General features: G+C 40.7%; 8 protein-coding genes across 11 annotated transcripts; 3 read left to right on the forward strand and 5 right to left on the reverse strand.

Moving 5' to 3' along the window:
• Positions 1 to 11,363: 11,363 nt before the first annotated feature.
• On the reverse strand, positions 11,364 to 18,196 carry tmem182a (transmembrane protein 182a). Its single transcript, XM_035173890.2, has 5 exons — positions 17,777 to 18,196; positions 15,941 to 16,064; positions 14,628 to 14,726; positions 14,390 to 14,527; positions 11,364 to 13,451 (listed from the first exon to the last, which is right to left on the reverse strand). The coding sequence occupies exons 1-5, from the start codon at positions 17,933 to 17,935 to the stop codon at positions 13,225 to 13,227; spliced, it is 747 nt and encodes a 248-aa protein (XP_035029781.1). The 5' UTR covers positions 17,936 to 18,196; the 3' UTR covers positions 11,364 to 13,224.
• Positions 18,197 to 20,839: 2,643 nt separating this feature from the next.
• On the forward strand, positions 20,840 to 26,923 carry mfsd9 (major facilitator superfamily domain containing 9). Its single transcript, XM_035173889.2, has 6 exons — positions 20,840 to 21,377; positions 22,600 to 22,687; positions 23,432 to 23,475; positions 24,327 to 24,456; positions 24,795 to 25,004; positions 25,092 to 26,923. Exons 1-6 carry the CDS (start codon positions 21,291 to 21,293, stop codon positions 25,955 to 25,957), a joined length of 1,425 nt encoding a protein of 474 aa, XP_035029780.1. The 5' UTR covers positions 20,840 to 21,290; the 3' UTR covers positions 25,958 to 26,923.
• Positions 26,924 to 27,550: 627 nt separating this feature from the next.
• On the reverse strand, positions 27,551 to 40,425 carry slc9a2 (solute carrier family 9 member 2). Its single transcript, XM_035173888.2, has 13 exons — positions 39,898 to 40,425; positions 39,350 to 39,564; positions 39,010 to 39,258; positions 35,769 to 36,019; positions 35,470 to 35,687; positions 34,533 to 34,732; positions 33,857 to 33,946; positions 33,702 to 33,772; positions 32,001 to 32,168; positions 31,803 to 31,908; positions 30,391 to 30,507; positions 30,073 to 30,163; positions 27,551 to 28,549 (listed from the first exon to the last, which is right to left on the reverse strand). Exons 1-13 carry the CDS (start codon positions 40,157 to 40,159, stop codon positions 28,125 to 28,127), a joined length of 2,463 nt encoding a protein of 820 aa, XP_035029779.1. The 5' UTR covers positions 40,160 to 40,425; the 3' UTR covers positions 27,551 to 28,124.
• Positions 40,426 to 41,726: 1,301 nt separating this feature from the next.
• Positions 41,727 to 61,123, forward strand: inpp4aa (inositol polyphosphate-4-phosphatase type I Aa). Of its 2 annotated transcripts, XM_047342730.1 has the most exons (24): positions 41,727 to 41,857; positions 47,704 to 47,975; positions 48,081 to 48,125; positions 49,246 to 49,364; positions 49,468 to 49,584; positions 50,081 to 50,160; positions 50,267 to 50,388; positions 50,847 to 50,936; positions 51,028 to 51,175; positions 52,738 to 52,868; positions 53,582 to 53,686; positions 53,779 to 53,887; positions 54,003 to 54,020; positions 54,124 to 54,310; positions 55,081 to 55,362; positions 55,453 to 55,600; positions 56,035 to 56,067; positions 56,494 to 56,666; positions 56,810 to 56,933; positions 57,347 to 57,614; positions 57,700 to 57,797; positions 57,872 to 57,984; positions 58,075 to 58,229; positions 58,724 to 61,123. In XM_047342730.1, the coding sequence occupies exons 2-24, from the start codon at positions 47,876 to 47,878 to the stop codon at positions 58,854 to 58,856; spliced, it is 2,898 nt and encodes a 965-aa protein (XP_047198686.1). In that variant the 5' UTR covers positions 41,727 to 41,857; positions 47,704 to 47,875; the 3' UTR covers positions 58,857 to 61,123. The 2 variants fall into 2 exon arrangements, with proteins under 2 accessions (XP_047198686.1, XP_047198687.1); XM_047342731.1 differs by lacking the exon at positions 54,003 to 54,020.
• Positions 61,124 to 61,665: 542 nt separating this feature from the next.
• On the forward strand, positions 61,666 to 65,942 carry si:dkey-4e7.3 (uncharacterized protein LOC402865 homolog). 2 transcript variants are annotated; one of them, XM_035174160.2, is made up of 7 exons: positions 61,685 to 61,815; positions 62,677 to 62,765; positions 62,855 to 63,042; positions 64,097 to 64,276; positions 64,357 to 64,468; positions 64,908 to 65,044; positions 65,410 to 65,942. In XM_035174160.2, exons 1-7 carry the CDS (start codon positions 61,745 to 61,747, stop codon positions 65,755 to 65,757), a joined length of 1,125 nt encoding a protein of 374 aa, XP_035030051.2. In that variant the 5' UTR covers positions 61,685 to 61,744; the 3' UTR covers positions 65,758 to 65,942. The 2 variants fall into 2 exon arrangements, with proteins under 2 accessions (XP_035030052.2, XP_035030051.2); XM_035174161.2 differs by lacking the exon at positions 62,677 to 62,765 and having other exon boundaries at positions 61,666 to 61,815.
• LOC118119828 (cytochrome c oxidase assembly factor 5) lies at positions 63,645 to 67,868 on the reverse strand. Of its 2 annotated transcripts, XR_004698139.2 has the most exons (4): positions 67,616 to 67,868; positions 66,467 to 66,550; positions 66,111 to 66,228; positions 63,645 to 64,442 (listed from the first exon to the last, which is right to left on the reverse strand). XR_004698139.2 is itself a non-coding variant. In XM_035174162.1 (3 exons), exons 1-3 carry the CDS (start codon positions 67,715 to 67,717, stop codon positions 66,187 to 66,189), a joined length of 228 nt encoding a protein of 75 aa, XP_035030053.1. In that variant the 5' UTR covers positions 67,718 to 67,867; the 3' UTR covers positions 65,932 to 66,186. The 2 variants fall into 2 exon arrangements, 1 of the variants encoding a protein (XP_035030053.1); XM_035174162.1 differs by lacking the exon at positions 63,645 to 64,442 and having other exon boundaries at positions 65,932 to 66,228; positions 67,616 to 67,867.
• Positions 67,869 to 68,365: 497 nt separating this feature from the next.
• Positions 68,366 to 103,347, reverse strand: mgat4a (alpha-1,3-mannosyl-glycoprotein 4-beta-N-acetylglucosaminyltransferase A). Its single transcript, XM_035174159.1, has 16 exons — positions 102,308 to 103,347; positions 84,779 to 84,946; positions 84,260 to 84,400; positions 79,114 to 79,247; positions 78,951 to 78,997; positions 78,699 to 78,812; positions 77,379 to 77,454; positions 76,600 to 76,714; positions 75,289 to 75,419; positions 74,614 to 74,721; positions 74,451 to 74,525; positions 74,178 to 74,296; positions 72,364 to 72,442; positions 71,971 to 72,031; positions 70,986 to 71,098; positions 68,366 to 70,854 (listed from the first exon to the last, which is right to left on the reverse strand). Exons 1-16 carry the CDS (start codon positions 102,399 to 102,401, stop codon positions 70,828 to 70,830), a joined length of 1,602 nt encoding a protein of 533 aa, XP_035030050.1. The 5' UTR covers positions 102,402 to 103,347; the 3' UTR covers positions 68,366 to 70,827.
• A 1,921-nt stretch (positions 103,348 to 105,268) lies between these two features.
• Positions 105,269 to 108,216, reverse strand: creg2 (cellular repressor of E1A-stimulated genes 2). The gene is made up of 4 exons (XM_035175355.2): positions 107,709 to 108,216; positions 106,847 to 107,016; positions 106,365 to 106,478; positions 105,269 to 105,817 (listed from the first exon to the last, which is right to left on the reverse strand). The coding sequence occupies exons 1-4, from the start codon at positions 108,138 to 108,140 to the stop codon at positions 105,676 to 105,678; spliced, it is 858 nt and encodes a 285-aa protein (XP_035031246.1). The 5' UTR covers positions 108,141 to 108,216; the 3' UTR covers positions 105,269 to 105,675.
• Positions 108,217 to 109,509: the final 1,293 nt, after the last annotated feature.

The raw sequence follows: 109,509 nt of genomic DNA on the forward strand, positions 1-109,509 counted from the left end.
CTGTCTGAAATGTTCTCACTTTTATCATATAGACATTTACTATTACTACTATCTTACTATTAACAGTGTCTGAAAAAGCATGCTTCACTCGTGGATTTGCTTCATCTGACAGTGAGGATATTTCCCATTTGGCAAAAAGATGTACAGAGGTGTCAACACTGCCAATTTTCGGTCTTCTGTTCGCCCTCCAAATATTGCTAAAAGGCTACTTCAGGATATTAAATATTATGATCACGAGGATGACAGTGCTACTCACCATCCTTGATTTCACCCAAGTAACAATTACAAAAGGCTTTGGTGTTTTTCCATATTAGCTGGAATTGCATGAATGAAGAATTTGCTGCTATTGTCTCGGACAAATGGGAATCACACAAAACAATAGCACCACTGTCTAGAAAAATGAAATAAACTTTTAGAATGATTACAGATGTCTCAGTAATTTTGAAGCAAACTTTAATGATCCCGGGAAGGGAAATAAATGATAAAGTTAAAAAAGATTTTTTTTTCCTTTGGAAGAGAATCTGCACAATCGGATTTTACTTCATACTATGATTAGTGAATTTCGCTTATTGTTTTGTTTCTCTATAGCTACTCATTTATATATTTATGGTAAAGGAACTGCAATGCTATGCTGACATCCTGTTGGCCATTTGAGCAACTCGGAAATGTACAGAAACTACGTCCCACGGAATTATCAAAATATGCTTCAACATTCGGTTTGTCTACATTGCAAATCGTCTGTAATCTCTGTGAATCAGAGAGGTCTGCCATTCAAAAAGAGTCTTTGAGGACAAGGACAATCGTGGCCTCAAACTAACAATGTCTTCCTCTCCAGGACGAAACTGTGTCAGAGAATCTGGCAGCAGCTAAGATGAAGGCATGGCCGTTTGAAGATGAGGAGAGATGTTTGAACCTGCTCCCTCTTTTCAGTGTCCCGGTGGGGGAGTGTGTATGGGAAGACGAGTCATGTATTATTTAGAGTCGGATGTGCCTTTGTGCTTGATCAGGGCTTGATTGAGAGAGGCTGTGGCTGTTTTTTTTTCCTCGTGTAAGAATATGAACGTCTGCTCAGGAACGAAGGTGAACTTGTGACTCCGCACAGAACTCGGTCAATACCTGCGTACGTTGAATGCAGAGTGCAGGAAATGCATTACACTCCTCCTGTGTCATGTGCACAGACAATGTCAACGGAATACTTAAGATACATTACTCTCTTAAAGATTAATGATTGGACAGCTGTGGGATAAGTTGCGGTCCTCGTGGAGCTGTTTTAAACACTAATAGACCCGAGCGCGGGAGTATTGGTAATGTGTCGGGACCACAGGGAGCTGTGTTTTAGCCAATCCCTAATTAAAGTTGAAACTCAAAGCGCTGCGCTGCTCTGCTGTTAAGCAAACCAGCCGTAGCTGATGTGCTCTTTAAGTCATTAGCAGCTCTGATTTGTAGCCATGCAGCACCTTGTTAACAAAGCAGGGGCTCATAATCCCAAGATAATGACTCCTTGGTGCTAGTGGAGCAGTTCCTCCGGTTCAAAGTGCAAAACTGGCGTCGTTCATGTTTATCTTCCTGTGGTCAGTCTAAAAATAAAAAAATTTAGAAGGAGCAAATCAAATTTCACCTCATTAGTGTTCATTAATGTAGAGCGCTTGGTCTGCAGAGTGAAGAAGTATCAATACCGTATCAAAGCATTTTGGCAGAGAAGCTCTTTTTTTTAATGGAGCTGCATGGTCAGGTAGAGGTGTCCCATGTGGGTTTTGTACTTTCTTCATGTGTTTCCTGCAGGTGAAATTTTGGTTATTTGGTGATTTCCAACGCTAATTGTCCATAGACCTGAATGTACAGGAAGTGAGAAAGAGAAAGCGTCTAACTCCAGATCTTACTTTTGCACAATTGCAAGCACGAGTATTTTTTGGTTTATTCTGTAGCGGGATCATTATAGCTGTGATTGGGTGGGAATGAAAACATCCCACGGTGTCTGATCTATTATATATCCCTCATTAAAGCATTGGACTGAAACTTTTTACTATTGGTCTTTTATTTGCATTTTGGAGTTGTGACATGCAACACTGAAGGCCAAGGTTATTTTTGAACCAAAATCATGACAAGCAAAAGATTCAGGTAAAATTGATATTTAACTATAACACTTTTAATGATGAATAACTCTGAAATACTCTCTATGGACAGATTCCACAACGTTCACAAGCAACATAATAAGGCAGGAAATAATTAATAATGCAACACTGTGGAGAACTGTAGTTACACTGGCAGCTTACTGTCCCCATTCAAAAAATAACAATAGTTGTAGTGAATTGACACATAACTGTTGAGTCCTGAAATATAAGATCACTCCCTCTTTTGAAAAACTCTTATATTGTCAAGTCACAGCATTTCTTGTCCGTTCATTTAGTAAATTCTTGGATGCTGGACCTAAGTCTTATTATGGTCGCATAAACCCTGCATTTTTACTGTTACTCAGTAATAAGTGCTGTGAATACACTGCTGCCATGTTATTCAGCATTTAAATAACAAATCTGAACAGAAGAAGCAGGTTAACCTTCAGGCTGCAGCGTACATTGATTCAGTTTCAAATATGCATTCAGAAGATTTATTGTCCTGCATTGATGGGTGTGTGAAGCTGGACAAACGCCACCGAACGCCACTTTTTCCTGCTTCTTCACCCGTTCTGTTTTGTCAATTCTTTGGATCTACAATCTGGACAATCCATCATCGTGGCACATAATGCAAAAAAAGATATGAAACTCACAGTGAGAAAATGTATTCACAGGGACTGAAATGAGAGTAAAATGCTGCTGAAGCATATAGAGGCAGTGAAGGTTAAGAAAAGGAGAAGGTGACGCAACCTTAAATCTGACAGCTGGAATAAATATTCATTCATTTTCTGACTTTAACTATACATGTGTATATTCGTCCAAAAAGTTGATATGCTGCAATGGAGAATGACATTCAAAACATTATTAGAAATGAAGCTGGAGGTTTTACGTGCAAAATGATGTCAGCTTTTTTATTCATGATGTACTGGTTTGAAATTTTGTTTAAAAAGATTAATAGAACATGCTCATAATGCAAGATAACAAATATTAATTCCAATCTGTATCTTGGCATAAGGATCAACCTGGACAAAATTCCTGTTAAAATCCAAAGATGAAAATGAAATAAAAAAGAGTTTTATAATATGTTGTGCAAAGTTAAATGCTGCTAAATCAAGTCATGATGAGCAACAGGAAATGCAAAGGGAACAGTTGGAAAGACGGGAGGGAAGAGTTCAAACTTAAGAATGACACGAGGCAAGAAAAGTCATATGAAGGTCAGATACAGAATAAGACTCTCTCCACTGCACGAGCACAAAATACTGCCGAGTGAAACACATTTGAATCACAGCCAACATTCTACATTTGATCATTTTTAAATTGTCTTTTTCCTCAGAAGGTTTAAAGCATCCCAACACAATTCGCTTCATTAAAAAAAATGTTTTATATGAGTTAGTAGAGTGGCAAACATCATCGACTTCAAAACAGGAAAATTATGTTGAATACCTCAGAGTTTAAGTTTAAAACACACACACACACACACACAAATTAAAAAATAAACCATGCTATAGATAGATAGATAGATAGATAGATAGATAGATAGATAGATAGATAGATAGATAGATAGATAGATAGATAGATAGATAGATAGATAGATGGACAGATAGATAGAGAAACCTTTCTCATTCATCCAATATATGTGCAGATGCCAAGGCCTGCTCTGAAGCCTGTTGCTAAGGGCAACCCGTTCAGCCCCTCTCTCTCTGCTGAGCAGATGCCCCTTTGCTCGTCCCAGAGGCTCACATGTCACCATGCCAACAAGCAGGTGTCCTATGTGCCAGTGTGCAAGACACAAGCATGACCTCTTCTGCTGAGTGTGGAGCGGCAAGGGAAGGACTGGACCAAGGGTTACAAGCAAGTTCACACAAACAGAGACACAGGCGGATTCAACCAGAGCAGCTGAGTACCTGTGTATGTTGTTACCGTCCTGTGGAGTCTGACACCATCTTTGCTTTTTTTCATGTATATAGGTGTATTGATTCCCAGTGGTGTCAGCAGGACCTGCCTGTGATCAAATCTCAATGTAATGGAATGTTTTGCTAAAAGCATTTTTGAGAAACAATGATATATCTTGCATGTCTGCACACAGATGCACGTAACTTGTTTGTTAGATGATGATTTGCCTCTGTACATTTTGACTTTGGCCTGGTGGCTCTTTGCAGTGTGGGAATACAACAAAAGAGACTTTCAGTAGACTTTTAATGCTGTTGCCAGAAACAGCAATATAATAACTCCTTTAACCCATCCATGTCTGTGTCCATATGATAAGCTCAACATTTACTATGCATTTTTGCTCTGTTGTTGGTCTCCACCACCTCCAGGAAGAAATATCTGCCTGTTTAAAAGTAAAATGCTGCATTATTTTCCTCAGAAAGACACTGTCTCTGTGACAGAGAGGTAAAAGTGGTAAAAGTCAACCAAAACAATGTGAACAAAAGACAGCAGACATTTAAAGATATTTAAAAACTTACAAAAGTGAATGATCTGGAGTTGCCAACACAGATGATCCCTTGCACATACAGTACGTGCATCATGTGATCCACTTAAAATACAGAATAAAGCAGCGTTTGATACAGATATTAGGGATCTTACATTTTAAATTACAACATAAATTATTTATCTTTAAAATGTTTGTACCTATATATATAAATGTATGCCTATCATTAGCATCCTTTACAGTGGTGGTCCAAATCAACAGAAGTGAGTGCAGGGGTCAATTTGCAAATCGGGTTGAGGATATGCACTGATGTCATACTCTCTTTAAAATCAATCTCCTTTTCTCCTTTTTCATACAATAACTTTTGCAACATCCGGATGAAATGTTTCAGGATCACAGAAACACAAATACTCATTGTCTTCTTTTGTTAAATATTAAACCGATTTTAAGGTTGAAAATGTCTTAAATCTATTAATTAATTAATAATATCAGATTCAATTTGGTTTTCTGAAACTTATCTTAAAGTTGCACAGTCTGCACACAAAGCTGTTATGGGGATTATGGTTATGACCGAGATTCAGCAATATTTGTTGTTTTGAATTTAAAAAATCACTATAAAATAAAAAATGCTGGACTAGTTCCAAACATCCATCACTAGGTTATAATTCTTTTGTATATAACTCTAACAGAACAATAAATGTTGTAATGCTTTGTAGAGATTATCATCTACTTGTATGCAAATCTTCAACATCAGTGCTGGAGTCATCATCAGGGTTTCTGCTTGTGGCTTCAGGAGAATGGTATCTGTGATTATTCATGTCATTCAGATGAGTGATTAAATATTCCTTATCCCCTCAGAGCATTGAAACAAATGAACCACGGTTACGTTCTAACAAGAGCTGACAGATCTTTTAAATAATGTTTATTTATCATCGGTAACATTTACCAGCCCCCGTACGGTCCCTGAGGCTCGTGACTTCAGCTGCCTGAAGCTCAGCAGTGTCTCTTCAGTTGGCATTTCCTTTTTTCTTTTTTTCTCTTTTACTTTGTGAAACTTTGCTAAACTTTGCCGTCTGTTTATCTGGGGCTTACTTTCCTTCTTCGCTTTTCAGCAAACATGAGCGAAAAAGAAAAGGAGCGATGAGGACATCAAGGAAGCGAGAGTCAGTGAAGGAGTTGCAAAAACAAACAAACGGGAAAATGTAAAGGACAAAGGATAAAATGTCTTATGATAAAAAAAAGATGGGATCCTATGTGAAAGTGAAATATCACAATAACAAACAGCTCCGCATGTGTTGCAGGGATTTAATGACAAACTAAAAAAAGATGTGTCCTGAGTAAAACATATAAAGGAAAGTATAAAGTCAGGCCAAATCACAATTCAAATGTATAAATTAATAAATGAATATATGAACATATTCATTTATCATCTGCATGGAGATACATTATTCACTTGCTTTTTTCCCAACATCCATGCTGGAGATATCATTATACTTCAATTAATACAAAGTCTACTTTTACCATTGCAAAACCGAACGCCACACTCTGCACACACACACACAGGATTTTACTTTCAAGGAATGTCAGCACTACTTGGGGTCAAAGGTATAATTTTGCAAGTTGAAACCAGTATAAAAGCACAGAAGCTGCAACAGGACGAGGACACACATGGATCCTGTATAAAGGACAGTAACGTTAATGTAAGTTAGGTTTGAATGGAGAGAAAGGATTGTTCTTCCACTCAGCTGCGGCGAGACTTTAAAGGAAATCTGCAGGTAAAGCATTCGGTCTGTGGTAGACTCTGTATTTCTGTTTCTCTTTGTCTTCTATTGTGTTGTGTCTTTTAATTTGATGTTCACTGTCTGGTTGCACGCCTGTGAACTGCCCTGTACTTCAAATCTACTATTGTATTTAACTATGTTTTTACTGCAGCTAAAAACGCTGTAAAATTAACCTTTTTGTTTTTACACTTTAAGCTTCTTTTTCATGCGTTTCAAGTATTTCCTCTCCTAATCAGAGCCACATGACTGCTGTGTACATCCACCACCTCAAGCTACTGAAAAATGTCCTGCTCTTGTCAGTTCTGTTGTCATTCACTCTACAAATAGAAGCACGAGAAGTCGCTGGTGCTTCTGTAACTTTAGCGAGACGTCACCTCTGTTAACGTCCCGGCGATGTGACTCTAATATCTGTACAGATGTAGTTCAAGTGTTAATAATAGGCCCGTGTTTGCGTTGCTGTGATTTCAATACATAATGCATAATTTTCATAAATGTAACTCTAATGAAGTGAGGTTGCATATTAAGCTAATCTTATGAATTCACATGAAGAGGCAAACAAAGAGAGGAGAAATCATTTGAATACTTATTGTAGAATTGTATATTCATGTCTATTAAATATGATAAACAGTGCTTGTGCCTGTTTATTTTTTTAACATGCTGACATGTTTAAGGCTAACAAATATGACAATGCCCTTTTGTAAGACGGCATAAATAAACATGTGAGCGATTGTGGTTCAACAGAACGGAACAGCAAATATTTTGATTGCACCGTTGAGACATGTTGAATGTGGAATGAGCGGTTTAAAATATATAACTGTCGAGTTTTATATTCTCTTTAAATTCATTAGAAGTTGTTATTTAATGGTTGAACCTCTGATATTTATATATTGTACTTTGATTTTATGAATATGATTGTATGAATTACTAAAAAAACAAATAATCTTTTTCTTGTTTCCCTTTTGTGAAAAAAAAATGTATAAAAGGAAATAAACAACAGTTAGTACTTTAAGCAACTAAATAATAGCTATTTATTTAATTGACAGTTTATTTTAATGAATTACTGGCATCTTTTGCTGAGAGATTTAACATTTGTAGAGTGTATTTTATAGTCTGGTAATTATAAAAGACAGTTTAAGATGTTTGCACAACGGATACATTGAATAGTAAATGATGATAATATGATTTTTTAAAGTAATATATATAACTAAAACATAACAAAACATGAGAATGAAGTAAAGAAGTTGGTAAATGTCAAAACACCAACATTTATGAATATGTCCCATTTCAGTTTTGCACATAGTTAAGTCTCACTCATAATTGGGGACAGACTTTCCTTTCAGACTGGGACAGAGAAAGTACGACACAGAAAAACCTCAAATGGCTTTGAAACCCCCGACGCAGTGCCTCACTATCGCCCTGTGTTACAACGCTGCATAAAAAATGATATGCAAGTGGTGCGTTTGAATATTCATGACCAAATCCAACGGCTGTTTGTACTGCAGCATTAATTAGTTGCTCGAGGGGGGAGCTAAACCCAAACAAGAAGCCGGAGCGCGCGGTGCTGAAGCGCGGAAATCCCAGAGAAAGAATTAAAAAGTGAGAAAATTTGCGACGAGCGCGTGCTAACACATTGTGGATCTGGGGAAAAAAAAGCGCGGGACGCCACAACTGAAATTCACTTATCTATTTAACTTTATTTAACCGACACATACAGCGATGTTTTAAGTAAAAGGAAATAATGCAGAATAAAGCAGCTAAAGCGAAAATTGTTAATAATTTGCACTCTTGAATGATATGTCTCTTATTTGTGGATACATATACATATATTTTTATGTGCCATTAAAAATGTATGAATATTCAGGAAGAGATGTGGTTGAAGAGTCCCAATCATCTCCTACACAGTTGCCCCGGCAGTTAAAAGAGAGCGGCTGAATGGAGTTTCACCGTGAGAGACATTAGCATGCCTTTGAAACGAGAGACCTTGAGTACGAACGAGGGCCATCCATACACACTTTGGAATGTAATTTATATGCACAAACTGGGGTGTGAGGCCAGAGGATGTTAGAGGGGCCGAAAGGATCCACTCCGCACAGGTATAGTTTCCACCGGCCAACAGTGTAATAACCATTTTTCTGCTGCCAGAGCCTCTTCACACATCACTGAGCTCCTCTGAACTCACAGACTCCACTGAAACAATCTCTCTGCTGCGAAGGAAATACACGGGGTATAAAGATAATTGGATGCCCCGCTTGTACTTCTTTATATTTCCTCAATGATACTGAAGGAACGCCTCATGAAAGGGACGTTTCAAGCTGAGCGAGAATAAAAGTGTTGATTTTTCCACTGTTGGTTTGAAGAACCTGGGTTACTTTCTGTGCCGCTGCCACCGCTGACCTATGTGCTCCACTCTCTGAATTATGCGCGGTGATTATACGACGTGGTCCTCTGAATTGTAAATTCACACAATTATACGTCCCATTGTCTATTCATTATTTCAAAACGAATGGGAAATTATGTAAAACTATCTCTAAAGAGGAGAGCGGCGTGTAATATGACTTGCCATATTGTTCATGCAATTCAAATACTTTTGCTTCTTTTTTCTCCGAGAGTTGAAAGTAATCAGATTTAAATGTAGTCTGACTTGCATGTCTTGTGAGATAAGGACACGTTTGGAAGATAAGCTATGATAAGTACACTACGTGCCGTGAGGTGAGAGCACCGAGGCAAAGAGTGTCTTCCAATTAACTTGAACCTCCCTCAAGGTTAAATATACAAGTGTTGACTAGGAGTCGAACTTATCTCCTGCTCTCCACCAGACGAGTGACGGACTTCAACATGTCCCACACGAGTCTTTCCGCTGATTCCATCACACAAGCGACACATGTGCACATACTGTACACTGACGGAGGCCAAAGTTACGTATAGCTCTAATTCTCCAAACAGACACGAATAGATTAGTTTTCACTTTCAGACAAAAGGCATATAGGTTATTAGTAACAGCACACACGTGGGGTTTTGATCCAACAACCAAAAAGAAAAGTGGGAACAGTCCCCCTTGTGTGTCCACGGGCCCCTCGATAACAGCCCCCTGTGCTCTCAGGACCCCAAACAATCCTCCTGTTGAACTTTTTCCTGCTTCCTGTTCGGTTTTAATAAGTTCTGTTGTGTTTTATTTTGTATTGTTCTGCTCTGTTCTACTATTTTGAGTTATGGTCTATTTTGCTTTCATGTGTTTGGTTCTATTTCATTGTATTCTTCCCTGTTCTGTGCTTTCTTCTGTTTTACTGCGTTCTATTATTTTCTGTTCTCCTCTATTTCAGTGGATTCTACCCTGTTTCTATTTACTGTCGTCTGTGTTCCGTTCTATTTCATTGTGTTCTGCTCTTGTGTTGTGCTTTATTCAATTTGATTCTTTTCTATTCTTTTCTGCCCTGTTTTATTGTGTTCTGCTCTGAACTGCTCTGTTGTATTCTGCTTTAATGTGTTCTGTTCTGTTCTATTCTATTTCATTATTTTATGTCTACTCTTCTACTCTTTTCTGTTGTGCTTTATTCTGCTTTAGTGTGTTCTATTCTATTCTATTGGATTCTGTCCTGATTTATTCTCTTCTACTCTCTTCTGTTCTGTTGGAACTGTGTTTTTTTGTCTCACTAAATTGTCCTTCTTGTGTTTTTAAGTGCAGTGTCTTGCAGGACCTTGCTCTGGTTTCACTATATACAGACTATAGGTCATGCAGGGAAAATGCTGCTTCCTGTCTGTCCTTCCTCCTTCTTCCTCCTCCTCCTCCTCCTCCTCCTCCTCTGGAAGCGTTACCCTCTCATCCTCTATCTGCCCTCATCCGCGATTCTCCTCCTCACCTCCTGCTGCACTCCATCCCTCTGCTGAGCACAGGTATTTGTTTAGGAATCTCTCGGTGGAAATTATACTCCATCTCCGGCGCTCCCTATCAACACACAATTATCATGGGCAATCATGCAGAACAGTGCTGAATTCAGCTGGGACTCCCACTCTGATGACATTACTGACTGCAAGGCCCAGGCTGCTCCTGGAGGTAGCTTCCTCCTCACCTGCATTAAAACTCACCCTCTCACACACATGCTCTTCCTCCACACACATGCTCATTTGGATATGGATGGAGAAATGATTAAACCTTTTTTCTTTCATCTTATTAGGATTTCATTTAAACCAGGAAGTCCATCAAGATAAGAAATCTCTTTCCTCGAGGGAGACCTTCCTGAAAGGACCTGAAACAGGACAAATCCTGTGATCTTATCTTACAATTTATTAGCATCTGCCAACCTCTGTAGCCTCCTGGCCTGACCTGCAGTGGTTTCTAGCTCTGCTGAGGCCACTCCTCCCATGTGGACGGCAATAAGAATTTCTGAATTTTTGGAAGTGTGAATCTCCATCACAAGAGTCTACTGTGGAGGCAAAGTCAATCTCACGCAGTAATCAATGCCTCACATTGTGTCACTCTCAAACCGCAGATGCATTTCCCTATGTATGATAAGTATATTATAAAGCCTCGGCGCTGATACAGACACATGAGAGTCCACACAGGGGTCCATTCAGATCCTGATCAAATGCTCCATTCATGAGTGAAATTACAGTCCGTCTGTCAGCCAAGGTGTGAATTCTTTCATCTACAGATCCCCCCTCTGAAGTTATGATTAAATGCATAACGCCATATACCCTCCACATAGACTCCAGATAAGCAAAATGGGATTTCTGCCTCTCAGGGTGCAAGTTGAAGTGTGGATCAAGTGAGGCAAGAGCGCCATCTGATGGTATTGTGGTGGAATCGTTTGGATTAGTCGAAGCCTTTGTTACAAGAATCATATTTGTGCCTGCATGTTGACAAAGGAGAAGCGAAGACATTTATTACACGTGTAAACATTGTTTTGCCAATATCAGAGTTATTTTTTTTGTGTTGTGCTGATAAGAGCCTCTTCTCCAATAATCATAATAATGATTTTAGATGCATGCAGCATTATCTTTTGAAAAGGCCTGTATTAAACAATGCAAACCCTTTTCCAGTTTCTTATGTGAAATATAATTCTTTATTTTACCAATCAAAGCTTATTTTCTCCATGTTTTCTTTGTCGGCAGACAAATCACCAAAGAAATGTTGTGTTATGTTTGTGTCTCAAAACACAACATGCTATAACTCACTGTGAAAATGGACTGAGTGAAAAAAGCAACATAAAACAGTTACATACACGCAACAGAGAAAATTAATTAAATAAAATGAACACAACAAAACAACAGCACAGTTTCAGACTATGTACAGAAGTAATAAAATAATACTGGAGAAGCAGAAAATGTAATGATTTCATTGTACTTCTTAGTCTGATCAGATCATATATATATATATAGTTCTTGAAAGAAAATCCCATGAAAAGACCAAAACCACAATATTTTGACCCATTAATATAATAATAGTAATAACATTATTAATAATCATAATCATAATCATTATCATAATCATTATTATGATTATTATTATTATTAGTTAATTCCTTGGTGCCATCGAGCTCAACTGTTGTCTAAAGATTATTAACAAATACATCAATGTTGCACTTGATTACATGTTCCTTCATTACCATGAACGCGGGTTCTGTTACTCATCAGAGCAGACTATGTGTTTATTCTGCAGGTAGAAATTGCTCTCAACAATTAAATGGTAAATATGGTAGATAAATGGTATTTACATAGAGCATCCAGTCTTATCAACCTCTCAAAAAGCCTTGAAGAACAAGTCCCATTGACCCATTCATTGCAACTATTTTACTATCACACATCATTCATAGAAAGCTGTCAGGAACAATTTGTGATGCAGAAATCAAACCATGACTTTCTGATTAGTAAACAACAATCTCACCATGAAAGTATATATTTGTGCCCTGGAGTTGAGTACAACAGATAAAGAAGTGGAGGTTGGAGAATATTAAGAGTCCTTCACATTATTTGTTTTGGTCTTTTCATGGAATTTGTTGACAAAAAAATAGCATCGGCCTCATCAAAACTGAAGAGAGAAAAGTTTGCTCTTTCTAAAAACGCTAACTTCTTACTGCATAAAGAATGATCATACCACCTCATTCGCATTCTATTATGCTAATTGTTTTATTTATTTATACTGTACAAAGCAAAAATATATTTTATAATTAATTGTTCAAACAGGGAACATTTTCGCGTGCAAACCAAATATATTCTAAATAACACAATATCTCCTCATCAACATTCAATTTCAGGTACTTTTGCATTTCAAAAATAAGCACTCATAAGCCTCATAACCATAAACACAAAGGATTAAAATTTGGTGTTATACACCTCAGATATTTATACTGTATGCGAGTCTACAACCCACAGATAGCACAGAACTGTGTGTAACCCACAGAGCAAAATGGTTTTGGCCCAGACTTGGCCCACATCCAGCTTACATGCTGCATGGAATGATGGCACATCGGCGGTTCACTCCTTTTTGCCAGATCTGGGCCACAAGTTAGCCATAGCAATACCAAAGGTGCCAAAGGTGGCCCCAATGTTATTTCCCAGATGGGCCACTTTAGGCTCACATCCAATTTGTTCAGACCACGAGAGGGCCTGAAGTGCTGTATCATTGCCTGAAGTGGCCCACATCTGTAGGCTATCTGGGAAATAAGCTCAGTTGAATGTAGCTCAAGGCAGGGAGGGATTATAATGATATTTCTGTTCTCAAAAATAGTTAAGCAATATTTTTGTCATGGAACAAAATGTCCAAACTTGTCAGATTATTTATACCACAAAGCTGTGATCTATCTATAGGCTCATGCAGCAAAAAATAGTAAAGATATTTGGGTTTAAAAAAAGAAAATAAGGAAAAGAAAAAACCCTGAAAACATCTCTAGTAGGGTTAAAGTCAGTGACAGTCAAGCTTGATGGAATTGCCGATGAGGAGGAAAAGAAGGCCAGACAGGAGGCAGAAGAAAATGCCGATGGGGGCAAACATGAAGGACAGACCATAGCTAATGGACAGCTGGAAGTTTGGACACAGCGTGGAGCGCTGGTGGTCGATGTAGAGCTCCACTACATCCAGCACCTGCAGCCACAGTACGTACATCACAACCACACACAGCAGGAAAATACCTGGAGTAGAGAAGAACAACACAGATAGATATGTAATGACTGAAACTCACTCATATACATGTGTATGTATATATATATATATATATATATATATATATATATATATATATATATATACACACTAACCTGTAGATCCACAACAGGGGACAAAAACAAATATTTAACCAGTGTTATTCAGATGCACATCATGACACCCAACATAAAAAGATCAAATTTCAAATTTCACCTATGCAAGTGTCAGGGAATTTGCGACTTAATGCATCTTTTAAAACTTTTCATATCGTATATAAAATGTATGTATTCCTAACCAAAGTGTTTCGTGTTAGGAGCTGCCATCCTGTCTCTGGCATGAGGATACGATGAATCTTAAGAGAGTCTTTCAGGATAATGATGATCCTGACATGAATCATCTACAGACTTATCATCTGTTCCCTCTCAGATGGTAAAATATAGAGATGTTTCTGTTTTTACTGCGGGTGTTACAATAAACTCATATATTCAAGTAAGAACAACTGAGACAATCATATCTGACCTGTGTTTACCACTGTACTTGCCACCAAGAAGATCAGCCATTCTCATCAAACAACTAAATATACGTTTTTTTTCTTCATCGGCAAGTCAAAGTCCAGCATTAAAAATCAAACCTAAGTTGAAGTACATAATTATTATCAGCTAAATGTACATCATTTTCTAAAATTAAGTCCCTCTGCAGAAAATGTCTTAGTTTGTCTGATATCATTTTTATATACATGACCTTTTAAAATTTGTTGATCCTGGTAAATCAATTTTTAAGCACAATTTTCCTATTATTTGTCAAGGTGGACCCAGTTTTAAAGGCAAAGTAATACAATGTAGTAGTGACAGTAGTAGTACTGTCAAATAAATGTATAGTGCAAGTAGCATAAAACAAAAAGGATTTAAAAATGTCAAAGTCTCACCCGATGTCAGGAAGAGGCTGCCTCCTGCTTTGTAGAGGCGGTAGCTGGCAAACGGAGCAGCACAGATGATGATGAACCCACCGAGCACCACAGCTGCCACGCCAATGAGCATGAAGATGCTCCAGAAGCCTCTGTAGACTGGAAAAACAAGAATATTCAGCCAGCTGCACAAGAGCAACTTTCAGAGGAATACAGTCTTAACTTTGTACAAAGAGGTAAATGCAAGAAAAACACTTACTTATAGCAGAATCGTACTCTGTGGCATTGTGGGTCTGATGAGACACAGGGAATGGGAAGAGGTAGGCGTGCGTGCACACTTTGGAGTGTGGCTGATTTGCTGGAGACGGAAAGAATAAATCAACAAAGAAATGAAAATGCAATTTTTCAGGTAGAGGAGATCCCAGTTATTCCCTACAGATTTTTTTAATGTGACACAAGAAAGAAATATACAACAGCCATTTCAAAAAGAAAATTGGAATTTGCATTTATTTCACTTCATTTGTAACATTCTTTAATCATCATATTTCTGTTGTAAACTTTGACTGCAATCAATGTTTACCTTGAGTTTTCATGGATTAGGATGCAGCTAAATATACGATACGGAGAAACAGAAAGTTAGCATTACTGTGCACTTTTTCCTCCAATGTTTTTAATATTCCTCCTCCGCTCTCTCTCTTTTCTTCCACCATGTGAAATTCAAAGAACCTCACAAGGTCCTCTCAGCGCCCGAGGGTGTTTCTGACAATGAACCACCATTCAAAGTCCCCCATTAGAAACTGGAGGGCACACAATCATCTGACAAACAACCACAATAACATCACATGGCACTTTTCTTTTAAAAAGTCACATGGGAGGGTTTCTACCACTGTGTCGCCAAACAATTTCTATAGACAGAGAGAAGCAGCCAATCAGAAGCTGATGATTGATTCCGCAGCAGAGTCGCAGTGACGCCGTGTGACTGTGTGGAAGAATAATATTGGAGGAGAACGGGTTCCTGCACTAACCAATCATCAGCTTCAGAAGGAAGAATAATAAAGAGAAATCAGGAATTAACTGATGACGTGTTTCAGGAATCTGCTACAAAAATTATTGCTTTACCTGGGTTTAGGGTCTCAGAGACACCAGCTGTAAAATATAAAACTACAAGGGCTGTTCATATGCTCCATACTGGTAATTAACAGAACCTTTAACACAGCAGTGTCCCCTCCAAGTCCCAAATTTCAGTTAATCCAAAGTAGGACTAACAGGAAAGTTGACGCAGAGGTTATATTCTTTCTTCGGAAGTTACTTTTTGTAAAAAAATATATATATACAGTATATCTGCACATACATATAACATAAATATGGAATATGTTTGTATACTCAGTGTTTAAAATATTTAATAATAATAAATAATTACAATAAACCTTTTTGTATAGCACCTTTCAAAACACAGTTACAAGCTGTTCATTTTTGAAAATGTTTTACAATAACTATACTTTTCTCTATAATGGTTTTAATAAGTTTAGAAGGAAATAAAACTATTGTTACTACGTCATGGGTCCCACTTACTGAACCAGAGTCTCCAGAGCAGGATGTCATCATCCATGTTGCCTCCAAAGGAACACTTCCAGAAGAAGCCCTCGTGATACAGAGTAACATCCTTACGATCCTCCTGCACCACCACATCTCCACGCTGGGAGAAAGGGGAAGAGAAATATTGACATGTGAATATTTGTGGATGCACGTCACTTCAATCTGTCGATGTAATTCTGCAGTCTCTAGATCTTCTGAGGCAGGTGGTGAGTGTGGTGCCACAGTGGGAAGGAGCAGCTGCTGATCCAGGTCAAAAGGTTGAGCTGAGCAAGCACCTCTGACCTTAGTCTGGTTCGGCTCGGCGCCGTGCGAGTGTGCAGGTAGAGGATGTTCCCGCTCATGAAACCCTCATCATGGGTGGTCCCTATTTTTGCACGTAAGCAGAAACCCACGTCCTAAAGTGACTGTCTCATCATCCATAACAAACCTCTCAGATAAATTTGAGACTGTGACGTAAATTAGCCTAAGTCAAGGCTAATACAGGTCACGTTTGATTTTGAAGACCTTGTTGAACAATTGTACTGTTGTTGTTTTGTTTATTAAGCTTTAGGCTTTATATAAATATAATATTTTGATGCATCTTATTTTCTGTGTCTATATACAAATCCATACGTTGTAGTGCATTTTTGAGGCTTCACACATAGCAATACACCTTAAAAACTCAGTATTCATTAGACTGCTTTTGGTCAGTCTCACATTTCTATTTTAAACAATGGGTATAGATCTTTCCTCCCAGATGGAGACAGTGCTCAAACTTATAACAAGTCGGCTAGCTGTTACATCAACAAACAGCGTTGGCTTACAAAGTTAGCAGCATGGTGGTTTGCATGGAAACGTGTCCCCGGATAGGGGACACGATTCCTCTGAATTATTGTTTCACTCCGCCTCTGGTGATGAGTCCGATCTATGCTTAAGAACATTGGCTCCCGACCAAGGGAGTCAGGACTTCCCCACAAGAAGAATGTGTTTGGACAGAATCCCAATGCACATCTCTTCGGCAGGCTAATATTAACCATCACACCAATCATGTGACCATCATATCAAACACCCGAAACTGGGATCTTCTCAGAGGACTCAAGCCATAAGCTGAGGAGCGGCACTAACCTATAGGTTTGCCAACAACCCTACTCAACTGTCCAATGACATTTTCAAACAATTATAATAATTAAGCTCGATAAATAATACTTTCTAATTGATTAAACTGAAGTCACGTTGCTTTACTATGTAGTGTACAAACTCAGGCCCACTTGAGTTTTATTGTGATGGTATCATGTCTCAATTCCAGTATCATCTGTGCTCACTATGAAGAGCTAAGTATGTTCTAGTCAGTGATATTTAATACTATCATACCATATATATACATATAATAGTATCATACCAGTGGGAGTACTGGTATTTGTATTTCTATCATCGAGGCTCATGGTACAAGCTATGTCTAACTCGCTGCATAGCTGCACACACAGTACATTAAACAGTGTCTGATTACATGATACATCCCTGCACGGATGCCTCGACCCTCTGCAGTTAACTGAGAATGATTGAAGCAACTGATCCCAATCTCTGACAAAGGACAAGCAGCTTTAATTCTAGTTTAAGGGTCAAACTGTAACATTTAAGAAAGTAAATAAAGCTGAAATACTTCAAAACAAAGGCATTACTAAGCTTGATTTTGTCTGTGGTCTTACAGCAACAACTGACCTCATTTCAGTTCCACAAGTGACTAGTATGAAAATGTTTCTGCCTAAAAACACATAATAAGAAACATACTGAGTAGGTAAAACAAATTATATCTGACTATCTTCTGACACCCACCTCTATGGTCACACCACCAGGCCCAACGGTGCCTTCAGGATTTGGGTGGCAGCTCTCTGAGGCAAGCAGCCAGTAATCAGTTCCAAAAGAGAGGAGGATGAACACGGCTGCCAACGCCCCGAAGAGGCCCGCAAAAAACAACGCCACGCTCAGCTTCATGATCCACGATTGACCAGCCACTCGACGACTTGAGGCCCACACTCGGTGTGACTTTCTGCTCTGATTACAGTGAGCGCATGTGACAAGCAGTGGCAGAAACAGACACTCCTCTTGCACTGTGGTATCCACTGAGTAAGATAGGTTGGTGGGGTCACAGGATCTTGACTCCTCTCCTGTCCCTCCTGTCTGTGTTACGGGAAGACAAGGTTGTGTACAACCTCTGCACTGGACCGTCCTCTGGGGTCTGCAGCCATACCACCCACCCCCAACCCCCCTGGGCTATTTTGGGGGTCTGATTGAGGGCGACTGTTTTGCTCCAGGGTTGGGCTGAGCGTGTGAAGGGGATCATCACAGAAATAACCGGTGGCAACTGGACACCCGGCATCTGTACGGGAATGTCAAGCCAGGGTGAGACTAAACGGACAGAAACGAGGTGTAGCCCTACCCAGAGCTTCTGCCCCAGCAGCACAACATACTCATAAACAGACACACACACAAAATGTATCATTTCCCGAAGGTGGGGGTGATGGAATTTGGTGTAAATGCTCCTTTTCATATCAGCTCTGCATGAGTTCTGGTTGTATCAGACGCCAGTAAGACTGAAATAATTATCAAAATGAGTTTTATAAACTGTTAAACTACATTTAAAAAATACCAGTATACACATTTAAGTGATTTTACAGACACGCAACATGAATTACACGAAACAAAATACCGAAAATTAAACAATGAATACGTTTTAGATACAGATCACAAAGCCACAAGCTTATTGTAATTGAATGAGTGTAAAAAGTTGTTATTGCCAATGACATTTTTATGGTCTTCACCAACAGAAGCCATTAGGTCAATCTACTATTATTTATTAGTGCAGCACTTCGATACACAATGATAATTCATTTACTGGTCATCACATGTGCTCGACTAAAAACTGAAAGGTATTTACTGTATCTAAAGTTATGGCTCCAACTTTATTGAATGTTCTTTTTACCGACTTACGTTCTGCAGCATCTGTTTTAGCCTTTAAAACAACTGAAAACCCAATTATTCAAATCAGTCATTGTCTCACCTTGTATATTATGGTTTAGAAACCATGCATTTTTATTGTCCTTCTGTTTGCATGTTTTTTTCCACTCTCTTTTACTGCATATATCCATTATTTATTGGTGTTACATGGTGTTATTTTATTTATGAGAGCCACTTTGGGACTTTGCTCTGGGAGATAGTGCTATATCAAATAAACCTTATTTATATTATACAAGGGGCTGGACATCAAAATAAAAGTAAATTGATCAATATCATAAAACAATCTCCAAATATGCCTGAATTAAAAAGTGAAAACTAGACAGAAAGGGTTCATTTAAACCTTTTCTGAAACATTAAACCTGCATCTTATTCTGGTGACAGTTAAATTATGTAGTAAAGAAAAGTACAAACAGGATTAAACACTTATTTTTGTAGTAAGTATATGTCAAAGTGAGGTGGAGAAAACTCTGGTTTATTAGCATCTAAGGGGAACATTTAGCAGTGAAGCTAAATGTAGACACTGGCCAATTTACACACTGATGTGACCCAGGCCTTTGGGTGTGTGTGTGTGTGTGTGTGTGTGTGTGTGTGTGTGTGTGTGTGTGTGTGTGTGTGTGTGTGAGTTTGCTACCATGTGACAACAGTTTGAGTTTCACTTTGATGAATTGACTCAGTGAGCATCATTTCAAATCCACTGCTTTACTTTCACTTTTCCCCTTGTGACAACCACTGACCTTTTTCCTGTCATCTGCTTCTGTCTGTCTGCATTTCAGGAATGTCAGTGGGCGGGGCGAGTAGTCAGCCTGCCAACAGGTAACACCTGTTTTCACAGGGTTTGGCTTTTGCAGGCGTCTCTCTCTCTCTCTCTCTCTCTCTCTCTCTCTCTCTCTAAGATAAGATAAGATAAGATAATCCTTTATTAGTTCTACAATGGGGAAATTTGCAATATTACAGCAGCAAGAGTCAAAAATAGGCATCTGTAAGTAAAACTAAGTAACATGCAATACTTAAGTGTAAAGATAATTATTCTTAAGTGTAAGGAAATATAAAGAATCTAGAAAAATATGAATGGAATAAATACTAATACATACAGTTTAAAAATAAGTACAGATTTGTACAGATTTGTTGCAATAAAGACACTGATACAATGTTTATCTACTGAGTTCCTGTTTGGACATCTTTCTACACATTTATGACTGATATGTTTATGGTTCATGTATTTGAAACAGTATAAACTGCAGTTAATCATTTAAGTTCAAGAACTGAAACAACCATCAAACTTTGTGGAGACATAACAACAATAATGTGTGACTTCGTGACTTGTTGGATCCTTGTGATAAAGTGATTTCGAAGCTCATAGAAATATACTGATATTTAAGCAATGCTGCCATTAAGATGCAAAAAAAACCTCTCCCTGAATAAATTTGAGTGACCTGTTTGTAATGTTTTGGACACCGTTTGTCCAGCAGGTGGCGACAGAGTGACTCAGCTGCTCCACACAGTTAAAGGCCAATATTAAACCATAAATAGTTTTAAGTTTTTGAAAAGTATGGATGTGATTGACAATTTTCATTCGGTTGTTTTTTGTTTTTTTTGTTTGTTTAATTCATTAATCTTGATCATGGCAGTGAGCATGACGTTAATGTTATTTGTTTTGTTATTGGTCAATTAAACAACTGTACCAGTTACAAAAAAGTGTTGTACATTTATCAATACATTGTAAATATATATAAAAACATAATTAAGAATTTAAATGAAAACAAATAAAAAACAAGATGTTTTTTCTTGCGAACAAATAAAACCAAAAAACAAGGCGCATTATGCACAAATGAAATGACATAAAATAATAATAGAAAATGAATAAATAAATAAAATATAAGTTGAATAAGAAAATCCCAGTATATTTCCACTAGAGGTCCTCATGTATCGTTAAGTCTTCATAATCTCTGAATAGAGACTTGACATGTTTTTCCCCTCCATTGTTTACTTTTCTTCATGGACAACTTCCGGGATCCATTCGTTTGACGTCAGTGGAAGAGACCATCTGTGGGAGCAGCCGCGGGGGGAGTCAGAGCGAGCAACGTGACAATTCAACCCGGGAGACAGATGGATCGCGACCTGTACAGTGATCGTTATGGACGGAGTCGTGTTTTACACTTGTTTTTAAAACCTACCACCGTTCACACCGGGCGTATCCGAGCAGTTGGCCCAGAGCCGGCCGCTCTCCCCGGCCCGTGAGACCCCCCCCGGCCGGGACGGAGACGCGTTGGTTGAGTGGAGCGGAAGAGCCGCTGCGCTTTGGCTGCAGCCGCTGCACCGTCACAGCTGGAGGATGAGCGACCTGACATGTAGTTCTTCATGTCTCAAACCCGCAGGAACGACGAGGATCCAGCGATGCATCTGTGTGGTGGGCTTCCTGGTGAGTAGCTCTCTGCTGGCCCAGCGCCGCAGCGTCCCGCTCTCACGAGTTTCATGTGAATAGAATAGATACTTCACACGCTCAGAGAAGCCTGGGCAGGTTACAGGGTGTTTGCATTAGAATTAGGAATGGACCCTAAAATCTGATTTAAATGATCATAATAAAGCCAGTTAAACGTTAAAAGTATTTCTCATATGCAAATACTAATAATTGGAGAAAGGAGGATGGTGATTTGTCCTCAGGGGTTTTTTAAAATATTGAATATGATATATAATATAATATGTAATTTTCTAAACATGTTCACTGTCTGTTGTAGAAACTGATCTATATTTGTCATAATCACCTGCAGGTAGATACGAAAAAAGTTAATCATGTTTGTAAATTGTGTAAAAACAGTTTCCTGCAGAGCTTCTGTTAAAGGATTATAACACATTCTTTGTAAATTAGAAAAATATGAGGAAACTAAGTATGTGGCCAGTAAAATAAAGGGAACTCAGGATAGATGATTCTTGACATATAGCCTAGATATATACAAGTTAAATACTGTTAAATCAAAATAAATGTATGTTATTTACACACAGTTTTTGTGTGTAATATTTTGAATAGTTTCTTCCGGTGCAGCATAAGGGCGACGTATAGAACATTGCAGGTTGTTTTGACACCTGAGCGTATTGAGGTGTGCCTCTTCAAAGCCTCACTGTCAGAAAAACTTGTTGCAGAGGACTAGTCCTTATTTGAAATGAGGACATGATCCCCATGATAAAAGTTATTAAAAACAATCAGCAGTTCTACATATTTCTAAAAAAAAAGTATGATGGTGAGAATCCAAGTCATTTTTCATAGATATAACTTCCCCTTTAGTCTGTGTGGTTGAATTGGATGTGACTAAGAGATCCGGGGCAGCTCACATTAATGCAAAGGAGCGGATGGAAAATGTGGGGACTGCTACTGATAGTTAAGCAATTAGTGTAATAGGATGGACACTGGTGGGACACTGTATGAATTGCTGTGTGACTTGAATCAGGAGTTTGGCAGGAGCTGCTTTGAGCAAAGCAGATAAACAGGATGAGCATTGGCTTTGTGGGGCTTTGTCCAGACTCCCTGTGATGAACACTCAGTGCTGGTTTTATATTGTCTGTGTGATGTACAGGTTTCTGGTGTAAATAACAGCTTGATGTATCTGGTTTCATTCTCTCTCCTTCGCCTCCTCACTTTCTTTCAGGACTTGTTTGGGGTGAGCATGATCATCCCGCTGCTGAGCCATCACGTGAAGGCTCTTGGAGCCGGTCCCACTGTGGCCGGTTTAGTAGGTAAGGTGTGTCTATTACATACAAGTGTTTTATAATAATTAATGCACAAAGACACATCACTGTTAACAATACATTTACACTATACACTGTTAACAATACATTTCTGAATAAAAAAAAACAAATAACTAATTAATTAATGAATTGAATGCAGAAAACACAGGCAAATAGAGGAATAGTGTGAGTTGCACAGAACAAAACAGAACTGTCAGTGGGACACGAAACAAGAAAAGAACAGGAAACTGTAATTCATATTTTATAACTTTTACTGTCATTTTAAATGAGGGATAAATTGATGATATGAAATATAATTTATGGTCGGGTTTGACCATAGAATTGTATACAATAAGATGGATGACATGACAGCTCCCCAAAAAGTGAGGCCAAAGCATCTTGATTTCCACCTGGTGGCTGGCTGCAGCATAGGTCATAAACCTTGCCTCCTCCGTGTTGGTGGTTGGGATTTTTTTTTTTTTAAAGATGCCTTCTGTTATTTTAGGTAGTTCTTATCACACTGATGAATGTTCATGTGTTCATTTTTCTGATAAGTAATGTTTTTAATTAGTTTAGTTAGTTTCTTTATTTACAGTCTATGGGTTTGACTTGTTGTATGAACAGTTCATTCTGAATGTCGTAGTGTTATAAATTTACAATAGCATAATCACTTTAGGCTCAGATGATATAAAGACATGATGCTCTGTGACTACATTACTTACATGAATTTTTATAAATGTGAAACTTTTGCAGTGTCTACATATGGGATCTTACAGTTCTTCTCAAGCACAATAGTTGTAAGTATTGACTTGGTTTCCCTCTTTCCGTCTTTGTCTCTAAGCGTCTGTCCAGTCTCTGCTGCCTGACAAGGCATGCTCACAGCCAGTGGCCAAAATGGCGGCATTCAATGTCATCTCTGGTATTTCATGAAAACAATAAACACTGGTCGTTTTAAGACAATTGCGGTCACACAATATATCCAGTTACTTTGCATGTTCACACTCACGAAGGCTCCAGACACCTCCGGACACTGGGCAGACTTAACGTTCAGCAAGGTGCGCTGAATAATCTAAGTCTCAGCGATCAAACCACAAACAAGCTGTTAGGAAGTTACTCAAACATGCACAAGCACTCTGCGACGAGCGAGGCATCTGATGTAAGAGTCTCAGCTCTCCACGTCTCTCTGCTGCCGCCCACAGCTACTGAAAATTGGTTTAATTCTCAGGGGTCATGCGACAAATTGAATGGATAAGGAGTCATCTGTCGATTCCCTTGTGCAGAGCAGCTGAATCCCAGTAAATGTACAGATACAGGAACAGCTTGGTCTCTATGATAAGCCCACCCGGTTACGTACAGAACACAGTAAACTCAATTGGTCCTAATTCTATTATTTTGTCAGATGGGTGTGTATGTGAGTGTGAGAGCTAAAGGGGGGGGGGGGCGATAATCCAATAAAGGCTTGTATAACATCCTTGGCTGCTCGGTTTTGGGATCTTTAAAAGGCAGGCTCCAAAAAAACTATCCATTATGTCAAAGGTCAAATTTGCTCTTTTCTCCAGGTGATTGTAGAAAATATCTGTAACCTCTCCTCTGAATGTCCTGTAACGAATTTAGTTCAGTTTGTGGTTGTGTGTCATTCACCTGGCAGGGCAGCTGGAGTGACGTGGTGGGACGGAGGTACTCTCTGCTCACCTGTCTGCTGCTGAGTGCTCTGGGCTACGGCCTGCTGGGGATGTCCACCAGCATCCCTCTGTTCGTCCTCGCAAGGATACCAGTGGGTGAGTGGGACCACTGTCCGCAAAACATGTGGCTACTTCAAAGCTCATACAAGCTGCATAAATTCAGATGACATATGTTATGATACCATTTTTTATACCATTACTATTATTGGCTGAGTACTGATTCAATACCAGTGCATTTAATAAAATAACAACATTTATAATGTATTTTAACAGCTGTTTGCTACTAAGCCTTTAGGGAAATGATGATTGACATCATTGTTGTTTGAAAAAGAACGAGAATAAATAAATACTTACTTCCTTAAAATATCTTGAACCTGAAGTCTGTGCAGGAAATCAATCAGCTTCTTATCCCCCCCTCATGTTGTGTGTCTCAGGACTGTTCAAGCACTCCCTGTCAATCTGCAGAGCCCTGCTCTCTGACCTGGTGTCTGAGTCAGAGCGCCCTCTGGTGATGGGACACTTCAATGCAGCCTCCAGTGTCGGCTTCATCCTGGGACCTATGGTGGGCGGCTACCTCACTGAGCATGAAGGGGGCTTCTATACCTCCTCCTTCACTTGTGCAACCATCTTCCTCATGAATGCGGGTGGGTTGAAAGTGGAGAGAAATAACTGATTTAAATATAAAGAGAGAAATAAAAATGTTATCTGACAAAATGTGTTTATCGCTCCAGGACTGGTTTGGATGCTGCCGTGGAACGAGACACTAGTTCACCGTAACACAAACTCCAGCAATGACCTGAGTAAACGTTGTCATGACAACCACTGTTTGGAGTCTGTGCAGAATGGTTCTCATGCAAATAGACACAAGACGTTGCCGGCAGGAGACGCTCAACCAGGCTCCGCAGCTCTAGGCAAGCACCAAGGTGGTCTCCGGTGGAGCGAGGTGTCTCTGCTGCAGCCCGTTTGGAGACAGCTGTCGTCAGTGGGCTCCAGGATAAAAATGGTAGCCTCTTCTGACATGTGGGACCTCTTTCTGGTGCGTCTTCTGATGGGCATAGCGATCATGCTTTACTACAGTAACTTCTCTCTGGCCATGGAGGAGCGTTTCTCGCTCAAACCAAAGATGACGGGTTACCTGATCAGCTACAGCAGCACCTTGGGGGCCTTGGCCGGGTTCCTGGTGGGGCCTGTCACGCAGCTCTACAGGAACAACATGGCCGCTATGCTGCTTCACTCCACAATGCTCACCTGCTCACTTATCTTCCTGTATTCTGCCGCACCCAACGTTTGGCAGGTGGTTCTTTCCTCCACCTTCTTCGCCATTTCCACCACCATTGGACGGACGTGTATCACAGACCTGGAGCTGCAGAGGGGAGGGGTCCAGGCCAGCGGGACTCTGATTGGTGCGGGGCAGTCGGTTACAGCTGTCGGCCGCGTCTTGGCTCCCCTCCTTTCGGGTCTCGCTCAGGAGTTCAGCCCCTGTGGTCCCCCGAGTCTGGGAGTGGTCCTGGCTCTAGCAGCTGTAGGTTTACTGCTTATCAGGATCCCTGAGTGGGACGGGAGAGGAATGACCAAAACAGCCAAACTGAGTAACTGAATAAATAAGTATGACGAAAAAAAGGCACATTCACCCTTCAAAGAAGTGCACTTATTTGTGAGAGGCCAGTTGTGAAGGACTAGAAGTGGGATCAATGTGTCCCACTCAAGGATTTCTGGGTCAAGAAGTTCGTCACCACCAGCAGTGCAGTCCTTCTTTAGGGAGAAAGGATTCACAATTCAAGAGGCCTGAAAATGTTATCTGCTTTGATCAGACAGAAACATACAACAGGGCCTTTGATTTTTACTATATGTTTGTAACCACTACCTTGTCCAAAATCCCTCAAGTTTGTAGGTCTGCTGATGAAACATCAAACACCTAAAGAACTTTTACCTTTTAACCAAATTATACAGACTCGTAAATATCAATTTCCTAGACTCGCCTGATTATTTTTTCAAGATCAATTTTTTTCTTTTAAAAAAAAATCATATTTTGTTTTAAAAGGTTTTTAACTGACACATCTTGCATCCTTCCACCAAGTTTACTGGCAATCCGTCCATTGATCCTGCTAAAAAACAAACAAACAAACACAGATGAAAACACAGCCTCCTTGGTGGAGGTTAACAACATGATAGATCACTTTGTTGTACTTTAGGAGTCGCCAAGTTGGTTTTACACATTTTACCTCTTTCTTCTAATGCACTGCAACTTAAATGGTTCCCATGGTGGTATATGAACAAATGTTTGTTCTAGTCTTTGACTTTCGTATTGGAGATTTGTATCTTTATAGTAGGATACGTTCAAATGGACATGTGAAGAACTAAGTTCAGTTTCAACTCAGTTCCAGGCACCACTATACTATAAGAAGAAAAATGGTGTAAGCTCTTGTTTATAAAGAAGACACAAAATCTTGTAAGAACAAACCAGATTCAAGCCAAAAAAAGTAAATGAATAAAATGTGTTTTCTATGTTTGAGTCAATTGTTTTGAATTCTACGTGAAACATTAAAGGAGATATATAATCCTTTTTCAGTTTCTTTCATCACTGTTATATAGTTTTTTGTGTGTAACAGGTCTGGAAAGTTAAAAAGCCCAAAGTCTGCAGTAAAGGGAGAAAACACAGCTCCTGAAGCTCCTGAAACACTTCGTCAGTAGTGCGACCGCACCATCGTGATGTCACAATTCCCTACATTTGCATAACGCACGCCTAGCAGCTAGTCTGGAACGCCTCCTAACAAAGCCCCAATTCAAGTGTGGAGGCCGACATGTCCTACACGGACTGGAAACAGTTGACCAATCACAACAGAGTGGGCCAGTTGGCCAATCAGAGCAGACTGGGCTTTAGCAGGAGGGGGGCGTTAAAGAGACAGGAGCAAAAATAGCATTTTTCAGACATAGGCTGAAAGGAGGAGCTGCAGCGATGGACAGTATGAGGAGTGTGATGTGTTTTCGGGACATTAGAGCGTGTAAACTTTTTCAAGCAATGACCCAAACGAAAATGATCAACTTGAATAAGCATAATATGTCTCCTTTAAAAGTAAATGCTGCTTGTGTACTTATTACTATTCAACTGTGTCATGCAGACTGTCCACACTTCCCAGTTCCTTTTTCTCTTCTGTTGGTGCCGTTCACATTTCTTAGATCATATTCATGATTTGACCAGAATGAAAAGTTTATTACAGAAGAAGAAAATGGTTACAACGTGTAATCAGATTTGTGGATCCATGAGTGCAACAGACACCAAGTTACTCCTAAGAGTACTTTGTGCTACACAGCAATAAAATGTGTATCTTCAATCATGCAACTGTTAATGACACCAGACATTTAAAATACAAAAAGACTAATATTTACAAAGAACAGAGAAATAATTAGTCACAATAAAACAGTTTAAGTTACAATCGCCTTTAAACATTAAAAAACAAAATCCTACAGGAAGATAAGAAGTATTTAAAAGTCACTTGTTGAAATATGACTCACTGTTCACAGTTCACACACAGTCCCTTCACTATAGTGCACTGTGCCGCTGATGTGCCTCTGACTTTTGTCCATTCTGGCTCATTTTGAAGGGCGGTTCTCCTCCATTAAGACATGAATGAATCTCCACCATTAACTTACTGGGCCTTTACACACCATGAACACACAGTTATATGTAGATTCCCTCGAGCTGCTTGGGAACATGACACTCAGTCTGTGGCAGTCCAGCTGCCGCTGAAAGCCCAGGAACATTTTTACTTCTTCGGATTCCACTGAGGCCGCCTGAGCAGAGGGTTTTGTGTCGTCGAGTTGTCTCTGGGTTCAGCCGCCCAGGCTGGAGGTGGAGAGGAAGGCTGCTGCTGCTCCTCCTCCTCTTCTGCTTCCTGATGCACATTTCTAAAGTCATCAGCTGAGCTGTTGTTATTGTCAGCAGAAGCGCTGAAGTGACGGCGAGGAGCGGGCACATGGGAATCACTGTAGGAGGAGTTTGTCCTTGACATACCACGCCCCGTCCTGCCGCTCTCACCTCTGCCTTCATTTAGAACTTCAACAGAGGAAACTTCTTTTAGGGTGTCCAGCCTTCGTAGAGGCATCATGGCTCTGGAGGAGGAGCGTGCAGGCTGGCTAAACCGAGAGCGTCGGGAGGGGTAGGCCACTTCTGACATGGTCTCCTGATCGTCTGAGAGAAAAGACATTTTTTTTATGATTTAGTTCTCTGAATCATCCCATCACTACATACTGTGTTTTACACAGCTCTGTAAAAGAGGAAGTGCATGTGGGCAGAGAGTGTTACCATAAACCTGTAAATGTCATTGATCTGCTGGTGGCTCAATCATTATAAACTTCTTCAGGATTTTGTTTACCATATTCAGACATTACTGTATAAGCCACTATATATTATTTATATAATGTATATTGTATATTACACATTATATCTGTACAGGAGAATAGTGCCTGTCTAATTCCAGAGATACTCCCTTCTCTCTCTAAGCAGAACCCAAGGTCAGGTTATAGATAAAGGCCAAACAACAGTGCATTGTAGTGTCTACGTTGAGGGACTTCCATATCTATCTCAGATGAGCCAGACAGAGAGGCACCAACTTCAACTTTCACCAACTTCAACTGTTTTGCGTATTTCACCAGTGGCAAGACGTAAGGACACAATGTGATTTAGGAATGCATACTTTAGGCTTAACTATCCAATAGGATGCGAACACCTACATGTAACATAGAGAGTGACAGCAATTCTAGCCATTCATGGATGTGCTGTTAGAATGGGTGACACAAGTAGAGGAAGATATACTGGGATGCTGTGGGAGACATCTTCAGACTTGGGGGTGATAATTGCTCATGTAACTCTGTTAGCGTTTGTATATTGTTCCACCTTCTGTTCGCCTTGATGCATCAAGTCTACATTAAAAACTATTGCATAAGACATCAGCTGCTGCCTGAGTTCTCCTTTCACCAGCTTCCAGGAAACTTCCATAACAAACTCAGGCTGTGGAGCCAAACAGTTTTCAAACCAACTGAATTTAATTTGAAAAACAAAAGGCTAAATAAGAGGCTGAATTTGGGGGAAATGTGAGGGAAATAATCCACAGGACAATAATTACATTTGATGCCATGCTGCCGACATCTATCCACAGCTAAAGAGCTTAATGCTAATATGCAAGTTTAATAAACATAATAACTTACTAATGTTTATCAACATACTTACATGCTTTGGGATGCTAACATTTGCTCTGAAAGGAACAATATCTGATATTTCAAGAATAAAGTCATAAACTAATGAGAATTTTCTTTTACGAGAGACTTACTCTCACATTGACATTATTCACGAAATATTATAATTTTATTTCCTCAGTATTGCTATAATAATCCGTCATATAAACCAATATGTTGGACAAATCTCTGAACTACACATGTTAAACTCATGGTGGCGTGAGAGGAAAAGTCACTGGATCAAGTTTTCTCCTAATTAATGTGTGCACATATTTTCATGGTAATCTGTCCACTAGTTGTTGAGCTAATTCAGGTGTCAGACTGACTGACCCAAGTGAATCTTGAATTTTAAATATTTTATCACAGAGAATACCGTATTTTAAATTTTATTTATTTGTTTCCAACCTTCAATCTAATAAAAGGAAAATAAATAGGGGAATCTGGATATTAGGGTTATACAGTTGGTTTAAGAAGCTTTACCTGTAAAGCTCACTCTCTCCGGAGGAAATAACTTGGAGTCCAGACTCTTCCCGGCAGGAAGGGAGAAATACTTCTGAGACTTGGTCCCCGCCTGAGAATGAAAAAACAGATTAGAGAAGAAGACGCAAAAAGGAGAATAATGAACAAGGCATGGGATAAAAACTGTGAAACTACTTTAATCTTAGTGTTGTCAAGAGTTAATTTACCTGCTTCTTATGAGGTTCAATCTTATCTTATCTACTTTTAACTGAGAGATTGAGAACATGTGTAGAAAGACTCAGGTCAGTATCAAACACAGTAACAGAGCTTCTTTCTTACCGATGACTGAAAGCTGCCGGGTCGGAGGCTGCGACGGATGGTGGTGTGGCGTCTGATCAGTATCTCTCTGGCGTGGGTATCATTGGGCAGGGTGTGCTTACCCGTGTACGCCGTCGTCTGAATGAAAACAACACAAAGAGGTACAACGTTAAACACATCACAGGCCTCTAATGGATATATCAACAATTGTGCCATTTTTTTATGTTGATCTGTGATAAACGTACAAGTCTACAAGCGACCACAGTAAAGGTGAGTAACACATCCTGACAGACAATAAATGTGGAGACAAACAGTGGAGATGCTTTTACAGGAGACCGCATTCTTTAAAGATCGGATTACTCAACCAAAACTGGCCACACCTGTTTTGGCCGCGAGGGTCTGTGTCTCTGCAAACTGCGATTACTTGTCACTGTCAACACAGTTCTTATTATAAAGACTTAAAACAAACACAAACGCCTTTCTAACACTCTAAAGCAGCCACACTTCTTTAGAGAAAGGTTTCATGGCAACAAAAGGAGCTCAGCGTGGTCAGAGAATAGGAAACAATTCACAATCCTGTTCAGATCACAATAACTCAAAACCTCTAACGTGATAGGCTAAGAAAAGCGAGTAGTTTCTCTCACGAGCTGCTCAGGATGCAAAGAACCGCTCCCGTAAAAACAAACAAACATCACAGACTGAAGTGACTCAGAGATTGTGTGAGAGCGACTCGGAAAGAGGGGCCATTAAGATAATCAGACCAGTCGTCTACCCCAGAACAGAAGACACATGCTCTCCATTTATCTGCACATCAAAGTGTCTCTCAGAGCCTCTCCGGTGATGTCATGTCACTAATGGAAAAGTCCTGCCGGCCACACGGTCTGTGGTCATGCAAAACAGCAGCCCGTTTCAGTGTGTGGAGGAATCACACTGGAGAAAGGAGAGCGCCGCCCAAATCCTACGATCGGTATGAAAATGATGCTTTACTGATTACAGACGGATTTATCCAACAAACACGGACAACAGAATATTAAGTAAAAAAAAAAAAATCTCTATGTAAAATTTAAATTTAACATCCTATTCATGTAAAAACCAAAGGGGCACTGATTTGGACAAAGAGCTGCAGTGCTCATGAGTTCATTTTAAAAGTTGGATAAATTTTTAGCAACTATAGTGTGAGTATATCATTTTATAGCTGTTCAAGGTGGAACTGGTTTATTTAATTAGTGATTCCTAACCTTGAGAAGTTTAGAGCTAAGGGGGGAAACGTCTCTCTGCTCAACTCATGTGAAAATGCAGTGACGCTGAATTATTAAGTTTTAAAACATGTATTTTACTCAAGTAAAATACCTATACTTCAATATTGTACTTTAAGTGCAGCACTTGAGTAAATGTCCTTCATCACTTTCCACCAAAGTGGTGCATCAACTCACCCGTTGCCTGATCTTGTACATGTTCTTGGACAGCATGTCATGCATGCTCTTCAGATCGGCAGCCAGGAACCTCTTCTTTGGTTTAGCAGAGGTTTTCTTATCCTCACTAAAAATCAGACAGAAGTATGTATATTAAGTAATAATAAGGAGGTGATGAGATAGTCATACTAGCACAGAGGCATGATGAAGGTTTCATACTAGAGCGAGACGATGGACGGAGCCGCACTGATGTCGCCCGACACCGTGTCCAGGATCTCCATGGCGTTCTGCAGCTCCAGCTTCTTGTACAGCGCCACAATACTGGACTCGGCGCGGCTGTCTCTGATCAGGATCTTACGCAGGATTCGATTGTTGAATTTCATGAACCTGAAAATGAGATTGAGATTGAGATCGAGTTGCACGTCACACGAAGAGTGCCTGAGCTGTAACCTTTTACATATATATATAGATAGATACTTTCATTGGGTAGAAAATAATTCAAGTTAAAGACATATATTTAATATCTGGTGGCATTTTTTTTTTTTTTAAGTGCAACTTTAGTGAAATTTTGTAGCTAATGCTGAGCTTTGTACCTTTTGTTTGGTTTCTTCATGCTTCATTTTGCGTACAGCAGAAGTAAACATAGTGCTCTAGTTTATGACACTAAACTTCCCTGTCGAGGATCAGATGAACGTATTTAGAATTTTTGCAGATTTAACATTAGAGTCACTGGTGTAAAGTTCCATGACTGTGAACAATATGGATCTGAAGTCCCTGAGACACTAGTTGGTAAACCAGGTTCATTTTAAAGTCTAAATGTGACATGTCACAGCTCAGAGGCAGTCCTACTTTCTGACTCTTCTGTAGGTCACTGGGCTTTTCACGCCGTTTTCACTACTTAAACTTTAAATCTACACTCTGAGACTTGATGAACCAGTCTCACGGGACAAACATGAAAAGTGAGTCAACATAGAGGAGGAGAAGGACAACTGGAGAGAGAAAAGGGGGCATGGGATAAAGGGAGAGGTGGAAACAGTGGAAGAAAGAAAGATGGTGTCTGATGTCCCGTATAGAAAAATCTGAAAAATCTATCAATCTATTCCGTGTTGCAGTAGTATTTAGTATATAAATAATGTTGAATACCTATACCTATACGGGTGTGGATGAGCCCACTTTAAAAGTATAGTAACACAATAAACTATTGATTATAATCAGAAAATTTAAAATGTGAAAATGTAAAGAAAGTAAATATAGATTACTGGACTAGAGAATTTACTTGTAAGAATATAATGCAACTGACTAAATGTTTTATCAAAGGAGGATTAATGAGGTCAATGATAGAAGTATTTAATTTTAAAATAAATGTACAAACTGATCCTACAGCATTTCATAAAATTACTTTCTGAACATGTATAGAATAGTTCAATATATTCATCTTTGTATTTGAACAGACTAATGTTGCTGCAGTTAATTAAAGGAACTGAAATAATTAAAATAATGAAATGTCAGAAAATAATGCAATAATGCAAATTCAAGTTATATTTGACGTAGTTGACCATGTTGGAATCATTTAGACACAATGAGAAACTGGGGGAACACATTACCAAGCTTTAGGAAGAAAAACATGGCGGAAGCTGAACACGACACCAGTGTCTGAAAAGCTTTCAAGGTTCCCACACGGTCCCAGTGTGAACAATGGCTTTGTCAAACAAAATCACAATGAGGGAAACTGAAAGCAGGTAAACTAAGACTGTCACCTCTCCTCCAGTTTCCCTGCAGATTATTTCTCTTTGGTTTTATTCGCATGAAGCAGTAAAGCAGCGAGTTAAAGATGAAGTGAGTAACGTGTACATTTTGTCTGTAACACCAAATAAGGAATATAATGACATTTTGTTGAGCAGAAACAAGAGAAGTTCTTACTTGTCCTTCCAGTAGAAGTGGCTCCACTGTCCACAGAGGTCCTCTATGCCTGCCATAGTGTGGTCCATGAGCTGAGAGCAAAACCAGAGCTGTTAACACTGTGTGCAAAGATATTATGTCCACGACATGTGCAATGATCACGAGCTGCGTCTCACCCTGCAGTGGATCTCTGCGTTGATGGTGTCAAGATTGCGGTTGGTTCTGCGGACATTGATGAACTCAATTAGAGGACGGATACTGATGCCCTGTGGAGAAGAGAAAAAGAGATTCAGCAGAACCCAGAAAAGAGACTAGAAATCCCAACCGACCGTCACACCACTGGACATCACGTATTTAACGACCTTCACATATTGGAGTGCGTATCTCTGTGAAGGCTAAGCGAAAATTAGATCTGCTCCAAGTTTAATGGGTTCCACCACAACATTTCATAGAAATAGATTCAGTAGTTTTTGCTTAATCCTGCTAACTAACAAACAAATGCCAATGAAAAACATTTAAATTCAGGAGAGCCAGATTTTTATTTGAATCTGCCTATTATTATTTATCAGTCCAATAAACACGCCTGACTTTTTTTCCATCAAGATCCATGAATTATTCTCTGAGAAATCTAAGAAAATATATATATTTTAAATCCCTATTTCGCAATGTTAAAGAAAGTCATTTTTTAAATCCTAGATTCGCCCCCTTATCCAGATCCACATCAAAATTTCATTGAAATCCGATGAGTAGAAAATCATGAAACAGGCCACCAGTCTGTTTCAAGCAAACATCATTCAAACATAAGACAAATGTCTAAACATTTGCGGGAAACTTACAAGCACAAAGTCTCACCTGAATAAACACAGTGAAGAGGATGACGGTGATGGTGGCCGTGACGAAGAGCGGCTTGCGGCCGATGCTATCAGGAAGAGTGAAAGCCAGGGCGAATGAAATTGCACCTCGCAGGCCACCGTAGGCCAAACCAAACTGATCTTTCGTGTTGAATGGGATGGTGCGGAAAGGGTTGATGATCTGAGTCAGCACCAAGATACCTGGGAGGGAAGAACGGGTGAAACAATATGTCAAGAGATTTTCTTTTCAGTTGTATTGTCAGCTAATTTAAAGCTGCGCTAATCGATATTTTATATCAACATCAGATCTGTCGCTGTGTAAAATTTAGCAGCATTTCACCAATATTTTCCTTGGTAGTTGGTGGAGACCGAAACAGAGATAGATGTCGAGTGAATTCTGGGCCTTAGATAAACTAAACGCATTAACAACCACAAACAGATAATACATGTGTTGTGTTTACAGCTTGTTCTGCTGCCCCAAGTGTTCAAAAGCACTTAAAGCTGCTTTAAGTGAAACTGTTTTGATGCCTCCTCTGGTTCGAAGTTTTCAAGTCAGTTTCACCTGTTGACCACACCCAGCATCACCAGTGGGTGTGGTCACCAGTGTGCATTGGTGTGGTGATAAACACACTCACCCGAATGCATAATGTGCATTCTTGATGTTTGATGAACCAGCTCCGTCATAAATCACTTTTATAGACGATATTTTAATTATGCATCGCTTACATCCGGGTATCCTTACAAGTGGATTTCTGCTCCCTTGTCTTTGTCGACACAAACCTTAGGTTTTACCACCACCAATTCTTTACTTTTGATACAAAGGTAAAGAGGGAAAGTGGAAGGATGTGACTTTGTGCCGCCAATGTGCTCGTGTGCAAACAGAACGCTGCTTCATCGTACCCCTGAACTCTAACATGACACTGATACTATCTGCTTACCCAGACCTCTCCAAACGAAGGCAAACAGCAGCGTGAACATGATGTAGCCCCAGTTCCACTCGTGTTCTGTTGTTATCGTGACAACCCCGAGAAAGAAGAAGATGAGGGTCTCGGCGATGGAGCCAAGCATCTTGACCACGTGGCGAATGGTTGTGCAGGAACGCTGGGAAACATTTTCCTCCACGTAGTATTTCATGGTGAGGGCACAGGTAACAATGCTGCAGGAAAACATACATTCGGCTGTTACTTTTGCCATATTCCTGCAGAACAGTGAAATATTAGTTTTCAAATCTACTCACGCCATGATGGATGAGATAGCGAAGAGCTCGGCCACCAAATAGGCCAGGTAGCTGTACATGAATATGAAGAGTGGCTCGATTTCTCGGACCTTGGAGGTGAATCTCGTGGTGAAGGCGGCCACGAAGCCGAACAGAATGCCAAAGCCCATCCCACCAAGCCCGACCACGAAGAACCTCGCCATGCCGAGGAACACGTCCACTGGCTCCACCGTTGGCATGTCCGCCACAAAGCTGAACATGTTGTACAACACCTGAAAACGCGTGCACACATTCGTTCACATTCATACACAAGCACATGAAACGCTGATGAAATCACACTCTTTTAATGCACAGCTTTGAATGCATGCACGTGGACAAATAACCCCCACACACACACATCCCAGTCAGAGGTCATGGGTGGTGTCAGGGGCTGCGGCGTCTAATAACACTGCTCCAGATAAGAGTGATTTATTGAAATATTTACTCTGCACTGTTTGCAATTTGATAATCTCATTTCACCGAGTGCAGTGAATGACTCATGGAAAGGAGCATTGGGTTTTGTTCCTTTTCCTCCCGTCCTGCGTTTACGGTGCATGAAGTCTTTTTAGCTTATATCTTAAAGTTAGTGTTAAAGTTGGTGATGTTACTGGTTGCATACAATATGTCTGACTGCACACATCGATTACATTTTTTAACACAGTCGAAGAAAATTTGACATTTGTATACTGGAAATAAAGTGAAAAGTTAAGTCAGAGACAGTACAGAAAACATATGGCACAAATAAAGAGAAAATCTGGTGATATTCTGTATTTTCCTTATTATCCATGAATTCCATTTAAGAAATAGTATGATTGATTCTCCTTACAAGTGTTGAAAGTTTAACCAAGGCCTGATAATTACTCTGTGCCACAGTCTGTTGAGACACATTCCTTCATTACCATGAACATTAGCAATGTAGATTATTTTCTGTGATTTCCTAACACACTGTCCTGCTGCTGTAAAAACTCACCAATGCACCAAATCTGCAGCTTAATGTCGTCCAACAGTGAAAGCACCGTTTACACTTGTTGCATGGACTTCATTTATTCATTAATTTGATTGGATTTTTCCTTTCTTCCTCTATGTACTCGGGTCCACCTCCATAGTATATCCATGTCCATGTATCGAGCCTTTCAAAAACTAAATTCTTTTTTTATATTTGATGAACATGGCAAAAATAGTTTGTGGTGGTTCTTTGGGACTTCCTCTTTCATCATACACGAAAGACTGAACAGGAAACTGGCGTGAAATATTTTGTTATCATCTATTGTGTTATGTAAGAAGGAAACAGTTTTCTTTGGGTATCGATGGCTGATTTACATTAGATTAAACTGGCCCTCTCATTAAAGGGTAAAGCTGGAAACACTGACCATCTGTAACAGTGTGATCCCAGGTTTTTATACCCTCCATTTTATTATCTGACACTAGATGTCCAGGGGATCAGTGTGCCTGTCTGTATTCATTTTGTGTAAGGAGCTAAAACTAAAAAATTGTATTCTTTTCCTGTTGAGTTTGACGTAGCCAAATTAAGAGCAGGTTTTAAATGGAGTTTTGTGGGTGCCAGGGAGATGTGTCATCCCCTGATGACGCCTCTACAACTATCACCACATCGGTGACAGCATCTCCTATTAATCAGAAGTGTTTGTGCTTTTGTCAAATATTACATCTTGTTTGATTGGTGTCATTTTGAAAAAAACAGAAAACCTCTGTACAGGCCGTGTCTGGACTCTCCCAGTCTCCTGGGTAAATGTTTGTCTTCACTGTCTGCACCAGCACTGCCACTGTGTACTAAACAAAAGGGTCACCACACCAAAGCTAAGAGCAGGTTAATGTAGGTTCTGTGGGGGGGAGAAACTCCAGCATGAGCTCACTGCAGTCAAAGTGTGTGTGTGTGTGTGTGTGTGTGTGTGTGTGTGTGTGTGTGTGTGTGTGTGTGTGTGTGTGTGTGTGTGTGTGTGTGTGTGTGTGTGTGTGTGTGTTCGTTATCTCCTCCCATAACCAAATGAACCACTTACTTCAGAAACAGGTTTTGCAGCAGCTAAGGGAACAGTGACACAGTCTTCCAAACGGTTCATTTCTCTGACAACATTCCCTCACTTCCAGTTTTGAATCATTTATCAGTGTGTTGCCCGTGCACAGACTTAAACCCAGAAATAAGAGAGAGTGTAACAAACTGTACAGTACCTTGTGAAACCTGAGCTGAGCCTTTAGTGTTAAAGAACAGGAACATTTCAGACAACACAATAGTGAATTTGTTGTTTCATGTATTAGTATTCATGAAAGTCAAGGTGCCAAACAGGTCCTGACACGGTCGGTAGAGTTATAATGATCTCCATAATAAACTACATGCGTGTGATGTTTTTCTTGTTAAAATAAAAAGATTAGACAAAACGTATATCCCCTTTGTCGGACTGATATTGATCAGCAATTGTGGGGTTTTTTTGGTCAGTAACATGTGGCCCACCATCCTGAACCATTAACAAATAGAGAACAGCTGATGGTACCTTCCAATGTATGTTTTCATAACAAGCAGCTGTCAGGCCTCTGTTGAAAAAGAGAAAACTGGGTGCTGAAGGCTGATTTCAAATCTTAGTTAGTCCTATTTTTAAACGTTTTCATGCTTCAAAAATTCTCCAAGAAGTTAGATTACCGTAGCTATATGCTGATTATATGAAGTGCTTTCATCAAACTGCACCTGTGCCTCGAGATAGCGCAAATCTGGATAAAACCATGCTCCCTTTGTCTGGTCCGGGCCCAAAACCAATTGCAGATATATTGTTTACTGAGTAGGACTCATATCTAAAAGGGACTGGTCAACTGGTGGTGAAATGGCCTTTAGCCAGTGTGCAGCCTGCCACTCAGTAGCCCTTGAACAGTAGCCATTCTTAAACCTAAAATCTGTTTTTTTCCATTGCTTTTAATCAATCAGTTACATCGTACTTTTATTTATCCCATAAATTTGCCTGTACGTTTATTAGCATCTGTGGTTTTATTAGTTCATTCATTTATTTACATGTTTTGCTTGTAAAGTGCTTTGATTAACCCCTGTGTATAAGGTGCCTGATAAATAAACATGCCTTGCCTTACCTGACCTTTCATAACAACCAGTAACCCAGAGAAGGTAAAACATGTTGCAGCAAGTCTCAGCTTATGACAGTGAAGCTGTCCAAGCACAAACAATATCTTGAAATGAAACATTCAACATTTGTATGAGCCAACTCACCACAGTGACCGCATCGTTGAAGAGGCATTCTCCAAACACCACGATGTAGAGCTGCTCGTTCACAGACACGTCCTCAAACACGCTCAGCACAGCCACGGGGTCCACGGCCGAGATGATGGTGGCAAACAGCAGGTTCTCCTGGAGGTTCAGGTCCTGGACACCAAAAGCCTCAATCTGGCAGATGGCAAACAGGGACATGCCGATACCGATGCTGTTCCACAGAGTGCCCACCACTGCAAACCACAACACCTGCACATACAAACAATGAATGTCAATTATTTGTGTGAGAGAACAAGAAGTTGAATCTGTTTTAAGCGACAGAGGCTGACGTGTGACCGACCGTGCCGATGTTCTCAAAGAAAGGCCTGGTGGGCATGAAGTAGCCGGAGTCCAGGACAATGGGGGGCAGCATGTAGAGGAAGAAGACGTTGCTGGACAGCACAGCGGGGGGCTCCTCGTTGACAGAGTGCATTATGGCACCAACGATCAGACCAATGCTGATGAGGAGGCACGACTCCGGAACCCAGATGGTGATCTTGTGGTACACATGGAAACCTGAGAGAAGAGATGTGACTTTAACGAACTGTCCAAAAACACTAGAAGCATCCTCTCTGACAAGTCAGATATCATTACTGTAATCACCTGGATTCAGTTCAATTTTATCTCATACCTCAAGCACTTTACATAAGAAGGTCGAGACCTTACAATATTATAGAGAAACCCTGCAGTTTCGCACAACAAGCAAGCACTTGGGCACTGTGGAGAGAAAAATATCCTGAGAAAGCTCTTGTAGAACCAGACTCAGTGTGGGCGGCGGCCATGTGCCTCGACCGGTTGGGGTGACCAAGAAAACAGGGAGAGAAGAAGGAGCATTTTGCTGCTACTTACCAATCTTTGCGAATGAAGCCAGCAGCACCCACATAGTGATCTCAAATGGTATCTGTATTCTCGGATAATCCATCGTAAACACCGGTAGATTCGACTTTTCTGCGTCTGGATAAGCCTGGGGGGCTTCAGGCTTAACCGGGGGAAGAAGCGTGCCCCCGCCGGTTGGTTGGGGAGGGATTTCGCCTCTGGATCCATGCAGGAGACATGAAGCTGTGAATACAACCAGTAAAGCCCCTCTGAATGTGGAGATGGTTGAATCCATTTTTACACACAGTCCCTGCACAACAATCCAAACTGATGTGAACGTCTACGTCGTCGAGGCTCAATCACTCCATCCAACTTCACGATCCAAGAAAAAGAAAAAGTTCAGGACAAAGTTGGTTTCTCCTCTAAAGTTTGATTTAACGCATGTTCTCACTCCTCCATCTTCTCGAGTTCTTCACCGGTGATGGCTTCCTTCACTTTTCTTCAGCTTCGGCTCCTGCACAGTCGCGTGATCGTGCTGAGTCTCCTTCAAACTGCAGATCAACACCCACACCTGGGTAGTACTTCACCTGAGCGCTTCACGAGTTCCGATACGCGGCTGGGCGCGGCCCCGGGGCCCTGCTCCGATTGGCTGGCACCTGCAGCGGATCAACAGCGGGCGGAACGCGGTGTTTCTGTGGAGCTAATTCAGGGTCCTCTCCTCTTCTCTTCTCTAGTTTCGGTGACACCAGCAGCAGCTTCCTAACATAGTTTCAACTTTCAGCTGATACACTGTTTTACATGGTTCATGAATCAGAGATTAATGAGTCTATAGTCCAGTTTAAATAGGCCTGTATATGATATAAATAATACACATACATGTCAGGACACTGCTTATAAACAGATTTCATCCTTTAATTTTGGTAAGGAAAAATAATTCATCAATATCACAAAAAAATCACAATTCCTCTAGACCACAGTATCATGGACCTGAGAGACATGACAGAAAATGAAGCTGGATCATTTCAAATGTTTTATTATGATGGTTGATTAGGCTACTTGACGTGGCAGCATTTCCCAAATACCCATAAAAAGTCTTTATTATGGGATAGTAAGTCAGAAACTAATTCTCTGAGGTGGAGGTGTAAATAAAGGTTTGAGGTGCTCGGGCCTCCATCAAACCTGAATCCTCATCTGTATTGGGCATAGCTTTTGGGGGGAGAAAGTAGATACATGGAACAGAAGCAACAATAAAATTGTTTTCCTTCAAAACATAATTGATATTACAAACTGGGTTTATAGCTGTGAGTATTCTACACAGGGATCACGTGTTATATGTCCTTGTGTGTCTTTACCTGACAATATCTGTTTTTACACGTTTTCACTTCTGTCACTATAGTCTCACAGAATGTTGAATTCCTATTTTATCAATTTGACATGCAATTATTTCTATAGTTTCTAACCTCTCCGTTACAATTTTGGATGATCAATTAGTATATTGTTAATATTAGTATAAGCAGTGTATTATAATAGTTAGTGTCTTACATCATTATTTTGATCGAGGGATTCCCCTTGAATTAGAAAAATCTGCAATAATAATATCTAGTATCGAATTGATATATTTATGACAAACTGCAAATTATTAACAATATAAACAAGAGCAGCTAAATCTAAAGATTATGGAGAGTTTATAATTTGTATCTTGTATCCTGTTTCCTGTTTCCTGTTTCCTGGAGGACATGTGCCTCTGTATTAGATATTTCTAATGTATTTAACATGGGATACTATTACTCCACCCATTAACAACAGCACAGTCGTCCCTGCCGCTTGGGTGGACAGCGCCTCCGTGTGGACACAGTGGAGAGCTGCAGCCAGTGGAGGTATTACGTTGGGCTGTGTCACAGGGAGTCAGGGCGAGTCCTAGCTGCAGACGTCGTCGAGTGTGGAACCAGGATGCGCATCAATATGACAAGAAACCATCGCCTTGCTCTCAACGGTAAGACACATTGATTCTTTTATCATTTATCCATTATTATTTTTCATTCTCACTGTGCGTGTCACCGTGTCACGGTTTGTTCGAGGGCGTTTGTTCTCTGTGATGCTGTCGATGATGAACAGCATCCCAATGAGACATTTTCTCAGCTATAGCCTCATCTTTAATGTCGAGTGTGTGTGTGTTTTTTTATATATATATCTATGTACTGTGGCCTGTATGGGAGTGTGCAGGACGGTGTGTAAAACCCTGCAGCAGCACACAGCCTCAGCATCAGCTCATACCATGACGCAATATTTGTTATTGTCCCAGTGTCAGTGAATGAGAAAGTGGATAATATGTTCCTGCCATAAATAGATTTACACTGGACAGCTCTGCTCTGTTTATTTGTATGCCCCTGACCTGGATGACACCCACTGTGGTGCATAGAAAAACATTAGAGCTGATGTGTCAGGAGCATGTTGCTTATCACATGTATATGTATGTATATTTTTAAAAGCACATTAAGTGTAATACCAGATGTTGAGTGTCATGCCCCTGCAGGCCTCCCCAGATGCTCACAGCCGAGCGTAAAGGATTAGATTTGATCTGTTGAATCACCGTTTTTACTCTATTTATAAGAGAGAGAGAGGAAGCTGAATTAAACCAAGCTCTTATTTTGTCAACTTCCAGCTGTATATGTATTATTTTTTTCATCTGTCTGTGCTGTTGTGTTTTGGATAAAGATTTTGATAAAGCGATTGAACAAAGCATGTTGAGAGACTTCTGAACCTGCTCATGTGCACTGTGGTTTGTTCATTGAATGTTCGTCCTGATAGCTAAGCATCGTCATCATCATCGTCATCATCATCATCATCATCATCATCATCATCATCATCATCATCATCATCATCGTCCTCATCATCGTCATCATCCTCCATGGTGTCATATTCTGATGTTCACTTCTCCCATAGCTTCTTTTCACATGGTGTCACTTCCAGTTGCCGTCGTGGATAAATGTTTTTTTCCCACTTGGGAGTAAACTCATCTGCATATTCTCCTCCTCTTCCATCACTCGGATCAAAAAAACATTTAGTTCTGCTTACAGCGCACCCGAGTGACATTTCTTCATCAAATAGACGACTGCAGATCAGACTCCGGGGACGTCCGTTTGGCACAGCTCAGCTCTGGACTCAATCAATAGATGGATGTGGAGAAGAAGAGCAGGTTTACAGAGGGGACAGGGTTGATGACAGAGCAGAACGAGTGGGAAATGAGACATTTGGGAGAGATGAGTTAAAGGAGGTCTGACAGAGAGAGAGAGAGAGAGAGGTACTGCAGTGCAGCCGGTTCTGACAGCAGCTGCACGGGGCCAGCTGTGTGCCGCCAGCCGCTCTAACTGGGTCATTTTTGTCTCCGTACCGCCCCAGAGGACCGTCTGCAGGGAGGACCGCCTGAATCTTTTAGCCTTTTGTTATCTTGCTTCTTCTCCGCTTTCACCATCTTAAACCTTCCTTGAAAGATTGAGAAACCAAAACATGTCTCCGCCCTTACCTGGTTTGGTTTGTTGAGGTCAGAAGTCACGTACAGCGGCGTGCAGCACCTGTGGAGCTGGATGGGTTTCAGCCTCTTGCTCAGTGGCACTTCGTCAGTGGGGTTGTTTGCTGTCATAGGGCCTCAACCCAGAATAATGAGACACACTATGACCAATATGAACTGAGGCCCACATCTACTCTCCCAAGAGGTGCTGAAAACAAATGGATGATTGATTAGTCAGACATTATTATTATTAAATATTTTTGTAGGGGATTACTTGCGTTGGAAGCTAGAATAACAAAACATTCACTGATTCTAGCTTCTTCATTGGGTGGATTTTCTCTTCTTCAATGTATCACATCATAAATTCTTTCCAGATGTTCTAATATCGTTTTTCTTTCACGGTACTAAATCTGAAGCCTGGACTTTGCGTATAGGCCAATAAAAAGTACTGACCAGATACCAGTGGATTAAAAAAAACAACTTATATAACATATTTTAATAGCTGTATGCTACTAACCCCCTATGGAAGTGATGGTTGCTTTTGTTGTTGTATGGCCTGACTCAGGTTAAACCTGGAATACAGATAATGCTTGTCATTGAATTACTTTTATTTTCTAGTTTAACAGTCATAAAAGAAAAAGAACTCAAATAAATAAATGTAGGAATACACAACACCCCTCAAAACTGAAGTCTTGCTGTTTGACTTGTGGGACTTTCCAGCATTACATTTTGCCAAATTGCTTTTGTTAACACTACACCACTGGAAGTCATAGCACCTGTCAGTGACAGTTTGACACAACTGCTGTTTGGGATCAGCGAAGAAGAAGTGATTTCCTGGAAAAGAAAGTGGCAGTTTTATCTTGGTGAAAATAATATACTTTAAAGAGGTGGTATCAGATCGGTACATAGATTTGCATAGTTGACAAGGCCCAACCTGGTATTATCAGCAGTATCAATGCCAATATCGATATCAGAACGCCTCTCAAATGCTGTGGACTGCTGATTGGACATTTGGTTTTATTATTATTAATAATAATTATGTCTGACAATTGACTAATAATTTAATCCTCCATTTATTTTCAGCCCTTCTTGGAAGAGACAAGTAGATGTGGGCCTCAGTTCAGATTGGTCACAGTGTGGCTTTTGATTTGAATTTATAGACCAATTCTTTAATCGATTAATCAGGAAAATAACAATCGGACTTAACGATAGTGAAGATAATTCCCAGTTGATGCACTTCTAGTCGAAACATATTCAGTGTAAAAGAAAGAAAAACACCAAGTCTACAATTTGAAGCCATCCAGTTTGATGATTTAAATAACAAAACAATTATCAAAACTGTAACTTCTTTATCCTGCCCATTGATTGATTGGTTAACAGATAGTTTGAGCTCCACTCCTGGCGGTTTGGTCTCCCGTCAAGCAGACCGCATGTATCTGATGACTGAACCAGTGAAGATCTGTGACATCCTGTGGTTGAGCAGTGGGTCCACTCCGGGTTTCCCAGAGAGTTTCCCACAGTGCCACAGGCAGCGGAGATCACAAGAAGTTAAAAGACAGCTCCCACCAACAATTAATGCCCCTCAGCCTAATGAGGCAGAGCATCCCCGCTGTAATCGTCATCTGTTTTCGTCTCGCATGAAGCTGCCAGAACAGAGATTAAAGTGGCAAAGATCATCACACTTTAACTGTCACATTTGCGTATGTGTGAGTGTGTGTGTGTCACTGGGAGATGGTGTTTTCTTGTGCGTGGGCTTTGTGACGTCAAACCACGCTCACGTGTAAAAATAGACATCCTAACTGAAGTCATTACACATGAATGCACAGTAGCACACACACACAGTCGTTCACCCTTTGTCATCGGACAAATGGCAACACACACAAAACAGATAAACACACACAGTACGTGATATCACCTCGGTCGAGCAGGTCTGTTTATAATACGGCTGGAAAGGGAAGTGACATTTATTTCAGTTGATCACGCTAAGCAAAAACAACACACACACAGAGGTGAAATGGAAATGTTAACTGACTCTGACATGCCACAGGAAATGTTAAGATTCTCCTCTCTGGGGCCATTTGAGTTTTCAGCTCACGTTAGTCATCAGACCACTCGCTGGGTCCCTTTCTCCCTTTCTCCCTTTCTCCCCCTCTTAACCTTTTACATTTTCTTTTTTTCTGTCCTTTCTTCCATGTTTCTCTCCTCCAATCACTGCTCTGTGCTTCATATCAATGCTTTGTTGTACTTAACAGGAGCTGAACCAAACTTCGGAGGCTTGAGGCCCCCTTTAACCTCAGAGGCCCACCAGTACAGCATGTATAGATTTGTACATTAGTAGGAATGTATAGCAAAACACTAAGGTGAGGGCAGGGCTCTGTTATATAAATGTGAGGGTGCAGTAATAGTACAATCGTTTGTCCTTAAAACCAATGAATAATAATCATCATAAATAACAGATACAATTTGCCATTTTGGCAACAATCATGCAGCCCTCCGACAATGTGTGAATGGTGTGTGATAGAATAGGTGCTTTGCAGCATTTGCGAATGGACGAAAGTAGACTTCTAGTCTACTGACTATCGACTTGGTCGATAAGGCTGGAAAAGCTCTATGTACTGTTACTGCAGTCCATTTAGAGGTGTTTCTCTTCCTCTTTCTTATTTCTTCTTCTATTTGTTTGTTGAAATAAACGTCCTGGTTTCCACTGATACCAGCTGAGAAACTGCAGGGAGACAAATTTAAACAAGGACAAAGACCAGACAGGACAAAAATATAGATCGGATCAATTTTTTTGAGAGAGAGAAAGACACGTGAAAGGCATCTCTGGAGCTTATAAACATATAGCAGTGTGGAGAGGTGAAGGCCCGGCAGTGGTTCCGAAACGTCTTTTGTCTTCTATCAGTTCAATCAAGAGAAAATATTAAGCCAAAGTGAATCAAAGAGAGAAACACAGCGAGGAAATGAATCAGCAGAGGATATAAATATTTCAGAGCAGCCAAATCTCCGATGCTGGCACATTCAGTTTCCTGTGTCTCACTGCTCCAGGTCATTTGTTGAAGGTGCACTGTAAGCCAGGTAGAAACATGAGCAGCCTTTTACATGAAGGATTTTGCATTAGAAAACCTTTTACTTTGAAAAGTGGGATCAAACATGAGAGACAAAATTATCGCAATATAATTTTCATCAATATAACAAAAGTCCAATATATATTGATATATTGCTTTGGCATTGTGCAGCACAGTGAGGAGGTATAATGCGTAAATGATTTACTTTACAATTGTAAAATGTTTTATTGTTTATCAAGTCTTTGTTATTCTCTGACCATAAAGAAGAGTTTAAAACCACAACCTTCACTCAGGAGCAAACATCCATTATCTATACCGCTTATCCTCAATATCATTTTCATTCCTACACATACAGTAATTTTTTGTTTGTCCACAAACTTCTAGAAGGCCTTTTATTATTATTGACACTGTCTAGACATAGGACCACATACTGTACAGCAGGTTGTCCACTAACCAGAAGGTCGGTAGTTCGATCCTTGCTCCTCCAGTCCACGTGCCTGAGTGCAAGATACTGTGAAGCGCTTTGAGTGGTCGATAAGACTAAAACACAATCCAAATACAGTCCATTTACCATATTTGAATTCTTCTTATATACTGTATGAGAAGGTCATGAAATTATGAATTTAAAGTTATGTTTAGTCACAAATCTGTGTGAGAAGCTGGTTGTAAAATAGGTAAAAGGAGGTTCTTGCTGCTTTCTTATCACAAGGTTTTCTGTTTCCTGTCGGTCTGATGATCATTGTGAGCAGAGCAGAACTCTGTTTTCAAATTAAGAAAAACATCACACGAGAAAAAATAGCATCAGGAGACGGAGTCGGTCTGCTGCTGCTGTGTCTCATTTCCTACATGTGGTGTGAAAACTCTCACTTCTCCGCACAGAGGCTTTTTCTCACTGTTTATATTAGAATATTAACAAAGGGGAATGAATAAGTGGAGTTCAAACAGGAAACTGCAGAACCTCTCATACGATGTTCATCTGAGAGTGGAACGTTCAGACTTCAAACAGCCAAATTACATCAGCGATTTTTATCACTTTAACCTTGTGAATAGAAGAAGGCGGTGATGTGAGGCTGTGGATGTGTGCAGCCAGTGGCGTCCTTTAAATGACTAATTACGAGCAGTTTTCTAATTTTTCTAATGTTTTTCTGCCACATTGATGAAAGGATGACATCACTATCAATGGGTGTAATATGAGCAGTGTGTCTCAGCAGTTTCTTTGAGGACAGATGATGATCTATTTTGTGTTTTCTTCTCGTTTTCTTGCAGGTTTGTCATTGACGAACGTGTGACCGCTCGGATCAACACACAAGGGAAACCAACGCACATATATCTCAAAGGACTGACGTGACAAGACGATTGGATTTGTGTCCTGCTCCAAGCTGTTCTACTCCACGGTCTCTCTAATACAAAATCAATCCCCGTCCCCTGACGTGAAACCATGTCCGGAAGGGAGCGCAGCCCCCGCCATCGGCCATGGTCAGTTTACCGGGCCAACACGTTTGATCTCTCTGCTGAGATGATGGGACTGGCGCTCTCAGGTAACTAAGTAACTGCTGCCATGGTAACCTGTTCACTTCACTGATGATGAAATACCAGGGCACATAACAAGAGCTTCCCCACCCCCTGTTTTCTCCATCCTACAGGCAAAAGCCAGGATCCAGACGAGCCTGTGCTGGAGTTCAGTGTGGGTAAGTAAACGATACACTTCATGTATATTTTACATGTAGATAAAACAGTGTATGTTTTTCTATCTATTAGTAATGCTAAATTATTTATACTTACTTGTACACTTAACAAATTACATGAAAAGGCCCAAACCAGACTATACATTAAGATGAAGAATGCATCTCCACTTGAAGAAGCTAACATTTTTAGGATACGGGTGCCGCCATCTTGAGCTTTTGATGTAATTGGATGCCAGAGTCTGCTCAGTTATGATCACGAGTGGAGCCGTGGTCTCAAGGGGCCGCCCCTATGCACATTCAACCAATGAAGAGTCAGTCATCCCATATTTATAGCCTCAATTAATTAATTAAAAACCAAACTTACAGAAATAAAAAACATTTGGTCATTGTGATAAGAACTAGTTTATATGAGGTGTACTTTGACATTTTAGTTTGGTCCATGTCCCATCTGCTAACATGGGGGAGGCAGAGTTTACGACCTATCCTGCAGCCAGCCACCAGGTAGTGATCAAGATGATTTGGGTTCACTTTTAGGGAGCTGTCATGTCGTCCATCTTTAATCTATCATCCTAAATAGTAAATTACCATGAAATAATCAATATTTCTATTTTACATTCTGGAAGTGCTGAGGAGGCTGCAGCACCCCCTACTGGCCAGGGATGTACCTGCAATGCAAAAAAAGTTTACCCAACAAATCAATAAAAAAAACCTTTAATTACATTTTTTAGGAAAACAATTCAGAGTAACGTGTAAGTATTTTGTCAAATAATATTCTACTGAAGCTTTAGAACATTCAACGAATTTTATATCTGAGGCACAAATGTATAACATGACGTGGGTGAGATAAAGTCAGACATGACTTCTGATGAAGAATAAATCTGGTTTACATGTGTGAACTGTCCGTAGCTGAATACGGGAGAAGGCTGCTTCTAAAACTGGTGGAAAATGTTGTTGACCGTCTCGTTCAGCCTGAAAGCTTTAATGCAACTGCTGCTCAACAAGTGCTAACAACTCAGAGATGCAGTATTTAAGTACATTCCTCCCGTGGCCGAGGATTAGTGACCATGCAGCTACTAAATCCTGCAGTTTGTAATCTCCTCCTGTGTTTTTTTTTATGTGGCAGCCTGCAGTGAACTGGTTACTCCATCTCTGGATCGTAAGCCCACCAGCTTTGTCGCCATCAGCTGCACCACGCCGCCCCAGGCCTTCTGGACCAAGCACGCTCAAACTGAAATCATTGAGGTGACCTATTGCTCGCTTGCCCTTCTTCTTTCCTGTCGGATCTTGGAAACTTCCAAACTCCTTCATCCAATCGCTCTCTCTCCCACTGTCTCTCTTTCTGCAGGGGACCAGTAACCCCATCTTCCTGAGCAGTGTAGCATTCTTTCAGGACTCTCTGATCAACCAGCAGACTCAGGTCAAGCTCTCCGTCTATGATGTGAAGGATCGCACACAGGGCACGGTGAGCCCCAGACTTCGAATCATTTCTTCCAAAAGCACTGACCTTGTTGATTCCATGTTAGGAAGTGAAGAACATTCTTATTTATTAAAGGAGACATATGGTGCTTTTTTTTGTTTTTGCCTTTACTCAAGTGTGTTGTAAAGATTTTTTGTTCTGCAAAGTTACAAAGCCTAAAGTCCTAAAACACCTGAAGCACCTGTTCAGTTGTCTGGGCGATACTTCCGGTGCATTGTGATGTCATCATGACCATCTTTTTGCCATTATTTTGCTGAAACCGCAGTAATATGTTGCTTTATCACCACGGTGAGAAAAGATACCGACACAGCCCTAACGAAAACCAAGTGTTTCAGATAGAGTCTGAAAAAAGGAGCTGCAGCAATGGACTACAAGACTATGGATATCTACATGAATATGAGCAGGATATGTCTCCTTTAAAACCTTCATTCTACACGTTTATGGGGGAGATTATTTAAAACCTTCTGTTTTTATGTCACAGATGTACATGCTTGGTTCGTCCATGTTTTCCGTGAAGGAGCTGCTGCAGGACAAACACCACAGACTGCACCTGACTCTCAAGTAACGCACAGAGACAATTTCCTCTGTAAATGACCACAAGATTTTAATGACACGCTGAATTTCGAGTTCGGGGGGTATTGATTCACTTGATGTCGCTGTGTGTCAGGTCAGCGGAGAGCGAGCGCGTGGGCAACATCACCGTCATCGCCTGGCAGATAGAGGAGAAGCGCGAGCAGAGGGCTCCTGTCGCGAGGTTACAGAGAGGAGACACTGTCAATGGAAGAGTGAGTGAAAAACTAAGTAAAGTGCTTTGTCAATTAAGACCATCAGCATTCAAATCAATCAACCAATGCATTACTTCATTTGTTTTCCAAGCTCATTTTCTATGTTTACGTCTTATTTCATAACACACTTATTATCTCAAGGATTTTAGTTGTTTGTGGACACGAAAAATTGTGTAAGGGAATTTTTGGGGAAAAAAACACACAATCAATGAGAAACTCAAAATAATCAGCTTATAATAAATAACAGTTGCACAACAAGAACATATATCTGACACCATATTGTACTCTGGTGATACGGTTTTGATGAGTCCAGTTGTTACAGATCAGGGAAGTTAGACGTGAAGTTCTGATGGATTTGTGTGTGTGTGTGTGTGTGTGTGTGTGTGTGTGTGTGTGTGTGTGTGTGTGTGTGTGTGTGTGTGTGTGTGTGTGTGTGTGTGTGTGTGTGTTGTTGTGTGTCAGATGGTTCTCCTGTTGATGAGAGCCTGACTGAATCCATGGGTATAAAATCCAAGTCTTCGTCCCTGTGCAAAGATCCACTGCTGAAGGCTGGTGAGTGTTTCCATCTGAATATTAACAGGTGACATCCGGTTCGCATCATTTCGATTCATGTAATGTATGCTGCATGTTGTGTCCGCGTCAGTGTTCGGAGGCGTCATGTCTCGGACGTACCGTTTCCCTACCACGGATGGAAACCACCTGCGGATCCTGGAGCAGATGGCAGAGAGCGCCCTCTCCCTGCACATCCCTCGGCAGTTTGTCAAACTGCTGCTGGAGGAAGATGCCGTCAGGTAACGTCTGATCATTGTCTCTGTGTGAATGAGCAGAGGGAGAATGTCTCACCGTGGGAGCAACATGGTGTTGTAGGGAGGTGGTGACGATTTAACACACAGCAGTGTTGTCATGCAGGTGTCAGGCTCCAGTCAGGTCTTTAGACGGGTTCTAACTTGTTTTATTTATGGACGCATAAAGGAGGAGATTGTGAGAGTCAGACATGTTTTACAACAAAAGGAAAATGTCCGGTACGTTCAGCCGAGGGGGGGCACCTGAGTAAAGCAGGAGACTTGGACGTGACGTATAAAGTGCGCTGTGGAAATCAGGGGTTTTGTTCTCAGAACATTGACACTGGCGACGGCCCTCATTCCTTGAAACCCTTTTGAAATTTATGGTACCTTTTTTTCATCCTGAGCTATTTGTATTCTTTTTGGGGGGTTTTCAGTTTCGCATCTGTAGTGTGTTAGAAACATCCACTCACTCACTGTGAATTCGTTTTTCCTGCAGTTTTCTCACATGGGCTCACTCTGACATTTTATTGGGGGTGTGGCAGGAAAAGGAAAATGTTCGGAGTAACTGACTCGAACATTTTCATTCTCACACTCTGGATAAATTCAGGAAAATGCTGACTTGGTTTTAAGTCCAATCATAAAAGTATGGCATCATTATTATGATAATTGTCTTTAAGTGTGTGTTTATATCAAGAGAAAATCTTTTTCTTGTCTCCTTGGGGACATTATATCTTTGTTACCCCAGAGGATGTTGTTCTTTTTGACCATCCTCCCACATTGCTGTATATGCCACTATATATTATGTATAGAGTGTATATAGCATTATATCTGTACAGGAGAATATTGCCTGTCTAATTCCACAGATACTCCCTTCTCTCTCTAAGCAGAACCCAAGGTCAGGTTATAGATAAAGGGCAAACCAACAGTACATTGTCGCGTCTATGCTTAGGGACTTTCATATCTAACTCAGATGCTCCAGACAGAGAGGCACCAACTTCAACTTTCACCAACTTCAACTCTTTTGCGTATTTCACCAGTGGCAAGACGTAAGGACACAATGTGATTTAGGAATGCATACTTTAGGCTTAACTATCCAATAGTTTGCGAACACCTACATGTAACATAGAGAGTGACAGCAATTCTAGCCATTCATGGATGTGCTGTTAGAATGGGTGACGCAAGTAGAGGAAGATATACTGGGATGCTGTGGGAGACATCTTCAGACTTGGGGGTGATAATTGCTCATGTAACTCTGTTAGCGTTTGTATATTGTTCCACCTTCTGGTCTCCTTGATGCATCAAGTCCACATTAAACTCTTCCGCATAAGACATCAGCTGCTGCCTGAGTTCTCCTTTCACCAGCTTCCAGGAAACTTCCATAGCAAAAACAACATCTTCATTACCATCTTAATGGTGGCTGTGATGTTAATAATGTGAGGAAATGGAGACTTGCAACCTTTGTGTTTATTTCAGAGACATAAACGGAAGCAGCTGCACCAGCTTCACGCTGCGAGCTCATCAGTGCATTAGCTGGATGTCTGAATCATTAATGCCTTTGTGCTTCACAGGGTGTGTGAGCTGGAGGAACTGGGCGAGCTGTCTCCATGTTGGGAAAACCTCAGGAGGCAGATCATCACTCAGTACCAGACCATCATCCTCACCTACCAGGAGACCATAAGTGACCTGCATGAGTATAAAGGTTAGAACCACAAACTGTTTTGTGATAAAAACAGACGCCACTGATTTCACATGTCAAATCTAAAACAAAGATCTTGAACAAAAAAAAACGAACGTAACTAAAGTGGAGACAGGACATAGATAAGCTTTTACCAGGCAGGAAGAGTCCAACACAAGATTATATTATTGACTATTTGTCTATTTTTTAAAGGTCCAGTGTGTAAGATTTAGGTGAAAGTGATCTTTTGGCAGAAATTGAATATAGAATAATCCTAGTGATGTTTTCACTAGTGTGTTTCATCTAAATTGTACGAATTGTTGTTTTCTTTACCCTAGAATGAGCCCTTTATATTTAAATGCTTTATATCTACATCGGGAGTGGGCCTCTTTACGGAGGTCGCCATGTTTTTAACAGAAGCTCAGACTGGACAAACTAAAAACCTTTTCAGTTTTTGTGACAGCTGAACGCTACCATTGGTTCTGGTTTGGAAGGGGAGGATGAGGTGAGAGGTATTCAGCCGCAACATGCAACTTCACCACTAGATGTCACTAAATTCTACACACTGAACCTTTAAATCCATCTCTAATGATTATAATAACTTTATAAGTGGAAGTGTCTTTAAGTGAAAAACAAATAAAAAATCAATGTTGATATCAGTCCAAAATAAACTTTTATCTTCACCTTCATGATATACAGACACATGTGACCTCTCTGTGACCTCCTCCTTCCTTCAGGTCCGTCCTTTAAGGCGAGCACCTTGAAAGCTGAGAGGAAGCTGGAGTTCATACCCACTAACCTTCATATCCAGAGGATGAGAGTACAGGGAGAGTCCGGTTATGGTGGGTATCTGTGCACACACGATTATGTGAGTCCAGACTTTTAGTGATACTGATGATTCAATATCTTATTTCACACTCTGCCCTTCAATCAGACCACACATATGATGTCGTGACCATCGGAGCTCCTGCAGCACATCACCAAGGCTTTAAAGGCTGCGGCCTCCGAAAACTGCTGCACAAGCTCGAGGACGCCAGAAAACAGTGAGTGGAGGAAAACAAAAAACACGTGGTTCTTGGTGGTGTTTGATTTTAGTGATTAAGTTATTAATTAATCTTACTCTATGCATTTCTTGTTTACTTGCTTCTCATAAATCAGCACATATGAGGAGGAGAGGTGAGATTATGTGTACAAGTCGATTACAGATTGTGTGTTGTAGTTGCCGTGTATACAACACTTTCCTTATTTTCCGTTTTTTTCTGTCAATGCACATTCAAAGCTTTGCTGGCTCTGGCTCTAAAGCAAAGACATATCAGCCTCAGGATGTGGTGAAAGCGAAGGAGCTGATTGGTCAAATCAACACTCTGAAGACACAAGTGTGTTACTACACCGAACGCCTGTCGCGAGCTGCCAAGGAACGCTCGGCCAACGCTCTGGAGAGAACCCTGGCCATCCTGACAGAGAAGGTAAGACGATCAAGTGCTGAGCTGCAGTTTCTTCTCAGTTTGATGTCACAACACTCAGAGGAATCAGTGAAAATCTGAAGCAGAGATACAGCACACTCTTGATTTTTGTTTTCTGGTTGTCCGTGCCAATCTTGTGAACACGATATCTCAGGAACCCCTTGAGGGAATATCTTCAAATTTGTCCAAATATTCACGTGGACTCACAGATCAACTGATTAGACTTTAGTGGTCACAGGTCAAGGTCACTTTGACTTCACAAAACCCTTTTATTGCCTCGTTAGCGTTTGCCTCCGTGTTGGCGACAGCCAGTGTTCACAGGATGTTTTCAGGTTGTCAGTCTGTCCATCTGTCCCGTTCTTGTCAACGCGATATCCTGTATATGCCTTGAATGAATACTTTCAAATTAGGCACAAATGTCCATTTAGGCTCACAGACTAACTGATTAGGTTTAGGAGGTCAATAGTCAATGGTCTTGAACACGTTATCTCAAGTCTGCCTTTAGAGAATTTCTTTTGACCATGTTGTCAATTGAACTCATAGATGAACTTGTGAGATTTCAGTGTTCAAAGGTCAAAGATCACAGTGACCTGGGAAAAAAATGCATGTAGACTGGCAGAGGCATAAAACTGCAGGGCGGTAATTCCAGTTGTCATAGGTTCTTAGCTTCAAATAGAGTTGTTCAGAGACACAGTTGATTTACCTTCACCTATTGTCTCCTGTACAAGCACATTTCATCTCTCTGTCCTCCTCCTCTTCCTCTCCTCCTGCAGACTCGTCAGTTAGTGACCGCGTGCGACTCCAAGCTCCTGTCATCAGCCATCCTCGCCCTGGCAGCCGCCCGCCCAGAGTTCATCCAGCAACGCACCCCTTCGCCATCGTCTTCCTCCCTCTCACCCTCCTCTCGTTCTCCATCCCGCTCCCCCTCTCGTAACCCCACCTCCCCGTCTCGTGCTGCCACCTCACCCTCTCGCCTCATGGCTCTTCCAGAGGGCAGCGAAGGGAGCAAAAACAAGCGGTCCTCCGTGCACGCAGATGTACACAAGGAGGAGTGGGTAAGACAGAGTCTGGAGGCCTCTGTTCAGGTGTTATTTTATTCTATCTGAACAAAATAAACTAAACATTTATGATGTGTGTTGATGCAGGAGAAGGACTGGTTAAATGTTAATAAGAGTCTGGAGTGTGTGATCCAGAGGGTGGACAGGCTGCTGCAGCGAGACAAACTCCAGAGTGACAGTAGCTCTGAGGACGTCTTCCTGCTCGCCGACGAGGAGCCTAGTAACACCAAGAAAGGTGCACACACACACACACACACACACACACACACATTTGCTGTATAGTCTGTGAATGAGGTACAATCAGTCATTCATGTACTAATTGATCTCACCTCAGTCCTCAAAGACCAGAGGCTTCATATGAATGAATGGCCTTTAAGAGGTATCCATAGTAACCACATCCTGACCATAAAATAATTGATTTACCATCATCATCATTACTGCAACCATCACGTCGTCCTCCATTATCATCACTGTCTGCGCATCCACCTCGTCACCATCAACCTGTCAGCCTTCATCTTCGTCATCCTCACACCAGACCTGCAGATTCATCACTTCAAGCTGCTCCAGTGTTGCTGAATGTTAATATTAAACAATGCAGAATTGAAAGTAAAACTAGAATAATTTTTTTTATTAATTTAATGTTTTTATTTCTCTATATTTCACTTGAAGATAAGAGTCCAGAAGTAGAGAAGAAGTCCCCAGGTGAGAGCAATATGTCCTCTACAAATCAGATATGTTGTGCATGTCACATGTAAGACAAAAAAACATTTTTTAGAAAAAAAAGAAGAAGACCAACTACTGTATTACTGTTATTAAAGCTTAAGATTTCACAAAAAGAAATTAAATTAAGACACAAAGTAAATTGTAGAAATCTGGCAATCCCACTATTGTTTTGAGAACAGAATACAAAGGTGTTAAAAACTAGCCTGACCACTACTTCAGTGGTAAAAAATGGTTCACAGAACATATGACATCTATAAATGTTGTTCTGATATTTTAGTTTCTTGGATTTCAGTTATGCAGATGAACTTATATTACTTATATTATATGAACTGTATAGGTTCAGTGTCTGCATGTACCCTGTGTGTGTGTGTGTGTGAGAGTTTAACTTGTGCGTGGTGTCTGCAGGCGAGTGGAGCGACGCCCTCTATCCTCTCCTCACCACACACACTGACTGCGTCTCTCTGATGAGCGACAAAGCCAAGAAGGCCATGGTGTTTCTACTGATGCAGGACAGCGCCCCGACCATCGCCATGAGCCTCACCATGCAGTACCGCCGCGACGTCGTCTTCTGCCAGACGGTCCGTCAGCCTCCCCCTCCCACCTGTTCTGTCTTTTAATGCATGTATAGCTCCAGATAAACAACATGTCATGACACGTGGAAAATACAAAACAAAAACTTGACTGCTCGTCACTGTACTGATACGACTTGTGCTGCTTACAGCTGACGGCTCTGATCTGTGGCTTCATTCTCAAGCTGAGGAACTGTCTGTGTGACTCGGGCTTCCTCAGGCAGCTGCACACCATCGGCTTACTGGTGCAGTATGAGGGTCTGCTCAGCACCTATGGTAAGTCCACTGTGAGAATATCGGTAAAGAAATCAAACAGTCCACAAAAAGTTCCAAACGTTTTTCAAAAGTTCAACACATGAATGACAGAAGGCAGGAAATGAAATGGCTTCACAGTTCAAAGGTCATAAACCAAATTGTTGTTTTAATGGTTATATATTGGTACAAACTTCATTAAAACGTTACAAGATTTTTCTTTCCATCATATTTCATTAAAATCTGTTTTTGACATATTGTGCCACCTTAAAGACAAGCACACAAACATGCAGAATGGATGCTTAGACGCCAGCGTTCTTTGTGTTTCTATATTATATCATTTAGGTTGTGAATGTTGAGTTGACATATCATACATCATATCTGTGAATTAACGTCATCATGAAGCTCTGTGCCACCTCACCCCACCTGTCTTAAAGGCGAGGAGCTGGCCATGCTGGAGGACATGAGTGTCGGAGTGATGGACCTGAGAAACGTCACCTTCAAAGTGACACAAGCTACTTCGGGTTTTGCCCCCGACATGATGCCAGTGATCACAGGGAACAGGAACGGCTTCAACGTCAGGGTTCCGATGCCCGGAGCGATGTTTGACTCCCTGCCGAGAGAGATCCAGAACGGAATGCTGCTGCGCGTGCAGCCCATCCTCTTCAACGTGGGGATCAACGAACAGCAGACGCTGGCTGAGAAGTGAGTCACTGAGTGCGGAGCAAAGGAAAGGTGAACAGCAAAAAACTGTCCCATGTCTCTCTTCTAATATCATAAATGTTTCCAGGTTTGGAGATACGTCACTGCAAGAGGTGATCAACATGGAGAGCATGACTCGCCTCAGCTCATACTACGACCAGTTTAAAGAAGTCCTGTCTGAAGAGAGTGAGTCTGCACACGTTCATCAAACTATCATCAGTGAGTGGGATTTTCATTTTCCCCCTCTGTCATCTCCTCAGGCCTCCCCCGCTCCCACAGCACCAGCAGTCTTCCTGAGCTGCTCAAGCTGCTGAGCCAGAACGTGAGCGCCAAGAAAAGCAAGAACGTGGAGATTCTGTGGCAGGCGGCCGAGGTAGACGTGCTTTTCATGCATTGTGTTCAGCCCCTGAAATTTAAAAAGCTCCATCTTTCCTCCTCTAACATCTTTCTCTAAACCCTGAAGGCATGTCGCCGCCTGAACGGAGTGCGTTTCACCAGCTGTAAGAGTGCCAAGGACCGCACGGCTATGTCTCTGACCTTAGAGCAGTGTCAGATCCTGCAGCAGGAGCACGCCCTGGCCCCGCAGGTCTTCTACCAGGCTCTGGACTGTATGCGCAGGTCAGTCTCTGCACCCACACTAATTTGAAAATAGAGCCCAAGTGATATAGATTTTTTGGGGTCTATACTGACTCCAATATTCAAGATACAGATATATCAGCTGATATATATTTTAGAAAAACATTGGCAGCAATTCATTATCAAACCCTTATCACAAAGATATGTTACCGAGGCTTAACATTATACAGTTTAACTGTAAAAGTTTATTATAAATGACTATTTCAAAAAATATATATATATATATATATATATATATATATATATATATATATATAACTTGAATTAAGAAAATAAACATATTTTTTCAACTTAAAATTTAAACGTAAATGTATATCTTTACTCATATCATCTTGAAACGTTGAGGAGGCGAGGTTTATGACCTATACCGCAGCCAACCACCAGGTGGTGATTGCTGTTGTGCTTTATCTACAGTCTACGGTCAGGCTCTATTTGAATGGGAATGTATATAATGCCTCTGTTGTGTGTGTCCACAGTGAGGGCTGCAGGAGAGAGAACACCATGAAGAACGTGGGATGTCGTAAATACGCCTTTAACTCTCTCCAGCTCAAGGCCTTCCCCAAACAATACCGCCCCCCAGAGGGGACGTACGGGAAGGTTGAGACCTAAGTGGACACTGAACCAAAAAGACTGAAGGAGGGGGATAATGCTGATGGCACCACACAAAGAAAAAAAAACAACACGGACTGGAACAACAGCCCCTTTGTTTTGTGCTTAGTCACTGTTAAGATGATTCATGTCCAAGTGCCAGTGCTACTGTAGATCGTTTTATAGCAGTTTCCTCTCTCTCTTCTCAACAGTACTAGAACGACACACGGCCACTTCACAGCCGCAAACAGAAGATACTTTCTGTGTTTCATTGTAGCCATTGTCCAGACTCCAGCTGCAGGACCAGTCGTAGCATCAGGAGGCGAACTGCCGCTTTGGATTTTAACGTAAATAGAAATAAGACGTGCAAATATCCCATTCTGTAGAAAGACGATGTTGGTTGAAGGTGTCCATACATGACCACACTGCTTTTATTTGATGTTACCAGTTTGTCAGCTACAGAATAAGGCTCGAAATCCTCTATAGCTGTTATTACTGTCGACATATCCCGTGAAGAGCAATGAATTTATTCAGCCGAGAGGAATTTTCTGTTTCCATAGCCTGATTTTGCCCATTCAGTCGTAACATAGAGTTCCACTGTGGCTCCACAGCGTATTAAAAACACACCAGTGAGCCACACTGTTGCACAGGATAACATCCCTCCCTCACTATGGGGAACATGGGTACTGTAGTTGTGAGTCAACCCCGTGTAAACCACCCTTCTGCCATAAAAACTCACCAGCAGACCAAACATACAGCAACACACCTGTGAAAATCCTCCCCAAAGAACACGTTTGAGTACAATTCCCAGCTGAATTTATATATTTGAGGCTAATTTCTAATATTCATTCGGAAGTAATCGGCCTGAGGCTACAGAGACGGCACAGAAGCTGGAAAACATTGAGAAAAGGACCAGCACAGTTTATTTTCAGATTTTTCATGGGATATGTTGACAATAAAAAATAAGAATTCATTCTTTAAGGCGACACTAGGCACAACCTCTCTGCAGAGTTCCCTCATTTTCAGCCTCAATAGCAAAGTGGGCCTCTGCTGAGGTCATCAACAATTCATCGTATTTGTCAAGTCATAATATTACAAGAATAAAGTCGTATAATGTTATGCTACGTGTCATTTTAGAGGAAGAATACTGCAAAATCAGCCTTTTGTCTGTTTTGAATGAGGAATGTGAAGCAGCTTGTTCATTTATACTTCACTTTATGTTTCATAAAGCACCAACTACTTCATCCTTTGGGGAACCAGCAGGTATCAGGTCTTTTCAAATAATCTGTAAGAAACTGTCTATTCAGAAGAAACAACCACACAGACTTGGAGGAGGTTGCCTCATTCTTGTAATATTAAGACTTTATTCTTGAGTAGGTGGTGAGGGGAAAAAATCCTTCTGCCATTTGGAGCTGTCCACATGTTAAGTTGCCAAATGTTTTAAATGTTCTTTAAATCCATCAGCTTCATTCAAACTCTTTGCCTGTTAAGACATTTATCTGGACCTAACCTGCACTTTAACATGATGCTGTTAAAGTCGTTTATCTGATTTATTTGCCGTCTGTCATCTTCCTCCCACTGTCTCTCCCTCTCATCTTTCCTCTTCAGTCACACAAATATTCAACACTATACCAAGCACAGATCTTTCAGAAAAGTAAACACATATGACACTTCACTCACCAGTGTTTGTAAAACAATGATTTCGTATGTGATATCTGAGTTTTGTGCATCACATTATTTTATTATTCTAATCTAAAATATTAGTATCAATATATTAAAGACATTCCAGCAGGTTATATCCAGAAAAAATAATAAACATCAGGCTGTCTTTCAGTCTTAAAAATGTAAATCTCTTTTAATTTAACCTGCATGAAAATTAAAACTGCAGTTTACTCTTGCAATGAGCACTTGATAAATGTTTTCCGACTGAATTGACATAATGCATATTGTATCGTCGTACCGACCATCATCAACACCTCCTCTGTTGTCCGTTTACCTGCTGCGGACTCTACTGTACCTTATTGTACAAAACGAGACAGAGACAGTGAATTTTATTTTTCAGTTGTTATTTTGCTTACAGGTATTTATGTCGATATGGCTGGTGTCATAGTTTCATCCATTGTTACTGAGTGAGTTATGATGAGCTGTACATGCACACAGGCTGGACGGGGGAGGTCAGGAGACGCCTGCACCCCCTCAGACGTAGGAACTGGAACTGGATAATGAATAAAAGCTTGTTGATGCTAATTTACTGTCCCAGTGAATTAAAAGAGGCGTCATGAGTAAAACCATTATCTTATCTTCATTTTTACCTCCTTCAAGAGGGTTTGTTTGTTTGTTTGTTTGTTTGTTGGTCATCATAAAAAAACAACTGAATGATGCTTTTTTACATTTTCACAGATTCCACAAGGAACTATAATAACACTCAGTAGAGCACAAGACTGAAAGTGAAACTCTCTGGCTTCATTTTGCTCCATGACTCCTGAGAGAGGGAATGTTGAAATGCTGAAGTGCATCGATTAAAACTAAATAATGAAAACTAATCTGACTATTTAATTTAGAAAAATGGAGAATAAAGAAAAGAAAATTTAACAAAAGAAAAGAAAAAAGTCGCACTTCAACCGACGCGTTTCCTCTGAATGGTACTTCCGGTATTTGCGTATGTAACATAGATCGTCTAGTAATAAAGATGAATCACTTAAGCAAGCCTAACCCTCTATGGCCTAACCATGACCCACTGTCAAGTCCGAAAATTGTCACGAACGCGCAGATTCCCTCTGCTTTTAGTATTAACTGTTTAGTTTAGACAGAGTACTACACTGTGCGGCTCGCTGCTCTTTGTGGTGCACAGAAATTCCTGCGGAGTGAGACCTCTTGTCTTCCCCTCCTCTCAGATCTTGTTGTTCTGTATGGCGGTGATTCTCAGACTGTTTGTCCTCAGACGAGTTAACGCTGCAACTTTCACCTGCTCAGTGGGGAGGTGAGGTACACACACACACACACACACACACACACACCAGAGAGACAGACACACACACCAGAGAGACAGACATGCACACACACACACACACACACACAACCACACACTAGCGAAACAGAAACAGACTCACACACACTCACACACTAGAGAGACAGACTCACACACTCAAACTAGAGAGACAGACACACACACACACAACAAACACACCACAGAGTAGGACAGACTCACGCACACACACACACTAGTAGGACAGACTCTCACACACACACACACACACAACAGAGAGACAGACACACACTGCACACACTAGAGACAGACTCACACACACACACACACACTAGTAGGACAGACTCACACACACACACACACACACAACAGAGAGACAGACTCACACACACACTAGAGAGACAGACTCATGACCGTTGACCTGCTGCTCATTCACGTGTCTCAGTGGTTTGTGTTGACAGTGTGTGAAAGGTAAACTACTGATAGTTGGAGATTCCTCTGTCTTGTATTTAATCCCGTTCAGCCAGTTCTTATAAGGCAAACAAAAAAAAAACTGAAATAAAATGAAATGATGTATTGTTTATAATCACAAATATCTATATAAAATTAATGTGCATGATGTTTACCAACCAAACTAGCTTGCAGAGACCCATGACTTACCCACAATGAAAATGCCAGTTACATTTTTTTTTACATATTCCTCAAGTAAAGGATTTCTGCCTCAAATATTGGACTTTGACTGTTATCTATTTTGCTGCCATGTGTTTATTGCAGAGACGTCTTTCATTCATTTGTGGAAAAAATTGTGCCTGATTAATTATTAACTTCTTATCTATTGTGTAACGGTAAAAAAAGGTTGTTTGCAGCTGATCATACTTCAGGTGTGAGAGGAAGAGCTCCAGGCCGCACACACCAACGTTTCTCTGCTTTACACTCAGTCGCTGGTCAGTGATGCTCTGTGGGAATGTTATTCTGAGTTTAATCATTTACTAATAGGATTAAGTCTTATTGCACTAAGGTTTGTGCTCCTCAGGGTCCATGATGACTAAAAAGCTGCTGGTAGACGTGGACTGCGGTGTGGACGATGCTCAGGCCATCATGTTGGCGGTGGCCGCCCCCAACGTGGAGCTGCTGGGCATCACCTGTGTGCACGGAAACACCACGGTGGACAACGTGTGTAAGAACGTTCTGCGCGTTCTGCAAGCCTGTAATAAACTGGAGGTGGGTGCATTTTCTGTCCAGTGCAGATGTAAATAGTTTAATCCTTGTTTCACATCAGTGTGTTTGCTCGAGGGCTGTCTGACGTGAACTTTCTGGCCACGTGTTGATTAAAGCTTCTGATCATAAAACTGCTCAGCAGTGAGCTGTTGTTCCTCGAGTCTCATGACTGCAGGACCCAGACAAACACTGAGAGCACAGTAAGATTCATTGGATGAGTGGAATTCTAATTATTATAATTGGTAAATTACAAAATGACAACATCAGGTGATCCAGAGGTTTAGAGCATCGAACATGAGCTGCAGCATTTTCGGTTCAATCCCATCATTCCTCATCACTCTACGTTCTGCTGTATATTTAATGATAATATTACAATTAATGCGTTTTAAACAAGGACACTGAGGTAGCTTGTCTGATTGACAAAGGGAGCTTATTCCACAGTTGTGGGGCCCGACAGTAAAAACCCTCTAGTCTTGCTCTAGGTACTGAGAGTAACATTAAATAAAAAAAACACTCCAGAAAAGAAGAGCAATGACATTTGTTGTCACTGCTTTTGTTGGACAAAAAACATTATAAAAATCACAAGGAAGTACATTTGGAAAGAAAATATTCAAACTGATATTTATTGATGAAGAACAAATGTGCTCCTTTGCAAATGTTTCGATTTTAATTTAGAAACTTTCATTGTTCATCTTGTAGTAGTAGGGTTGTTTGGGCTTTAGCCAAGTCATACATGTTATTTAGAAAAACTAATACATTATATCAGGATATAGTAAACTTTCTGGAAACGTCATTTCGTCTCCATAGATAAAATAATAGGAAAAGTCAAAGGACTGGTGAAAATACTGTCTTCCTCATGTTAAAATAACAGTATGATGGCAATAAAATATAAAAAAGTGTATTTATTATTAAAAGAATTGCAATATACGTAAATGTCTCTAAATTTATATCATCCCATGGAATTGACTATTTATTCATATTTCCCAAATTCTAATAGTTTGTAACGATAACTAAGAACAGCAATAAAGCATTAATTGACTCTTCTCTCGTGTGCCAGATTCCAGTGTTTAAAGGTGCTGCTAAGCCGATTCTTGGGAACACCATTGATGCGGGACACTTCCATGGGCAGGACGGGCTCGGAGACGCTCCTGACCCCAACCCCCCCGGTCTGGATATGGTTCAGAAGGAGGGCGCCGTGTCAGCGATGATCAGGATCGTCAATGAAAACCCAGGAGAGGTGAGAGGTGTGATAGAGACAACGCTCAATTAAAAAAAAAAACATTTCCTGCACGTGTTACATCTGTGTTTATTCCCCAGGTGTCTCTGGTTGCCACAGCGCCGCTCACCAACCTGGCTCTGGCGGTGAAGTTGGATCCGTCTCTACCGAGTAAACTGCGAGGGCTCTACATCATGGGAGGAAACACTGAATGTCAGTAATATAATATAAATAACTATTTTCATAAATGGTTTGTTTTTTAATCAGAACAGCTCAATAGTGTCTGGTTGCAACTTCCTGTATTACAACTATTATTTTCTAAGATAATATAAAACATTATTGATCACACACTTGGGAAATTCACTTCTTACAGCAGCTGACAAATGAGGTAGACAAGAGAAATTTTTAAAAAAGGCAATAGAATAGAAATTAAAAAATAAATACAAAACAATATGTACACACCTTTTACTACAGAAATTGTTTGTATAGAATAGTGAATAATATTTGTAAATGTCACATTTTTAACATTTCTCAAACCCGTGTTTGTAACTAATCAAATTACTAAAGGAGTCAAATCCACGCCTTCTGTTTCCCCTATGTTTTGCTGTAATACAGTGTTTTAATGTGTTTTTTCTGTGGTATGTTTTCACAGCTCGAGGAAACGTCACGGTTTGTGGAGAGTTTAATTTTGTTGCTGATCCAGAAGCTGCTTACATCGTACTCAACGAGTTCCAGTGTCCCACTTACTTGGCCTGCTGGGAGTTTACCTGCTACAGCAAACTGTCCTGGGTAAGTCTTTTACACAGATTACTGATACAAACTAGTGACTACAATAAGATTTAAACCTCCTCTAAGGCCCAACAGTCTACTTTTGAAACCCTGTTTAAATCCACTACATCTTATTTGGATCTGCACCAAATTGCACATTTCCCTGGGAACTGATCTTATCTGGCAGAATCGAAAGGGTTCTTTCTTGGCCTATGTCTCATCCTTCCAACAAGTTTTGTGGAAATCCATTCAGTAGTTTTTGTTTAATCCTGCTGAAAAACATCACAGCTCATAGAGAATTTACTTCATAAGAATTTAATACGTCAACAAAGAAGGCAGAGAAATGCCGCAGATCTCAGTGTTGACGTCTCTGATGGTATTTACAGGAGTTTTGTGACGCCTGGTTGGCACAGGACACCGACAAAGCTCACTTCATGGCGCGGATCTTCCGCCACAGCATCGAGGTGTCGAAAAGTGAGAGATTCAAGAAAGAGTTTGTCGCCGGCACAGGGTTCGTTTCCTGCGACTCCTACGCGATGGCGGCCGCCGTAGACGACTCGTTCATCACAGAGAGCGACCGCCATGCAGTTAGCGTGGAGCTGACGGGCACGCACACCCGAGGCATGATGGTGGTCGATACCTTGGGCCTCCTGAAGTCGACTAACAAGGCTTTCATTATTAAAAAGGTGGATATGAAGAAGTTCGAGAAGATGATGATGGCTGCTTTAAAGTGACGACTCGCCAAAAAACGTTTAACTGACTGCATATTGTAACTTTGCACTGCTTCAAGCTGTAAAGACTCATTTCTAATTCAACTGTATGATGACCCCATGATAAACAGGTTCTTAATACACAGGAAATTGTATAATTAATTCTGGTCTTTTTATATAATGACATGACATTAAAAATTTTGTAGAAACTCTGTTTTATTTATTTTAATCATATCATTAAACACACACTCATTCATCCAAAATAACACATAAATTAAGGGAAGAAATGAAAGTGCTTGAGTTGAGTTCTTTCACATTTCGTGGTTGTTCTTTTTAAACAAATGTCATTCGGATGTGGTTTCTGCACGTACACTGACCCGTGAACAAGAAGTATTTACAGCTGCTCAACCCGGAACCTCAACCACACAGCAACATCAGCATTTCATTGGTTCCTCAATATCCTTTCCTTCCTCTGAATCGTGACCTCGTGTCCAGCTGGAGATAGAGGAGAGAGACTGGTCAGTATTTGCTTAAAACATGAATCCCATATTATCTCTCTGTAGCCATTTTCAGACAGGAACTCTGGAAAACGGTCCAGAGTTTGTCTTTCACATATGAAGACCACAGCAGGAGATTGTCTGGGACAGATGGAAATGTCCGTAACATTCAGGTGAGAGGTGACATCTGGGTAGAACATGCAGGAAGCAGAACATGATGTATTGCGTAGACTTACCATCGACCTCTTGCACTCAAAGAATGACGTCTGCAGGGCTTTGCAGTGGCCTTCCTTCAAACACTGGCTGGGCAGTTTCCCCTCCTGACAAAATAACCAACAAGTTGGACATTTTATCTTTATCAAATCAGAGTACTTACAATTAGTCAAATGTGTTTTCCTCAACATGAGCCTTCGTCTATGTTTTTTAATCCAATCCAAATTAACAACTCTTCATTATTGACAGATTTTTATCAAAAGCAAAAAAGACTGGGGCATATTGATCGACTTGCAGCTTTTACTCGTTTCCATCTGACGTAGCTTTTCCTCCAAAAGAAAAATACATAAATTCTAAGGAGAAGGATCGAAGTAAGTGCTAAAACCAGTACTCATAGTACAGATAATTAGCCAGCCACCAGGTGGCGATCAAGACGCTTTGGCTTCACTTTTGGGAACTGACATGTTGTTCATCTTTATTTACCTGTGAAGGTGCAGTGTAGGAATATGGAGGCCGGCTAACAGGCCTTTAATTGACCTGTTTTTCTTGTGTGCTTAATGAAAAATAAAATATTCGTGGTTTGTCTCTTATTAAATAACCATAAACTAGAAGAAACTATTTAGGTCCTGCGATGCATCGTCTTTCATACATAACATGAACACCATAATAATTACATAGACCTTTATAGAAAGTCAGCAGGGAAATGTACATTTATTCACCACCAAGGAGACAGTAGTTTGAATTTCTACATTAGTTAATGCCACCATCAACCATGGTGACAGAGCAGCATCTTAGCGAACCTCTAACTGTTGCTACCTAAAGCTAGCATTAGCTGGAGTTAGCCAACCCGATGACCACGAGCTGTACAAGTTACGACAAAATGTTTAATTGCAAATTTTCTGAATGGACTTTAGTGGGACAGGAGCTAAGGGAATGGAAGGGTGTGGGGCTAGCTTAGCTTGTTAGCTCAACTCCTTGGGTTGGCTGACAGTGAGGTGGATGTGGTGTGTTGCAGTGTTACAGTGATGACTGGGGCTTTACCGTCATATAAACAGGAGATAAGTACTGATGTGTGGTTCAGTAACTCGGCATTAATGTAGCTTCGTATTAAACCAGTTAATCTGCAGCTGTATTCCTCACCTGTATATGAGCAGAGGACATAAACTACGTACCTTTACAACGCAGTTGTGTTGAAGGAGACATTCTCTAAAGTCTTCTCTGACTCCAGCACAGGCTCTGTCATCCGTCTCTTTCTCTTCGTAATACTTCGGCATGGTGTGAAATCCACTGCAACACAACTCTTGTCTTGTTTATTTTCTCAAAAGTGCAATGGGCGAACGACTGACCGCAAAGGCATCGATGTTATGAAAACTCAGCCGCCATGTTTCTGAAACGGCATGCTGGGTACACGGAAGTACGTGGTGCGAAGAAAGGCATGCTGGGAGTTTTTTATGTGTACTCTGGAGTACTAGGGTCATATTGAAGAAGAACAAAATGTGATTTCGAGAACAATTTGATATTATAAAAATAAAGTTGTAATCCAATGAAATAAATGATATAAGAATAAAGTCATAATTTAAAAAGAGAAAGATTGTAATATTACAAGAATAAAGTTGGAATTTAATTGAGAAAAAAAGTCACTATGAAGACAAATTGTAATAATTTGATGAGAGAAACGAGGGTTAAGATAATTACTTCTCATCATGAAATCTCCATTTTTTCCCTCTTTAATTGGCACTAATCCTCCGTTGTAGTGAGTAACAACTGTCAGCTGAATTTTGCAGTCATATTGCAATGTTGTCAAATGAATTCATAACCATGACAAAAAGCATTTCTTTTACTTCGGACCTGGTGATGCAGATGGTATGAGTGATGCAAGAAGAAACCAAATCTCGATACACACAAAAAAAAATGGTCATGACTTCTAAGAACTTTTATCGTTTATTTCAAAGATGTCCATGAAAAATGATGTAAAATCATCAGATGCAGGCATTCACATGTACTGTTCATGATGAAGGCACATGAACTGATGGGCGTGGGGTTGTTGCGTATGAGAAGAGTTTGGTTTTTTGCTGCCTCCTCTCCACTTTCCACAAATACAGTAGAGGGTCACATAACCGTTCATGCTGTCTTCATGCTTTCAGTGTCAGACTGTATGTGGATGCAGTGTAAAGGGGCAGAAGCCGAACCTGTTAGTAGTACTGAAAGTCTTAACCCTTTCAAAACAACACATTTACATGGAGTAATCCCCATCCACTCCCAAGAAACAGAATCTAATCAGGAAGTGAGTCCAGCTTTAGCTTAGGTAGTTTGATCAGAAGGTGTGGGAGCCTGCTCTGATCCCCCCACAAAAAACAACAACCCCTAAAACAAACAAAAAGAAAAAAACAGTTTATAAATTACAAATAATGACCATGCATGTGAACAAGCACTTTTAGTCTCAACTGTCATATCAATTTCCACCAAAGGCACTTCACAACCCCTTGAGTAAACCACCCAAGTGTAAAATAAGCTAAGTTTCACCTAAAAAAAATAGCTTATACTCAGAACATTGGCCACACACAAACACAAAACTTGTTAAGTGAATTTAAATAAACTATTAAGTGAAGCAAGAGAGCATGAGTGAGAGAGAAAGAGTTGCCGTTCTCATAGATTTATAATCAGTAAAAAGAACGACACCTCAGCCAAATCAAACCACAAAGACGCACTCCACTCTGCAATGATCAGTAGTCATGATATTCTGTCCAATCAAAAACCAAGATGCGGGATTGGACAAAATGAATTGTGAAGTGGATTTCAGAGGATTCAGAGCAATAAGCATCTCACGTGTGAATATGGGACTTTTGAGTACAATGGTGAGGGGTCTGATGGTAACATAAAAGTGAAAAAAAGCAGTGCAAATCATGCTGTTTCAGATGGTAACCTGGTACAAAAAAATATCCGTTTGCCACTTTAACTCAGCATAACACAGATATTGTTATTGACAATCACTAATTGGACTGTATGTCACTTTTAAAATATTAGTATATCCAGCAAAGTGTAGACAAAACTCAGAGGGAACAGACTGGAATCATGTTGCTGAGACAATTTTAACAAAGCTGGATATAAGGCACATTTTTCTAATTTTGACCAAAGACAACTTCAAAATAATCTTTTCACAACTCTTCTAACTTTTTGCGTTTAAACTGAGAAAATTAATGATCCCACCTGAAACATTTCAGTGTGAAAAGTGAAAAAAAGGGATTAAACTGAACTGACCAACTTGCAACTTGCAGACACAGCAATTTCACAAGAAGCTGTAAGCATGAAAATAAAATCTACAATAGCAATTTAGAAATAAACAACAATACACAAATGAAACTGATTCCGACCTAGGATAAACATCTCTCAATAGAATAAAAATATATTTTACCTCTTGTACAAATTAAAGATTTATTTCAAATAAATTAAGTCCCCTTCATAGATCGTCAAAGCTGTAATAATATATCAATATATTCCTTCGGAAAATCCCACCAAGGCAATGTCTGATTGGTATACTAAAAGTGGACACTGAGGTCGTACACAGCCCATCAGACAGTAGGTGAGAGAGATATGGTGTCATGATCTTATTTTCTCGATTACCTGGGTTATTACCACGAATCTAGCCGAAGGTCAAAGTTGTCCCCAACTGGCTGCGGGCAGGATTTGGGAACAGTTTTGAAAAGCTCATCCTGAGTTTGTGTTTCAGGACCAGTGAAGCGTTTGAGTGACACTTACAATACTCAATGAGGAGGAAAATCATTTTGTCTGGGCTGGTGTCGATCTAGAGCGCCGAGAACAACTGGCCATTAGTGATGACAACATTCTTGATCACATTGGGCTTTGCTGGGGCGCTAGTGACAGTGCAATGCCCGAGCTCGCCCAAAGGTGGCAGCATTGAGTAACGGTGAAAGGATTTGGCAGCATCTTCACGGTGGCCAGCTGACTGGTTCTCCACACGTGTGATCATTTCTCCTTGTTTGTCCAGGCGTTCTCTGATTGTATTCAAAGCTTCCAAGCAACACAGTATCTTTCAGAGCCAGAGCTGGGGACCGACGTCTTCACGCACTCTGCTGTTGTTCTTCAGACAGTAGTTTTCACAATCTCACACACTAATTAAGAGCACAAGAGTGAGGGAGAGATGCAGAAAGAAAGAAAGGGGGAAATCGATCGATGACAAGCAAAATAACAAGGTACATTAGGAGAGGCGGGGGATGGGACAGAGAGGTGGATTTCCTCAGACGAGCAACTCTAGTGTGCTCTAATGAGTTCACTGCTGGTTGCTAGGTGCCAGAGGCCCTGCGTAAGCAGTCTAGGAGATTTTGGTCCCCCAGGGGCCATGATTCATGTTCCCCCTCCAGAACAGTCAGCCAGTTATCCTCTTTATATGTATCTGCAGGAGGAGAGGAGAGCGTCACACTTGTTAGTAAGACGAAACAAGTAAGCAGTGCATCTGGAGCAAGTGGTATTACTTATTAAGTGGTTGGACAAGAGGCTAACAGGTGTGGTGTTTGATTGGCTTACTTCACTGAGGATGGCCCACACAGCAGAGTCTTTGATAACTGAGAGCCGAAGTGCCAGGATAGGATTGAAGGAAGGATCTACAGCCCCTTCTGCCACACCCCTCTCAAACTGACCTGTGTGTTTAAAGAAAACCAAGAGAGAGAAAAGCAAATATGAGAAACTATAAATCATTCACAAAGACCACTTGGCCAATACTTCAGAGAACTAAGTGAGAAAAAAAAATCTTCACTGATTTACTGGAATTTATTCAACAAATACATTTTAGCACATGACCGTTATCTGTTTTTGTTTGTTGTTACCCACAACAAGAGGTTATTGTTTTATCTGCGTTTGTTTGTTTGATAGTTAGTTAGCAAGATTACGCAAAAACTACTCAACTGATTTTCCATAAAATGTGCTGGAAGGATGTGGTATGGGTCAGGAACCCAATAAATTTTGGTGCAGATTGGGATCAGATGATGGATCAAAGAATTTTTTGGTGCTTTTTTTAACATTGTCCTTGATTATTCAGAGAAGAATTCATGGATCTTGTTAAAAAGAAATCCGAACTCTTTAAAGGACTGATATTTATGAGTGTTGTAATTTGGTGCAGATCCACATAAAATCGGATCTAGTGAATTTAAATGGGATTAAATAAGGGGCCTTGTGTTTTTATTTAATGCTCCTTGTTAATAATATACAACTACAATGGTGCTCAGAAGAATTTATACCCCTAATGAATTCTTCTGAGCGCCATTCTAGTTTTATATTATTAACAAGGATAAATAATAACAAAAGAACACAAAAAAATACAAAATATTTAAGCAAAAACAAAACAATAAAGAGGTCAAAGTGACAAAAGAAAGAGCAGAAAAGTTCAGATTAAAAAATGTCACATTGTGTTCAGTGCCTGTAACTCTAGGCACCATTGACGCGAGTGTGTAATCTGATCTCAGTGTCAGTGTTTGCATGCACTAACACACATGGTGATAAAAGACTCACATACCGATTCTGTAAAAGCGGTCCTCTGTTCGTTTGTACTTCTCTTTGGTCTGTAGTCGACTCTCCTGTCATACCAACACAGTAGAAGATGGTCAGAAAAATAAAAAATGTTAGACACAAATTCAGATCTAAATGATTTTGTCATTTGAGCAGCACTTAGCAGAACAGGTACTAGATTCTGTGCCTACGCTGGAGGTGTGGATCACAATGTCAGAAAGGATCGCCTCTGGCAGAGCAAACGATTCTGTCACGCTCACATTCCTGTCAATAATCAATGCGCTTCGTTCCTAAGAGCAACCACTCGATGTAATCTAATCAGAGCCGTTTCCACATCACACCACAGAAGGTTGACGGACTGTGAGTGTGTGCGTGCATGCGTGTGTATGTGTATCCCTACCAAGACGGGCAGTATTTCCACTGTGGTGTTCTCGATTTTGTCCCCTGGGTGCTCCTGGTTACCACTGCGAAACAGGAACCTGCAATTCAAATAAAATGCATTTATTTGAATATTTACACCAGCAGGTAGTCATTCTTGCACCACAAACAAACACACAAACACACACACACACACACACACAGAATATCAAATCACCTGTGGCCATCAAGTTATGTCCATGAAATGAAACGTGGTTTTGCAGACAGCTTTAACAGGATGCTTTGAATTCAAAAGGCGTGATCAGAGGGAGGAAATATGAGCTTCACTGGTAGCTTTGGATTTGGGGTTTGAGGTTGGCAACATTCAAAGAGGGAATAAGTTATGATGCTTGCCTTTTTGTGAATAAATGCAGTGCATCTGTGAAGCAGTGCCAGATCATAAACAATAGTCGTCAGTAGGTGACATTTCCCTGCGGCGCCCAGAATACTTCAAAGAGCAGATAATTTGTTGCTATCACAGTCATAGTATTTCACTCAGTGATCAAGAATTGTAATATAAAAACCACACAATCATAAAGGTACACAAGAAATGCATGTAATATTGTTTTATATCATTTTAGGTGATAATAAACATACATTGAGAATTTTTTTCCTAACTACAACCTGAGAGCTGCCAACAGGATTGCTCCTGTTTGTCTTAATATAGTGTTTATTTAGTGTGCAGGTGTTGAGTATTAAGTGATCCCGTAACTCAGTGTCAGTGATAACATGTTAATCCCTTCATATCCACACGGTTTTGCTTACTGGTGAAAAGGTCTGAGTTGAGAGCGTATTCTCAATTTGGCCAAGTCAAGCTCGTTGCCATGGAAATACAGGAAAAAATTTAAATTTCATGAAACCTAAATTATTAAAAGGCACCATTTCACTATCTGATTAACATAATTATGAAGTTTCATCAAAATATTACAAATGGTTTTTGAGTTCTGCTGCAGAAATGATCACTGACGTTCGTTACAATACAGTTTGAGCCAGTGTCACTGGTGTCACTCAAAAACAGCCTCAACTCTACAAACACGGTGGAACACAAGACGGCCCCTTTCCCACTCACTGCCACTTCTACATGGACACCAATATTTGGATTTTAACCAGATTAAGAAAATAATCTGAATAAAAGGTTAGGGTTAGGCCCTATAAAACAAATTATGATTTGTGATTAGGGCTTTACAAATAAAATTTGATTGATTGATGGTCAATAGTCAGATTATTGGAGACCATGTAAACGTAGTCACCGCCCAAATAAAAACAAGAGGAACGTTACAAGAGGGTAGATTGGAGGTAGGTTAATTGTAGCCTCTAAATTGACCGTAGGTGTGAATGCAAGTATGAATGGTTATATGTCTCTCTGTATGTTGCCCCTTCAATATGCTGGCGGGTGTCCCGGATGTACCCCACTTCTCGTCCCAATGTCAGCTGACAACCTTTTCAGCTGTGCTCTGAGCCGTCAGTCTCGCTTACTGCTCCCTTCACATTCACTGTCTTGCTCCCTTTCTACCCCGGCTCCACAGAGAGTAGGAGGCTGGTCTGTGAATGCTTATTTTAGAGCACTCTCATTAACTCAACCTGATCCCCGGAGACACACAGCACATGACACAGCGCACACTGAATCTAAACCTGAATCAGTGAAAGGTAGCGGGAGGAAATAAGTGAAAAGAAAGATTTTGTATATGCCTGTGTGAGCAAATAGGCTGTAATGTGCATGGTCATCATTTTGTTTGAAAGGAAATGATAAGAAGCTGTGCAGAGAAGCATATCCCACACAGGCAAAAGCTCCTCTACCTCTCTATGCTAACGGGTCTGTCAAACTTGAAGAGGACGTAGTCTCCTGTAGTCGGAGTAATGGCCCAGAAGAAGTCCTCTCCTAGGTATGTCTTCTCCAGTGTGTGACCCTGATACACCTGCGTGACACAACACAAATGTTCTGATCACTGCTTTCACTTTTATGTTCTTCTTTTCATATTTTAGTGTACAATACATTCAATTTATTCTTGTTTTTATAATTATTCGTATGAACTTGACGACAGTAAAAGGATGGGAGCTCTGGCGTGAGACCTTCATCGATGTTGAAACCTCAGCTGGTGGGTTGACGTGCATCTTGTGGAGCAGCGGCTTCAGGAAATCCTTGTCCTGCAGACAGAGGGCAGATGCCAGTGTTACACAGGAAGTAGCATTAACTGCGGTTGAAAACAAATGACTCAGAGGGTGGCAGACTCACTGTGAGTTTTTGGATCTTTCCTGCGAGAGACGAATGAAGTCCTACGTGTTGAAATAGGGAGGGTCTGAACCGCACACGTAGGCCGGACTTCTGACGCTCGCAATGTTTCTGGAAAGAAGAAAAGTGGGAATGAGACCCAATCGTCATACATTAGTGGAAGGGGTTACAAATTCTTTCTGCTGTGTGCATGTACTTGTGGTTAAGCAAAATTCTGCTAAGGGACCCACCCATAGTTTACCTGTGAGCCATGTTAACCATTTGTCTTTGTCACACAGACCTTCAACAACCCCCCTCCTATCCTCCAACTTGTGCAATGAACGTATAGGTGTGTACACACTGTCTGGGTTTTTTTTCCTTAGAAGAGAAGGGGGTGATGTTGGCTTTTTAAATTAGCTGCTTTGTTTGTCCGTGCCGTTTTTATGTAAAAAGGGTGGAGGCAGTTGGAGAAATAAAGCAAATCCTAAAGGAATATTTACATTTTGTCATTAACTGTCTGTTTACCTTCCACCTGTCTGTTGGCTGCTGGCTTTGCGGCGTCACACCCACCTCTCCTCCCTTTTCTCCCCCTTTGTATCTACACGGATCTCATACCCAGCCTTTTCAGAATTCAACTGACAGAAAACCATCAAAGCAATGGAGAACTTTAGTCTTGCATTAATCAATCAGAGTACACACCGCATCTTTTTCAGGATTGCAGACTTTGACCCAGAGAATATGGTCCAGCAGCCAGTCGATGGGTTTCTCCTTATAGAACATGAAGATGAACTCAACAATGAGGTTTAGGTCTGGAGCCTGGAACATTTTTCCTGAAGGAAAAACAAAGTACAGAGCAAACCACACATTAATAACCAATTATTAACCGGAATTCATATTACAAACGAGCACTTCAAGGCTGGACTTTTTAAAAAAAATAAAAATAAATAAATAGTTTAAAGACTTGTGGGCAGCGGCTCTATCTCAATCTATGTTTCGAGGTTTAGACCACAAAAGAGTAGATGCTAGAAGCATGTTGAATGTTCCTATTTTACCAGAAGATATTTTTTGTGTACATTTTTTAGCAGAAAAGTAAGGGTCAAAATTTGGCCCAATAAATATTTTGTAATAGATAGAAGGACAAAAACGCCAAAACTGAGGACAAAGCCAGGGTTATCAGCTCCCCTCAAGGATACCATTGATCATGTTTATTGCCAAAAATCCATCTACAAAACTATAAACGTTCCATTCAGATGAAGGATGATACTGATAAAATACCAAATGTTCAGGAACAACAGACCAAGAACAGCTGCATTAAGATAAGCAGGACACTTTTCATATCATATCATTCATTATATCGACTGTAATGAACTCATCTGGGAACCTGAATCCAGCTTTGTGGATGTTAAGTCTTTTCAGAGTTGGTTGCAGCAAACAAACTAGGGTTTAATTGGTCTAGTTAAACTCAGCATTTTAATGATACAATTACATTTTAGTACTTACATTTAAACACAGATCCGTATACAGGTACAATATACACCCCAAAGGTGCATATTAATAAAATCATGCAGGATAGGTTTCGTTAATCACTGACATTTGGGCCGTAAAAAGAATAGATTTGGATACATTTGGATTTGCTTTATCCGGACCAATTAACATTACTTAGCAATAACCCAATTTCCAAGGAGATCAAAAAAAATGTCCATATTGTCTTTACTGGCTGCTAAGCTCTCTGTCTGTCTTTATTCAATAGCATGGTCTTACAGTTGGATGGCACAACTTTTATTGATTTAACGTTCAGATTTTGTAATGTTTTCTGTCACGTAATGGACAGATTTCCTACGCCTCAGCTCTTCTCCTCTTGCTCACACTGTTCTTCTGAATGAGTGAAACTTCTATGCTGCATTTCACTCGACAAGTCTTACAGTATATAAACGTCTTGTCAAGGGAATTGTAATACTGTTGACAGCCTTTGTGGATGCTGAGCAACGATATCTGTTTAATGGATCATACCAATGAAGCCCAGCTGAGAGAACTCCAGGATCATCCAGTCCTCTGACGACAGCTGCAGGGCAAAGTTCTTCATTGTGGCAAAGTAGTTGGGCTTGGCCACAATATCATCCTCCAGCTGAAGAAACAGAGGGTCACACAAAAGAAATGTAAGATGGAAATAACCACATTAAATAGTTGGGTTTATTGTTGATGGAAAGGGAGAAAAGCAGGAGGGAGAATCCTCTATGTTCACGTGGGGACATGACTCCGAGCTGATCTAAAGGACACTGCTGAGTGCCTACACTAATCTAAAGCAGTAATAGATGTCAGAGGGGCAATACCTCTTCTCTCCAGCTGAGAGCAGATGATGCAATTGACACACAGATGCAAGATGGACAACACAGTTAAATTCAACCTCTAATGGCTGCTCCCAGAATTTCAAATCTGCAGAGAGTCAATGTTTACGTAAACATTCCCCAATTGAACGCCTACTTAATCCAAGAAGACGGATAAGAGTTATAGATGTCTAAGAGGATTAGGCTGAGAATAAGTGAAACCGACTCCGGTCTGAAAACAAACAACAACAACACTGGTTCTGGAGAAAGGCTGTAACAACACACATTTGCTTAAAGTACTCGCTGTGTTTTAATTTGGGATGACGTGCTTCAGTCTAAGAGCACATCAGTGTTTGCAGAGAAAAGGTTTTCACGCTGATACTTGAGAGTAATTGTCTACAGAACCTTTCTTAAAATACACTCCAACAAGTTGCTATGGGAAAATTTATTATTTTAAGGACATACCTGGACATAATAAACCCCTTTGCTCACAGCGTACATCATGAGGAAGGAATAGTCCAGATTCTGCTTGGTTCTCCATCTAAACAAAGCAGAAACAAATCGACAAACATGAAAGCTGAGCCACTGTAAGGTGAAATATTATACCATTGAAAAGCATGTCAAAGTCCCTGCTTCACATTCAAAAAGCAAAACTGTGCAAATCTGGTGCTCCCAGGTTTCCTGCATGTTACGACAGCAGACGCTATTTGAATCATTTATAAACCAATGCTGTCACAGTAACTGTTTGATCTGAAGGATCTGCCCTCGCTGCAGATGGACCCGCTGCTGTTGGCTGAGAGCTGCAGGTGTTCACGATGCCTCCAGAGAACAGGTGTGAGAGGTGGTACACACACAGGTTTGTACAGCTATCCTTATTAGGACTTCATATTGACTACCATTCATTGTGGACAGCCTGAAACCTAACCTTAATGATAACCAATTCATGCTTAACCCTAACCTTAACCAGGATCTCATTAGGACTCTTTGGTCCCCATGAGGCCTACTGATCCTGACAAGGTCAGTGCTTATGCTGGAAAAAGTCCTTAAGGGGAAACAAAAAGAAGTACACACACATATGCACACACTCTTACACTCCAGTCAGGTGAACAGACACCACTAATTTGAATTTGAGGGCACAGATGATGAACATGCACTTCACCTCAACCAGGTGGTTCAGTGTCGCTGCAGTTTCAGCAAAGAGGACATATTTTAAAACTTTTCATGTGTCACTGACCAGAGTCCATGCACGAGTGCCTGCACACCCACACAACATTAGTGTGTACCATGGGCCAATGTTGAACAAGATAAAGCTCAGATTAGCATCTGTGCTCACAGACACCCACACACACAAATAGTCCTAAAGGCTATTACCCAAGTACATACTGTAAGTAGTCAGCACAAACTGCACCATGAGCAGATTTCTAATGAAGCCCGTAGTTAGCACACTATAAAGAGAAGGTAAGCACAGAAGATAATGAGAGCGAGCACTACAGAGAGAAAGAGATAGAGGGTGCTGCTGCTGATGACCTTGATCCGACTTTGAGAAATGCCTGTGGAATACCAAGTACCCGAGCAGCCTCTGTAAAAATCTCTCGCTCGCTCGTTCACTCCCACTTTCCCCCTGACTCATCCTTCTACTTTTTTTCTGCAGCTCTCCTGCATTTCATTTCTCCCAGGGCTGGTTGCTCTAGATTTCCATAATGATTTCTATCACATTTTGCATAATTAAATGTCAGCACTGAACACGCTGATAACACAGATGTCTTGGCGAGGTGAACTGCTTACCTGACTCTCTCTCTGGAGTCTCCAAATGTCTCCTTGAGGTTGGTGAGCTCAGGGTAATAGGTGGCTGGAGGGGAAATCACCTCCAGCAAGCCTGAACTCAGCTCTGTAGAAAACCTGAGGAAAGAGAGTCACTGGTGATGTCAACAAGTCGAACAGAGATACACACTTTTCTCTGAATCAGGGTCTTTTTCAATCATTCACAACATTTCCATCTTTTTGTGCGTCTGGCAGGGAGCAGAGAAATGTACTCACTCTTTCTCCAGGACAGCAACTACGCTGTGAACATAGTCCACGTCAGTCTGCAGAGATCAACCAGGAAGAGTTTAGACATGTTGACACCTTATTATCACATTTTTTGTTCAGTGTGTAAAAGAATCATGTGATGACACATACTGTTTGGATTATAGGATCTCACCTCCCCAACAAAGACAATAATAACACAGTCAAGTTTCTCCTCTGGTGACAGCTTGTCTATTAGCGAACGCAGCGTCTCTGACAGATAAGACTTCACCTTCCGCTTCACTGTGGGAATCCCCATCACCATGGTAACTGAGAAAAAGAGAGATAAGCATGTGGTGACAATCAGGAAGGATATTTAATCAAGTGGCTCCAAGACCAAATAATCGTTTTGTCGGACACCAACAGATTACACCAGCCTAAATCAAGAGCAGAAGTTCTGGCATGGACTGACAGATGGAAGTAGAAAGGACGAAGTAGTTTGCAATGCAGCTGCACTAATATGCTGCATGTTCTTTTGTTGAATCTTACATAATCTTATAATAGTAATTAATAAAAGAATCAACCATTTGTATTATATATTATTGTTTAATAACTGGCATTAACAAAAGATCATCCTTTACTCTGAGATCAGCAACATGTTGTTAAATTCAACAGGACGTTTGACAGACTAAAGCAACAGAGAGCAATGACCAGAGAAGATCAGACCCCTATAATTTGATGACGATACGATATTATCCTTCCTGATTTATCTCTCTTTTAATTGAATTGGTTAAATAAGAATCTATTAAATCCCAAAGGTACAGTATGTACACCAATTTTAGAAACTGAAAAATGCATTAAATCCAACCAGAGGCTAAAAAGAGTTCTACCGGATGACTAAAAGATTAATAAATTATCGACATTGTCTTCAACTACTTTTCTGTTGAACAACTAAGTAACTACAATGTCCCTCAGTAGTGCTCATACCTCCACTAAGGCCCCCAAATCCTCCTAAATTAAAATCAAGCTGCACCAAATTGCACATGCTCATAGATATCAGTTTACCTAAATGTGCCTGTTTTTTTTTTTTCATCAAGACCCTGAATTATTCACAGGGTAAAAGGATGAAATCTTGAAAACACTCAATTGCGCAATGTTAGAGAAAGTGTTCCTGGATCCCCCCCCAAAAAATGAATGGGTTCTTCCCTAACCCATACTGCATCCTTCCACCAAGTTCTGTGAAAATCTGTAGTTTTTGCATCATCTTGCTTGCAAATAAATCAGCCTACGACCAAACAAACGTATTACCTCCACCAAGGAAGTAATCCCCACGTCTGAGCTAAAGGAGAGAGACCGAGCAGAGAGCAGACTGGTCGAGTGACACAGCGGCGAGACATGGAAAGAGGAAAAGAGAGTCTATTGTCATCTTCTTATTGACCCTATTGTGTGAGGCTTGGAGCGGCAAAACAAGCGGCCTCTTCTTTATGATGGAGAGATTTCCCCCTAAACTACATGAGACTGGGAGAAGTACAATGGACTGTAACCAACACAAATCCAGTTCATTGTAGTCAGTAGACTACAAGGATCACTTTCACCAGGGGAAAGAGAGAGTAAGAGGATGAGATAGCAGAGAGCATAAACAGGGGTGGAGATGCAAATGTGCCGAGGAACAACTTGTTTGACAATCAATCAGCGTTTAAAAGAAAATAAGTCAAGACAGCAGCATGAAATTGCCTAATAACTTCTGTACTGTATATTTTCATGTTTAGCTTTCTCTTCTATACATGTTGAATTTGCTCTAAACTGAATTCATATCCTTGGGCCACAATCTACAGAAGGAAGCTTTGGATAATGCTTGTTTTCATACCAGTGAAAGGAAAGCAAGTTCAAGTTTTGTCCTAATGGAAGCAGCTAACAACTGGCTCTATAGGGGATGGTAATGATTATGAAACACATGGACCGAGGCTAATGTGTGCATGTTTGTGTGTGTGTATGGTTTAAAAAGGGAAAAGCTGCTGATTGAGGGGATTGCGAGGGTGCAAGGGGCCTCAACAAAGGCACAAAACAAAAACTTGAGGTGCAGAATGAGGGAGCGGTGCAGTGGACATGAGAAAAGGGTGCAATCCTCCAGAGTGATCTGTGCAGCGTGGAGAATCTGTCCCAGTTTTGCTTTGTGTTTCTCACACTGAGCTCCGTGTTGTATAGCGACACCCACCACCACCACCAAGAAAGTAGGTCGAGGATGAAAGGAGAATGTGGGAGGAAGGAAAAGAGACAGAGAGTGACAGAGTAAGGGACAGTGCAAGACAGTGAGTGAGTGATAACGCATGTACGCGCAGCTGGAGCAGGACTGCCCCTCCCCGTGTCCCTAGATCAGTCTGCCCGCTTCACTCAATCAATGAAAAGAAGTGATTTGGCATGGCATTCCATATAAAAGAAGCAAGTGTTCGACTGTGTCTTTCTGCTTTCAATGTGCAGCAGAATATGTCCAGCTTGACTTGTTGCATTATTTAAGGTTAGGTCTCGTGTCAAGACAGGAACTGACATCACTAGATACATTTTTGTAAATTATAATGTAAACAATGTTGAATTAAATTGAAAAAACATATCTGGTCACAGTGGACTATTCTATTGATTATTGGTATGAAAAAGTATTCTGATCAACGGGCAGGGAGATTTCTTTTTAACATTTTGATTGATTAATTCATCTGTTTTTGGTGACTTAAGAAAATCACAACTGCAATGTTTTGTGGGCAATTTAGGCATCAAGGAGTCTCATGTTAGAATAAAATATTTTTATAACTGCTTCTGTTTCAAGGCTAACAAATATCAATGTTTTCCAATGCAAGCTGTTGCCGCAGTACACTGGTTGCTATATTTCAATGACATAAAAAATCTTTTTAAAGCATTTAGATTGATTCCTCCAGCTTCTCTAACCTCTGCTGCTGTCATTAGCCAATTCTCATCATGGCTCTCAGCCAAGTCTTATGCCATTTTTTTTACACAAACACTACAGAACTAATTTCTACCAAACTTGGTGGAGGGATGGGGCCTGAGCTTGGGAAGACCCTATCAAATTTTGGAGCAGATGTGGATAAAGGGGCAGATACAACAATTTTCTTTCTCTTTCTTTCTTTATCCATTCCATAAAATAAAAACAAATCATGTTCTAGATTGATCTTGTTGAATGAGATCACAACTTCTGCCATTCGAACTGACTAAGTTTTCGGTAGAATCAAAGGTTGCCATGTTGAACCCTTCGCTCAAAGAACAATAACAAAGATAGAAATAAAAGCAGTAAGCAAATAGAAGGTTTAAGTACTGTCAATTGAGAGTTATCTGTTCATGCCTATCTCACACAGATGCAACAAAATCTTTATGTCTGTAAATCAGTATTGCTTTATAAAGAAAAATATTGGCAGCGTGATTAACAGCAGTGAGTGGGAAGCTCCTGAGGGATGATATTCTTGTCACTGCACAGGCAACATCTACTGGAGAGCAGAGAAACCTGAGGGATTTCATGAAACTTCACGTGTGGCAGGCCTTTGCAATAAGAAGAAAGAAGCAGTTTGCACCACCTGAGCAGAAACAACACTCTCTACACTCAGGCCAACAGAAGAGTCATTCATGACTGTTAAAGGAATTCCAGACTGGAGAGAGAAGGGCATGAATAGAGATATATTAAAGCTTGTGGCATGCTGGTCAAAATACACAAATACTTGTGTATAATTGAAGTTACTTAGTAACAAACAGAGTATTGACAGTGCAAAAGGGCACAAGTTGGTAGGTAGACGACTTGCTGAAGACTGTGTGATTGGGACTAGCAGGGCTGCGTTCACAATAATACTCGTATTGACTTCTGTATGAAAGGGGATTCAGCCAGGCCCCACTCCAACAATGTCAGTAAAACAGTCCCTCTGATGATTTTTTAACACGTGGTACTACAGTTTGAAAGTAGAGTGTCTGAGCTGTTTTTCCTCATAATACTTGTTCATTTTTAAAGTGGGATCATGGCCTAATTTGCACAGCTATAAATATCAAGAGAATGTCAGATATGCTTAGACCAGCAGAGAAAAAAAACGAGAGACTATTAGCAGCAGAAAACAGGGAAAGATTAAAATCACTGTTGGGGCCTCGAGCAGAAAGTTGCCAGTGGCCTGTCAAGTATGTCATGTGGCATCCACAAGGATGAAGGGGCTAAAAAAGCCTCTGTGCTGGTTGTGCTACCACTTCCTGCTTGTACATGCAGTTTAACTGTGAATGCAGTCAACACAACTGGCAGGACCCAAGGGTGGGAAGTAGGTGAGAACAAAGCAGGTGACAGCAACAAACTCTACATAATCTGTGGCTAGACGTTCTATCTTAGATTTCTAAAAGGAAGCCAAAAAGACTCCTGAAAGCTCGACAGCAGTGACTTGGAAAGATGGCAACAATGGCCCCTGCATTTTTCTTGTTTCCCGTGGGAATACCTTGCACTCATTAATCAAACAGGCCACGGGCCAGCGACAAAAAACTCCTATTTGTGTCCAACTTGTCCCTCCGTCTTTTCCTCTAATTTGTCTAGACGGTTTCCCCCCTCTGTCACTGTCATTAGGAATGAGCTGGAAACACCATTTGAGCCGTTGCCACCATTAAAGTCACCTCCCTCACGTCCCAGATCCACCCAACAATGCCAGATAAATAATCCTCTTAAAAATCCTCTAAAATGGGGTTTGCTAAAAATGGGGGCGAATAGAGAAGAGGGAAACAGGAGTGAAATAATCCATATGAAAGAAGAGGCTGATGACAGACAACAACTTTGACAGGACGCATTGCACTTAGTTAGCTTAGTAAAAATGTGGTTGCTGTGATGTTATCATGGGAAATTTCTGGATTTACTTTAGTAAACTTTGTGTGACTTTTTTTTAGTTTTTTAAAGAGTATTTTCCCTCACATTAAAAGAGAGAAGAAAAAACAAGAGAAAGGCATTTAAAACAAGTGCAAGACCATGTCAGGAAAAACATAGTAGGATAGAGAGACAGATACAAGATATAATTATTGTTTAATAAATAATTTGCTAATTAAATAGGGGATCATACAGTTCTACAGTTCATCTTCAACTCTGCCAGTGTTCATCAGTAAGATATTATTGGAAACCTCAGTCCAGGGGGGATGTTTGCTGCTAACTAGTTCCCTGAGTGAAAACTTGTTGAGACTTGATTCTCATCCTTGTGTAATAAGGATCTCTGGGGGCCTGAGTGTGTTTGAGTAGGAAGAGCATGCATATTCTGGAGAGAAGGCCTCTCATAAACCAGGGGCCTTGCTGTTGTACAAAACTTGCAGTGTACGTATAAGCTTCTCACCTCCCGTGCGGCCAAGACCAACCTGCACGGCTGGGTGCAGGCTGCCCTCATTGTTGAGAAGGTGAGGCAGGTGGTGGTAGATATTTGGCACCTGGAGCTGTTTCCTATTTGAGAGCTCCTTCAGTAGTTTCTGCGTCTCATCTGAAAGAGGTCACAGAAACATGAGTTCAGCAGCGCTGCTGAGTTTTTAAAGTAGCACCTGTTGACACTAATGTGCACTGGTAGGACAGTGATGCTACAACTACAGAATGAATCCAATATTTATTATCAACTGAGGGACTCATAGAAGGAAATCAGAGTTCTTTTTGTTATTTATTCAATAGTTCCAATATAACGATATACATGTACTGTATATGTTTTGGATTTTACAACAGGTCATGCAAGGACAAATTCACTCACAGAAAACACTTCAGTATATGATGGACACAAATTACTGAATCAGCTCTGATGTTAACTCAACAGTGGAAAACCTTGGTTAGAGTTAATGAGTCATCAGATGTTTTTGTATACATTCGTTACCTGAAAAGTTTGTGAGAGCATCTTTGCTGCTGTTAGTCTCGGCGATGGCGCGTCTGAACTGCTCAAGAATGTTGTTGAGCTCAGACGAGCGCTGCAGCGTCCTGTGCTCTGCCACACGAAGGCGCTCTTTCAGGGCATGGAACTCCCGCTGATATGCTGTCAGCTTTTCTGAAAGAGGAATAAAAGGAAAGTGGGGTGCATTAGCAGGTGAAGTTAGGTTACAAAGTGCTCAACTTCACAATGATCTTTTTGCATCCTATCCAAAAACTAATCACTTTGTGCCTGGACCACGGCCTTAATATCCCTAATGTTGGATCAAATTTGCTTCATTTTGCACCTTAAAAGGCCGATTCATGGTTCTGCGTCAAAGCTACCTCATAGGTACGCACGTAGCCTACGCATGGGGCCTACGCCGTTGTGAGCATTCGTAGTTGTGCGTTGGTGTGTGTGCGTCGCTCTGCAATTACACCACAGAAATGCTAGTGGGCGCGGAGCCAAAACGCTAGTGACCATAGAGTTTCTATGCTACTGTGTTGAGTTTCTCTGGCTTCTCAGGTTACTTCAGAACAATGGCAAGCGTTATCATGTTGGAGTTGAAGCAGATAGGTGTATAAGAGCAATTACTTTTCTGAAAGAACTGCAAAGAATAAAAGAAGGACGTCGGAGGAGATTGTCTGTATGACCATTAAACCGAGTGAGGCTAAGCAGGAGATTCCGGAAATACTGCCAGAAATGCGATGCTACCAAGCGGACCAATCATAGCTCTTGCGGTCTGCGTCGCCTCGATGCGTGGTTACATTTCTGGGGAGGCACACATTAGGGTACGTTGTAGGGTTCTGCTACGTCAGAGTTACAGCATAAAGACAAGTAAAGACAAGCTGCAAAGGAAACAGAGAGAGGAACTTTTTCAATCTCCCCAGACAGGATTTCCGAGATTTTACACAAAAACGTTTGAGGTTGAGAAGCTCTTCTGAGCGGTTGGTGTATGAGTTTCAAAGTAGAGGCTGGTAAATTCTTTGAAAAGGAGAGTAGCTGTGGTTTGTTGGAGGGCCAACATCAGATGTTCTACATAAGCTATAAACGCCACACTGAGTCAATCTTGCTCTTTATCTCATTTGCTGAGGTTTTTACGCTACATTCTCTTTGCGTCGGTTTTCTCTATATTTTAAATTAATGTCCCCTCCCTGACTGTTTTGGTGCTTTGTGACAGCTTTTGAAAAGTGCTGTTTGAATAAAGTTTATTGACAGTACTATTTTTGGAGATGATGAGACATGAAGATGATAGTGAATTAAAGCCACGGAAATATGAGGCATTGATTAATGTCTTCGATCTTTCTCACAACAACCTTCTTTGGTCAAATTGACAAAACACCAACGCCAAGCACAACCATCTACAAACCAATCAATGTCAAGCAAAGGTTGACTAAGCCCTTGTAGGTGATGACAACAGGACAGACATATGTCATACAAAATTATTTTGTGTGCTTCCTAGTCTGCAATGTGAAAACAAAACTAACCGGATCAACTGTAGACCCTGTAACAAAGACATGAACTTTGGTTCAGGTGTGAAAATGCCCACAGTATATTCTCAGTGCAGATAGGATTTTGTGCATGAGGTGAAAGGGAGACTACAAAGAACACAGGTGTGTGTGTGTGTGTGATCTTTGTAGGACCAGTTTGAGACTACAACCTACAGAATGAGGACATTTTGGGCGGTCCTCACTTTGTAACTCTTTGGGGGTTAAGACTTGGTTTTAGGGTTAGGGTTAGAATTAGGTTAGGTTAAGGGTGAGGGTTAGGCATTTAGTTTATTATGCCAATGAGTGTCCTCACTAAGATAGCTGTACAAACATGTCTGTGAGAGAGAGCGAGAGCGTTAGGTGGGGTTGTGGGTTTGGCCAGTGTCTGATCTTCCACTTCTGGTAGATTTATTGTGCCGTTAACGATAACAAATCCCAGACTCCCCTTTATCTTCCCCTTCTATCACTTCCTCTGACTGAGTTTATTGTCCATCCACCCTGCCCCTGCTCCCCTTTTTCACAGAACCATGTTGTTCTTCATGAATGCTGATCCCTGAGACACACAGACAGATGCTGTCATTTGGTTCAAACCTTGAGAACAGGGCAACTTAAACCAAAACTTTCATCTTCATAACAGTCACTTTGATTGTTGGGACTCCAGTCCTGTTGAGATGAAACCAAGCCTGTAATCCTACTGTGTAAAAGAAACTAGAGACACAGAGCACCAGAGAAGAGAAACAGGAAGTAGATAAGGTTTCTGGTTAGCTCAGTTTGTAACGTGCATATACATTAGGTTATGAAACTTACATGTCACATTGCGTGACACATTTTCTTCCAGGGAAGTGCCACTCCCATGACCTGAGCACTGTGTAAAATCTCATGTGTGTTGGTCAGTGTATCCATACGTCTCTTGGCATTTAAAGGTAAATGTCACTTTACTCTCTGTCACAATTTGTCATTACTGCTCAAAACAATAGAACCATGACTTCACATAAATGCTCAATTTCCAGACAGGTTGAATGGTGAATTTACTCTGCTGGTGTACAAGCTACTCGACTGCATGGTTGCACGAATGCATTAAACAATTAGACCTACCTGAGGTCTGGCGTTCATCCATTCAATGTCATTATTCTTCTCTGCTCTCGAGAACCATGAGTAATGGGGGAAGGGCTAAGTGGTTATCCTCTTCCTCTGGGCTTGAAAACATCTCCTCTCCTTCCATCCGCATCCACTCGCTTTTTTTTTTGTATTTTTTTTTACATAGTCTTATTCTTCCCTTCTTATTTTATATAATTTTTAATATTTTTAGTGTCCTATATGTGTATAACTTTCTGTCCTATCTGCACTTCCATTCTGGCATGTGCCTTTCTCTGCTTGTCCCCTGGTTTCCATACACTCATTGCCTCCCACTCTCCTGTGATATTTTGCCTTGACGTGCCATCCTTGATTCCTCATCTCATTTAATTTGATTTAGTAATGGAGGTACATGGGAGGACTGAGGAGTTGAATATATATTGGACATTCAACAAATATCTCACACTCGCTTATGCTGCTTTCAGACATGCACTGAAGTCTGCACATTTTCCTAAAATTTTCGTGAGGAGCTGTTTGTGAAAACAAAAATGGCTGAGCCAGTTGCTCCTGACATTCTTTTTTTTTTTGTGCCAGCCCCCTAGTAAAATGTCCAGAGAATGCCCGAGTGAGCCAATGTGAGAATGGTGAGAACTCCGAAAATTCACAGCGAACAAGTGTTGATGTTTGCAATACGCGACTGCTGTGAGCTTGAAGAATACAAATATCTTAGGATGAAAAAGTGGTGTTATATATGCAAAAGACGATGACAAAATTGAAAAGACAACGAGATTTAAGAGCTTTTGGTGATGAGAACTAAGGGCGGTGATGATGTGCTGTATAAACACTCTCAGGGAAATACACAAGTCATGTCCTGCCTCCTGCATATTCTTCAAAACTTCTCACCCAACTGGTCCAAAAAGTTTCCTTATGTGGTATCAGCACAGTTTTGGGTACGTTGTGCGTGAGAAAAATATTTGTGACTTCTCCTTTGACTTTTTAGTTTGGTGCATGTCCCATTCATTGACATGAAGCAGGCAGCCATAGATGGCAATCAAGACACTTTGGCTTCACTTATGACAAGCAGTTATATGTTGTCAATCTTTATATACAGTCTACGTATTTGTTCTGTCATTGTGCTTATTCACTTTGACCTCAGTCGTATCACGTAAATATCTGAAGACTCGATCTGGGGCTGACAGAAACCTGGCTTGGACATGTACTTCTCCAAACTCTCACACAGTTTAAGAGAGGACAAGATTAATATTAGTGCTGAGAAATACTTAAAGGAAGTTAAACCCTGAACTCAACAGTGTTAAGATTTTTATCAGTCAATCCATCAGCTCATCAAAAGCCCTCACTGTGATCATGTCCTTGACCTCACTCTAGTTCGCTGATGCAGGACGCTGACTGTGGCTTCATGAGTGCTGATGAGGGGCTTGTGCAGTTTATGTTCGCATGAGTGAGAAAACAACACAACAGAATATGAAGATGTGCTTTTTGGAAGAAAGTTCTACTTTTACTCCCATTCCCTGGTCGACATTATTTGAAAAACATCCACTTTCTAGGTGGAAGCACAAATCAAATTAAATCAATTACTATTCTGCTCATCAGGGTACAAAGCCTGACATGAACTTTCAGGCTTTTCAGAATAGCTATGAGGTTTGTCATGTGACCTTCCAACCACAAGCCTTGCATTTGTGAAGCTGGTAAATGTGACTATAATCCATCATATTCAGTTTTCTTGAACATTTGGATTTTACAATTTTTCTTTGAAAACAGCAAAAGGCATTTTCTATTTATATGACAAACTATTTTGGCCCACGTTAACTTAAAATTCCAGTCTAGTCTTAAATGCTCCTTATTTAAACTGGGAATCAAGAATAAGTTATCAAGTTAAATTTTATAAATTTCAATCTCTCCATAATGTCTACATTACAATGCAGTCAATGTATCTCAAAAGCACATCTGCCATTATTACCTCAACTAAGGTGATGTCTTCGTCCGTGTTAGTTGTTTTTGGAGGTTTATCAGTTTACAAGATTATGCAAAATCTACAGGGTGGATTACCATGAAACTTGGTGGAAGGATGTGGTAGGGGTCAGGAAAGAACCCATTACATTTTTGTGAGGAATCCAGGTTAAGTATTTTTCTCACTTTCTTAAACATTGCGAGATATGGCGTTTTTTCCAATTTCTTCAACAGATTCAACAGTCCTTAGACTTGTTTGAGTTCCTGAAAAGATGCATCATCATTTAGCCTTTTCTAGTGGACAGATTTCACTTTCCAGACCTAGAAAGAAGATGCACATGCATGCAAAACATGTCCATATTATGTATTATGCATGTATGAAGCCCTCAAGCAGTGCACCTGCTACATTCATGGTTCCACACTGCAGCTGCTGTGTGCAACACAACGCATTTAACCAGGCTGTTATCTCTTAAGTAGGACAGATGGTGCAACACATGAACTTGACATTAATAGGACAAAACCCAGAAATGGATATAGCACCATTGTGTTTTGGCAGTGGTGGTGGGGGATTCAAAAGTTCACATAGGACATTAGGTCCATCAGTCACGTTAAAATTAAACACTGCAAGTTACCGTGGTCAACAACACTGTGCTGTTACACTCCATATCCACTGGAAAGAAAAGATCAATCACGTTTACAAAAGTTAAACATTTCTGGTTCAACAGTAGGCATAACCACTTTTGAAAACAAAAGAAAGCATAACACATGTAAATAATACTGCACACACACACTTAGTAGTAGTAGTATTGATTTTTATGTTTTTTTCCAGAAAGAGCAGAGCAAGTCGATCCAAGAGTAGGCTAGTGATACTCCCTGAACAGTTTTCTGTAGTTTGCAAAAAGAGAAAATGTACACCTTCATCCTATTCTGTCCTTTTTTCTCTTTGCAACAGACCCCAACCCTTTCTCTTCACCTTTCAAATAGTTGCAGTTTAACTGTATCAAAAACATCCAGACTCACATTTGCACCCTTGGCAGGTTTCCAACCCTGTTTCTTAATTTAGCTTCATCACTATGGGTGCATTGTTTTTCTCCTGCCTTCCACCTACTCTTCTTCCTATACTGTGACTGTAAGTCCTGAAAAGCTCCTGCAACCTGCTGTCTGACACCAATCAGCTGAAGGCATGGCCCCACTCTGCCCACTTCCACTCCTCTGGCTTCACTTGGCTACTGAAAGGCTTTGATCAGCCAGAACTATCACTCTTTGTTTTGAATTCTCCACTTTGAGGAATGTCACCATCAATTGTTTAAGATATCCAATGGGGTCTGAAGCTCTGGGTCCATCTCTCTCTCTTCTCTCCCCTCTTTGCCATCCACCTCTCCTCTCTTCCCCATTTTTCTCAGCTCACCCCAACCGGTCAAGGCAGATGTCCACCCACACTGAGTGTTGTTCTGTTTCCTTCCAGTTAATCCACAGACGTGACGGTTTATAACACAGAAACATCTGGGAAAGCTTTGTTGGAAACTGTTTGGAAAGAGGCAGGTGCTTTGAAAAAATACATGTCAGGTGATTGGATGAAGCTGACAAGGTTCTGTCTATCAAGGTCGCTGATGCCAGTTGTGAGAGTAGTAAAAAAACATTTTCATCGATGAAAGCCTTCAGTACCATTCTTTGCTCTTCTTTTGAAGAACAAACACTCTCTGCTTCTGATATAGCTGATGCTATAGCAGCCCCTATGCTATCCTCTTTAAGAGCCACCATTGTTAACAAATAGTCACTTCCTGCTGTTGGTACGCTTAAGGCACATCCATAACTGCTAGTTATTCCTCCTTCATAAGACGCTGATTGGTCCAAACCAGTGTGGTTGGGCCACAAGTGAATAGACAGGAGCCTAGCAAGATGGATTATCACTTGTGAAACATCCAGCTGCCCCATAAGGTTACTTGGCACTGGTTTCAGCATAAAATGAATTAATCAATCTGCCTTTAAACTAAATTCTAAAGCCCACACATCTACATTGCCCAAAAGATTCACATGATGAAAACGTCATCCCCCCATATCAGCAAGGGTTTGTGTCTGCCAAAGTATTCACAAATTCCTGTCAATAATATCTGGCCCTGAATTTGTAAACTGTCACAATGCTTATAAGTATGCATGTCCAATTTTGCAGAGACAAACTAATGGGTACAGAGATGTCCCAGTATATTCAGGGAGCGTATGCCACAGATTAATCAACAGGGAACAATTAGAGCCAAACAATCACCATCTCTCCTCCCTGACACTGAGGAGGAATTGTGAGCTGTCTGGGAATTTTGTCCAGAAGTAAAGAGGCAACAATTGCATATGAGTGAATAGATGACTGAATGGATCGATGAATGAATGAATGAATGAATGAATGCTGCCATGGGATTAAGGAAGTGCACAGAAGCATGAGAAAGGGAACAACGATGATTGTTAACTCGTTAACAGATGAGAATGCCTGTTCCTGTTTGGCACAGCAAGGGCTGTCTGGGATAAAGGGGTGTGTGTGTGTGTGTGTCAGCACTCTTGTCCTTTCTCTCATATCATACAGCCTACCTCGGGCTGTTCTCATCCTCGGTTCTTCAGATTTGTTCTTTCTACTCACTTCTTCTTTCCAAACCACTTAGGATTTGTCTGGCAGACTGCCCTACCTCGCAACACACACACACACACACACACACACACACACACACACACACACACACACACACACACACACACACACACACACACACACACACACACACACACACACACACACACACACACACACACACACACACACACACAATATATATGGCCTACCAGCAACTGTCTGTCTGCTTATTTATCCCCTTCACTGAAATCACTTTTGCTATTTTTGGTCCTTTGTGTTGGAAATTATGTCATCATGGAAGAAAACCACAGCCTTAAACACAGCGGAAGGGAGATGCATGGGTTCAAGGAAGGCAATGAGGAAGCCACATTTGCAAAAGGGGAAGAGCGGGATTTTTTTGTGCTCTGTAAATGTTAACTCTTACCCCTCTTCCACAAGTGCAAGCCAGTGCTTGATCTAGAACCAGTTATTTGTATTTCAACAGCCATAGAACTGCCTCTCTGCCACAAAAAAATGGTTTGACTCTGGCACCAACACTTCGCTGGTCTAGAACAAAGAACCACTTATGTTGGGCGCTGGGGACTGGATTATCAACCAAAAAGACTGACAAGACCAACCAGGCAAAATATTATGGCTTGTGTCCTGAATAGTCTGCAAAGAAGATTAAATATTTTCAAGTATCAATGCCAAAGCAAAGCAGCAATTGGCCTGTGGAGGTGACAATCTTTGCAAAGGCAGCAGCAACACTTGACAAAGACGCTGTCGTTCCCTATTGTGTGACTGAAGTCAGTGCTAGTGTTGCTGGGAAATCAGAGACATATAGAATTGAATTGCATTGTCTTCCCAGGTTGACATCTTTGGAATCTTTTAAATGTGTGGCACCAGATATTTGTATTCTTTTTGTTTGGTTTTTTCAGTTTTGCATCCATCGCATGTTTTAAATGTGTGTCTGTGTCTGATAAATGCTTTGTGCAAGTGGCTTGTGTTGTTGTGATTGTTCTCAAGTCTCTCTTGGAAATTTTGATCACGGTGAGATTTCCTGAACTAACTAAATATGCCTGAGGAGGAAAGACAACAGCATTAAAGATGGATAATAAGTTTTGAAATAAACTTACGGTGGCATAAAGTGGTGACGCTGATGTGGTATGTGGTATTTTATTTTCCTCACATAAGGTTCTCAATAAACAAAGGAACTAATGCATGTTTGTGTGCTTGTATAAATGCTGCCAAAAAAGTTCCCATTTTTACTTTTTATTGTTCGTTCCCCCAAAGGGACGAGATCAACTTTCTGTTCAAGAATCAGTGTTTCACTCACAGGAAGATAAATTAAACAGGCTATCACCTCTTGTGCATACTTTTGGGGGTAAAAGTAAACTCCTGTGTGATTAATGCACCATTTCCACACTTATTTACTTTATATTAACCTATTTATTTAGACCGACTATTTTAAGATGCGTATCATCTGTTTTGAGTCTTTTTAGTTTTTAGCACCCGTTGAGAAGCAAACTCTGGTCATTGGCGACTCGGTCCTGAGAAACGTGAGGTTAGCGACACCAGCGACCATAGTCAATTGCATTCCAGGGGCCAGAGCCGGCGACATCGAATCTAAACTGAAGCTGCTGGCTAAAACTAAACGTAAATACAAGATCGTAATTCACGTCGGCAGCAACGACTCCCGGCTTCGCATGTTGGAGGTCACTAAAGTTAATGTTGAGTCGGTGTGTGCTTTTACCGATGTCGGACACAGTAATTTTCTCTCGCCTCTCCCAACACAACAGGTGATGACATGTTTAGCCGCATGTTGTCTAACCACTGGCTGTCGAGGTGGTGTCCTGTAAATGGTGTGGGCTTTGTAGATAATTGGCAAACTTTTTGGAGGAAACCTGGTCTTGTTAGGAGAGACAGCGTTCATCCCACTTGGGATGGGGCATCTCTCTTATCTAGGAATATTACCCAGTCTATTAAATGACAACCCAGAGTTGGGACCAGGAAGCAGAGGTGCAGTGCTACACACTTCTCTGCGCTCCCTCTGGATCAGTCACACAACCACAACCCCATAGAGACTGTGTCTGTCCCCCGTCCCATTACATTATTTAAATCAAACAATAACAGAGGGAGAATTCCACAAAAAAATCTAATACACATTAACACAACCTCTGCAACAACTCAGGAAACAAAGACTTTTAAATGTGGTCTTTTAAACATAAGATCATTATCATCAAAGGCTATTTTAGTTAATGAACTAGTCTCAGATCAAAAAATAGATTTATTGTCCCTCACTGAGACGTGGCTGCATCCTGATGAATATGTCAGTCTAAATGAATCTACTCCCCCCAGTCATGTAAATTCACACGTTCCCAGAGAATTTGGTCGAGGTGGTGGAGTTGCTGCTATTTTTAACTCCAGTCTATCAATTAATCCTAAACCTAAACTAAGCTACAACTCATTTGAATGTCTTGTTCTTAGTCTTCCACACCAATCCAAGAAACACCAACAGCCAATCATATTTGCTGTAGTTTACCGTGCTCCTGGGGCTTATACTGAATTTTTAACGGAATTCCCTGAGTTTTTATCAAACCTAGTCCTAAAGACCGATAAAATTATTATTGTTGGTGACTTTAATATTCATGTTGACAATAATAAAGATAGTCTTAGCGTAGCATTTATTTCGATATTAGACTCAATTGGTTTCAGTCAGTGTGTATACCAACCTACTCATTGTTGTAACCACACACTTGACCTTATATTATCATACGGTGTCAAAATTGAACATCTAATAGTACTTCCACGCAATCCAATTCTATCAGACCATAATTTAATAACCTTCGATTTTTCACTATCAGAATATATGCCACTAATAATAAACTCATTTTCTAGATGTTTACCTGATAGTGCTGTAGCTAAATTTAAGGAAATAATTCCGATTACATTTAAACCCGTATTATCCGTCGATATAAACAACAAATTCATTAAAAACCCTAGCTCCACTGAGATTGACCATCTCATCGATAGCTCTGTAAACTCATTACGATTAACATTAGACTCAATAGCGCCTCTAAAAAAGAAACATAGAAAACATAGTAAATTAGCTCCGTGGTATAATTCCAAGACACATGAGTTAAAACAAGTATCAAGAAAACTAGAAAGGAAGTGGCACTCCAGAAACCGTGTTGAATATCTCCTAGACTGGAAGAATAGTGTTAAAGCATATAAGAAGGCCCTCCACAAAGCAAGAGCTGCCTACTACTCCAAATTAATAGAAGAGAATAAAAACAACCCCAGGTTTCTCTTCAGCACTGTAGCCAGGCTGACAGAGAGTCACACCTCCACCGAACCCAGTATTCCTCGATCCCTAAATAGCAATATCTTTATGAATTTCTTTAATGATAAAATTCTAACTATTAGAAATCAAATCTCCTGCCCTCAATTGGCACTAATACCCTACCAAGAACAGAAATCTCAGAAACGGCTGAGAATCCTACTGATTATTTAGACAGCTTCTCTCTGATCACCCTTGATCAGCTGACCAAAATAATCTCATGTTCTAAACCAACAACTTGTATCTTAGATCCCATTCCTACAAAATTACTTAAAGAAATTCTGCCCCTAATTGATAGTTCGTTACTGAACACAATCAATCTGTCATTATCATCAGGATATGTACCACAGTCTTTTAAAATAGCTGTAATCAAACCCCTTCTCAAAAAACCCACCCTAGACCCAGAGGTTTTAGCCAATTACAGACCAATATCTAACCTCCCCTTCCTGTCTAAGATCCTAGAAAAAGTTGTAGCCAATCAGCTGTGTGAGTTTCTCCAGGAAAATAATATATATGAAGACTTTCAGTCGGGGTTTAGAGCTAATCATAGTACAGAGACAGCCTTGGCAAAAGTCACTAATGACCTTCTAATAGCTTCAGATCAGGGGTTGGTGTCTGTCCTCGTTCTGTTAGATCTTAGTGCAGCATTCGACACAATTGACCATAACATTTTATTACAGAGACTAGAACAGTTAATTAGCATTAAAGGAACCGCCCTAAACTGGTTTAAATCCTATTTTTCTGATCACTCCCAATTCGTGCAAATTAATGATGAGTCATCTGTGCGCACCAAAGTTAACCATGGTGTTCCACAGGGCTCTGTGCTTGGCCCAATTTTATTCTCATTATATATGCTTCCACTCGGAAACATTATCAGGACACACTCGGTAAATTTCCACTGCTATGCGGATGACACCCAGTTATACTTGTCAATAAAACCTGAACAAAGTAATCAAATAACTAAACTCCAAGCATGTCTCAAGGACATAAAAACCTGGATGACCCGCAATTTCCTCTTATTAAACTCAGATAAAACAGAGGTTCTAATACTTGGCCCTAAACACCTTAGAGATACATTATCTAATGATATAGCTGCGCTAGACGACATTGCCCTTGCTTCCAATGAAACAGTCAGGAACTTGGGAGTGATCTTCGATCCTGATTTATCCTTTAATTCACACTTAAAACAAATTTCTAGGACCGCCTTTTTCCACTTGCGTAATATCTCCAAAATCAGACATGTCCTTTCTCAAAAAGATGCAGAAAAACTAGTCCACGCCTTTGTTACATCCAGACTGGATTATTGTAATTCATTATTATCAGGCTCCAGCAGTAAGTCGTTAAAGACTCTGCAGCTTGTCCAAAATGCCGCAGCACGTGTCCTGACAAGAACCAAGAATAGAGACCACATTTCTCCAGTATTAGCTTCGCTACACTGGCTTCCGGTTAAATCTAGAATAGAATTTAAAATTCTCCTCCTCACCTTCAAGGCCCTTAATAATATGGCACCATTACACCTTAAAGAGCTGTTAGTACCTTATCAACCCACTAGAGCACTGCGCTCCCAGAATTCAGGCTTACTTGTCGTCCCTAAAGTCTCTAAAAGTAGAGTAGGAGCCAGAGCTTTCAGCTATCAAGGACCTCTCCTGTGGAATCATCTCCCACTTTCAATTCGGGAGGCAGACACCATCTGTACGTTTAAGAGTAGGCTTAAAACCTTCCTTTTTGATAAAGCTTATAGTTAGAGCTGGTACAGGCTTGTCTTAGACCTGCTCTTAGTTATGCTGCTATAGGTCTAGAAGGTCGGGGGACACATGACACACGGAGCTTCTCTTTCCAGCTTCTCCTTCCTCTTCTCAATCGTTAGCACATCAAACTAATTCATATCCCATCAATACATCTTACTGACTTGACTTCTTCCCCGGAGTCCCTTTGCCTTATCGTCCGCAGATCCAGGGCCGCAGCTGTGGCCACATCATGGATTAGGATCTGTGGATCGCGTATCAGAGATCGTAATGGTGGATCCAGTATGGCGGATTCTGTATCGTGCTGGCTGATCGTGACAATAAAGGCGGATCCTTTATCGTGTTGGCATCTGATAATGGTGGTGGACCACGACCGAGGTGGCAGCTGATGATGGATCCTAATGGCGGCAGTGGACAATGACTGTGGACTATAGTGGCATCCGATCTTGATGGTGGATCATGATCTTGCTGGCTGCTGACCATAGACTATGATTGCAGCAGAACTGCTTGATACATAGTATTTCTCCTCAGATACTTGACCATGAATGACATTAATCCACCAATTCACTGACCTTCAGTTATGCTTCAAAATGTTTACCCTTATCAATGCTGCTAAAACCTTTATCTTGATGATGTTCTCCTTTACACTTGACATCTATTGCACTTCTGTCCGTCCTGGGAGAGGGATCCCTCACATGTGGCTCTCTCTGAGGTTTCTACGTTCTTTTTACCCTGTTAAAAGGTTTTTTTAGTAGTTTTTCCTTACTCTTGTTGAGGGTTAAGGGCAGAGGATGTCACACCATGTTAAAGCCCTATGAGACAAATTGTGATTTGTGAATATGGGCTATACAAATAAAATTTGATTGATTGATTGATTGTTTCTCCTGTTGCGATGAAAGGTGATAGTGAAATTATACCCTCTGGTAACCAACTAATCAGTTCCTATTGTGAACCACGCACTTTTTCCACTTACTCTACAATCATTAATATCATAAATACAAACACAGAACTTCATCAAGAGGCAATGCTCTGTTAAGGCTAAGTGTATTGATAACATATTCCAAAAATATTGCTACATCAATGTTTTGTCCCATTCTAAACTAAAGCCCCAGCGTTATTATTGATATTTTGTTAGCATTGTTGGGGTCTACTTGAGTCACAACGAGGGAGATACCAGAGAGCAGCCTCGTGCTGGGGATAGGGCAGACTCTGACAGAGAAGTACACACTCTGGAGAGTCATTCAACATTGAGTGTTTAGACAGCTGACTGGCACAGCTCTCATTCACAGCAGTCAAGTGACTGGGGACAAGACAGACTGTCGAAAGCAATGAGTTGAAAAAAAATAAAAATAACTTTGCTCAGGATTACCTCTCTACCCCATGAAAACATAAAGGCAATGGTGTCCTAACAGAGTCATGAGTCTTAAAGGGATAGTTCACCCTAAAGCGAGTTCTCACTGATCTTGTCTTGCGATATTCGCAACTCGTCGCTTATGTCGTCATGTGCCCCTTGGGCGAGAGCATAGAGGCAAGAGCTTGTGTTGTGTGTGTGCGCGCGCGCTTGAACGCGGCTCCAGGCTGAGGATAACAGTGGATATTTAGGCTAAAAACATTGTATAAATTACACCGTTTGGAGTTCGATTTGAATGTCGGGGCTTACGGACACTTGGATGACACCACAGAAGCAGTATGGAGGCATTTTATATTTTTTTATGTTTGAAGAAGTGGTCCCCAGTTACTTCAATTGTACTGGATTTGGCTGCAATGCTGTTTACCGCAGGATCTTCAAAAGAATTGTGGACTCAAACACTTCACCCACCCCTCCATCGGCATAGTGGTGAGTAGATAATGAGGGAATTTTTAATTTTTGGGGTGAACTGTTCCTTAAATGCAAATTAATTTCCCTTGTACAAATACTCAAACTGGAATTTGTTTCTTTTCCAGGATGTCTCAATGCCGGAGGCCAAGTAAACACCAAACACCCACACTAGGCAGCATCAAGAGGAGAAGCCATCTACAACTGCAGGGAGACACTTTAGAGGATGTAAAAGAGCCTCATATGTCATAAAAAAGAAGAAAAGTGCATAAAAACATCTCAAGTTAAGACAAGAAACAACACAAGCCAGAGGCAGGGAGCCAGAGAGCTGGTGCAGTACACGCTGAAGTACATGAATAAAACTTGTAATGTTTTGATGCAGGTAAAGCCCCACAGATGAAGGCAATACACCGATTAGAGTTTTATTTACACTGAGAATAATGCATGAAAATACATGCTGAGGATTTAACTGATACTGTAATAAATATTCAGCTGAAGGCAAATTGAAGAAAGATTCTTCGAAAGCATTTGCAAAAAATGATAGGGGACAGAACAGATTTTAGTTTAGTATTATCTCACAGTATCTCTTTTGTCCCCCCCCCCTTACCCCATCAAGGATAAGAAATACAAAATAAAACAATCCAGTGATGTGCAGAAAGACTGACAACTATCTGAGTCACATAAATTAATGCAACCCAGAGTTTGTGGCACAAATCAATACTCCAGCTTTATATAAGACGAGGAGAGCTCTTCGTTACAGCTCACACCTGGTTTGCCCCAAGAAAATAAATATTTGTCACATTCTGTGAACTGAAGTCAACCTTCGATTGAACAAATAGGCTTTCGGTTTTCAATAATATGTTGCCCAATGCACTGCAGCTTTATAAAAAAAACTAAAGTAAATATACAAACGATAAACAGATAAAAAGATTATTTAAAATACAAAGCAACATTATAGAGCAATGCTGCAAATAAGAGTAACACACATTAAGAAGCATAGTGACCATTACTTCCACACAAAATACATGCATCGAAGAAACTTGTTGCATAACAGTAACTAGAAGGGCATTCCTCAACCAAGGCTAATGCCATATCTGTGATAGAGAGTTAAAAAAAAATCCTGGGCCACCCTCTTAATTAAATCCGCTCCAAATGTTAGTCATACTGCATCTTTCCACCAAGTTTCAAGAAAACTGGTTCAGTAGTTCTTGTGTAATCCTGCTTACAGACAAACAGTATTGTGAACATAACCTCCTTGGGGTTAATCACGAGCAAATACAAAAAACATTGCAACACTAGCACAACACAAAAAATTTGTGGTAAACATGAGAATTAGACAAATACCACTTGTCAATTTGTTCAAAACGTTTGATTTTTGGAGATATTTGGCTACTAATGTTAGCCGTTTTACTAACAAGGAAACCTCTGCTGCTGGCTATCGTATTTGCATCATCTCTTTATTCCGTGCATATGTGGTCATACTGGAAAACTTGGAAAGGATATCAGATTCCTCCCTTGCTTGTGTTCTACGTATATTTGTTTTGAGTTTCCTCATGTTGCACTGCGTTTGTTTTAAAAGGCCTTTTTAGACATTTAGCCTTTCAGAAATTTAAACATATCAAAGCAGGAACAGCACCAGGGTAAATAATACTATTAATGATGGCTGAATTCGGTTTTTGTCAAGGTTTCAGGGTTCTTGTTTTGTGCATGACGGCCCACTGTCACACAAAGAAGCCATCTCTAACTGTGATAGCATCACCTGTGGTTTTCCTGTTACGACATGTCAAAATGTGTACTGTAAATATGGTATATAGATTATCCTTTAAAGTTCAAGTCAAAAAGGAAAAAATGTCTTCACATTTTGATATACTGTCAAATGCAAACACTATGCATTTCACTTCCCTATTTCACATTTCAGTGCCTCAAAAGTTGTACATTTGAACATATACTAATCGACTGTAAAGAGAACTGTGAAGTGCAAATAAATGGATGCTTTGTTTCCAGCTTATAGAAAACTACTAGCTAATAAAATGCTGTGGAGATCCCTTTTCTGACTACAGGTGTACCGGATTGTATCAACGGGTGCACAGTCAGAGCAGAGGGCATTTTCTCTTGACCTTTGCTTATCAAACAGTGGACCAGCCTATGTTTGCTTCTTGCTCTAGTTGTGGCACTCAGTGGACTCTATATAGAGGAACACACTTCCCGAGCTGATAAACTCAAAAATAAATCATGACATGAAAAAGCCAAGGCTTGGATTTTGTTGAAAAGTTGCAATTATTTACACTTCACTGATAAGAAGTCACCAAGGCCCATTATAACCCCCCCACACCACAAAGAGACTGAGTTAAGCATGGCATGTGAGCATGAGGGCCATTGATACAATGGAAACACTTGTGTAATGAGCCTGAGGCCAGATGTTTGACAGGACATGTAAAAATATGATATAATTTCATATTTCTACAAGTAGGCAAATGGCATTAAATAGTATTGTTTTTATAAGTCTTGTAAACTGGGCTTTAAACTGACAGGGACAAACAAAATTGTCCGCAACTGATTGAGGTTAATGAGGTGAGATGAGGACTGACTATAGTTCTGCCGTCATAAATTAGGGGGGGGCAGTAAAACCTTAAATAAAACTATACATCCAGTTGCATTGTTTTATATAACTGAATATTTATTTGACCTATTTGGGCCTAGTTATTTTAGCTGTAATGTGGTTAATATTATAACTGTATTTTGATTGGCATTTTAAGGTTGCAAAGTTATGTTTTTTTCACTTTACTTTGTTTATTCATTTGATTTGGGCAGTGCTCCTTCTTCTGTTGTCCCTACCCAGTTTTACAAGGCAACCGGAAATAAAATACAATTACTTATCTTATGTAATCACAACTGTATATTAATAATCTATTCATGTGCATTGTACGTAACATCCAAAGTAACTGTACAAGGACAAACACCCGATACAAACAAGCAGATAACCCACATCAAAATAGTTTACATTATTTTTATATTCCTCACACTTACGTATTGCCTTTTTGACTCTTGCTGCTGTAATACTGCAGATTATCTTATTTTTAAAATGTATTTATTGTTTTGTTGTTCTTTTTGATCAATTTTTTTCTCCATTCTGTCTCTGTACTTTAATTCCATATCATAAACGAGGATCAACCGTCAATGATTTTCGAGCACAAATAAAAGGTTGTAAATAAAGATCAGAGAGGCCAAATATTACAACATGTCATTCTTTGCAGCACTACTATGTGAGGAATGCAACATTAGCCAGTGATCTGATCAACACAACACGGATGGGTGATCGGTGACACCTGCTGTCCTGCGACATGCTGCTGATGTTGGACCCACGTCAAGCTTCATGTGTGTTAACCAGACCTTCATCTAACCCCATAACTGTGTGTGTGTGTGTGTGTGTGCGTGTGCGTGTGTGACCGTGACCCTCACCCTCCACGTACCTTTGCCATTCTGCCACGCTGTGTACCAGGACAGGCTGAGGAAAGACGTGAAGAAAATAATCGCAGTGGCCACAGTTCCATTTCTGAGCCTCATCTCATTTCAGCGATGCCTCTCCTCGGCTGAGTGTCGGGGACCCCCGGAGCTGCTGCTGCCGTCGCCTCCCTCCCTCCCTACCTCCAACCTCTCACCGCCCGGAGGATGTTGACACGGCGGTGGGCTCGGACATATGGGGGCGTCAAACGGTTTTTGAATAAAAAAATTTAAAAAAGCTCCAGGCAGCAGGAGTGTGAGCACGGAGGGAAGAGGGGAGGTGCTCGGCTGTACCCTGGGTGTCGGTGCGTCTGCTCCGGTCGTTGTTCGGAGGGCAGTAACGGGCTCCTCCCGTGCCGTCCTCCAGCGATCAGTCACGAGTCAACCGCTTTCCGTGACAACTCGGTTTGCATGGTGGGTTGAGGCAGAACAAGCTAGCTGCCCACATAACCCATCGTGGGTCTGTTTTTTCTCACAGCCAGTCGTTAGCTACAAGTTCCGCGGAGGAAGCATTTCGAGTGTGTGACGGCTGGTCCTCTGGGATAGGCTGTTCCGGCTCTGACGGCGTCCCGCTGGCTACGCCTCAAATCACGCCGACTCCGCTTCGACTGGCAACAGATGGATAAAAATAAATAAAAGCAGCGTGTTTGCTAACTAGCTCAACCTCGTGTTATTCTCCTCCACATATACTCGCTAACTTCCAGCGGGCATGCTAGTGGCTCGACCCGCCGACTGACTGCGACACAGCCCGTGTGAGCTAGTTAGCCCCGGCGCTAGCGTGAAGTTGAGACCCCGTAGTCCGTCCGTCAACCTTTCCGTTACCAAAACAAAAGCAGCCGTGTGGAGGAAGCGGGGGAGTGTCTTCGCTGGTCCCCGAAGGATGTTTCTACATGTCGACCTCTTCCGCTTCAGTCGACACGCGTCCCAACCCGAGTTAGTACCAAGAAACTGCGTTAAAACGTCCACATTTACGTTTTCACTAAATTAACTGAATAGCAGCTTTCACCTTCCAGTAGCTGTGAGCAGGGTTTCCGGTAAGAACTTTCAAAATAAAACAGTTACATCTGGATTAGCTGCACAGAACCAGGCCCCAAAAACTGCAAATGTAGTTTTACATCATTTAACGCGTGTCTATATCTGTCAGACACTTGCACCAGTGAGGTACAATACCAGCTACAACAGGAATCTCCACAAGAATATAGATATAGAATATAGAGTGGCAAGCTAAAAAAAAAAAAGTATGGATCATCCAATCCTCCAAAGCAAAAACCTGGATTTAAACTGTTTATATTTGCACATATCGTTAGTGGCATATATATATATATATATATATATATATATATATATATGTGTGTGTGTGTATATTTCTATGGAACTAATTTGTGTGTGTATTTCTATGGAACTAATTTGTTGTTTCAAGAGAAGATAAGAGGAGATAAGAGAAGCTTTATTGGTCCTGTGCAGGGGAAATAAACTTTTTACGGCAGCAGATAGTGGAGGTGGAGAAGACGTGGAAGTATGAATAGTATGAATGGTGAAATGGTATGATAAAAATACACATAATATGAATATGTACATAATATACACCTTTCACAAAAGGCCAAAAACATTTGTAGAGAAGCTTATTTGAGTTGCACAGAATGATTGTACAAGGATGTATATTGTAATTGTGCATTATGTAGAGGAGATATTGAAATAAACATATACATGCATATATGTATATATTGCTTTTTATCGGTACATAGGCAGGTGTGGTTTACAATACATATGTTTAAAATTGTAAGTGTTATATATGGTGTGTTCACCATAAGAGGCATACATATGGGATAATATAATTGGAACGTGTTTTATCAAATTGCTTGATTTTCTTTCTTTGTTTCAAGTAACAGAGAAAACCTGAGGGTAGACTTTTTTACCTTGAACTGCTCTTATTATAAACACACCTGACAAATATTTTTTAAATAACTGATTGACTGTTCAGTGTATGACAGAAAATAGATGCCCATCATTATTCCCTGAAGCCCAAGTTAACATATTAAAAGCTGCTTATTTTATCTTATCATATACATGCTGAGAAAAACTGGCCCATGGTTGAAACCTGTCTTCTTCTTTTCCTCTGCCCTGGAGCTGCAGCCGCTCCTCATTCAACAAGTAGAAAGCACGTCATCTAGTGGCCTTATCTTCAGCTGCATTCACCTAGATGTTATCTGTATGCACCATCATGGGTAACCATCTATCCAACTACTCCATTAGAATAATTAGATTAGCCTTCTTAAACCAAGAAACATCTTCAAATTCAATGATAAGATTTATTGAGTTTAAAGGTGAGTAGTAGAGGTCACTTCTGATAACGAATGTGGAGTGGTAATGATAGTCCCAAAAAAAAGTAAATTCTTATTCTACTCACACCCAATTACGTTTGTGTTGCAAAGCACTCTCTTTGAATCAGACAACTCTGATGATTCATACAAGCAGCTGTGTGGGAACAGTATCATCCAGCTAAATAAGGGTCCGTGGTTCAGTCATGACCTTGAAAACAGCAGCTGACAAAACTTAACTCAGCGTCCATTTAGAAACAGCTCTTGAGCTTTTGATCGTATCACATAAATCTCACAATCCCATGAAGTGTCTCTAAAGTGCTAAAAAAAATGACATTTGCTCATTTTAAATTCCATCTATTAATTAGGATAATGTGATGTGATTTTAAGCCAACAACTGCTGCTAAATCGACCTTGAGAAGAGATTTAGTCAAGCTATTAATAACCAATTCATCTAATAGTTGCCCTAGTTATTTCCATGTACTATATCACCCACACAACTTCTTCAACCAACTTAATCCTTTGACAATACATTTCCCTGTAAAGCTTTAAAACTACGTGAACACAATACATCAATGTTTTCTTTAAAAAATAAACAAATATGCACAAAAATTGTGTGGTCACAATTTATTTCTTGAACAGCACATATAGTTTGATGCAAACCCATACAATAGTAGTCATTCATTGTTTAAAAATAATTTATTAATGAAACAGGCATGGTTATAGTAGCAGTGAGGACCGTGACCTTGAAGTTTAATAAGCTCACTGATTTAAAATACATTCACACAGGAACCTGATGAACTGATTTTGTCCGACAATCTGAGTTGAGGGGCAAGAAAGAAAAAGTAGCTTTGAAGAAGATTCACTCTCAGAAGTTAAAATAGCAACAGTGAATTAAAAAAAAAGGTTTAAAATAATCTGTGAACATTGTTGTGTCCTTTATTTAAGTGACATGTGTGGTGCAGTCAGCTGACTGATCTGTTTCTGTAGGCTGACATGATGCAGAGGGAGGGATATTCTCAGAAGGGTGTTGCTTTAAAGTAGTCCTCGATTGGAATGAGTGAAACGCCCCCGACCCAGTCCTGCAGCCACACCTGGATCAACTCCAGCTTCATGAAGAACCACTTGTGTCCCACTGGCCACTTTGCCATCGCAGGATGTCTATAATAAAACCAACAGCATTACATGATCACACTGCACAATGCTCATGTGCCAATTATATATAGCTGCTTTTAGACATGCACCGAACTCCAAACATTTTCCTGAAATTTTCCAGAGGGGCTGTATGAGAGAATGCAAATGTCCAAGTCAGTTGCTCTGGACATTTTCCAAAAGTTTTCGTTTACCTCCCCTTGTAAAATGCCAGAAAAATATCTGAGTGAGCCCACATGGCAATACAGCAGGAAACCATCTAGATAATTCAGAGTGAGCAAGTAGATATGTTGATTTCTAACATGTGACGAAAGCAAAACTGAAAAAAAACACAAAGAATACAAATATCTCAGGATGAAAAAGCGGTGCCGTACACATTGAAGACTTTGACGAAGATGTCAACTCAGACAGACAATGAGACTTGTTGTTGAGAATGTATCTGAACCACACAATCTCCTGCTACATTCTTCATATGTGAAAGGTAAACTCTGGAAAATGCCATGAAAATTGGGACTTTGCCATTTATGTCTGAAAATGGCTTCTGTTTTTATATTACCTGGAGAACATTGCCTCCTTTGCAAACGCGAGCTCCTCTGGCACCACATCCACCATCTTGCCTGTCAGTGTGAGTCGAGCACATCTTGGATCCTCTGGGTCATACACCATTTGCCTTTAGGTATAAAAGACCAAGTTACCATTATAACACCCCCCACACACATACACAGTGTTTTCCACTCATAATTCAATGAAGGACAAGACCAACCAGGGAAAGTGTGAAACTGTCCTGGGGCCCCACAAGCCTTAGACTAAAGCACAATCGTGAGGCTGTGTGTGAAGATGAAAAGTATTTTAAGTTAGTGTGTTTTGTGCTCCATTACACATTCGGCAAATCATTTGTGTATTATCATTACCACACAACAAAGCTTGGACCAAATGATTATTTCAGCAAAGAAAAACTAAACATGCTTCATGCAGTGTGGGAAGAGCTGGTGGATATTTTCATGAGCTCAGTGGAGCACATTAAATGTCGAGGTTTACCTGCAGAACTCCCCCTCTGCCTCTGAGAAGGTGAGAGAAGCATACGGGTTACTTTTCAGGTCTAACACAGTGTTGTCCATCGGAGTCATGTAGAAGTAGATAACTCCAGTGCTGTTGTCCGCTGGTCCATCGCTGACTGAGAAGATGTTCCCAAAGGGGAGACCTTTAATCTGTGCAAAACAAAACAGGATGTTAACAAAACATATTTTTACAGAGCAAAGTCGGCAATGAAGTTGTTGAGATGATCCCTGTAGTGTTTCTATGGTAATAACAAAACAGAAGCAGGGAGTATGCAGGGATTCTTTGCTGAAGTAAAATTAGAAATACTACAATGTAAAAACCCATTGCTAAAAGTAAAAGTCCTGCCTTCCAGATTTTATTTCAGCAAAAGTATCACCAGCAAAATGCTCTTAATATAGCAAATGTAAAAAGTACTCATTTTGCACAAAGTAACAAATCATATTCACAAGATATTAATGTGTGCACACAAGTCATATTATGAGCATACATGTTAGAACTTATATTACTATATGACCCCCAGAGGACCTCTATATAATCATTATCACCATTATTATTGCAGTACAGTACAGTACAGATTACATCATGCCTCAGAGGGGGGGGGGCCTCTGTGTGTGTACTGGTACTTATATAATTGTGAGGACCATATTGAGCATAACCTCACTTTTTCAAAGGCCTGTTTGAGGGTTAAGACTTGGTTTTAAGGATCGGGTTAGAATTGGGTTAGGGTTAGTGATGGTTCAGGTTAGGGTAAGGGGTTAGGGAAGGTATTATGCCAATGAGTGTCCTCACTAAGAGAGAAGTACGAGTGTGTGTGTGCGCGTGTTTGTGTGTTTGTGTATACCTTGTCCTGTGTAGAGATGGTGGACAGATGTCCCCAGTCACTGTAGTGCGCTATGTATCGGGCGGTCCGGGCGGTCTCCTGGTGCGGGGGCGGCGGAGGAGCAGCGCTGCTGGCGGAACTCTTCACCTTCTCCAGCCGGTATGAAAACAAGCGGGAGGACAGCTGCGCCACGTCGTCCCCCTCGGGCTTCACCAGCTCCCCGGGGCTCTCAACGCCGTCTCCGAGGACGTTGGAGGTCGGGTACGCCTGCTTCCACAGCCCCGCGCCGTCCACCAGCAGCGCCGGGGCCACCTCCTCCGACAGGTCCGCGTCCTCCACCACATCGGTGGAGGAGACGACCCAGGACACGGAGCTCCTCAGGGTGTAGCTCTGACCCGGACTCAGCACGGTGCCGAGGAGCGCCAGGAGAAAGTAACGGGCCATCGCAGTCATAGCATTGAGCTCGGGGGGCAATGGCCGCGCTCACCCGCTCACGGTCATGTTTACAAAACTCACGTGGACGCGCTTCCGCAACACGAGGACATATCAAGATACAGAGGCTGCCTACACTGACCCCTACCGGCCAACCAGGGAAATGCATCATAACAACATAAACAAAAGGAAATCAGGTTTAACATTGACAGCACATGTAAAGCATTATAAGTGCACATATAGAATATATTATATTAAACAGAAATTACACAATGTGGAATTTACATAATGTTCATGACAATAAAATATGTATCTATGAAATAATATATATATAGAAAGAGAGAGAGAGAGAAGATATAGTAGATAAAGAAACAAGTAGTGACATTTATATTATTTTTTCTTTATTGAAAAATCATATACAAAGAAATCAGGTATAACATTGTCAGCACATGTGAAGCAGAGTAAGTGTGCAAATGGAATGTAAACATGCCAAAAATATATTCAATATTAATAAAAAATGAAGTAAGCAGTAAAAGGTTTGCACTCAGCATGCAAATCTTACTCAAGGCCCAACAGTCCCCTCATGTAGCCACATTTGAACTCACTGCATCTGGGTTTTTATATAGATTACTCAAAAACCATCCTCAATGATGGGACTGCAGCAAGGCACAGAGTGAAAATATGGCCTGCAGGTGAAGCTGTACACCAAATTAGTGTGCAAATGGATTTCCTATTATATATTTGTTCATAACTGCGTAATGTATCACACACGGACAAGCTGGGACAACAGTTATTAACAAAACAGAGATTCTTGTCATTGGTTATCAGCAGGTGGGGAAACACACTGCCATCTACTGGCTCTCTGTTTGAGCATTTCAGTCCTGTTGCAAGGAATCATGGCGTCTGGTTTGACAGCAATTTAAGTTTTGAGCAGCACAAGCTTGTACAATCAGTTTTTTATCGATTTAGAAATGTATCAAAAATCTGTTTTTAATGTTCAAATACAAAGAGACCATTTTAATTGCCTTTGTCTCATCCCTACTGGATTATTGCTTCTGCCATCTTTACTTCAGTGAATCAGAAATCTATCGAGTGAATACATACAGACCGTTGCTGCCAGGCTTTTTACCAGAACTAAGAGGCGTGATCACACCAGCCCTGTTTTATAATCTTTACACTTTATATACTTGCAGACTGTCTAAGAATAGATTTTGAGATTTTACTGATAATTTCCGAGGCTCTGCACGGCCTCTGTCCAAGCTTTATCTGACCTTTTTGTATGCACTAGCATGTAATATGCAAACCTCAGGCAGAGGTCTTTTGTCTATTTTATATTGCTGATGCCTTATCTGTTTTATTATGCTGCCTATGAAAAGTACTTTGTAATGTG

This window comes from Hippoglossus stenolepis, chromosome 13 (assembly GCF_022539355.2).
Source record: "Hippoglossus stenolepis isolate QCI-W04-F060 chromosome 13, HSTE1.2, whole genome shotgun sequence".
Lineage (NCBI taxonomy): Eukaryota > Metazoa > Chordata > Actinopteri > Pleuronectiformes > Pleuronectidae > Hippoglossus > Hippoglossus stenolepis.

What these genes read in the sequence shown, in the direction of transcription:
- tmem182a (XM_035173890.2), bottom strand. Translation starts at nt 17,935, where the DNA reads ATGAAGCTGAGCGTGGCGTTGTTTTTTGCGGGCCTCTTCGGGGCGTTG. An exon ending in CTGGTGGTGTGACCATAGAG is followed by an intron (nt 16,065 to 17,776) that starts GTGGGTGTCAGA and finishes CCTTTCTCCCAG; the next exon opens with CGTGGAGATGTGGTGGTGCA. An exon ending in GCTCTGGAGACTCTGGTTCA is followed by an intron (nt 14,727 to 15,940) that starts GTAAGTGGGACC and finishes TTCCGTCTCCAG; the next exon opens with CAAATCAGCCACACTCCAAA.
- mfsd9 (XM_035173889.2), top strand. Translation starts at nt 21,291, where the DNA reads ATGAGCGACCTGACATGTAGTTCTTCATGTCTCAAACCCGCAGGAACG. An exon ending in CACTGTGGCCGGTTTAGTAG is followed by an intron (nt 22,688 to 23,431) that starts GTAAGGTGTGTC and finishes AAACTTTTGCAG; the next exon opens with TGTCTACATATGGGATCTTA. An exon ending in CATCTTCCTCATGAATGCGG is followed by an intron (nt 25,005 to 25,091) that starts GTGGGTTGAAAG and finishes TTATCGCTCCAG; the next exon opens with GACTGGTTTGGATGCTGCCG.
- slc9a2 (XM_035173888.2), bottom strand. Translation starts at nt 40,159, where the DNA reads ATGGATTCAACCATCTCCACATTCAGAGGGGCTTTACTGGTTGTATTC. An exon ending in TGTACAAGATCAGGCAACGG is followed by an intron (nt 30,508 to 31,802) that starts GTGAGTTGATGC and finishes GTTTTCATTCAG; the next exon opens with ACGACGGCGTACACGGGTAA. An exon ending in GGAGAGAGTGAGCTTTACAG is followed by an intron (nt 28,550 to 30,072) that starts GTAAAGCTTCTT and finishes CTTTTCTCTCAG; the next exon opens with ACGATCAGGAGACCATGTCA.
- inpp4aa (XM_047342730.1), top strand. Translation starts at nt 47,876, where the DNA reads ATGTCCGGAAGGGAGCGCAGCCCCCGCCATCGGCCATGGTCAGTTTAC. An exon ending in AGACTGCACCTGACTCTCAA is followed by an intron (nt 50,161 to 50,266) that starts GTAACGCACAGA and finishes GCTGTGTGTCAG; the next exon opens with GTCAGCGGAGAGCGAGCGCG. An exon ending in TGGCCATCCTGACAGAGAAG is followed by an intron (nt 54,311 to 55,080) that starts GTAAGACGATCA and finishes CTCCTCCTGCAG; the next exon opens with ACTCGTCAGTTAGTGACCGC.
- si:dkey-4e7.3 (XM_035174160.2), top strand. Translation starts at nt 61,745, where the DNA reads ATGGCGGTGATTCTCAGACTGTTTGTCCTCAGACGAGTTAACGCTGCA. An exon ending in TCAATGAAAACCCAGGAGAG is followed by an intron (nt 64,277 to 64,356) that starts GTGAGAGGTGTG and finishes TTTATTCCCCAG; the next exon opens with GTGTCTCTGGTTGCCACAGC. An exon ending in GCTACAGCAAACTGTCCTGG is followed by an intron (nt 65,045 to 65,409) that starts GTAAGTCTTTTA and finishes TGGTATTTACAG; the next exon opens with GAGTTTTGTGACGCCTGGTT.
- LOC118119828 (XM_035174162.1), bottom strand. Translation starts at nt 67,717, where the DNA reads ATGCCGAAGTATTACGAAGAGAAAGAGACGGATGACAGAGCCTGTGCT. An exon ending in AACACAACTGCGTTGTAAAG is followed by an intron (nt 66,551 to 67,615) that starts GTACGTAGTTTA and finishes TTATTTTGTCAG; the next exon opens with GAGGGGAAACTGCCCAGCCA. An exon ending in TTGAGTGCAAGAGGTCGATG is followed by an intron (nt 66,229 to 66,466) that starts GTAAGTCTACGC and finishes CTCTATCTCCAG; the next exon opens with CTGGACACGAGGTCACGATT.
- mgat4a (XM_035174159.1), bottom strand. Translation starts at nt 102,401, where the DNA reads ATGAGGCTCAGAAATGGAACTGTGGCCACTGCGATTATTTTCTTCACG. An exon ending in TGGTCTTGGCCGCACGGGAG is followed by an intron (nt 79,248 to 84,259) that starts GTGAGAAGCTTA and finishes TCTTTTTCTCAG; the next exon opens with TTACCATGGTGATGGGGATT. An exon ending in GAAAGATCCAAAAACTCACA is followed by an intron (nt 74,526 to 74,613) that starts GTGAGTCTGCCA and finishes CTCTGTCTGCAG; the next exon opens with GACAAGGATTTCCTGAAGCC.
- creg2 (XM_035175355.2), bottom strand. Translation starts at nt 108,140, where the DNA reads ATGACTGCGATGGCCCGTTACTTTCTCCTGGCGCTCCTCGGCACCGTG. An exon ending in CCATCTCTACACAGGACAAG is followed by an intron (nt 107,017 to 107,708) that starts GTATACACAAAC and finishes TGTTTTGCACAG; the next exon opens with ATTAAAGGTCTCCCCTTTGG. An exon ending in AAGGAGGCAATGTTCTCCAG is followed by an intron (nt 105,818 to 106,364) that starts GTAATATAAAAA and finishes GTTTTATTATAG; the next exon opens with ACATCCTGCGATGGCAAAGT.